The sequence below is a fragment of the Crotalus tigris genome, unplaced genomic scaffold (assembly GCF_016545835.1).
Source record: "Crotalus tigris isolate CLP2741 ecotype Arizona unplaced genomic scaffold, ASM1654583v1 scf7180000017783.2778290, whole genome shotgun sequence".
In the NCBI taxonomy this organism is placed as follows: Eukaryota; Metazoa; Chordata; class Lepidosauria; order Squamata; family Viperidae; genus Crotalus; species Crotalus tigris.
This window is the reverse complement of record NW_024096633.1, coordinates 1,909,250-2,037,786: the sequence shown is the minus strand read 5'-3', so window position 1 is coordinate 2,037,786 and position 128,537 is coordinate 1,909,250. Positions and strand designations below refer to the sequence as shown.

Genomic DNA, 128,537 nt, shown 5'->3' with positions numbered 1-128,537 from the left:
TTTTATTGACTAGTATCAGCCTGCTAATAATCAATATTTATTAGAATAGAATAGAACTGGAAGGGACCTTGGAGGTCTTCTAGTCTAGCCCCCTGCTTAAGCAGGAGAACCTATACCATCTCATAGAAGTGACTGTCTAGCCTCTTCTTAAAAATCTCCAGTGATGGAGCACCCACGATTTCTGGAGGCAAGCTGTTCCACTGGTTAATTGTCCTCACTGTCAGGCAGTTTCTCCTTAATTCCAGGTTGCTTCTCTCTTTGATCAGTTTCCAACCATTGTTTCTCATCCTTCCCTTTGGTGCTTTGGTGAATAACGTGAACCCCTCTTCTTTGTGGCAGCCCCTCAATTGTTTTTAGATAAAACTCCTATTAAATTGGTAAAATGACTTTGATTAATTTCTGAAATTTGCAAACATATTTTTACTTACAAAGATGTATGGATAAAAAATACACACAAATCCAAATCCTGCTGTGTGGTGCCTCATTGCGATGGTGGACAGGTGTTCCTGGAAAGGATGAACAAAACACAGGGCTTTTTTTTTGTCATAGAACGCCCAGAACGGAGTTCTGGCACTTTTTTTGTAGGGTAGGCAAGGCGGGTTGTATGACGTGTGTGAGTTCCGGCACCTTTTTTTTTTTAAGCATTGACAAAACATATCAGGAATGTATGCCAATGTATGCCAATAATATATATTTCCTTTGCACCAATGCCTATCTATAAGAGAGCTTTTAGCTTTGTCTGGGCTTAAAGCTAAGTGGTATGATGTCTGAGACTTCCAAGGAAAGCCAGCACTGTAGACTAGGGAAAATTAAAACAAAACCATTCTGGAAGAAAACTATTTCTCTGTCACTGCCAAGAAGATGACTTGGATGGATCTATGAAGTCAGCAGTAGTTGAGTTTGTCTCAAATGAGGCGTTAAGCCTGTAAGATAGTTAAAAAGAAACAGGAACAAGTTTTAAACAGGAGGCATGAGGGTATATAGATTAGAAAGGGTAGAGAAGAGAGAAAAGTTTCCATATGCTTCAAGACAATAAGGTCTGCAATAAATGAGAAGGCATCCTAATAGGCAAAAAAACATTTTTAGCAGAATGCTTTCAGTGAGCAAGTAACAACAGCTGGAACACACCACTATGCAGCCCTGCAGCATGTAGAATAAATATCATATTTTTGATGCAAGTTGACTCTCAAGGAGAGATTCTCACTCCTCTAAGCTGAGTCCCAAATTCCCAGACTTGATACAAGGCTCATTGTACTTACAAGCAGTGATGGGATTCAAATATGTCAACAACTGGTTCTCTGTGTAGATGCTGGGCCATTCTGGGGCCTGGGCAACAAAAAATTAGCTGCTGGTTCTGCCGAACTGGTGTGAACTGGATAAATCCCACCACTATTTATAAGTATATTAGTCTCTCTCTACAAATGTGTTCCGGAAGAGTGAATATTAATCTCCTTTGGTTCCATTGTAATATCAGCCAGAACATTTGGTATTTTTGTGACCAAGCTATAAAGCAGCATATATTTTAAGGTATTTCAGGACAGATATTTTTTTAGTTTTGTCTGAATGCCAACCTCTTTATGACCTTTGCTACAAATTAAGCCCAACTAGAGATTAAGTGATATTTATAAGTAAGCATTAGTATTAGCTGATGTTCTTTAGCAAAATGCTTCCATTAACTCACTGCCATTCTCTCTCTCTCTCTCTCTCTCTCTCTCTCTCTCTCTCTCTCTCCTCACATTAGAAGTTCCATATTAGAAGATATGATACTTCTGCAGAATGCATTAGTTAAATGGAAAAAATAAGGTATTTCCAAACTTTGATCTTGTAGAAGATTGCTAATTTGGAAAACCAGAACAAAAGTTGGCAAATAGCTTTGTCTTAGCTTTGTCTCTAGTTTCTCTTTACAGCAGACCCAAAACAGTAGAATATTGCCATCACTAAGATCTACTTAGATTCTGTGGTCTTCCACATTTTTTTAAAAAAATCTGAAGATGAGAACAACGGCAAGTGGATATTTATTTAAAAGGGATACTGCTTGTTTGCTCTTTAACTATCTTGCTTCCTGAACTATCTGAGGTATTCTTGACAATGATATTCACCTTGCAAACACTGGCTGTAGTATCAGATATAATTCAGGATTTCATCTCCTCCATGAAATGGAAACTGTAAATTTGTCCCACTTGAGATTAGATGCCACAGTTCAGCACAGTAGTGTTGTCCACAAGGTCTTAGGCTTTTGTCAGAACAATGAATGTTTCATCTTCCACTCTTTTTAGGTGTAGCTGAAACATCATGAACCCCATAGAAAAAGGAGGGCGTTTGCAACACATTGCCATGACCAAATGGAACAATGTTATTTCTACAGCAGACCAGCAAAAAGGAATATTTCCACCTCTCTTATAGCATGCTTTTGAGTACAGGTAGTCCTTGACTTAATAATGATGATGATGATGGTGATGATGATGATAGTTGGAAGGGACCTTGGAGGTCATCTAGTCCAACCCCCTGCTCAGGGAGGAAACCCTATAGCATTTTGGACAAATGGCTGTCCATTCTCTTCTTAAAAGCTTCCAGTGTTGGAGCATTCACAGCTTCTGGAGGCAGGTTGTTCCACTGGTTAATTGTTCTAACTGTCAGGAAGTTTCTCCTTAGTTCTAGGTTGCTTCTCTCCTTGATTAGTTTCCATCCATTTCTTCTTCTGCTGCCTTCAGGCGCTTTGGAGAATAGCTTGATTCCCTCTTCTTTGTGGCAGCCCCTGAGATATTGGAGCACTGCTATCATGTCCCCCCCTTGTCCTTCTCTTCATTAAATTAGACATACCGAATTCCAGCAACCATTCCTTACATGTTTTAGTCTCTAGTCCCCTAATCATCTTTGTTGCTCTTCTCTGTACTCTTTCTAGAGTCTTATGACCACAATTGAGCCCAAAATTCTGTTGCTAAGTGAATCACTTGTAAAGTAAGTTTTGCTCCATTTTACCTTTCTTGCCACAGTTGTTAAGTGAATCGCTTCAGGTATTAAGTTAATAACCCGGTTGTTGAGTGAAGCTGGATTCCCATTGACTTTGCTTGTCAGCAGCTTACAAAAGGTGAACACATGACCACAGGACATAAATATGAGTCAGTTGCAAAGCATCTGAATTTTGATCATGTGACTCTGGATATTCGGCAATGGTTGCAAATGTGAAAAAAATGGTTACAAGCAACTTTTTTTCAATGCCTTTTTAACTTCAAATGGTCACTAAATGAACTGTTGCATGTCAAGGACTACCTGTACTCTGCAAGGGGAAAGCATACAGAGACCAAAAAAGACGAGCAAAGAATTTCATACACGGGGTCATTATGTTGACCCGGAATTAGGAGACAGCATAGGAAGTATCAATTGTGAATATGTGCAGATGGCCCTGCTATCTTTGGGCATTTGCAGAATCATGGAGCAGAGTCATGAAAGGACAGCAAGGAAAACACCCAATGTCCTAACCCACCCGGGAACATACAATGTCTTTAGGGAAACACCCAAAAGGGAACATTTTTAGCTACTGCTTTCTCCCTTCTTATCTACAGTGTGCCAGACTTACTGGGTGAAATCTTTATCTTATGTGTATCAGCTTTGCTGGGTGGATTGCTTATGTAATCAAAAAGAATAAATACAAGGATTTCTTGTCATTCGGGGCATCTCTGTTTTAGAGGAACCCATCTTTGTTCAGCTGAATAAAAATGTAAAGCTTAAAGGCAACTTTTGGTTTCTTGTATTTTTTTTATCAAGCAAAACCTCAGAACCTGCATAACAATATGCAAATTATAATCTTTGAGAGACCTCATATGCTAAACATATTATTTACAATGCACCTGTGGCAGAAAGTTAAACCATGACATGAACAGATTGAAGTACACATTTTTAAGCCTCCACATTGCAGCCATCTAGTGGTAGAAAACCACATAATTACCAGAAATAATTGTACAGTCCTGTACATATTTGTTTCGAAACAGTCCTATTGCATTCGCTCACATTCCCTTCCAACAAAATATGCATACAGTTTCAGTGTAAAATTTGTTATTGTTATTACTGTAAGCAATATTAAAAATAAAATTCTTCTGTTCTGTTCCTTGACTGTTCCTTTGTTTTCTTTGGCATTCTATGTTCACAACTTCAAGGAAATGTGAGTGTGTAATTTTCTGATAGCCAGTGTTTCAAGAATAAACAAGCATACCAGAAAATGAGTAAAGAAATACATAAAATCTCAAATATTTGGGGCCAGTCTCAGACACATTCCCAAAGTTGCTGCTGAATTATAGTTTTAATTTGAAATAAAGAGAAAAGGAAAAATAGGTGGAGAACAATCACACTGACTGTATTTAATAAATTATTTTTTTAATTTCACTTACGTTCAATTACTTTTAAATGTTTATTTTGATCCTATTAGCTTTTTGTCCTATTCACATTTATATATTACTGGCATATTACTCAAAAGCTAAGCACAATCCTTGATCCAAGCAACCTTTATATAGCTGTATTCCAATGTTTGGAACACTGCATTTGCAAATACAGGACAAGGATGACAATCTCACAGAGAGGTCTTCTGATCACATCTGGTGCTAATTATATTTTGAATAAAGGGAAACATTGGATCATAAAGGCTCATATGGGGAAAAACTTCAGTGACTCACGGGGAAGCTTAAGAAGCTTGCAGTGTGGTGGACTTAATTGGATTCCATTGCTCCCTGAGATATTCTGAGCTTTGAAACTAGGTTGGCAAAAATGAGAATAAATCATTAATTTAGCCAAGTCCATTTCTGAATCGAAGCCAACATTGTTTCACCATCCAGAAATGAAGTATCCACTGTATTCATCCATTGCTTAAGCTTCCATCTTCCCAACAGATTTCTGAGATGGTTCCTAGAAAAATTTAGCTAATCTCTCAGCATTGTCTAACTGTGCTACAACAGCGACAGAGAAATCATATAACTGTGGACCATAAACAATGTTAGACCATTGACTCACTCTCTCATTTACTCCCAAGTTGTTCCATTTGCACAAAAATATCTGGCATTGCACATGCATCCATATTTTTTTGAATTTGGGAATTAGCCCAGAAGCGGCAGGATAAGGCATTTGGCAGCCCTCTTAGAAACAACAGTTTTCCAAGATCTGCAAGTAACAATTCAGATATCTTTATAGACAGCTATAAATTTCCAGATATTTTATTTAAAATCTTAGTACCATAAGAGGTTTCAATTGCCTTTATATCAGCCAGCTAATGCAGAATTATAAAATGGAAAAACATTGACTGATGTATGTCAGCCTAGTGAGTCCATGGAGCAGAGACATAATTTAGAGAATGCCTGGATGCTCATTATCGTAGAAGAGATAATCATCAGCCTTTTCTGTTCAGTTATCCTGTTGTGGGTCGCAGAATACAAAGTGTGAGTTGGAACAAAAGCAAAACGAGCTACAGATATTCAAAGAAACTGCTTTAGGTATGGAAATGAGGATCTGGGGAGACTCTGCAGGAGACTGACAAATCACAAGGATAGGTTGGCTGACAGAATTGGCTTACTGTCCTCAGGAATTCTATAATCAGATGCAATGGAACCAGCCAAATTGTTTAAATAAAGAAATCCAGTTACCTGAAAGCAACTCTGTATTCTTGCTAAATTCTCTCTGTTCCTGTACAATAAGCCAATCTCTAAAATCTGCTTCCTTTTTTCAATTTGTGTATTGTAAGTTTCAATTTGTGTCACCCACTTAATCTGCAGATTCAGTTTATTCCAATCTAAAATTATGCTCTCTGGGTAGCTTTGTATTTCTTTCAAAATGAGGCTGCCTTCCAACAGTGATCCTGTGAGCATTTTACTTTTTAAAAGTTGTCTGTTTTCATTTGGCATAAGCCCATCTCATCATATGCCACTCTGAAACTGGAAGGACAAATTTTACAATGTGTTTGCTGGTGGTCATGATAAATACCGTATATGCCGGCGTATTAGGTGACACGGTGTATAAGACGACCCCCGTCTTTATCGCCGAGCCGCATTCCTAGAACGTCGTCTTATACGCCGGAAACTACCAGTATTTCCGGCATATAAGACGACTGGGCATATAAGACGACTCCGTCTTTGGCACCGGGTTTAGCGCTTCCGGAAGTCGTCTTATACGCTGGCATATACGGTAATAATAGGTCAGCAGATCAATCTGTCAGGCTATAAAAGAATTCACATTTTGAGTTATTCTTTCAGAAAGATATCTACATTACTGCTGTCAGATAACATCTTTATGATTTCAGATAGGTTAGATTTGAAACATATAGATTGATGCAAAGTTAACAATTAAACTTTGTTGTCTAGTGGGAACTATACTTTTGTTCTTAAAAAGTACAGAATTTAAGAATCTCACCAGTTCCTTTTCTGGTAAATTAAAAGAAACCAGGAGATCATGAGTTCTATTCCTGCCTTAGGCATACAGCCGGCTGGATAACTTTCGACCAGTATCTCTTAGCTCTAGAAAAAAAGAAGTAGCAAAACACTTCAGAAAAGATTGTCAAGAAAACTGGAGAGATTTGCCTGGGTAGTCAGCAACTGGGTAGTCAAAACTGATTTGAAAGCACAAAATTACATTAATCAATGATGGGCATTTTATGCAAAGGCAAGGCCCCCAAATTGCTGCTCTTTATGACAGTACACATAGTTTTCTTCTTAAAGTCAAAATGTAGCCTCTGGTCCAAAAAGCATGGGAAGCCATCTCAACAGCAGATTGCTGCAGATTGAGCTAACTGCCTCATCATCTGAATGTATTAAAAGTGCATGAGGGAAGCAACACTCCAGTTGTTGAGTTTGCTTAACTGCTGCGTACTGGTTGTCTGGAGTTTTGCAGCTCAGATCTGACAGTTCTAATAAGAGCCAAGAATTATGCTCTAACACAGGGGTAGGCAACCTTGGCTCTTTTAGGACTCGTGGACTTCAACTCCCAGAATTCCTGAGCCAGCTATGGTGGCTCAGGAATTCTGGGAGTTGAAGTCCACGAATCCTAAAAGAGCCAAGGTTGCCTACCCCTGCTCTAATACAAGTAACTATTAAATATTTTATTGGCTGATCTTCAGGAATAATTATAGAACTTCCATAGATTTCCCAAGTGAATCAGTGATCTACCTTACCAGTTCATTTTTGTTTTGGGGGACAAAATCCTGAAAAATCCTAAAAGATGATATTAATCTTTTAGCTCGGGGATGAAATTAAAAAAATGGTAGCTTTCTTTACAACCATGTCTCAGCAGTTTGAGTGGTAGAAGAATGCTCCCCTTTCCCCATTCTTTCTGTCTGCTACTGATACAATGATTTGTGTATCATAAGGGCAACCAGATATCAATAGCTAAGGGATTATTTCTGTGATTAAAGACGGTAGGCTCAAAGCTTTTGTTGTTCAGCTAAATTCCTTGCAAACACAGCAATTTAATCGTTCTGACAATTTGCAAGCAAAATGTGTCCCTAAACTGTTAACCTCCAAAAGTAGCTGGCAACATAATAACATCTGCGCTATCTATCATCACAGAGAATAAAGGTGTTTGAAAATGGAATCCATTAACATTATAGTTTTCCTCTGCCTCTTGAATGCTTGGAAATATTTCCATGTTTCCCCTAAGACTAGGGGTTTGAGGAATAGAATAATCTGTTGTGCACTGTTTAGAATTCTTTCTCTAAATAATATTTGCTAGTACAGTAGGTGTACATGTGTGGGAGGAAGTCCTATGTATATAAAACATTTTCCCTAGTTTATTCTTCCTGCCAACACATCCCTATTATTCCTGAAAGATAATAACTTGCCCGACCTTATACACTGAATCTTTAGCTTTTATTAAGCAAATATGAGTGGGTGCATATTCACCAGGGCTTTCCACAGCTTTGAATTCTTGAATGTTTTTTAACCTAACTTATGTTTTCTGGATCAAACACTATGTGATGAGGATAAAGACATGCAGTAAAATTCAATTGCATTGAAGTTAGGACTGGATCTCAAAGTAGCAGTCCAGGTTCCTTTTGACCATCTTAAAAAGGTCAGGTATTTATATAAACTGGACCTATTAGATTTTAATACTCCTTTATGTAATTGGATACTTGATTTTCTTATTGATAGGCCCCAATTTGTGGGAGTCGGAAAGAAAGTTTCTAACTCCATCTCATTGAGTACGGGTTCCCCACAGGGCTGTGTCCTGAGTCTGCTACTGTTCACCTTGATGACCCATGACTGCTGTGCCAAATCTGCTATGAATCATATTGTGAAGTATGCAGACTACACGGCAGTGGTGGGTCTTATCTAGGATGATAATAAAGATGCTTATAGGGGAAATGTGAAGGCTCTGGTGGAATGGTGCAATAAAAATAACCTGGTTCTAAATGTTGATAAAACAAAAGAGATCACTGTAGATTTTAGAAAGAGCCAACATAGTCATACTCCACTCAGTATCAAGCATGCAGCTGTATATATGGTCAACAGTACTAAGTATCTCGGGGTGCAGATAATTAACAATCTGAATTAACAATAACAACAACAACAACAACAACAACAACAACAACAATAATAATAATAATAATAATAATAATAATAATAATAAAAAGTTGGAAGGGACCTTGGAGGTCGAGTCCAACCCCCTGCTCAGGCAAGAGCCCTACACCATTTCAGACAAATGGCTGTCCACTCTCTTCTTAAAAACTTCCAGTGTTGGAGCATTCACCACTTCTGGAGGCAGGTTGTTCAATTGGTTAATTGTTCTAACTGTCAGGAAGTTTCTCCTTAGTTCTAAGTTGCTTCTCTCCTTGATCAGCTTCCATCTATTGCTTCTCGTCCTGCCTTCAGGCGCCTTGGAGAATAGCTTGACTCCCTCTTCTTTGTGGCAGCCCCTGAGATATTGGAACACTGCTATTATGTCCCCCCTGGTCCTTCTCTTCATTAAACTAGACATACCCAATTCCAGCAACCGTTCCTTATATGTTTTAGCCTCCAGTCCCCTAATCATCTTTGATGCTCTTCTCTGTACTCTTTCTAGAGTCTCAGCATCTTTTTTACATCGTGGTGACCAATGTAGTATTCCAAGTGTGGCCTTACCAAGGCATTGTAAAGTGGTATTAATACTTCACGTGATCTTGATTCTATCCCTCTGTTAATGCAGCCCAGCACTGTGTTGGCTTTTTTGGCAGCTGCAGCACACTGCTGGCTCATATTTTAGTCATCCTTAGTGAAGTGTGCAAACCAGCATCTGCATTTCCTGTGTTGGATAAGGAACGCACATCTTTCTCCTTCTGTCCTGGCCACTTTTTACAGAGGCACAATTGAGAGTATTTTAACAAACTGCATCACTGTCTGGTTTGATGGCAGCAGTGCCTCAAATAGAAAGTCCATAAGAGATTGGTAAGGACAGCCAAGAAGATCATAGGAAGCTCGCTTCCTGGTATTCAGGATGCTGTTTATAAGCACTATGTGCTTAAAACTCAAAGCATTGTTAGAGACCCACATACCCTCTTTATGGTCTGTTTCTGTTGCTCCCCTCTGGGAGGAGGTTTCCGAGTATTTCTAGCAGGACTACTCAATTCTGTAATAGCTTTGTTCCCTGTGCCATCCGTCTGGTAAACTCGCAAGTTTCAATTTTCTCACCATGCACATGTATACATAATCTGAACTAGACTGTGTTGTTTCTCTGTGTCATATAATATATGTGGGTATGTGTATAATTCTTTATATATTTATTTATTGTCATATTTATGTAATGTATATTGGAGGGGGTGATCCTTTGAGAGTTGTATGCAATGAAATCTCATTTTAATGTATGCCAATTAGCATACATTCAAAATGACAATAAAGTTATTATTCTATTCTGTTCTGTTCTGTTCTATGTAGCAATAAAAAAGTTCATCATCTACATATACAGAGCTTTCCTTTTGTAGACACAGATGCTCAAGTTGTGCTGCATGTGATTAGCCATTCTCCTTTTTAATTTTTATCGAGACTATTCTCATTTTAGATATTATTCACTGACATAATATCGGGTAAGGCTTTCTGATCATATACTAACATATTTAGAAAAGTATAGGGTTTTCTATTTATTTTTTACATATCATCACTGTTCATAATCACCATGCTAACCCTCATTTTGGGATGAAGATCCAGTTGTAAATTCTTTAAATAAGTAAACATTGGCCAATTTCTCTAAAAGTGCTGGATTACGTAAAGTGGTTTGGCTCCATAAGTTATATAAAGGCCAGCTATGATAGCTTGAACCCAAAACTAAATCAAATAAGGCATCTTCTCATGGTAATTATCCACTCTTAAACAACACCAACCCATTTAACAGGTACTTAAAAATATAATGACAATAGAGAAGAGCCATATTTATCTCACTGGTGAGAGCTGTGAGCTCAGAAGTGAAAGTACACATGACAGTTGTCCAGAAGTCTGCACTGTGACATGTATAGTCTGCTCCCTGATCATAGAAAGACTGTAGCTTAGAGAAAAAAAACACACAAATAATCCCAGGGTCAGTCTCTGGCATGACCAGTTAACAAGGTCAAGTAAAGCACACTTCTTTCTGAGTCTCTGGAGTGCCATTGTCATGCAGAATAAATAAAGAACTAGACAGGCAAATAATCTAAAACCACTATAATGCACATTTTATGTTGCTCACATTTAAAGATCAATGTACATGGGACACTTGTTCTGGAATCTCATAATATGTAATGAACATGAAGTTTTTAAGTCGTTGTTTGGTTATCTGGGATGATAACCAAAATTCTTATAGGGAGGAGGTGAAGGTTTTGGTGAACTGCTGCAATAAAAAAAATAACCTGGTTTTGAATGTTAATGAAACAAAGGAGATCATTGTTGATTTTAGAAAGAGCCGTCATAGTTATACTCCACTTTGTATCAAGGCTGCAGCTATGGAGGTGGTCAACAGTATTAAGTACCAGGGGGTGCAGTTAACTAACAATCTGACTTGGTGTCTTCATGCATTATCTTTAGTAAAGCATGAAAGCCAGCATTTGCATTTCTTGCATCAGATGAGGAAAGCACATCTTTCTCTTTCTGTCCTGGCTAATTTTTACAGAAAGTGTTTTAACAAATTGCATTGCTGTTTGGTTTGGTGGTAGCAGTGCCTCAGATAGAAGGTCCATACAGAGAGTGGTAAGAACAGCTGAGAAGATAATAGGAAGCTCGCTTCCCATTATTCAGGATACTGCTTATAAGTGCTATATGCTTAAAACTCAAAGCATTGTTAGGGACCCCACACACAGTTTCTGTTGCTCCCCTCTGGGAGGAGGTTTCATAGTATTCATAGCAGGACTACTAAATTCTGTAACAGCCTTGCTCTTTATGCCATAGATCTTGTAAATTCGCAGGATTCTTTGTTTTTCATCTTGTATATATTTGAATTAGTCTGGGATGTTTCGCTGAGTCATATATGTGTGTGTGTATGGGTTTATGCATAATGGTATAATTTTGAGAGCTGAATGCAATGCAATTTCATTTTAATGTATGCTGATTAGTGTACATTTAAAGTGACAATAAACATTCTATTCTATTCTATTCTATTCTATTCTATTCTATTCTATTCTATTCTATTCTTAAATGTTTCAGTGTCTTCCAATGTTCTCATATGCTAGGAAGAGCAGGAGAAAGATTCAATTGTGCTTTTAACTTGGCATGTGAAAACTATACAAATGTTGGATCAAGACAGAAAATCAAAGAGTCAATTAATGCTACACTTGTATACCAACTCTCTTTTTTTATGTCACTTGAAGAAACAGTTTCAAATAACCTTCATTTTTAAACAAAACAACAACTTCAACCAAAGAATCCCAAATGGAATATGTTAAATTGTTTTGAGAACATCATTGCACATGTGTGTTAGATTTGGACAAATTTCAAATTGAGTTTGTTTGGAGAATTTCAGACAACTCCTTTCTGAAATAAGACCAAACTTATTTAGTTGGTATGTAAATCTGTACCTGCATAACAACATTATCACAGTTGATAAACACTACCCTGATTGGTCTTTCTAGAGCTTTGAAGTACTCTTAGAAAAGCAATCTTCTTGGACAACCGATATAGAGATTGGAACACTGGAGGAAGTATTAGATTATAGCATGCTACTTGACAAAGAACTATGGCAAACTCAATTGGGATAAGATTATTTTAATTATAATTTGCTGTATGTGGCTCTTGACTGAGATTGGTGAAATTGAGGTTTTTTCCTCTTCTAATTTTTGATACAAAATGCTTAGTCCTCATTTGGTGAATATAATTTATATTACTTTTCTCTCCTATTATCACTTATTATATCTTCTATTTTTAATATTTACTACAATTCTCTTAATAAATTCCTTAAAGAAATCATTTGAACATTCTGACTCACATGATTGTAATGTTGCAAAATTCTTGACAATCTGGACCACTACACTAGGCAAAAGGCATCAACATTTTTTATGAATGCCCTTTGTTCAAAAAACTTGATTACAATATTTATCCTACTCTGCTTCAAAAGAATAGGGTGATCAGGGGAACAGAGATAGCTATGAAAATAATTAAGTGCTTTGTTAACTCAGGCAGAAAGATTATATCAGACAATGCATTCATTTGTCTGGTGTAATCAGACTATTTCTGAAGCTATGGGTTATGACATTGAGCCAAATCTTGATGTCTGTGCACATACTAAAGTATGTGTAATTTATCTGTTATACTATACCTTTAATTTCAAATAGAAATAACCATATGGTGTTTTATTGGTAGAGTGATTTAGAGTAGATAAATATATCAGATAGTATGTCTACTACAGTATATGAATGGCTCGATAATTCATTGGTTAAGAAGCTGGGCTTGTCTGCTGGAAAGTCAATAGCCCAGGTTCAAGACCTGAGCACCATGCAACGGGGTGAGTTCCCGTTACCTCCCCCAGTTCCTGTCACCAAGCAGTTCGAAAACATGCAAATGCAAGTAGATAAATACTGTAGGTACTACTTTGGTGGAAAGATAACAGCGTTCTATGCACCTTGGCATATAGTCATGGCTACAGAAATGTCTGCAAACAACAATGGCTCCCTCAGCTAAGAAACAGAGATGAGACTACCCCTTAGAATCATACATGACTTAGACTGGGGAAACCTTTACCTTTATGTCTACTATATAAATATAAATATAGAATACATTAAATCACAGCCCCCTTCTGTCATATGTTAATAACTTCTGTAGGTTTGTGGGTTGACATTCAAGGCTTTTTGTGGGAAGGTGGGCCATGCAGCCCTAGGACCACTGATTGTAAACCTTTAAGTTTGAAGGATCCTGATAACTTGGAGTATCTAGAACCCTCTCCTTGTTTTACCAGTTTATACTGGCTTTGATTGGTGAACTGTAAGATTCTAAAGAAGATAAACAAATAAGTAGATCTATCAGCATGTGAAATCTCCCCTGCTATATTAACCCTACTAAGCCTACACACTGAGAGTGTGCTTGTCTACTTTTTTCAGGTAGTTGTCAGATACTTCATAATGCTACCTTCTTTAAATGCCACTGGATTTCTTGACAGATAACCTTGCTTATTTTTATTTATGTATTTATTTTTATACATTGTATAAATGCACTGAAGCAGCTCAATAAAGCTTTGGGGATCTGTCAAAAGTGTGTGACTTTCTTGCTTCTGGTTAGCATTCAATATAAGCACTGCATGGAGCAAGCATTTCTGCCTGACCCTAGTTTCAGTATGTTTGTTTGTCATCAGAGAGTGGTATTTTTCCATTCTTTATATCATTCAATTCCTTTGGTATTCAGCCGCCTGTTGAGCATGATTTGCTTCCCTGTTTTTTATATATTGCTCTTCAATGTACCTGAGTATATGATGTATAGATGCGTGAGAAGGGAAAGAATAGTACATCAAGTCACATGAAGATATAATACACATTTTTGCCTATGCTGTATTTTTTATTTCTGTGGTGAAAAAAAGATGTGGGACAATCTGTAGCTGAATCCTTCCACTGTTTGTAAAAATCACTTAATGCTACAATCGAAAGATATCTTCATGAATTCTGATATACGAAGAGAGTCTATGCAAGTCTATGCATACTATGTCTGCAGAGAGAAAAGAAACTATGGAGGAAAGTAGAGCTTTAAAGTTTGATGTCATCCCCAAAAGCATTTTTCTTCTTCATAGCTTTCCGGTCTCTAATTTGTGGGATATCTTACTAGAGAGGCATCTGAAGTACCTTGATGCCTACTTTATTGTCTTTTCAGCACCGTAAAAGGCCTTCAGGCTTTTTAATATTGACTCTCTATTCATGCTGCAGTGGAGACTTTTAATTAATGTTTTTGGATCCACTGCTTATTGACAGCTTTAAGTGATTATTCAACTAATTGTTTTACTCTGAGTGTGTGTTTGGATGTGTGCAAATATGAATTCTTTTTTAAAAAAAATTGTTTATGTTATTTTCAACTTAACCTTTTAGGTGCTTTTTTCTTAAACCACTCTGCAAAATTGGTATATATTGTTAAATATACAGGGTTTTTTTTAACGACCTTGTTAAATTCAGGGTAGAGTCAGGTGACTGAATGGAGCAGAACATTTACTGGCTGGATGCCCTTCCTGATGCCTATGTGGCGTTTGCAGCAGATATTTTATCTTTGTGCCTGTAGAAGGAGACATCTGTCTTTACCTAGGATTGAACTCTCAATCTTCTGAGTGGGAAGCAAGCCTCTTCAGCACTAGGCCACAATTCCATTCTTAAATGTATAGATATAACATGAGCTAAACTGTTAATTTTGAGTATATATCATAGCAAGATGAGATAAGATGTCTCATTGCTTCCCTGGTTAATTTTTGAGAACCTTTCTGTACCAAATAAATACATTTAAAAAGTTAGGATTATATTAAAATATGTGAATAATACGTGCATGGATTCTCTTATGGAATCCAGTATGAAAGCTTTAAAGCTTCGTAATCTCTTCCCAAGATATTCTGGCCTATTCTTAGTCTTTCCCGAAAAGCAAGTTGAAATAGAAAAATACATTCAACCAGATATGTCAAATAGGTAATAGAACTGAAGGATTTCCTATCAGCTCCCAATATACAGTATACCTTCAATACAATCAGTTTTTGTTCTATTGTTTGTTCCTGCATGATGTTGAATTCCAAAAGGACACTCTCCTCCAAAGTTCCTTTTCTGGGTCACATTTACCTGACCCACAAGAGCAGGGAGACAGGAGTTGTTATGGGTCTTTTCTCCTAAAAAGTACATCTGGTGGGATCAAGAGATCCTCCATGGTGGCTTCCTCCCTATGGAACATCTTTCCTGCAGAGATAAGATTGATTTTGACACTCTTTCACAAGACCTGGTTTTGCCAAGAGACCTGGGAAAACCAATGTGAGATGGAACACATTAAGCAATATCAGTAACTATAAAAGGTATCTTGGAGTCTTAGTGGACAATCATTAAATATTGATTGAGTGGGTGGCAGCAGCCAAAAAACTCAATGCATTCCTAAGTTTTATTAACAGATATGTCAAATAAGTAATAGAACTGAAGGATTTCCTATCAGTTCTAGATTGTTTGAGGTACTAATATCACTCTATAAAGCCTTAATAAGATCACGCCTAGAATATTGCAACCAGTTTTGGTCACCACACTATAAAAATGATGTTGAGACTCTAGAAAAAGTGCATAGAAGAGCAACAAAGATGACTAAGGCACTGGAGGCTAAAATGTATGAACAGTTACAGGAACTGGGTATGGCTAATTTAGTGAAGAGAAGGACCAGGTGAGATATGATAGCAGTGTTCCAATATTTGAGGGGCTGTCACAGAGAGGATGGGATCAACCTATTTTCCAAAGCACCTGAAGACCAGGCAAGGACTAATGGATAGAAACTGATCAAGGAGAGATTCAACCTGGAAATAAGGAGATATTTTCTGACAGTGAGAACAATCAACCAATGGAACAGATTGCCTTCCAATTGTGGGACCTTCATCACTGGAAGCTTTCAAGAAAAAACTGGACTGCATCGGTCAGAAATGATGTAGTGCCTCCTGCTTAGGTGGGGGGTTAGACTAGATGACCTACAAGATCCCTTCCAGCTCTGTTATTCTATTCAGTGGAACAGCTTGCCCTCAGAAGTTGTGGGTGCTCCATCACTGGAGGCTTTTAAGACACCAGACAGCCATTTGTATAGAACGGTAGAGGGTCTCCAGCTTGTGCAGGGAGTTGAACAGATGACCTCCAAGGTCCCTTCCAACTCTATTCTATGTTCTATGAATGGTTTATTGATTGATTATTGACACTAGGGGGTGGAGGTTATTGCTTTTTATTATTATTATATTAGGCTTTTTTTAATCTTTGCAAGCCAACTGGAGTTACTGAGAGTGAGCTGGGCAATCATATAAATTTTCTTACATAAATAAACTTCAACCCCTCTACCATTTCCTATTGGTTAGTGATGATTAAGTCAAGTACAGCTGACTCTCTAATTCCTTTCCCTATCTTTTGGATGACAGAGTTGTCAGCTAGGCTCATGATGAAACTGCTTGATTCATTTCTGTAAAAGCATTTTTTCCATAGGAAATATTGGGTTGACTTGATAACAGTCTTCAATATTTGAGGGGATGTTACAGAGAAGGAGGGGGTCAACCTATTCTCCAAAGCACCTGAGGGCAGGACAAGAAGTAACAGATGGAAGCTTATCAAAGAGAGATTCAACCTAGAATTAAGGAGAAATTTCCTGTCAGTTAGAGCAATTAATAAGTGAAATGGCTTGTCTCCAGAGGTTAAGGGTGCTCCATCACTGGAGGTTTTTAAGAAGAGATTGGACAACCATTAATAATAATAATAATAATAATAATAATAATAATAATAATAGTAGCAAGCAGAACTAAAAGCAATGGATAGGCAGACCAGAAAAATAATGACAATGAATCATGCCCTTCATCCACGCAGTGACATTGATAGACTTTATCTACCAAGGCAAATAGGTGGGCGTGGAATGCTACAAGTACATCAGATGGTTGAAGAAGAAAAAATGGCTTTGGAAGAATATCTGAAGAACAATGATGAAGATGCACTGAAATTAGTATATCAGGAAGGCTTACTGACTACTGGAGAGACCAAACTGGCCTACAAGAAAGTCCAAATGAAGAACAGAATAGAGGCATGGGAAGACAAAGCACTACATGGCCAATACATGAAAAAAATAGCTGGGAAAGCAGATAATAATAAAACCTGGCAATGGCTAAGAGCAGGAAAATTGAAGAAAGAGACCGAGGGACTAATTCTGGCTGCACAAGACCAAGCCTTAAGGACAAATGCATATAAAGTCAAAATTGAGAAGACAGCAACAGACAGTAAGTGCCGCCTATGCAAAGAAGCTGAAGAAACAGTGGACCACTTGGTAAGCTGTTGCAAGAAGATTGCACAGACTGATTACAAGCAGCGGCATGACAAAGTAGCAACAATGGTGCATTGGAAGATCTGCAAAAAATATCATTTGCCTGTAAGCAAAAACTGGTGGGATCATAAAATAGAGAAAGTCATAGAAAATGATAAAATTAAACTGCTCTGGGACTTCAGAATTCAAACAGACAAGCACCTGCAACATAACACCCCAGACTTAACAATTGTCGATAAGAAAGACAAAAAAGTCTGGATAGTGGACGTGGCAGTGCCTGGAGATAGCAGAATAGAAGAGAAAGAACTGGAGAAGATAACAAAATACAAAGACCTACAAATAGAAATAGAAAGACTGTGGCAAAAGCAAGCAAGGGTAGTACCAATAGTCATAGGCTCCTTGGGTGCAATCCCAAAACAACTGGAGCACCACTTGAACACCATTGGCATTGACAAATTCGCTATTAGTCAATTGCAAAAGGCGGCCTTACTAGGAACTGCTTCCATCCTGCGACGATACCTGTAATACCATCAAACATCCACATCTGCCTATCCCAGGTCCTGGGTAAGGACTCGATAGGTAGACAAAATGCCAAATCCAGTCTGAACATCTGGCTGACTGTGCGATGATCCATAATAATAATAGAGTCCAACCCCCTGCTCAGGCAGGAAACCTTATACCATTTAGGTTGGACTAGAAAACCTCCAAGGTCCCTTCCAATTCTATTATTCAATTATTTTGAATGTTGAAAGTTAGTCTACAATGCCAACTCTGTCCTCTCCTTATCCTATTAAAAATCTCCTATTTAATGGGTTTTAACTCTTCAATTGAAATAATTTGCTTTATTTTATAACAGAACCCACAACTTTTGATATTTAATTAGCAATTTAAATAAGCTTCAAATTTGAAGTTAAAGTTTCTTAGTGATAAATCAAGGGCAAAATTCACCTAAACCAGGCATGTCAAACTCGAATCGTATCGCGACTTTTCCCCCAGCAATGGGGTAGGCTCAGGTTCAACGTGATGCATCTGGCCTGTGGGCCGGCAGTTTGACATATCTGGTCTACACATTCTTTAGTCATAGCTGTAGTTGCATCATGAATGAATCAAAAGATGAAATAGGGCATATTGATCAAAATAGCTATCTCAGGTTAAGTTCTTCAACCAGCTGTTAAACAAAATAAAATTTACCTGTTGTTCTAAAATAATCATGTTTTGGATATTGCAAAATATGTGGTTGCAGTAAAATGGGAAAATGGAATTCAATACTATAATGTTGTCTGTACACTAAAAATCAGGACAGTTATTGTGTGAACTTGCAAATAACTGTCAACAAAAACATTACATCAACAAGGAAATACAGTAATAATTATGATGATGATGATTGCAGGACACAAAACATGAATATTGAATAATATAATAACACAAACAATGATGGCAAAGAAAAGCATCACATGATCAATTTCTACAAAAGGTTGGGGGGGAAGTAGATAAAAATATGACTTATAATTGAAATATTATAAAAAGAAATTGGAGACTTGATTTTGATTGCTCAAGGATAAGCTATTTATTTAATACAATAATCCAAAGTGCAGATTGTGCAAATTGGTAGAAGAAACAGGAGATCAACAACAAGATTGTGCAAACTGACTATAAACAGCTATATAACATAGTTATCAAAATGATTCACCGGAAGCTTGATCATATGATCTTATGACAGTAATGAAAAATTGGTGGCACATAAGAGTTGAAAAAGTGATCGAGATACAGCAGGTTAAAATATTGTGGAATTTTTTAAATAAAAAGTGATTGTTGTGTATATATTAATACAGCCTCCCAAAATTTGATTAAACACTGTATTAAATTGATCAAAGGATAAACCAATAGTTTGAAGATGATTTTACTATTATTCAAGATTAAATAAATCATCATCCTAGTATTTTTCTGCTTGTTCAGAATTAAATAAAATGAGTAAAAATATAGCTGCATCATCATCAACACCACTACTTCAAATTCAAGTCAAATCAAATACCTTTATTATGAACAAAAACAGATACATAATAAAACTCAGAACTATAACAGATGATAATGATAACAAGTATAAATCAGTTGGCTGCACATTTTGCACACAACAAAACAGAACTTTGCCATAATTAGAGGAACAGAGTCATGAATATCTGAAACAACTAAGTAAATTGATAAGAATAACTGAGAAATTTACTTAAATGTAAGGTTACCAACTCTGATAGTGTCCTAGAAAACAAAGTGTTAATAAAAGGTATTTAGCAGTTTTGAGAATGTCTTTGCCACATGAGCAAAATATTTGAATCTCCCATCTAAAACTGTAGAAAGGCATCAAACTGAGCCAAGGAGAATGTCCTCCTATATGTAGAGAATATAAGCTGGCTTAAATAGCTAAGGTCTAAGGAGAATGAACAAGCTGGTTAAGAGTATATCTTTGGAAAGGGATGTTAGGTTTAATTAGATATCATTATCTCTAATCCAATGCCTCAATATTATTATGGCAATAGCTATAGCAATAGCACTTAGACATACTGTATATACCGCTCCATAGTGCTTTACAGTGGTTTACAATGTCAGCATATTGCTGCCAACAATCTGGGTCCTCATATTGTCAGTCTCAGAAGAATGGAAAGCTGAGTCAAATTTAAGCCCATCAGCATCATTCACACCTGAATGCACAGAATTGAGACAATGAAAATCCAAGGAGTTTCATTTACTTTATTTTATTTTATTTTGCCTATTACTTTGGGTCAGGATGACATTGTGCTGTCAATAAAGGTCCAAGATTTACAGAAGTAAAATATATATCTGCCCAATATGTGAAAATATATAACTGTTGGTTTCAATGCTCCTGATGCCAGCCTCATGAGAAGAATTGTGTTTTAGCTAAAGCAGGAGGCAGGAAATTCATTCCAAAGCAGCTTGATCTCAGCTGTTTCTGGAGTACACTGTGGGTCCAATTGGGCACCAAGTAACAACTGTGCTCTAACATTAGTTCAAAATACTTCGAGTGCAGCTGGAATGAATAAAGTTTTTTACTACTGAAAAATTATTACAATGCAGTTGTAGTTCTTTGGTGTTTCCTGCTCCATATTCCCTGTGCATTCTAGATGAGGTTGCAACATGAAAAACTGTGCTTCAGTATTTAAATGATTTAACCTGCTCAATCTATTTTCTTAAAAAGGACATAACTAGCACATTGCAAGATCATATATTGCTTTCTATGTTATAAAGATGATTATAAATCCATATTGGGATATCCCATGCAAGCATAAAATATTCAAATTAAATTGTATTGTAAACAAAGAACATTTTGGAAGAAAAAAAAAGCTTAAATTTGTCTCATCCATGAATGTAATAGGAAAACTTTCATTTACTCCAGGATGTGTTTCAGCAGGTCACATCACTGTTGCATAGAAAAAGTTATAGAATTTAAAAAAAACAAAAACAGAGAGAAGTGAAATTCTCCTGAGATTCTTCTTAACGATTAAATAACACTGAACAGCAAAAAACAAAACATTAATTCCTTGTGTAGGCATTGTTTGTTTGAATGATGATAATAATAATAATAATAATAATAATAATAATAATAATAATAATAATAATAATAATAATAATAATAATAATAAAGTTGGAAGGAACCTTGGAGGTCATCTGCTCAGGCAGGAAACCCTATACCATTTCAGACAAATTGCTGTCCAGTCTCTTCTTAAAAACTTGCAATGTTGGAGCATTCACAGCTTCTGGAGGCAGGTTGTTCCACTGATTAATTGTTCTAATTGTCAGAAAATTTCTCTTTAGTTCTAGGTTGCTTCTCTCCTTGATTAGTTTCCTGCCTTCAGGTACTTTGGAGACTAGCTTGACTCCCTCTTCTTTGTGGCAACCACTGAGATATTGGAACCCTGCTATCATGTCACTCCTCATCTTTCTCTTCATTAAACTAGACATACAGTACCTAATTCCAGCAACTGTTCCTTATGTCTTTTGGCCTCTAGTCACCTGATCATCTTTGTTGCTCTTCTCTGTACTTTTTCCACTTATACTATACCTGTGCATTTAATTTTCTTGCCTAAATGTAGAACCTTAGTTTTTTCATCACTGAATTTCATTTTGTTTGATAGCACCCAATGTTCAAGTTGTTCAAGATTCTTCTGTATCTTAAGCCTATCTTCTGGAGTGTTGGCTATTCCTGCCAGCTTAGTGTCATCTGCAAATTTGATGAGTTTCCCACCTATCCCCTCATCCAAATCATTGATGAAGATGTTGAAGAGCACTGGGGCACCCCACTATACACTTCCCTCCGTGTAGATATGGTTCCATTGAGGACCACATGCTGAGTATGGTCGGTCAGCCAGCTAACAATCCATCTGGTGATGATGCTGTCTAATCCACATTTTTCTATCTTATCAAGTAGTAGGTTGTGACCTACTTTATCAAATGTCTTACTGAAGTCCAAGTAAATTACATCCACAGCATTCCTCTGGTCCACTAATTTTGTCACTTGGTCAAAGAATGCAATAAGATTTGTCTGGCATGATCTGTTTTTGACAAACCCATGTTGGCTTTTTGTAATGACTTTTTTCAGATTTGTTGTTTGATTATCTTTTCCAGAATCTTCCCAGGTATTGAGGTCAGGCTGATAGGTCTGTAGTTTCCTGGATCCATTTTTTCCCCTTTTTTGAAGATGGGAACTACATCAGCTCTTTTCCACTCCGCTGGTAGTTCCCCAGTGCTCCAGGTTCTTTGAAAAATGTAGTTCAGTGGTTCTGAGATTACATCTGCCAGTTCCTTCAGAACCTTGGGGTATAATCCATCTGGTTCTGGTGATTTGAACTCGTCTAGGCTGGACAGGTGCTCACTTATAAATAAGATAGGAGTGGGAGGAATTCAAATTTTCAATCATACTATGTGTATTATTACATATTTACAGAAAATCTTACTCACATTTAATTCATATGATTAAATATATATCAGTATAAGGATGAGATATAAGGAGAGAAGGGTCTGTATTTTGTACTTGCTCTCCCTTGTAAATACACACACACACACACACACACACACACACACACACACACACACACACACACACACACACATATAAAGATAGGGCTTTTTGTCATAGAACGCCCAGAACAGAGTTCCGGCACCTTTTTTTGGATGGAACCTTGTAGGGTAGGCAAGGCAGGTTGTATGACATGTGTGAGTTCCGGCACCTTTTTTTTTTTTTTTACAAAAAAAGCACTGCATAAAGAACACCTATTATCTCATAAGAAGAAAATGAAGAATTTCACTAAAGGAATAGGCAGTATCTTATCCCTACAGGCCCAGAAATGAAGGTTAAAATCATTCTTAAAGATTCAAGTTTAAAACTCTGAAGAGTTATGTAGAGGCAGTGAACACAATACTGAGTTACACAGATTAATGGTGCATTTAGTATAAAACAGTTTCCAATGACCTGAATAATTTATTATGATTTATTATATCCTAACCTTTCATCTGTAAAACTGTGCTTGAAATGATTGCCATAACAGGAAGGGGGGGCTGCCTATTCACAGAATGGCTATTTACCAAAAGTTAACTAATGAAGTTACTCCCTGTCATATGCTCTGCTCTTCCAGAATGCCCCCTTGTCACCTTAGTGTATTTCAAACTTTGAGTGGACAAATAAATTCTCTTCCAGGCAAATCTCTAGATTGCAGCAATCCACCATATTTGTATTCTACAATATATGTAGCCTAGAGTCATTCTTTGGAAACACAAATATAACATTTTTTTTTTTTTGAAAAACACTGATGTAGACATTATTGTTATATTGCTTAGGTCTGGGAAAAGACACCAAAATATGAGATTATATATTTCTGAAAGTTGCTATGCTATTGCAATTATAATTATTTAGCTTTATCGTCCACTTTTAGGTGCTCAAACAGCCCACACAGTGCTCTTTCTCCTATTTTATTTCACAATTGTGTGAAGTAGATTGGCCCTAGAGAGAAAACGACCCAGTCCAAAGACAGCCAGGGAACTTCTGTAGTTGAGGGTAATTAGAACCTGCTCTTAGTCCAACATCTTGAACACTGAGTACAGAAAACTGAATCTCCCTCCCCACCAAAATTTGTTGGGTTTCAAATCAGTACTGCCCTATATGCAAGGCGAGCATTATCATGTACTACTACAACACTGTAAATGCTGCCATATTAATTTCTTGAGTTTTTAAAAATCAATAGAAATGATTGGAAACTTTTAAGCACTTCAACTATATCCAAACAGTCCTGGTGATTTACCAAATATTGTAAGCACCGACTCTGATCAGTATAAAGTTTAGTAAGGTTAAACAAAGCATGGACTCAATAAAAAAGACATAAACAGAAATGAACAAATTCAAGAAGTATAAATGCACAAACAATGAATGAACTTTCCCCCAAGAAACCATGCAATGCAGCTTAAGTCTGCCATATAATGCAATTAAACATCCACAAGATTCCAATTACAAGGGATATAATTATCAAACAATGGCAGCTAATTGTACTGCTAACCTATCCCCAACCTCTTTCAGGCAGCTTAGTTCACTGCAAGCCTTCAGTGATTGAAGCTGTAGACAATTCTGAGACCAAATGACCAGGCCATCCTTCTTCAAAGCTTAACTTTTTTAAAGTCCACAATACTCCGAGTAAATATCCTTGTTGCTCCTAATCTACTGATTTCTCCTTTGCTTAACCTAACATTAACATTACATTCAGTAAAACAATAGAGTAATGCAGAGTGTTCCCTGTGCTATCCTATAATGATGGTAAGCTCATTGGATATTAGACATAGAGAGATCATCAAATTAATTCAAACTTGTAGCATGTGTTGCAGTATAATTTGAGTACTGTATATGTATGCAATACATACTACACACAGAGAGACATATAGTGTGTGTGTATATTATATAATATATATTGTATATACTATGCAGTGCTCAAAATATATTGCATCACTCCATACAATAACATATAATTAGTTTATTCATTTGCTTATTAACTTGATTCCTGTAGCCACCTATTTCAACAAAAGGCTCCAGGCAGCATAAAAATACAATATAAAATAAAAAAAAATAATGAAAATAATAATATATGGTCAACAATATTGTATATATTATATAATATATAACAAATAACTAAATATAATTAGTTTGTATATTTATTTATTTATTTGCTTGTTTGCTTGATTTGTTTTTGCCATCAATTACTAAAAGCCTTTATCCATGAAGGATGCTTGGTGGTCTCTTAGTTTTGTTGTCTTCTTGCAGACATTTAATTACCCAAATTAGATAACTTCAACAGTGCTAAAGAACGGGGATTGATCTCAATTTATATGCTAGTGAGTTGCCCATTCAGTATTGGTGGGAATGGTCCTGGAGCTTCTTTATTTGAGCTGTTTACTGTTAGCTTGTTTGGAATTTCTTTGATTGGGGTATCACTTACATCTTGATTGTTGGTCTGATGTTAATCTTGGTGTTAATCTACATTCATCTGGGTGTTTATTGCTGGTGGGGAAGTGTTTTGATCTTTTTGTTCCTTTTTGGCTTCTTGTTTATCTCTTTTGCACAATATGTAGATGTCTATGTGGCTATTGATGGCCAATTTCTTAGAATACCAAGCTTCCAGAAATTCTCTTGGTTTAGTCTAGGATGGTCACAGTTACCCAGTTAAAACTATGGTTAAGTCTGTCTATATGATGTGAAATTAAAATGTTTTTATCATATCTTCTGTCTGCTCATTGCTGTACTTGGATGCATTCTGCTTGTCTTCTGCCTGTTTATCCTACGTAGTGGCTATTGCAGTCTTTACACCAGTGGTGGGATTCAAATATGTGAACAACTGGTTCTCTGTGTGGATGCTGCTTCTGGAAGTCCATTCTGGGCCTGGGCAAAAAAAAAAAAAAAATAGCTATCGGTTCTGCTGAAGTGATGCGAACTGGCTGAATCCTACCACTGCTTTACACTGTAAGTTGTAGATGACTCCAGTTTTTCCTTCTGGGACTGCTGGATCCTTAGGTTTATTAAGGATGCTTTGGAGCATTTTAGTTGGTTTGTGTGCCATGCTGATTCCACCTGATTATAATAATCTGTTGGTGGCTTCTGCATCAAAAACATCTCAGAAACTACTAACGTATCATTACAACCACATGGAATCAGCATAGTTCAGAGAGTACCAAGGACCCCTCATTTCAACCCGGAGCTACAAATATTCTTCTTTATCAGGCCTTTATTCATTTGCCATATTCAGCAATCAATATACAGAATTTAGTTCCTGGCCATATGTAGTTTCTCATTGACACAGCGTTGCTAAGACAGATTTCTATAAATTACAGTATTTATTGTTGGGGGGGTTTTTTAGAGCTAAAACTAATTTTATGGAAGACATACTGATTTAGAAATGTGTTTAGATAGCAAGGTGGGATTCCTTCAGTTTTCTCCAGGCTGGAATCTGAAACCTTGGGGGAGGGGGGAATTGTTAAAGGTTTGCCTAGTACACAAAATAATTCTGAGACATATTTTCAGAGAGCCCTCTGGCTGTATTAAAAAGTTGATGACACCGACAGTGGGGAAAAATGCTTATATCTACAATTCTCCATTATTTTCTCATTAACTTGAATTTTAAAGGGAATCCCATTAGTGCCTCCAGAGAATGAACAGTATAAATAAAAACTACAGATTTATTCTTGCATTAAAAGAAATGATATGGTAACAGGTTTGATTGTCTCTGCTGCATTTTAAAATCTTAAAAGATGAATTGTCTGATTTTTTTTTCACCCTTATAACCTTTTCTATATTGCATTTCACATCTCTAATTCCTTAGGGCTATGCTTATCTAATAATAATCCTTCCATTGTTCTTAGTTACCATGCCACAGCTAAAATTATCTCAGTACATTTTAACTAAAAAAAATAGTTTATTTTATTTGATTGCCAAGAATGCAGAGTGCTACTGCATAAGATTTACACCAGCAAAATTGGTGGAGATTAATCTGCATTGTTTAAATGTTTTTCTCACCAACTCATTTAGTCAGAATTATTCTTTCAATCAGTGCTACAGCATAACAGGTTTTTACTATGAAAAATTATAATATATTGGTGATCAATTATCTTCATGATAGACACAGAGAGATCAATCTACTGAAACTATAATCAATGGAATAAATTCCAAAGCAATAATACTAAGGATTTTTAAGTGTTAAGAATTGGTAAAGGCAAACCACACATAAGGACTAAATTATTTAAACCCTTCCTCTATAATTATTGCAACTGTGTCAGAGAAGACAGAAGAGAGGCATTTATGATCTGAAAGTTAATGTGTGCCATTTTACAGTGATTATCGCCAAGTATTACAAAGCATTCCTGCAATTATGAATGTCCCTACCTGGGAATCAGCTCAGCTGAACACAATGGGATTTACAACTGCTCAATAGACATGAGTTTGCTGTCACAGTGTCAGTGCAGTCCTATTAAATCTTATTGAGTTCAGTTGGCTTAACTCCCAGATAGGTAGCTGCAAGAATGTATTTTTGATCACTAATCAGAATGTGCTTTTTTTTTTAATTCTTAGGCATATGAAAGTAACCTATATATGTACTGACACAGATAAGGGAGAAGATGCAAAAAACAAATCCTCTCTTCCCCGCCCCTCTTCCTTCCATTCCCTCTCCTTTCTTTTTCTCTCTTATACTTATAGACATAAAAAGGCAAGGAAAAAAAAAGAGATTTTACTGTTTTAAAATATATGAACCAGAATCAAGTTTTGGATTTGACACCAAAGCAGTTGCAGGATCACAAAATGGGATGGTATGGTAGAGTAGAAATATATTTTCTTCTTTGTCATCCATTGTGTGGAGCATATTTTGAGATGAGTTATATTTCCCATCTCAGTTATAAAGATGGGAAAATATTTATAAACAGGGAGTAGTTCTTTTTCAACATAATTTCTTTAGGAAAAATAAAACTTGACTTCTTGGCTGTCTTTCTGGCGTAAGGACTACCCAAACCTAATTCAGTGGTCCAACATTATTGGCCAATCACACAATCATTTGGTCTTAAAAAAATCTTAAAAGTTGCTCCATCTAGTAGAGGCTGAGATACTTTCTTTCCTTCATGTAGCTACTTTCATTTTCCCTCTTTGTGCTTCTTTCAGTGCAATAATGTCTAATACTGTCTGAACAGTTTTGTCCTTTTTGAAAAATATGGCGAAACTGCCCAGATTCTCATAGCTGCAGAGGTGTCCTGTTAATGAAGATCAGAAGAAGCCCATATTCATATCTTCCAATGATATTGATTGCTATTCCCCATCAACCATTTTTTTGTCTAAAAGATAAAGTTATTATTGTGTTCCTTGTTTAGCATATATTAGAATCACATCTGGCTTTGTTGGTATCACACAGTAACAGTTTTGAAGAAAGAAAAAATAATAATCACCCCCAAATCCACCCTTTCTCTCACCTAAACTCTCTGAACTGAGTATGCCTGCTGGGTGACTTTGGGCCAATCAATCCCTCTTAGCCCAACCCAAATTTGTTGTTGTGGGGAAAATAGGTGGAGGAAAGAGTATTATGAATGTCTGTCACTTTGAGTTACTTTATAAAGTCACAAAGCAGATTAAAAAAGCAATTGATCAACCTATAGCTGATGTGATCTAAGAGAAGAGCCTTTTCTGCCATGGCCCCTATGCAACAGAGCAATAGGGGTGAGACTCTTGAAACCTTTATCTGCCTATTCCCAAGACAATGCAGTTAGTTTGTGTGGATTCTTGGAAATAAAGGAATAACAATAAAGAAACTATTTTGGCCTACTCCTAGTGTTGTTCTTGTTCCTTATGCCTGACAATTTTATTGTATTGTATAGTGCTTTTCAACCCACTGGTGGTACTTTGGCACCTGGCAGGTGGTATGCTTATAACGGGTTGAAAAGCACTATAAAAAAAACTGTAAAAAGAAATGTAAAAGTTTAGCGGGGGGGGGGGGGGAATGAGCTAAAGCAGCGGCAGAACCTCACAGGCCTGTGGGAGAGTCATCTAGAACTGCAGTGTTGCCAGGGCTCTGCTGAGTGCCTAAGATTGGTATGGGCTCCAGCTGATTGGCACTTCTGAGAGCAGCTTGTAGCCTGGGGGAGAGGAATCAGCTGGAATTGCACCAAAGAGAAAAGGAGGAGGGGAAAGAGGAGAGGATATAAAAGGAGGAGGTTTTGACGGGAAAGATAAAAAGGATGACAGAGAAAGAGAAGGGGACAGAGATGAGTCTGGGGGAGAGGAGTCAGCTAAAGTTGCACCAAAGAGAAAAGAAGAAGGAGGAGGGAGAAAGGAGAGAATATAAAAGGAAGACGTTTTGGTGGGAAAGGTAGAGAAAAAAAAGACAACGGGAGAAAAAGAAGGGGATGGAGAAAGAGAAACGGATGAGAGGCTTCTTTGAGACAAGCAGAGGGAGAGAAGAGGATAGAACAATGCAAAGATTAATGTCAGAGAAACAGGCACAAGTTTCCCATTAAAAACATGGTAAGTGGGTGTACAAATAGTCCTCAACCTACGACCCCAATTGAGCCCAAAATTTATGTTGCTAAGTGAGAAATTTGTTAAATGAGTTTTGTCCCATTTTACGACTTTTCTTGCCACATTTGTTAACTGAATCACTGCAAGTTGTTAAATTAGTAACAGGGTGATTAAGTGAATCTGGTTTCCCCATTGACATTGCTTGTCAGAAAGTTGCAAAAGGGGATCACGTGAGCCTGAAACATTGCGACCATCATAAATATGAATCAGTTGCTAAGCATTCAAATGTAAATCACGTGACCCTGGGAATGCTGCAATGGTATAAGTGTGAAAAATGGTCATAAGTCACTTTTTTCAGTGCCACTGTAACAGTCACTAATCAAAATGTTGTATTCGAGGACTACCTGTACTTTATCACTTTTTTCCTTTTTTGGTCAAGGAATACCTAGATGGTATTCAAATACCATCTAGGCGACTGATGGTACTTGAATACTGCCATATCCTAAAAGTGCTACAATCTGTAAAAAGTTTGAAAAGCCCTGGTATTGTAAACCATGCAGAGTCATTTTCGATAGTGAGATGGGATGCATTTAATAAATAAGTAAATAAGTTTATTGTAGCCTTAAAATCAGATAGTGTCAAATATCTAATAGTATAGCTGTTACAAACACACACATAAGCACAAATGCACCAATGTGTATAATAAAACTTTGATTAGAAGGAAAAAGATACTCTTATTTGTGTTAAAAACATGACAAACATGTCCATAATGTTTTTTTGGCAACAGTATGGAAGTGATTTCTATTTATCTCCTTTCAAACTTCCCTGTTTAGTTTACATGCCTGGCTTTTTAGGTAGTCTCTGCTTCAAATACTAACCTGATTCAATCCTACTTAACTTTTCAAAATCAGCACAAAACATAGACTAATAGAGTTGGAATGGATCTAACACCAAGCATCTAGCTAGCCCCAAGGTAGACAGATGCTGCCAACAATGGATTCTGAATTCTATAAGTAGGCTTAGGGCTAGGAAGTTATTCTGATAGTAAGGTTCTGATGGTAAAAAGAAATCTTATTTATTTGTTCTAATATTGGACAAGCTGGCATGATTCTCTAATTCCCTTCTTATTGAATCTGTCAGAATCCAATTATACTTCATCTCCAGTTATCAATTATAGAAAACCCCATTTCTGCCCTCTCTGGATTCTGTCATACAAGAAAGGGAAGGGGGTGAACAAAGGGGCTTTATGGCCCTCACTTCTTTCGGTACAACTTCAAAGGGATTGAATGTGGATAGCACCAAAAGGCCTTATCATAACAAAGGAGGCTATTTACCTTTCATGTATTTTTCTCTGAAGTCTCCATCCAGCCGGCAGAAAGGAAAAGGGGGTGGGATTGTGATGCCTGAAACTGTCACTGGAAGAGGGGGGTGATTGGGTGGGACTACTGGGGAACCCCTTAAAACCTCAAATGGGAAAGCTTGGACCCCAAGTCCTGTTTAGAACGCCTGCAACCATTTTCTCTTAATAAAGGATTCCTATTGGAAGAATTATTCCAAGAGTTCTGTCTTCTTAAGATGCAAAGTGGGGTGGGTCCTTACAGAATCCCTTACCTACTGCCTGTAGGTAAGGAGTAGCTCCCATTGTATATTTCTCTACATTGAATTTCTAAAGAAATTCCTGCCCAGATTTATTTTATTTTTTGGCCTTGAGTTGAGTATTTCCAGGAGATGCATTGACACAAACATGTATAAGTATCCTTCTTTCTTTTGGATCTCACTTACCTTGATCTACATGATATTATCCATTCTGTGATAATTGGTTTTAAGTAAATAAAGACTGTATTAAAATTGCTTTTAATCAATTAATTCCTATATAAAGTTATGCATTTGTACTATGGAGAAAACTAACAATGCCACCATATTTGTTAAAGTCTTGAATGCACAAACTTTCTAGGTTGCTTGGCTATATAAACAATACAGTGTAGACATAAAAGTGGGTAATGAAGTAGGTAGTAAACAGAGATATAATATGTTATTACAGGAATATAGATTTTGCATCATTAAAACAAGATTCCAGGGAAAAAGAATACTCTTAAAAAGCCTGCCTTATTCTGCAGTTTATTTTTGTTGCTTCTTTAGGTCTAAATTGGCTCCATGAACAACTTACCTGTCAGGAAGAGCAGCTATTTCCAGGTGACACAAATCCTACCTTTTGAGGCCAATGCTTAAAAGAATATCTGTAATTATCTCCCCAACAGCACAGAATATAGCCATTGTTACTTATCAGCTGCAAGGAGCTCAATTGTGGGTAGAAATTGGGATTTCCAACTAGTGTGAGCACAAAAATGACCATTTTCACATGGAAATGATAGGTTTTGTACAAGTAGAAACATTCAGAACTACTGTAGGGGCATTATTAAGAAACAGATGAAACTACATTTCCCAGGATGTCAGCAAAAACATGACTATTGCACAGATTTTATTGAGACATTACTTAGGGAAGAGGTGTCAAACTGCTGGCCCGTAGGCCGGATGCGTCACCTAGAAGCTGCGTCCACCCCAGCTCCAGCAAGGGGAAAAAAGTCATGATATGTTGCGGCACATCAAGTGACGCAGCAAGTTTGACACCCCTGTCTTAGGGCTACTAAATCTGGAATGCAAAAATCTGGATTATTACTGTCAGCAAAGAGGCTTCTGTGTGTGGAGTAATGCTAGAAAGCATGAAAAAGAGAGAATGTTGAAATCATAACTGAATGAGAAAAAAAGAGATTGCTGTAAAAAGAATGAGGGGAAAATACTTATAATGCATATATAGAAAAAATATAGTTTCAAAGAACAAAGTACAGCTAATATTAAAAAATGACTAGGAAATGTTGAGTGATTTTGATAGAATTTTGTTTTAATGTTTTGGATATGGATGAGCAAGGTTAAAAAGAACCTCCCACAGAGAGTTTGGAATTAAAAGGAAAAAAATGATGAAATTGTTTGAGATGAAACTGAAGTAAAGGAATGCAGGGAATAAGACAAATTTGTCTGATGTCACCTCAGAAGTTATGGATAAATGTATGGGGAATATTTGTAACAGCAGGATGTTGTTTAGGGATGTGAATGCATGTGTACTCAGTAGGATGATGTCATTAAAATTATGAAAGTGTAAATCCAGATGATTTGCAGCAAATGATTGTATGATATAATGAGGCTACATATCTGAAAAATGATATCAAAGAAGACAGTTGTGCTTCATAGGGAAGTGCAATGGTCTGTTGTGAAGAATAAATCTTCCCTGAAAGAAAGAAATAGCTATGTACTTCTGACCATTTTGTTGTATGGAAGAATGAGATGTATTTTTAACTAGTATGCAGATACAATTTTTATTTGGAGCTCAAATGGGACCTTTAAAGATGGTGTAGTCTAAATTCTTAAATAACATACTTTCTTCCCAGTATGTTTTTTTAAACATGGACTTACACTATGATCAAAAATTTGAAACACATATTTGGATATGCATCTTTCCTTACTGGTTAAATTTACATTTCCCCCCATGGGCTTGACATAGACAGCTGATCTTTTATTTTTTTCTCAAGCCAGCTAGATATCTAATTCAAATAGCAATTCCCAAATTCAGAAGAACCTTAATCTTGGCAATATATAATGCTCCCGACAGAGTTGAGCAGAGCAAACTATCATTGAACAAAGATGTTCTTGAAAAATTAACCAATGTTTTGTTATGTTGCTCTCATTAAGATATCCAGCTGCAGCTAATAATACCTCATGTAGTCAGATTTCAGGTCACCTAGATCCATTTTATTTGTAGTTGTTATCCAGTTATTGTGATTTTATTTCTCTTAACATGGCTCGCTTTATTTTACTATTTGCAAAACTTCTCTACTTTGACAACTCCAATTATAATTATTTGTTTTTTTCTGTGGTTTTTATTTGCTGTCTCACAATTTTTTTTCCTTCTGTTTCTTGAGCTGGTCAATGACTATAATAAAGTACTACTACTTTTTCTGATTTGATTGACTGACAAACCCATTGTTTTCTTAGACTCTTTTACAATATGTTTACTGAATGATTTCCTCTCCAAATCTCTTCTACCTTTAGGTAATAGCATTTCAGAGTAATGTGCCAGCTTATATACTAGATCATCATGGAGAAAAGTCTCTACATGGTTACAGAATTGACACCAGCTTGATGGCACTTAATCAATCAGCCCGTCAATTGAGTATCAGTTTATCACTTCTGTAATGTGAATGCTTGGTTCTCCTTGCATTTTGCCTGCCTATGTGCAAAACATAATTGCTTCAATTGTTCAGGCACTAATGCTTTTCTAAGCTACTTTTTCTCCATTGACTGGAAGTGCAAGGTTATTTTCAAGTTGATAATTCTCCATCTCTAGCAACTTTGAATGATGATTACAACTCATAATAGAGAGATAACAATGCATACATTTTCTGAGTGTGCTTCATTTCTCTATGAGAAGATCCTTTGGAATAAAAAGCATATTCATGTACATAAAGATACTTAGCGTTTTGGTGATCTATGCTGATTCCTATGGATTATATACAGCTGAACCTGAAATTTGAAAGCAGAACAACATATTATAAGAAATACTTTTTGTATACTTATAAAAAGTGTGAAACAGTCCAATAATAAGAATCTCCTTTTCTAAAGCTTCTCTTTTTTAACATGTCACATTGTTTGTTCTGATGGTGTGATGCTGTGCTTTCATACTTCATAGTTGATTGTCATAATGTAAAGCAGTGAAATACTAAAATAATGAGATATGGGGAAGTTATATAACATTACACAGGAGGAGAAGTTGACATAGGATCATTATTTTCCAAGTACAAGATATCATCTTATACCAAGTCTGATCATTAGTAAATCTAGTAGTTTAATATTGCCTACACTAATTGATGGTGGCAGAATTTCAGAGTACAGCATTCTCCAACTTACTCTGGAGACTAAACTTGCATCCTTTGGTATATAAAACTGTCCTATAGACTTGCCACTGAGTTATGATAGAACCATCTTCTTCCTAACATGCAATTTCATCTTAATAGTGCTCTTAGATCATATTTCTCAATTGGTAGGTCTCTCAATGTGGCTGAAAAAAACATTAGGGCCTTTAGAGGCTTGCTATGATGAATTTGCAAGGCATTCTGTGAATAAAATTGTTCATGCCTGCCCTTGTTTTAATACCACTTATTAGGACAGTTTCTATAGAATCACCCAGAGAACTGTTTAATCACTTTGTATGGAATTTTTTCATATTATGCCATATGAAACTATAAATAAAATGGTCAGAAGAGTTTATCCAATAAGCAAAAAAAAAAAAAAAGTGCCCAGTCTTTTGCTATCTTTTCTTGTTACACAGTGAGTGTGGGTATACATGTATGTGTGCATATAAGCTGAGTTAATTTAGGTACTTAACTTCCAGAAGGACCTTGGTGTAAAAGCTAGTTATGGGGCTAAAAACTGCATTTTGAGTGCCACAGAAGATTGCATAGTTTGTCATTATGTTGCAATATCTCCCATTTGTGCCTCTAGAAACCGTCCTAATAAGTGGTATTAAAACAAGGGCAGGCATGAACAATTTTATTCACAGAATGCTTCAGACACTTTGGGATGGAACTCATGTGTTTAGACTTGATTTTAGCACTGACACCCTCTGTACCTCATCACTGGACTCATTATTGGTTGTGATGAACCAGTGCATGAATCTTATTATATTATACTGTAGATAGTAAACAATAGATTGAAGCTCAATTTTCATTATGCGGAGGCCACAGGGAAAGTTTTCCAGCATGGAAAAATGATTTTCAAACTATTATTGATGCTACTGCATCATTTTGGAAAAAGTAGACTCACAGCATTATAATCTGAAAAGAATTGTTCAATTCTGACTCCAGTTCAAGGTGACATGTTCAAATTTATCTTTTTTGTTGTAAACATTGTAGTTGGTACAATTTAACAGTCCACTTATGCAGCTTGTTGTTATTTGCTATTATAATGATGTTTATGATTTTTAGAGTTATTGAGTATATTACAGGTGCAATCCAATACACTTCAGCCAAGGTTGTTCTCCACTCTGAGGTCCAGAAAGCAAGCATGATGACACTTATGCTCATTAATTTTTATGAGCATATTCAAATGATATGAGCCAAGGCTAATACCTAGCAAATGATGTAATTGGGGCTGGAAGAATAGTTGCATATCAGATACGGTATTTCCAATCCACTATTCAAAAGACTTTTCAGTGGAATCTGCAGTTTGTGTATGGATTTCCATTATTCTTCCTTTTCCCAATGGGGGGGGGAGAGAGAGAAAGCATCAGGATTTCTATTTTCTGATTTAGCTCTTAAAATAATACCAAATATGTTGGTTATCAAAATAATGGAACACCTTTTATTATTTTAGTATTTTTATTATGTACAGCTAACTGTATGTGTTCTTCTGCTATTTACATACCTGCTTTGCATTACATAAATCTGTTTTACCTTAATTAGAGTCTTCACAAGAAATCAATGACACTTTGTTCAAAACAAGCTACTTGTATTCTTATCTTATCATTATTGTTTCTTAGAGTTGTAATATGAATCTTTAATGCTGTAAGATACTGATACATCCCCAACTATGTTAGAAATGTATATCTATGAGGATGCCTCCCTTCTCCCCCCCCCCCAAAGAAACCCCACTGATATCCATTTGTCCACTTTTCATGAATTAAACAGGAAGGAGGATTTCTCTAGTGATATTGGAGACCCAATTAAATCACCCATAAGGATTGTTTCATTGTTGTTTCTCTGGAACAAAACAAAAATATGCTTTGAATAATGATGTTCAACTACCAGAACCATAACATTAGAAAAAGCAGGAAGGGGAAATATGAGCCCTCGGTTCCTCAGATCTTCACAGAGTTCCTTGTCATTGTAATGTTATCAAAAATAGATCTGCCCTTTATAGTTCCAGGGAAAGGGAGAAGGAGAGGATTCTTGTCTTTCAAAAAGTTATGTGATTTTGCTATCAGATATAGCGTCAGCATGCCTCTGCATAGGAAGCTCATATTTGGTTGGGTGCTGACATATTGTATGTAAATAACAGCACCAGTTCTGTTCAGTCTGCTTGGATTGTATAGATATAATATAACAATGTGAGACTGTAAAAAATAGAAGTATTGTATAATAAAAAGGTCTGGCAAAATAAACATATTTCCTTAAACAGTACTATTTTTAACTACCACCTTATGGAGATCTTTTTTTACATTAATGGATTACTTGCCCCAAAAATATTCTTCATTGGTTTGAGCAGAGGTCCCCAATCTTTTGGGCACCAGGGACAGGTTCCGTGGAGAAAAGTTTTTCCATGGACTATGTTTTGTGTGCTGCCTGCATCCCGTGGATGGGGCTTTGCTTGTTTGTGCACCCCGGTTGCTAGCATGCCGCAGCCTGGTACTGGTCCATGGACCAGGAGTTGGGGACCCCTGGGTTTGAGAATGATGAGTCCAAACATCATCTCTACCTGTTAGACAGCCAACGCTGTATAAAGTGATATTATGATATCACAAGTCAAACTCCATATTTTATCAACTTGTGTCCAGTACCAACACACAAGTAGGTTGCATTCTGATAGCACAGTTGTTCTCAACCTTTTTAATGTCACGACCCCCAACCGGTCGTAAGTCGAGGACTAAACCGGTCATAAGTTGAGGACTACCCAACCGATCGTAAGTTGAGGACTTTCCCTGCCCGGGACCGCCGCGCATGCATGGTGCTGCCCCCTGCACCGGCCGATGTGTAGCTGGCAAGCGGCAGAGACGGAGCAGGCCGACCACCGGCTAGGCCATCAGCTGGCCCAGCCCAAGGGAGGTAAGGCACCCGCCGGAAAAGGGAAAAAAATGGTGGACAGCCTTGCTTGGCGACCCCCGTGAAATGGTCAATCGACCCCAAATGGGGTCACGACCCATAGGTTGAGAACCGCTGTGATAGCAGAACACAAGTTTGATTCCTAGGTTTTGTTTTTGGGGGGTTTTTGGTCACTGCAGTTAATAAGCAGAGGTTTATACTTCTTCACAGTTATGTTGGATTTCCTTCACAGGCATATGCACAACACAGAGTGTAAATTTTTTACACACAGTGCTTTCAATGCTTCTATATCATGCCTGGACCCATCTTTTCCCTACTGGGTCTAAGAGCCTGCCAGCTGAGGGAATTGGTCTGTTCTATTTTTGCTGAGAAGACAAAGAAAGCCTTGCAGGGAAAAAGATTAAAATCATTCCTGTTTCAGCTAGCAATTGACAGTTTAAGTGGGATACCTATCTTTATATTTTCAAGGAGGGCAAGAACTGAACACTTCACAAAGATGGCCCTATTGCCCTTAGAATTTGCTCCCTGAGGCAATCACCTCATTCTACATAATGGAAGCCTAGCTTGCTATGTAAAACCTCATTCATTTTCTTTCTTTCTTTCTCTCCCACTCTTTTTCCCTGTTTAATGTTTATTCATCTTCAGTTTTTTTCCTGCTGTCCTCAAAACTAGAATTTGTGCTTTCCCTCCATGTTCTCCGGCTTATTAGTTTCTCCATGTTGCTCTCAGTCTCTTATGCACATAAATGGACATAAAAATGACTTCATTTGTATTCTAACAATTGACAACCCAATTTATTCTGACTTGCCAATTCACGTCAAATCCTTCAATATGAAGGCGTATCAGACAGCCAGTTCTTTTAAAAGAATGCATTTAAATGCAGGCAGGCAAACATTCCATCGTATCAGCAGCATTTACATGTTCCTCAATGATCTTTCAACAAAATTCCCATATTCGCTTTTAGAAATAAAATCCTTGCTTCCCACCCAGCTGTCTTAATCAAAGAATACAATTACAGTGAAAAAAGACAGCAAAATACAATCTTTCATTGTCTGGCTACTATGATAAAATACGCAAGATGACCTTGACAGAAATTTGAAAGCACCATTGACTAGGCAAAAGGGGCTAAAACATTTTTTCCCAAGTCCAGAACAATGAGATAATGTTTGTGAGTGGCTCAGGAGATGCCTCCCTAATTCAATGGAGCATAAGAAAGGAGAGTTGATGCACCACAATAAGACTCATATAAGTTTTGTTGCTATAGCCAATCTTTCTAGTCTCTTTCCTATGGATTTGACTTCTTAGTGGGACTGTTGTTGTTAGCTTAAAGGTGCTTTTTCAAAAGGCAACTGGACTATTTTTTCCTTGAGGAAGACATTTCGCTTCTCATCAAAGCATCTTCATTACTTCTGGCAGGATGGTCAGGATTTTGGAAGAATTAGTTCTGGCAGAATGGTGGGGGCTGAGTTGGAAGGCTCATATTTTTTGCAGTCATCTGGTCATTAGCATTCTCCCTCAGAGCTCTTAAGGCCACTTGGGGGATTGTTGTTGTTAGCAGTGTCTATGGAGATTCTTAATCATCTAAGTCATAGTTATCCCAAAGGTGCTTTTTCATGGGGCAACTGGGCTTTCTTGTTTTTCTTTGAAGATCTTTCACTTCTCATCCAAGACTGGATGCTGGGGAATGGAATATAAATCCTTCCATTGCCTTGTGAAAAAGCATCTTTGGAATAACTTTAGAAACAGTCCACATAAGAGGCTCAACCATGAGTACTAATGTATCTTTGCTGTAAAGATACATTAACAAAATCTGGCAAGATTGAAAATATTTCTGCCTGTCTTACCTTTTGTTTTCTGGAAAATTAGGGAGGGCTTCTCATACATCCTCTCCTTCTGTAGTCTGAGAAATCATTTACATGACATTGTCCAGTCTGCAGCTTTTCCTCTTATCTCCCATGATCATTAGCACATACCACTACAATTATATAGGTAGATATAACAGTGTAATTTCAATTGTCCAAATCTTTTACCCATGAAAGATCTCTGTGTCATAATATAGCATATTCAGGTCTATTAATCATGGAAACATTGAACCACAGTACTGTGCTTTTTTCACGCACCACTTAAATTCTTTTCTCTCCAAATAAAAGTCCAAACTTATAAGTGATGCAGATACATATATTGCCAGAAGTAGAGTAGGACTGAAAGGTGGAAAATTTATGAGAAAGAACAAGAGTCAATATTATTAGAAAAGCTGCACTTCCTACCATCTCATTAATATGATGCAGTAATACTTAGAAAATTTAAGCTAGAAATAAATTGCACCCATCAAATTTACTAATGGAATGCATATTGCTTTCGACTTAAATATTTTTTTATGCTAATCCTGATAAACTAGATGAAATAAAGACCACTGGCTGGGAGCCCCTGGCCTTCCTCCATGTTCCAAAAGTTTGAAACATGACACCTAGTTCACATAACTTTATTCCATAGATATTCCTCTTCAAAACACTCAACCTACCTTCCTCAGCTTTGTAGTGAATTTCTGTAGCCCTTTTACATGCTGAATTTCCCATGGTGTCATCTTATTCAATTATAGATTAATAAATGCTCACTTCACAAAAAGTTTTCAACAGAATGTAAGAGTTTGTGCTTTAGCCTTCTGCTGAAAATGCTCATGAATAATGACACATGGCTGCTACAATCAGTTCAAAAAGGGGCAAGAACTCCTATTCCAGTTCTATGTTTAACTTGCGGAAGCCAGCAAGGGACAAAAATTTAGTTGTAGTTCTGAGTTGTTATACATGAGATATCTATTGTTTTTTAACCTTCCAAATCTGCCTGGTCTTTGAGCAAGAAGGAAAAAAAACTGAAAACAGACACAATGCAACTGTTGAGGAAGCAAAGGTTCATGGACAACATCTGAAAAGTATGCAGGGCTAACAGATTTCAATACACATGTCACTCATGCCTCTTGGAAACTGTGGAACTCTATTACTGGGAGTTTTTAGCAGATAAGGGAGGTCAGCTTAGTAACCTGCTGTCAGAAGTAATGAGGAACAGATTGCTCACATGCAGTCAATGGCCATAGCTACTGCAAATGTGAATCTCTGCAAAAGAGATAAATGGGACTCTTCTAATAGCAGTAGGCCCTCTCTGACATCACTGTACTTATCTATCTGATAGACTTTCATTCTGTCAAACAACAGTATCAACAAGAACTACAATGGCTACTTATAAGCCTACATTTTTGTGTCATTTCTACACAAAACTTCAATTTGCACATTTCAAGAGAATTCTTGAATTGTAAGTAGAGTAATTACAACCCACTGTTGTTACTCAGTGAACCTAAAAGGGGATACAAACTATAAATGCCAATGAAATCTCTTAATGATGTCAGGTTCTGGAAACAGGTTCTGGAAAGAAAATATACTTTGGTTTTCAGAAAAGGATATCCTTATGGATCTGTAGAATGCAACATTGTTGATCCCTGCCTCACCCATGAATATTCAACAATGTTGCTTCTTTTCACAATAATATTTTTACTAACTGAGCTTAGCTGTTTTCTTGCAGACTTTTCATTAACCATTCAGATATTATGCTAGCTAGAAGAACATGATAAATAGAAATTACCACCAAGATAAGGTGGCACAGCAGTTAGAGTGCAGTACTGCAGGCCACTTTAGCAGGCCACTGTGTTCAGCAGGTCAGCAGTTCAAATCTCACCGGCTCAAGGTTGACTCAGCCTTCCATCCTTCCGAGGTAGGTAAAATGAGGACCCAGATTGTTGGGGGCAATGTAAATATATATATATGCATTGCTTACTGGTGTACACCAGTAAGTGCTTGCACTTAAAGCGGTATATAAGTCTCATAAATAAATAAATAATAAATAAATACCAGGCCAAATCATAAACAATATTCCAATCAGGAAATTACCAATTCAGACAAACAATCAAACAGTAAACAACAGCCTAACCAAGGAGCTACTAAGAACACTCCCACTCCATCCCATATAAACGGAAAGCAAACCTGTTCCCTCCTATACTGATGATGTTATCTATTTGGGTAATAAAATGTCTGTGAAAACAACCAAGCTCAGAGAGCACCAAGAATCCCAAAGCTTGAGCTACAAATATATATTTATATTGATATCCTTACTAAAGATTATACAGTAAAAATATTGCAAATGTTTTGAACCTCACCTGTTTTACACCAACTGCAAATGCTGTCTTGGGATGTAAGGCTGGCACAGATGCATCTGTGGAATTTTAAAAGAAATAAGTTGTGTGAAATCTATCAAAAGCATCTCTAGGGACTACTAATCATTCTTAATTAGTCTGATTTCTTCTAGTTTTTGAACAAGTTCAGCTTTCCCCCCCCAGTAAGGAACAGAAAAACACCTTTGGAGATTCTGTAATAATTTTGATACCTATCTTAAAGAATGAGGTTAATTTAAATGAATGGCAGAAAGGTATCAATAAATTTATCTGGGCAGGGAAAAAACCAAGAGTAAAGCTTAAAATAATACAAGATATTCGTGAGAGAGGTGGACTCAAGGTACTGAATTTGAAATTGTATTATGATGCTGTGGTTTTAACATTAATTAATGATTGGGTTAATTTAACAAATGCAGAAATACTCCTCTTGGAGGGTTGGGATTTACTTTTTGGATGGCATGCCTACTTAATTTTTAATAAAAAAGTTGACAGGGTTTTTAAATCTCATATTATAAGGATTTCTTTACTTCGGGTTTGGAGGAAATATTATAGAAGTGATTTTAAAATTCCATTATGGGCTATACCCTGGCACGCGATAGAGGGGATAAGGAGAGGAGTCAAGATGGATAGTGTTTCTTACGCACAATTACTTAGATGGGATGGTAAAAATTGGCAGTTAAAATCTTTGGAAGATCTAGCACAAGAAAGTATTATATATTCATGGTTTCAGTATAGACAAATAGTGGATAGATGGAAGTTAGATCGTAATGTGGGTGTGCTTAGAGAAGATGAAATTTTTTTTAAACAAGTAAAAGATCAAAGACGAACTCATATTAAGAGAATTTAGGGGGTGCTAGTAGAATTGGACTCAGAGGCAGAATTAATTAAAGAATGTATGATCAAATGGGCACAAAATTTTGGTGAACCAGTTCTACTAGATACTTGGGAAATTATTTGGGTGAGGAATGTTAAATTTACACAAGCCCAGAACCTAAGGGAGAATTTTTATAAAATGTTTTACAGATGGCACCTTGATCCACAAAAAATGTCTCGTATGTATCCTGACTTACAGCCCAAATGTTGGAGATGTGGTTGTTTGGATGCTACTTATTATCATATTTGGTGGTCGTGTAAAAATATAAAAGCCTTTTGGATTAAGATATGGTGGAATATTCAAAGAATTTTTAGAAGGAGGGTAAAATTTACCCCACAATTGTTTTTGTTAGGTATTGTTACCGATTGTGATACTAAGGAGGTTATATTGATGTTAAATTTAATCACAGCCACAAGGTTGTTAGTAGGACAATGTTGGAAGAAGGAATCTTTGCCTACTTTGCAAAAGTGGTTTTTTAAAGTTTCTTACTTGGCGGAAATGGCAAAGATTTCGGCTTTTTTAAAGGATCAATCTCAAGAGAAGTATTTTGCGGTATGGGAAAAATGGATAGATTTTATACAACATAAGTTGGATATAAAAAATATTATTTAGTTTTTCAATAACTTATATATAAATTTTAATATCTTATAGATTGTATTTTTTTCTTCTTCTTTTTCTTTTTTATTTTTATTTTACTTTCTTATATTTTTTTCCTTTCTTCTTCTTCTTTTTTTATTCTTTTTCTTTCTAAGCATTTTTTATTTCTAATATTTATGCTTTTTTTACACATATATTATTGTTAATTATTTTATAAATTGTTTAAGTAATGTATTTAGACTTATTTATGGTTTATATATTTTTTAAGACTTTAAGAAATTTTACTTAAGCCTATATTCAGCTCTGGGAAGGTTGGGGGAGGGAGTGGGAGGGTTGGGGTGGGTCGGGCAGGGTTGTTTTTGTAAAAACTTTAAAAATTTTCAATAAAAAAAAAAAGATTTCCACTTTTTAAATGGAATGTTTCTGCTAGCTATCTCATTGTAGCAAACCAGACTAAAGGCCTGAATAATTTAAGCAAGTTTCTTGCACAAAATCAATAATTGTTCATCAAGTTCTGCTCACTGATTTTTTATCAATACTATATAAAAACTAAAATCCAGAAAAATAATTCACTATTATACTTTTATCTATTGTCTCTATATCATTTTATGTTTTATTACCTATTTTATTACAACATATTTCTGTTCCACTAATTCTGTCATAAATGGATATATTTCTTAATGAGCATTAATATTTGCTTTTATCTTTACAATTCAACTCAGCTCCATTCCTTTGTTTTCCCCACACAAACTGTTAGCACAAATAAAAAATAATGCAGCTTTTAAAATGTAATTCCTATATCACACTGATGAGTCATTATTAATTATTTATTAATATTTAGCAAACTTCCCGCAGTAGGAAATTTCAATTTTGAATTGATTTCTTTCTATTCATCCCCCTGGTGGACCTTAGTGGTAAGCTAGGGGACCGAGCTTGGCTATTCTTCAAATAGGTATTCTTCAGATAATTTAGTACCAGATTTAAGGTTTCTAAAGATGATGGTCTTGGTATAGAACCAATGAAACCAAAGCAACTAGCGATGAATCAGTATAATATCCTATGATCACTTGGTTCTTCTTCTTGTTCCACGTCTAGGTCAAACTTCAAACTGCCAGAATGAAGCTTTGGCTTTGGCCAAAAATAATTCATTATTGGTACAAGTTGCTGGAAGTAACATACAGTATCAGTGGATGGACTGGGCTCTGTGTCTTTCCACATTCACATAGCATGTTGTTATCTGCTAAGAGCCTCCACTTGAGCAAATTGGTTTTACATTAGGCACTTCAACCACAATCTATTCAGGGATCACTTTGATCACTTGGTTTACTAAGGCATCTGCAGAGTAATTTGTAATAACATGCCAGTCTGGATGTAATTAGTGGATGGGTTAATTATAATAATAAAATCTGTTTTCTTCAGATAGTTAGTAAAGTTAACTATTTAGTTGTAGTATTACCCTATGTGTTTCTATCCTGATTTCCTGTCCTATACAAATTACTTATCATTTCATTCTTTGTCCCAAGTATTTGTTCAAGACATCTGTAACCCTTTCAGATTTGAAAGTCAAATTGTGAGATGAGTGTTAATAGCATTTTAATGTAAATTTCCAGACTTTTTTCACAGTTCCTTATGTAGATGTTAAAAAATTACAGGGGCATTTTTGAAGTATTTTATAAGCTATAGATCATTAGCTATACAGGTAGTCTTCTACTTACAACAGTTCATTTATTGACTATTCAAAGTTACAACAGCATTGAAAAATGTGACTTATGATCGTCTTTCACAGTTATGATCTTTGTAGCATCCCCATGTGGTCAAAATTCAGATGCTTGGCAACTGGTTCATAAGTAAGACATTGCTGTATCCCAAGGTTATGTGATCACTTTTTGCAACCTTCTGACAAGCAAAGTAATGGGGAAGCCAGATTCGCTTTACAACTGCAGTGATTCACTTAACAACTGTGGCAAGAAAGGTCATAAAATAGGCAAAACTCATTTAACAAATATCTCATTTACTGTAACAGAAATTTTGGGCTCAATTGTGGTCGTAAGTCGAAGATTATCTGTAGTAAGAGTTTTCCAGCACCACCTTCTGTTTCTCTGGAAGGGTAGGATTTACCATACCATTGTGCTTCCTGGTTCTGTCTTCTTTAATGCAAAAGTTTGCACTTTTTCCTGTAATTGCCTGGAAAAATCCCTGTATCAGGTTGGCCAAAGGAGGTCAGAAATTAGACTGAAAGAACTCTAAATAACAATCCATTCTGCAATGTATTGAACATCATCTTCTTAAGCACCTTGTTCAAAAACAGCACACAAACACAAACTTTTTTTAAGCATCTTATTCAATAATGGCACATGAGACTAAATAGATGGAATGCCCAGATGACTCAGTCTGATTTTTAACAGAAACAGACCCTACTTTCTTTCTGAAAAACATAGGTACCAAAGTGTTATTTGACCTAGAAGATTTGAACAATCAAGGAAGGATATGGATATAAAGGACAGGTGATGGTTAATCAGTGTATCAAGCATTTCTGTTTGCCATAAAAACAAATATATTTATTAAAAATCAATTTCATACACTTATCTGTACAAAAGAAAATTTGCAATGCATGCCAAAACAACTAGATAACAAAGACAGTTTTTCCCTTGTGCCATCACTCTGCTAAACACCTAATTTCAACAGCACTGTCTTATGCCTAAGAATATTTTATCCATGTAGTAGGGCTGTATTGCTGTTATTCTTCACATCTTTCCTATTACCTTTTCCTATTGGTATCTTATGAATTATCACTTTGTTCTTTGTATCTTATGAATTATGATTGTATTTTATGATTTATGATTTATCATTTTGTTGTTTGTATGTGTCCTGACAGCTTATGTATCTACAACTGAGAGCTTATGTTTATATGTACACTGTATGTTTATATGTACACTGAGAGCTTATGCACTGGACACATATTCCTTGTGTGTCCAATCACACTTGGCCAATAAAGAATTCTATTCTATTCTATTCTATTCTATTCTATTCTATTCTATTCTATTCTATTCTATTCTATTCTATTCTATTCTATTCTATTCTATTCTATTCTATCCTATTCCTGGTAAGCTAACAGTAATTACTTATTAATTGTCATCAGTAAGATGGTAGTTTGCTACCTTCAAACCAAGAGACAAAATATTAACTTTATTATATGTCTATTTTGGAGATAGGAAGAGAAACAACAGTACAGGTGGCCTCATTTAATGATAGCCCAATGTGGTAACCACTCACAGTTACAGTGGTGATGAAAAAGTAACTGATTTGTAAAGCAAAGAAAAACTGAAGTAAGATGGTAAACACAGTCACAGTTTCATTTAGTGACTGATTTCCTTAATGACTGAATTGTGGTAGCTAAATGAGGATTGCCTGCATACATATTCAATTTAATAAATATTTCAAACATCAACATTTATTCTTTATAAATATCCCATGCATTGCAAAATTGCTACTCCTTCATAATTTTGCAACTTTCTTCTTCCTACAACTTACTTCATTCAAGTGTTAATAATTTATAAAGCAGGGGTAGGAACATGTATCCCATATGTAGTCTACTCCATGTTTTCAGATTACACTGTGGAAATTAGGCAGCAAAATGACTATTTTGGGGTGATATAATTTCAAAGGAATCTAACATTATCTTTGTGTGCACACTGCATATTTTTCTTTAGAAAGGAGGGAAAAATATAAAAAAAATGAATTCTTTATGCTTCTGGCTAATCACCTAATTAATTTCCTGCTTTAGGTAATCCCTTTCTTAACAGCTTTACTCTTTAAACACAACTGTAAGGATCATTTTCTTATCAGTTTGCAAATATTATAATTGTTTAATAGGTGCATTGTGAGTTCTGTTTCTCTCTGTGTAATAAACTCTTAGATGCCACTACATAAATTAACATAGATCACATTAAATTAACTCTAAAGTTGTTGTTACCTCATAGCAACTCATAGCAATTTTGCACATCATAAAAAAAAAAAGTAATTCATCTAATCTACAGTCTTTGCATACATAAGGTTAGTTCTTTATTCCCTGGGATATCTCCTAAATTTCCCCAGCTAGATATCAACCATATGGAATCTTGCATCCAGAAAAATCTGTAACTCTAAAAGGAATAAGTTATGGGAAGATATTACTGTAATATTTTGTACAGAAAACTTTGTCTTTCTTTCCTTTCTTTTTCAGCATTTACCTGCTAAATTTCCTACCCCATTTTTCACTATGGGAGACAGCAAGGATATTTGGATGTTGACACTGACACTATGACAGAGATTAACAGAATTTATTCATATAGAGAGATTAGTGGCTTAAAAAATAAAGGAGCTACACGTCTAAGCAGATTGATGCATATCCACAGAAGGAATAAGGTTATTATATTTTGTAGTGTATCTGTAACAGCAAAATGAGGATTGGATTTGAATATTTATCTGAGTGTGCTGTCATAGATAGAGGTCAAATATGGAAGTGATGAAATATGCAACATACTTTTATAACACAAAATTATCTTCTGTGCTTGCATCAGGCTGCAAATACATTAAGACAAAAGTCTGCTTTATGACACCATCTGGATGATGTCACTCTGAAACTAACTTGATTGGCTGCAGATGGCTACATTTTCCACAATGCTTTCTTTCCTATGAAGAAAAAACACTGTACCATTCCTCAGAAGCAACCATAATTAATTGTGTATTATTAAATGACTTGGAAAAGAAAATGAATATTCGAGTTTCATATTTTGATTTACGTAGCTTTTTTTGGTCTGCATTTCTATGAGTGCTGCAGTGAATATTTCTTCTGCATTGTTTCCAATTATTCTGATTCTCACTGACAGAAAACAAATTGCTTTCAAATGGCTAGCTAGGTAGGCTGTAGTTAAATGCCTCCTATGAAATATGTATATACATGTTCCAGGTATTAGAAGAGTGTCTAAAAAAACCCCAAATTTAATTCAGTGGATTAAGAACCAGAAAATGGATTAATTCAAAAATGAAATAGGCTCAATAGCAGCAGTATGTATATGTGTGTATATGTTTGTGTGTGTATATAGTCACATACACACAAAGCTTTAGCAAGCCCAATAGAGCAAAATATGACATGCTAGAGTAGCTTTGAGGAGAACACATGGTATATACAGCCCATTACACCAGACAATCATGTTTTACTTTTCCTCATCCCTGCTCAGTTGCTAAGCAATGTGGAAAAAGCAGACAGGTTTAATTAGGTCTATATCCTGAATGATCCAGCTAGCATGAATGTATAATGCACCAAAAAATTAACAATTTGTACTTTCTTCCAGGGTTCCTGCTATATTTTTAAGCATAGTTACATAATCTGTATTCCAAGGGATGCCTTAAGTTCACCAGTATGCCTCAATTGTTCTCCACGTTCTTAGAACTGTCCCCTCTCCTCCCCATACACACAAACTGTTTCATATGTGCTGGATATACAGGTTCTCATCAATCTAAGACTGCAACGGAGCCTGCCATTACAGTCACATGTTGTGAGAATCATTAAGTGAAACAGCCTTGCTTAATGGCCTCGATCTCTTGCTCCCCCTGAAGTGGTGGTTAAATGCTGCAGAGTCTGCTTTAGGGAAGTAGAATAGACCGCTTTATTGCTGGGCCATCTGGTGCAGTACAAGAATCAGCTGCCATTTTCCAAGCAACCACAATTTAATCCACTTGCCTGACTAGCAAAAAGTAGTCCATACCTAACCCAAGTTCTGGAGATCTTTAAAAGGTAATGGAGGATGGTGTGGGACCTGGTGGAGTGGGAAAAGGCCTGCATGGATCTGGTGTGTAGGGAAAAGGGGACATAGGCTGCAGTCAATTGTAAGGGTGAACTACCAGGGAGATGCTGCAGTAGCTATAACTCCAAGACCAGGTCCTAAGTAGCTTAGGGGGGGGAGGGATTCCACCACAATTTTGAATGGCTGTTAAGTGATGAGTCATAAATTGAGGACTACTTGTATGCCATTGATGGATCTTCAGAGAAGGTGGACTGCACCAGCTTTTGCAGAAACTAGCTGCTTTCATTAGAAGTGTACACAAAAGGGATAGATTTTGCATTACAGTACCACAAAGCTACTTTCATTCTGTCTTCCTTTGCACCTCCACCCCAAACCAGGAGACATTATTGAGGACAGAGAGCAATACTGGAGAAAGGAACAGATGAACAAGCTCACCTACAGTTTATGGTTCAATCAAGCTGAGACTGGGCTAAGCAGTGCTTTTGGAGATAAAGGACTTTACAGAGATTCCAAATGCTATCTGCCATTCTCCTGGGGGCACACCAACATTATGACCCTGATGTTGGGTGGATAATGATAGATGATTAGATAGGTAGACAGACACACAGACAGCAGGATACTAGATATAGCAAATGCATGAGAAAAAAATATTTTGCAGGATTACGTTCCTGCAAAGTCTCAGGCATGTACAGTAGCAACTCTTAGGAACAGAAGCACCTCTTACTACTTTATTGAATAAGCTTCTGTAGCACTTTGGATTTGAAGATTAAAAGCTGTGCTAGGGAAAGGAGGTGTATGTGAGATTTAAAGCAACTGCATCTCTTTTCTGGGTACAAGCAGCTTTTCTGTCATGTTTGGTTGAAGAAGCTGCAGATGGGTCCTACATTATGCAGATAGAACCTACATTTATGCTCTGAGGCACTCTAAAGAGGATTTTGCCTTAAAACCTAAAACACTGCAGAATCCTAGCACTTGTGCTTGAGCCTTGCAGTCTTTACCAGCAGCTGTCAGCTAATCCTATGCAGCTCATAAGCATTCCAGACCATGACTTTGTGAGTCTCTGCCTGGCTCCTGTAGTTCTGGATTACTCTGTGGGCTTCTCATGCCAATTCAGCAAAATGGATGTTGATACTTTGCCTGCCTACTGATCCTTCTGTAGTTGTATTTTTGTTATTTCTTTTCTCCATCCTGGGATTGCCCAACTAAGACAATAATATGAAAGGTTTGAATGTCTATATATGTCCTGCGTGTGTCTGTGTGTTTGTGTATATTCATAAACAAATATGTATGGAAGATATATTCTTTTGATTCATTCTTTTGATTCATATCATTACACCGAATACAAAGGTTAATATTGATATAGAGTAGGCTATATAACGTTTCAGATTTGAGAGGGAAAGAATGCTTAGGACAAGTGAGGCTGCTCACCTAACCCCTGTCTAGAATTCTTTAAAGCAGCTACATCATTTCTCAGGATCACATAGATGGCCCATAAGTTTGGTTTAAGAAAGTGCAGTAAAGTATGGTTTTGCCTATGGCTACAAAGTGTAGTATAACATTTAATTAATTCAACAAAAATTGTGCATTTTTATTCCCATCATACATTTTAAAGCACTTTGAATTTTGTTTCTCTTTTTCAACATGTGGGTGAAAAACTGACTTGACTTGACTTGACTTGACTCGGTAAATTTTGTACACCCTTCACCTAAGGCAGTTTTGTTTAATCAAGGCAACCAGTGTAAAATATCCAAGATAAAAGGTGAAAGAGGCTAATAGATCCTTTTGATATCCAAAGGAAATTCTTAATGTTTTTTTTTCTTCCAATTGTACCTGGGCATTATCTTAATCTAGAGTTTAATGTGAATTTTAGAGATTCTATTCATTCGTATGAACCTTTAGTAAAAATATAAGGCTGCAACTGTTGGTGGTGATGCAATAGTTTTATTGTTGTTATGTTGGAACTCCTTAGCTTTTAAATGGAATTGGGGAGCAAAACATTTTATCAAGACCTTAACTTTTCCATGACTGCAGTTTTATCATTCCCAATCAATTTAAGACATTCAAGATGCTTGAAATCTGAAACAAAAATCTATTTCAGTTAAGTTTGCTATGATATGATTGGTGCTTTCTGTATTTCAATGAAAAATCCCATGGATTAATGTGCCCTCAAATTTCTGTAAGCTGGTTTTCCTAAAATATGCTTTATAGGGATAATTCATAAAATTGCATGAGATACAACAATAATAATTGATGAAGAGATGAACTGTATTGTTCTGATATGTCCTTCCAGATCTTTATGCAAGCAATCTGGGTAAAACTGAAAAGAAATTTAAAATACCCTAGGCCTGTTTTAAATTACCAATGAAAGTCAGGAAAAAAAATTCCTTTATGTTTTTATCAAGGATATTTCAATGGATTTCATCCTGCAATGCTTTCTATCTTGCTTAAACATGTACAAAATGGAGATTTCATTTTGAATCAACATTTTCAACATTATTTGCAAAACAAAAAATGAAAACAAAAACCCAAACTCATACTATACATTTGGAAAATGGTTTGTGAGTCCATTACAGGGAACTATTTCTGCATATTGGGATATAATAGCAGTTAAACATGAAAGTCTGGGTCTTGCCCCATTTTTATACAATAATGTATACCATTTTAATACAAAATGCACATATAAATTAGTCAAATGTTAAAGCATATTTGAGGAGTACCTTTCCTATTTGCTTTTCAGGACAAATCTCAATATTATTATTATTATCATTAATTCATACATATCTAAAACTTTCTGATTAGTTGCTCAAAGATAAGGCCACACCTCTCACCTTGGGCAAGTCTGAGTTTAAATTAGTTAGTAGTCAAAGTGTAAACTATTTAGTACTCGAAGTGAAGCTACAATGAAATTGTCTTTTTAAATTCTCTCCCAAAGCCATTAGCAGAGAAACTGGGTAAAAAATAAATAAATCTGAACTTCTAGAAGAAATTCTCTATTACTTTAGGGGGGGGGGGGAGAAACTAATATTACTTCTGAAAAAAAAACTCACAAAAGGAGTTTCCTCATTAAAGCTTCTCTTGGGATTAATTTGGGAAACTAGAGCTGATTATAAAATGAAAGAGCAGATTCACACACATCCTTGATTACCTCAACCAAGTTCAAAAATACTACTCTTCATCTCTGAAAGTTTCTCCAAAAGTAACATTATTTTATCTTTTTGAAATAATTTCTACAGCAAATTCTCTTCCATCAAACAAATATGAACTGACCAACAAAGGAACAAGCAATGATGCAGAATTGCTCTGCCCAGCATTAATATAGCTAAAACTTTAGGTCGCATGTGATCCTTGAAGTTTCAGATGTCTCTTGAGAACTTCCTAAAATTGCTATGAGATTTTAATGTTTAATGTGGCAGGACAATGCTATTAAACACATGGAGAATAATCAGGTCATCTATAATTAAGTACATTGAATTAAATTAAATTAAATTTAGCTTTTGTCTTACTGCTATCCATTTTTTTTTACTTTTTGGAATGCATCCTGACATACCATTAAAGCCAAAAATTACTCTGAACCTAAGAAACTTCATAAGTTGTCTTTCTCTACCTTCCACTGATAGCAAGCATTTGTATTTTTCTACTAAAAGAACTAATGGTTTTGTGTTTTGCTCTGGGTGCTATTTTCTGAAGCAGTAATCTTTTAAGTAGTATAGTAAGACATTACTAATTATTAGTTGCTACTGGTTGATTTTCCTCAACTTATTACAATTTTTTTGGCAACAGTTCAAGGTTACAGTGGTATAGAAAAAAGTGACTTACAACCAGACTTATAACTTACAACCATAGCAGTGTTCCCACACTCATGTGATCAGGTTTAGAATGCTTAGCAACCGGCAATGTATTTACAATGTTTGCAGTACCCCGTGATCATGTGACCTTTCCAGCTGGCTTCCAACAAGTAAAGTCAATGGGGGAAGTGAGACTCGCTTAACAACTGTGGCAATAAAGGTTGTAAAATCTGATACAACTAACTTAACAGTCACCTTGCTTAGTGATACAAATTCCAGTCCCAATTGTGATTGTAAGTCAAAGACTACATGTACATCCATTCATGGATGATCCACCATATACAAAAGTAAAACTTGTTGAGCTTTTGATTGATTATGTGGGATCAAGTCATTTTCATTGCTTAGCGACCATATAGAAAGAAGGTCTAGTCACAGGTCTGATCCACAAGTTGCCCTGGTTGACATGAAATACAAATTGCTGGTTCTTGCTTATAAAGCCCTGTGTAGCATATGGACTGGAATACCTGAGAGATCACTTATCTCCAAGTGTTTCTCCCACTTGGTACATTGCATCATTAAATATTGCCTTCTTGTGGGACCTAGAAAGCATGCCTACTCTCTTGCGGCCCCACCATGTGGAATAGCACCTTCCTAAAATTAAGGACCACCACTCTCTATAAAGCTTTGTAAACCTGGTTTTGGTCTCAAGCCTGGGGTTGACATTTATTTTTTGGGCCTTGCTTTGGTTTGTGGACTTTGTGAGCATGTTAGTCTTGCCTGTTGATTTAATATTTTTAGTAGTTTTTATGTCTCTTTCAGTTTTGTATGCCACAGAATCCTCTAGAGATGGATGTCCAATAAATTTAAATAAATTTAAAAGAAATCTCCATGATGCTCTCTCTGTAATCTGTTCTTTCAAATCTCCTAATGGTGCAGTCATGTTCACAGTAACTGAATCCACCCGCATTACAGTAGAGCTCTGTCCAGAGAGCTGAGTCTTCTCATGATGTGTCTGAAGTAGCATAATTTGAGCCTGATCATTTGTACCTTGAGGGAGAATTCTGGGTTGACATTTATTAAGAACCTAATCTTAATATTGTTGACATTTAGTATCACCCACTCTACAGAGTTCCAGGTGGGAATTTTTCCAATGCTCTCTGGAAAAGCTTTGGATTGAGCCTGGACCTTTCTGTTTCAAAATAACTGTTTTCCTACTGATCTTACATTCATACTGATCAAACTAACATCCAAAATTAAGACAATTGAGCCAATAAGTAAGGAGGAACTCCTTAATCTATGCTTAATATATGCTTAATATAGTAACATTGGTGGCTGATACTGGCTTTTCAGTATCTAATGAATTTACCAGAAGAGTTCATAAAATGGGGGTTCTTTTGTTATAATACAATATGCCATTGTATCTATATATAGATAGGAATTGATTTGTGAAATTTGTAAGTTGTTTAATAATCTAATGTAACATAGTTAACAGATATATTTAGATTGGCTTCAACTTCTTTTATAGGTCATTATTATTGAATAACAGGATGTGTTTGCTGAAAGACTGGTAAAATAAAATAGCTTTGACTGACTTCCATGAAAATACTCTTTTTGTAAGGAGATATTTAAAAAGTTTATTTAGATCCTACTATAGACATAATAGATAATGATGAATGAACTCAATACCCTAAGTGATTATTTGTATAAAGGAAGAAAAAAAAAACAATTAAAAGAAAGCAAGTCAGGAGAGAATTTTGGCATTGCTTGATTAATTTGATCAAAGATAAATCTTTTCTAAAAACAAATTCTTGCTTTATAGGAATCAACGTCTTTATCAGATCAGAATGAATACATATACTGACAGGTGCTTCTACTATGTGAAAAAGCTACATCAGAAAACAGTTCATTTGGACAATGATAAACTGCTTTTTAAAATTTGCTTTTAAAATTAGTTACTAGAAGAAACATTAGTTCCAAAACTAAAACATTCCACAGATCTGTTCGAAGTCATTTTCTTTAACCTGGTGCCCCTCCAAATGTGCTAGATTTCTTATTTTACAAAGGACCTTTCGACCAGCTAAGGGCTCCTGGTGTTCTTCCTAATTAGGACTGGATATAGCAAAGTAACCTGACTTTCCATGATCATAACTTCACATATTCTATGATTCCATGTTAAGCACTGAGAACAAAGTTTATTGCAGAAATACCTGCTACATCTAGAAGAAAAAGATGTCTTTTCAAGGGTAGCTAGGAATTATGAGGCCAATCACACCTTCTTGCCTTTCCCCCCCTTATTTGGTTAGATCACGGGTCCCCAACCCCTGAGCCATGGCCTGTTCAAAACCAGGCCATGGGAGAAATAAGCAACCACGGGTGAAGCTTCACTCTCACAAGTGGAAGGCACTTGCTGGTGTGCGTGAAACTTCATGCAAATGGAGCTTCATGCACAAGTGCAAGTACCCTCTGCTCAGGTGCCTTCCGCTTGCGCGAGTGAAGCATCACATGTGAGTGCAAGTGCCTGCCGCTTATGCGAGTGGAACTTCATGCGTGAGCACGAACACTCTCTGCATGAATCTCTATTCATATGAATGGAGGACATGTGCGATTCGCACAAATGGAGCAGTGTGTGTGTGCATCTGCCACGCATAGACACCCCCACACCAGGCCGGGCCACCAGGCTGGAAACGTTGGAGACACTGGGTTAGATCATGGAAGAGTCTATTAAACCACTGAACTGAAGAAGCTTCTTGGATGAGAAGTGAAATGTTTTCAAAGAAAAAAAATAAAAGACAGTTGCCTTTTAGAAAAAACATCTTTGGGACAACCATGACCTGGTTGATTGAGAATCACCGTAGACATTCACTCTATTAAACAGGAACAGATGTTCACAGTGTTTATATATGTTAAATAAATCTATTTCTTTACATTTGATATTCATCAACCTACTCCAGAATTTGGCTATGCACGTTTATGAAATATGGTAAAAAGAGGAATCAAATATATTGTTCATATTGTAAACTGGAAATAAAGCAAAAGGCAAGTTATATCATTTTTAGAGATGCAGTCATCTATAACTTATATATCCCTTACTTATTTTTTAACATTTTTCTTCCTTTTTTGGATTTTCGTGCCACTGAGCAAGTTCTGTCTTTATAGGGCTGTTTTTCTAACTGATTTGTTGACTCTTTTCCTGCTTTTGCAAATCTGTTTTTCTAAGTCTGCTAATATTCCCTGTTGTGTATGGGTTTGACTACATCAGAAGTAGCACAGAGCAACTTCAATGTTCATATATAGAATTAAATATCAAATAGAAATCTCACTGAACTGAACTGGAATTATACTAAGCAAGCACAGAATTAAGTTGCTACTGAAATGAATTTGGAACTTCATGCCTGACATAAATTCCTATTATCTGCATTGTACCTTTTTAGTAAACTTTTGGTTTGAGCTCTGCTAGGCAATTATCTTTCACTGTTGATGTGGGAAGATGGATTATTTTCCAATCAGCAATTCAAGTAAAGAAGCAGCCAGCCAGTCAACCTGTACCATGGAAAAAGAAATGTGTTATGTGTCTGTGTCCTATAACATCTTTAGCAATACAAAAAAGTTTGTCTCCCCCCCCCCCGTCTGATGTTTTAAATGACTTTCTTCAGATCATCTTCTTAGCCAGCAAAGTGTGAAATCCTCTGTTAATTCCTGCAGAATAGAATTTCTACTTCACACAGACCTGAATGATGAGATGGGAATAGATGCAGGCAGGAAACTCCCCACCCTTCACCTACTTTGGCAGTTGTGAATATAACAGGATCATTTCGCTCAAGCCAAGTGAATGCTCTTAATCAATCATAAAGTCATTAAAGGGTAATGAAAGGAAATAACTGATCTGATTTTGGACAACTCCTACATGTGCCCTTGGATGTGAGCAAAAGGCACATTCATGAATTAATTAAGGACAAATCAGCAACCATTTTAACACCCTTTAATGACTACCATTACTACAAGTGAGTTGTAACTCATCTGAGTTACAAGTGAAAATGACAGATAAAAGGTTAGACAAACATTTTCTTTCAGTGCTGGGATCAGGAGTTCCAAACCTATGAAAATTGAAGGAGAGAGTATTTGTTTTAACTCTTGTAGCAAAACAATCTCAATGGAAAAGATATTTTTTTATTTTACTTATTTTTATCCTGTCCTTATTTTTTTTACTATAAATAATTCAAGGCAGTGAACATACCCTAATACTCCTTCCTTTTCCTAGTACTTCCACAACAACAATCCTGTGGGAGATGGGTTGGGTGTAGAGAGAGTAACAGGCCAAAAGGTTTTCCAGTTGACTTTCATGGCTAAGGTGGAAGTAGAACTCACAGTCTTCTGGTTTCTGGCTTGGTGTCTGAACCACCAGAGCAAACCTATATAAATCTTTCCTCTTTATACTTAGATACATTTTATTTATATAGAATAGAATAGAATAGAATAGAATAGAATAGAATAGAATAGAATAGAATAGAACAGAACCTTGGAGGTCTTCTAGTCCAGCTCCCTGCTTAAGCAGGAGAACTCATACCATTTCAGACAAGTGACTATCTAGTCTCTTCTTAAAAACCTCCAGGGAGGTTTTTGAAAACAAGCTGTTCCGCTGGTTAATTGTCCTCACTGCTAGGAAGTTTCTCCTTAATTCCAGGTTGTTTCTCTCTTTGATCAATTTCCAAACAATGTTTCTTTCCTGCCCTCTGGTGCTTTGGTGAATAACCTGACCCCCTCTTCTTTGTGGCAGCCCCTCAAATACTGGAATTTTATTATCTTGTCATCCCTATTTCTTCTTTTCTTTAGACTAACCAAACCCAAGTCCTGTAGCCATTCTTCATATGTTTTAATCTCCAGGCCTTTGATCATTTTAGTTGCTCTTCTCTGAACTTTTTCCAATTTAATCAATTTGTACAGCCGTGCATCCCAAGATGTAATTCTGGGTAGAAGTAAAATTTGAAACACACCATACATCCATAAATTAAAATGCATAACAGCCAAGGAAAACATTACAATCATCAGTGCTTAAAACAGCCAAGAGATAGATTATTTCATACACTTAGGCCCCAGGCTCAGAACCAGATCTTTAGGGACTTGAAAAAGACTAGCAGGATCAGGGACATCCTGACTTCCATAGGTCAGGCACTAATGCAGAAAAAGCACACCTTCTTGGCCTGCTAACTAACATTCCTTAGCTGAAGCATTCTTATCTGGGATCAGATTGGATGGATACGAACAACCAGAGAGAGAGAATCCTTCAAGTTAACATATTTGGGGTGGACAGAAAAAAGACAAAGAAAAAGAATGAACCAAACCTTTAATTAAATCATTTGACCAAATATTTGGGCAAAATAAATATAGTATATCTAGTAAGGATGATGTTGAACTGTTGATGCCCATATTCTTGATTAGATGCTAATTTGGGCAAGAGTTCAATTCACAACTAAACAATTAATTAAAAACATTTTTCTTTTGTTTTCTTCATCTCTACCATGACAACATTCTTAGTTTACTGGGTTGAAAAATAAAGTCCCCTTCAGGTCATGCTGAAGTCCTGGAGCATCACAAACAAACCCATGCAGTTTTCTTGGAAGCTATAAGAAATGGTTATGATTGCTTCTTGTGAAGATTTCTAATTTCCCAGGCCAGTTCACAACCCTGGCATTCATTGGAGGTCTCCAGTTAAAGTTCTCATCTGGCCAAATTCTTGCATAACTTCTCAGCCAAATGAGTCAAGTACAGTCAAACTCAGTCAAGCATACATAAATCAAATGTGCCAGATCATATCTTGTTTCCTTTAATGTTGGTTCTATAACGTTGGCCTCAAAATTTGTTATGTACCCAAATAATATGCCTAGGAAGTTTTATCATCCCAGCCAAGAGGAGGCGAATGTCCAAAAGCACTGTCTTTTTCCTCAATTGCTTTAGCTGCAGCAAGGCAAGTTTCCTGCAGATTGAAATGCAGTTTTTTCATGGTTTCCCATATAGAGCCATTGATTTCTCTTCCTCAGAGAGCAAAATCTTGTGGCTTTAGGAATAAACAATTCAGGATTCACAGCTTAAGTGCCATATAAGCACCTTTTCACCTGATTGATGGGAAGTTTCTCAGGGGGAAAGGTGAAACAAAGACAGACTATAGCTATCAGTTTCCAGCCAGGGCATGAAAAAGTTCCCAGATATTTACTAGGCTGGCAAAGGCAACCAGTAGCCACAATGCTGTCTGGGGTGTCCTTGTATAAGTGACACAAATTAGTTTGCATGGTTCCTTGATACATGTCATTTGTTCACCTTGCTCCCATTTTGTGAATATCTATGAGTGCTAATAATAACAACTTCTGAGGCCTTTTCTTATGGTCTGGGTTCTGGTCAATTACTTCAATTTTAGATTGGTCCAATAGGACTTTTAGGAAGCAAACTTTTTGTACATTCTGATCTTTCTATAGAGAGGAGTTATGCCTTTCTAAATCGGGGGCTCCCACTTTTACCAGAATGAGCTTAATATGTTTTCATTAGATAACAGAAAAAATATCTTCAACCTTTGAAAATCTTCATTATAAACTATCCATATCTCCAATAGGCTGTTTTACTCATTAATAGTTTCATACTCATGAAATCCCTTCTCAATTTGAATTTTGGACTATCTCTGTCCTGTAAAACCTTGTGGTTCTTCTACCCTTCAACATTACAGAGAATAAATCAACACCCTATTCCCTTGACAATTCTTCAAGTATTAGTAGATTAGTATAATGCTCTCTCTATCTTCTCTTCTTTAGACTAAACATATGCAATTCTTTTAACAATTATTCATAGGAAGCCTCTAAACATCTCACCATCTTTTTATCTTCCCTTACTCCTTCCAGTTTCTCAGAATAAGGCATTGTTGTACTGTGGCAATCCAAAATTACATGTAGAACCCACTTTTTACCTCCCTCCATGCAGACAGAGATTCATTAAGAACTAAACACTTGCTAAGGTTGTTTAATCAGCTACAAACTCATCTTGTAGTGCAATTATTCATACCACATTGTTCCACTTTATCAATCATTGCTCTTCATTCTTGATGATCCAAGTATACAACAGCAACCAAAAAACTGAAGCCAAATGGCTATTTAGGAGCCTCATTTAATTTGTATGGATCTTAAAAACACATTTTGAACTAATTCCTAATTCCTAACATAAAATCAATAGACATTTCTTGAATTTTTGCTATTCTACAAAGACGTTGCTTAAGTAGTTAGATTTTAGATTCTTTATGATTATAAATAAAAAATATTTTTAATAAGAATATCTGTTGTGCAAGTGGTGACAAGGTTTAACTTGCCAATTTACATTTTTGCCATCATTGTTTAACTACTAAATGTGTTATATATCTCTCAAGTCTGAACTATGTACCTGTGCATAACAAAGAAAGGAAAATAAGCTTTTGCTTGTGGTAAGCACGAATGCCAAAAGTACAGATTGTATCAATCAATATTATATAAATTACTGATTGGTTAGTCATCACTAATAGAATTTGTATTTATTGAGACTCCTTCTGCTGCTTCTATCATCTCCTAAGAATTTCCAAAAGTATGTTGATTTATAGAATCATAGAATTGTGGAATTAGAAGGAACCAGAAGGAATATTTAATTTGACCCTCTGCAGTGTGCAGGAAAACTAATTAAACCATTCTTGAGAAATTAATTAAACCATTTTTCTTAAAAGTCTCCAGAGATGGAAAACTCACAGCTTCTGTTAGGTAGAGTCTTCCATTATTATACAGATATTATTACCAAGTTTTTCCTTATCTTTAAATGGAATTTAGGTAACTGAAATTTATAATCCCTGGTCCTGGTTTTTATAGAAATGGAAAATAGCTCCTGACATTCTTTCCCAAACACTGATATGAGGTCTCTACTCAGTATGAATGAAGAGCGGATTCTTCTTCACCATGACTAATGATTACATCTAGCAAATATATCACTTGCTTCTCCTAAACAAATACTTCGTTCACTGGAATACTTTTTTTTAATTTGTTTTGCATACTAATATACTACTTTGGATGGTAAATTGTAGTTTAATGTTTGCATCTTCCTTTCCTGTGTGTGAATTTCCAGCAGCTACATGTCAGAAGCTGTTTCTGTGCCATAACCAACTCTTGACTGATTGTGGCCTTTTTTGACTTGTGAGCTTCAACTCCCAGAATTTGTGAGCCATCCTGGGAACTTTGGGAGTTGAAGTCCACAAGTCATAAAAGGGCCAAATTTCCCCACCTCCAGGTTATAGGCCAGTGATGGCGAACCTTTTAGAGATGGAGTGCCTAAAAACCGCTGCTGTCCCCATCCCATCCCACCCGCAGGGCCACCCACTGCCTCCACCGCCTGCTGCAGATCGCCCAGGTGGCCCAGCAACACCATGGTGGCCATACCTCCGCCCGTGCCCTGCATCATCTGTGCATGATGGGGCATGAGGGCAGAGTCTTGTCCCTGATATCTGGCTGCCATGTCCTTGGCTGTGCTCCTCTATGCGGGCCATGCCTAGGGGTGACTCTCCAGAGAGCTGCTGGTGAGGGGGCCGTGGGAGGAGGTGGGGATGGCGCAACAGCGTATGTGCCCACAGAGAGGGCTCTGAGTGCTGCCTCTGGCACCCATGCCACAGGTTCGCCATCACTGTTATAGGCTAACTGGTCTGGAGCGGACAGAATGGCTAACTGGCTGAAGAGGAGCCCCTGGAATTGAGGGTCATTCTGGCTTCTTGGCTTCTAATAGATTGGCATGTGGAGTTCATGACTGGAGAGGTTACTCAGTTTCAGATTGAACACCAACTGCAACTCAAGCTGGACTGATAGGCACTAGCAATAGTAATTTAGATCCTAATCGAAGAGATTAGACTACAATAACCCATACAAGTGTCTGCCTTTAAAGACAGCTTATTTGTTGGTAAGTGACAAGTACTGTAGGCATTTGACAACTATGCTGCAAGCTCTCCTCTGACTTTCACTAGGGTCTGGGTTTAATCTAAAAAGTTTTATATGGTATGGCTTCCATGGACTTCCATGAGTATCTCTTCTAAGTAGAATTGATATGTCTAATTCAGGTAGTCCTCAACTTAGGATCACAACTGAGCTCAGAATTTATGTTGCTAAGCGGGTTTTGCCCCATTTTATGACTTTTCTTGCCATATTTGGTAAGTGAATCACTGCAGTTGTTAAACTAGTAACACGGATGATAAGGGAAACTGGCTTTCCCATTGACTTTCTTTGTCAGAAGGTCGCAAAAGATGATCACATGACCCTGGGACCCTACAACCATCATAAAAATGAACTACTTGTCAAGTATCCGAATGTAAATCACATGACTATGGGAATGCTAAAACAATCATAAGTGTGAAAAATGGTCATAAGTCACTTTTTTCAATGTGGTTGTAACTTTGAATGGTCACTGAATTAACTGTTGTAAGTCAAGGTTTACCTGTATGTTGTTTTTGGTAGAAGTGTTAAAACTCTTTCATTTTTGGGAGATAAAGAAGGCAAGTATCTGGAAACAATATTTATTGTTTTGTGGATTTTATTGTTGCTTCTGCTTCTTTTGGTAATGGATTTTGCTTTATGGAATAACTTCCTCCTCAGAGGCCAAGCTCACCTCTGGTAGTATTCTGAAAATTGGTGAAGATGGAATTGTCTCGTTTGGGCAAGTGAAAAAATGATTATTTGAAATTAGTTATTTCTGTGCTTTATGCTATTGCGATGTGATATGTTTTTGTTTGCTTATATGCCTCTTTGATTGTTTTATTTATTTATTAAATCTATATGCTGCCCATCTCATGATTGAACAATTCTAATTCTGAGCAGTTTATGTACTCTTAAGCTTAGGGGACTGGAGGTTAAAATTTTATAAAGAACAGTTGCTGGAATTGAGTATGTGTAGTTTAATGAAGAGAAGGACTAGAGGTGACATGATAGCAGTCTTCCAATATCTCAGGGGTTGCCACAGAGAAGAGTGAGTCAAGCTATTCTCCAAAGCAACTGAAGGCAGGACAAGAAGCATTGGATGGAAACTAATCAAAGAGAGAAGCAACCTAGAACTAAGGAGAAATTTTGGGACAGCTAGAACAATTAATCAGTGGAAAACCTTGCCCTCAGAAGTTGTGAATGCTCCAACACTGGAAGTTTTAAAGAAGAGACTGGAAAACTATTTGTCTGAAATGGTATAGGTTCTCCTGCTTGAGCAGGGGGCTGGACTAGAAGATCTACAAAGTTCTATTCTATTCTATTCTATTCTATTCTATTCTATTCTATTCTATTCTATTCTATTCTATTCTATTCTATTCTATTCTATTCTATAGATGATCCAATCAGTAACAACTAAATTGTAATTCCATGCCAGAAATTATGAGTTACTGTATATCTTACGTTATTATCTAGCATGAGTCTAGTACATTATTATGATGGTATAAAAATAATCAGTCAATCCATCAGTATAACCCTCACCACAGGCAGTGAAAAACACATGGACCAGCAAACTAATACATTTCATAATATCAGATTTGGTATTAAATGGATTATTTTATATATTTTGTTTCCACAAAACTTTTCTAAGTTTAGTTGCCTTTTGAAAAAGCATATTTGGAACAACCATGACCTGAATGACTGGGAATGTCCATGGACCTACAGCAGAAGTGTACAGCTCTTCTCCACTGAGTCATACACAGTGTCTCAAAGTGGCTTTATTTTATATAGTTGTGACCTTACATCCTATCTGCCTTCGGTGCAATGACATTAAGATGGTATAAGTGAGATTTCCCATATCTGATCTAGCCAGGCTTATATAATTTCAACAAGATTTCAACAAGGGTAGAAATTAAAAATATCATAATCTTTGGGCCATGAGTTGCTCATTTCTCTTATAGCTTACTTATTTAATCAATTTCGTGCCTCAAAAAATGGCTCACTTATTTGCATGTTGCCTGGAGCCTATATGCTATTTCTGCTGGATTCTAAATTATATTTTTTTTCTCCAACTGGAACACAATGACTCAGATTTTACTTGTGGGAAATTTTAGTAGTGGGAGTATTTTGGATAAATTTAAACCCTGTTACATGTGATAAATGAGCTCATGGAAAAAGGAAGAAAAAAACAACAGATTTATGTTTGTAACAGATTTTACCTCAGGGCTGAGACAGTATGTAGAACAGTGTTCAATGGATCTCTTCTAAGCCAATGGTACAGCTGCCTCCAAGTGATAGATGGGACTGGCAGTGCTGTGAGAATTTCAGCCAGAAAATAAGAAATGAGGGGAGAGTGGTGGCAGCCCAAATTAACAATTGCAAAATGATATACGTTTTAAGTTAGGGCTCCAGGCACGCTGGTCACTTCATTTGCAAGGGTGGGTGAGTCAGATATCCATTAAAAAAATCTAATAATATATGCAGCCATCAAACATTGATTGTTGACATAATCTAAATTCCCAACTGATGCAGAAAAGCCTGGAAAATCCACCACCATCCCATTACCTAGTCAGCAGTTTTCCTAAGCTTCTAAATAGAAACCTAGGCAAAGAAGCCTATGTAAACAACTCCCACTGTAAAGGGTCACCTTGCCCAGAGACAATAAAGATGGAGACAGAGAGAGCAGCACTCTTGTCTCTTGTGATTGTTTGGAATACTTTGGGGAAATTCATAGCTAAAATGAGCTTATGCAACTATACTAAAGTAAAGCACAGTTACCTAGAATTCAGCGCATAGCCCTAAAACAACCAATACATCAAAATAGTTGTTATGACATATAGTGTCAGGAAATTCCACAATCCCTTAGCTAGCATATTTTTTAGTCATCGGGACCAAAGGCTATGAAAGCTGAATTACAAAGCAATGCATATGAAAGATATCAAAAGACACATTATGGCTTTGAGTGAATGGTTACCAATTTCTAATATTGCTATATGTGGAGTTGTGAACTGCAAAACTCTAAGCAACCAGTGGATGAAAGCCCCAAATTGCAATTTTCTGCACGTTTTGCTATCACTAGTAGTTCCCTCAATTTCTTCCTTCCATCTCTTCCTTTCCAATCTCACCATCTTTATATAATAACATACTTTCAGAATAAAAGTTAAGGTAACTTTATAATTGATGTTGCTTAGCTTACATTTTGAAAAGCATAGACTAAAATGGCTTAAGGGAAGAAAGATGGGCAATTGGAACCGGCATGGGAGATTATCTCATCAAAATTATAATTGTCATCAGTGAAAAATCATTAAAATTGAAATATAAATTATACTTTTTTATTTGAACAACAAACCCACAAATGTTATTGGTTTCCAATGACAATGTGTTCAACTTACCCCTCATGTCTATTGTGTGAAAGTATGGTAATAATTCTAGACAATGGGAAACACATGGTAATAAAGTAGTATCATTCTCCATGTACTGTATAGTCAGTCAACTCTATTCACAAAGTTGTTATTCCAAAGTTTTTTTTTCAATAGCCAGAGAGAATTGAAGAAGCTTCTTGGATGAGAAGTGAAATGTCTTAAGAAAAAAGAAGTCCAATTGCTTCTTGAAGAAGCACCTTTGGGACAACGTGACCCGGATGAATGAGAATCTTCATAGACATAATGTTGTTATGACATTTGTTATGAAATGACATTTGGGCATAAGCATGAAAACATGCTAAAAGAGGTGAAATCTCAAAACTTTTCATTATGTTTCTGATTTTTTTTAAAAAAAATTGAGTGATGACTTTAATGGAAGTGGGAGAGTCTACCTATCTAAAATAAAGATTTCTATTTTTTTTCAAAGTTAAATGGCAGTTTATTACCAATTTTTGGTGGCATAGTCACAGTCATGAGGGTTCTCCATGAAGCACAACATGGCATCTCAGGAATAGCCATCCTCACAAAATAAAGAACAGATTCAGATTAAAATCTGACATTGAGTTTCCTATGACTCTGCCTTATTCTAAACAGCAATTAAAAATGTTGACATTTTATAGAAGTATGGATTTCAAATGAAAGAGCATTCAGCTATTGCCATGATGACTTGGAATTCTGGGAAGCATAGAAAGATAACGAAGGCAATAAAGTTAGATAACAAAACATGGACTGGTTGGTAACATATCAGGTCATCCATGAGTCTGGTTGGTCAGTTTGAATTTCCATCCTAGGAAGTTATTCTCTCTACTGGAATACCCCCTTCCCCTTAAACTATAGTAAGATATATACAATTTAATTTAGCATAATATATAGATGATTTGTGACTTGAAACTGTCTGGGTTTGCACCATTATAATGCCATTTCTTTGTTAACACTGTAAACAGGAAGTCTCTCTGATAATCCTGAGATATTACAGATGCCCAAGGAAATTCATGAAATTGATTCAGCTACTCCACAAAAGAATGTCAGGGCCAGTTCTTTACAACAGTGATATATTAGCTTCATTTTCCATTTCCAATGAGGTAAAACAGGATTGTGTGCTAGCCCAATCCTATTCAATGTGTTCTTCACTTTGCATGTTGTTAGGTGCTGTCCAGGGTCTGAAGGAGGGTGTGTACATCGGGGTACCAATTGAATAGCTCTATCTTAGATCTTCTTTGCTTCCTTGCCTCCATATATACCATATATGCTGGTGTATAAGACGACTTCCGGAAGCGCTAAACTTGGCACCAAAGACGGGGGTCGTCTTATACGCCGAGTCATCTTATATGCCGGAAATACTGGTAGTTTCCGGCGTATAAGATGACGTTCTAGTAATGCGGCTCGGCGATAAAGACGGGGGTCGTCTTATACACCGGGTCACCTAATACGCCGGCATATACGGTAGTTATTCAAAAAAACTCTTTGTTGATGGCTGTACACTTTTGGTGCACAATGACAGTGACCTATAGTTGGTGTTTATCAAATTCTTAGATGCTGCTATCCTCTTAGGTCTATTTACCTGAACAAGACTGAAATACTTTACCAGCCAATGTGAAATATCTAGAACTAAAAACACTGTTGATGACACCCAGCTGACAAATGTAAACAGTTTCAACTACTTGGGAAGGATCATCTTGAGCATTTCTATTCCATGATGAACTGCACAACAGTGTGTCTTCAAACCTGAAAGACTACCATATATACTTTAGTATGAAGTGCAAACAGATAGTATGATTTGTAACTTATGGCTTAGAGCTTAAAGGCCACAATTTAGCATGCTTTACCAACCCAGCCACAAAGTAATAGAATCTAGACATGCTGCCTCTTTCTAGTAAAATGTTTCTAGTAATAAATGAGGTTGGATTAAAAAGTAAATCCTCCAATATTAAGGGATATTACCTTCAATTGAACTTCACTACTAGATGCAGGTTGTACTATGATGATAACTGTGTGGATGTGAATACTGTGCTTCACTGGAGCAAAAAATGCAGTGATGATGAACAGAAAAGAGTTGATTCATATGATAAAGAATCAAGTGGTTAACTTGTGACCAAAAATTTCCAGATGAAAAGTGAATTTTGATGAATTAAGGAAATTAGCAGATGTTTTGGAAGGAAGTGGCTATCAATGCTGGCATTTCCTAACAGATTTCGAAGTTGTTGACAAGGTAAAATATTTGGGGGTTACATTATCTGCTTCTAATGTAAAATTGTATAAAAACAATTATGAAAAGTTGTGGATCAGGGTACAGAAGGATTTAAAGAATTGGGATAAATTACAGTTATCTCTTATGGGTAGAATTGCAGTTATTAAAATGAACGTTCTACCAAAATTTCTTTTTTTGTTTCAAATGTTACCTATCTTAAAGAATGAGCTTAATCTAAATGAATGGCAGAAAGGTATTAACAAATTTATTTGGGCAGGGAAAAAACCAAGGGTAAAACTTAAAATTATGCAAGATTTTCGTGAGAGAGGTGGACTCAAGGTACCAAATTTGAAATTATATTATGATGCTGTGGTTTTAATATTGACTAGCGACTGGGTGAATTTAACAAATGTAGAAATACTCCATTTGGAGGGTTGGGATTTACTTTTTGGATGGCATGCCTATTTAATTTTTAACAAAAAAGTAGATTGGGTTTTTAAATCTCATATCATAAGGATTTCTTTACTCCGGGTATGGAGGAAATATTATAAAAGTGATTTCAAAATACCATTATGGGCTATACCTTGGCATGCGATAGAGGGGATAAGGAGAGGAGTTAAGATGGATAGGATTTCTTATAAACAATTACTTAGATGGGATGGTCAAAATTGGCAGTTAAAATCTTCGGAAGATTTAGTACACGAAAACATTACTTATTCATGGTTTCAATATAGACAAATAGTGGATAGGTGGAAGACGGATCGTAATATAGGTTGGCTTAGAGAAGATGAAAATCTTTTTAAACAAGTAAGGGATCAAAGACAAACTCATATTAAGAGGGTTTATGGGGTTTTAGTGGAAATGGATTCAGAATCTGAATTAATCAAAGATTGTATGATTTAATGGGCACAAAATATTGGTGAACCAATCCCACTGGATACTTGGGAACTTATATGGGTGAGGAATGTTAAATTTACACAAGCGCAAAATTTAAGGGAGAATTTTTATAAAATGTTTTACAGATGGCACCTTGATCCACAAAAAATGTCTATTATGTACCCTGATCTACAGCCTAAATGTTGGAGATGTGGTTGTTTAGATGCCACTTATTATTATATTTGGTGGTCGTGCAAAAATATAAAAGCCTTCTGGATTAAGATATGGTGGAATATTCAAAGAATCTTTAAAAGGAGGGTAAAATTTACCCCGCAATTATTCTTATTAGGTATTGTTACTGACTGTGATGCTAAGGAAGTTATATTGATGTTAAATTTGATCACAGCCGCAAGGCTGTTAGTAGGACAATATTGGAAGAAGGAATCTTTGCCTACTTTACAAGAGTGGTTTTACAAAGTTTCTTACTTGGCGGAAATGGCAAAGATTTCGGCTTTCTTAAGGAGCAATCACAAGAGAAATTTTTTGTTGTATGGGAAAAATGGATAAATTTTATACAACATAATTTGGATATGAAAAAATATTATTTAGCTTTTTTATAACTTGTATAAATTTTTTTTTGATATTGTATAGATTGTTTTTTTCTTTTTTCTTTATTTTTGTCTTTTGTTTTCTTTTTTTTCTATTTTTTCTTTCTCTCTCTCTTTCCTCTCTTTTTTCTCTTTTTTTAAGTATTTTTTTTTATTAACGCTTATGTTATATTATTCTATTATGAACTATTTTATAAGTTGTAAGATTTTGTTTAGGTTTTTTTATAAATTATAATTAAGCCTATATTCAGTTCTGGGAAGTTCGGGGAGGGGGGAGGGTTGGGTGGGTTTGGGAGGGACTGGGTGAGGGTTGTTTTGTTTTTGTTGTCTATTTGTAAAATTTTCAAAAATTTTTAATAAAAAAAAATGCTGGCATTTCCCAGGAATGTGTATGTCACATTATTGATGTTATTCAATATTTTTTTTAATTTTTTAAAATTTTTTATTATTAACCAACAAGACAAAAGAGAACAAAACAAAACATAATACACATACACACAATATATATATACTCCTCCATAGAAGTATTATATATATTCTTTATGCAAAAGTGGAGAAATATTATTCAAGTTATAAAAATGACAAGTACTGTAACTACAACTAAAGTTAGCAAAAAAACAGTTACAAATCCCACAAATACAATGGTCTCTCCTTCAGGCCAAAGAATCATGTTTGTTTTCATCAAAGAAAAAGAAAAAGTAGAATTGGCAATGAACCCACAGAGTTTGCAGATAACATTACAAACAATTCAAGAAACAATGATGATGACCCAAGAGGCAATAGCAAATAATCATGAAGAAATGAAAATACATCATAAAAAAAATTAAGTACTGGAAAAATGAGAGATGAAATTAAAAATATGAATGATAAGATAGGTAATGTACAACAAACAATGATGGAAAATGAACAAAGAATTCAAAAAGTTGAAACAAAAATGGAGCTTGTTGATAGTAAAATAGAAGGGATGATACAGAAATCTGATCAAGCAAATAGGGAGTTGATTGAATCTATTGCTTTTCTGGAAATGAACAAAGCTTCGTATTGTTTAAGATTTCAAAATATTGTTGAGGAAAAGGAGGAAGATTTGGGAGAAAAGATGGCAGAGATTTTGGCGGTGATTTTAGGTAAAGAAAAATTGGAAGTAAAAAGAGACATGGATAAAACATATAGAGTATACACAAATTATGCACGAAGGCATAGATTGGCAAGAGAGGTTCATATAAGGTTTACTAGAAGATCAATAAGGGATGAAATATATAAAAAAACAAGAGACGAATCAATAATGTATAAGGGTAAAGAAATAATTGTATTAAAACAAATACCACGTAGTATATGAAATCAGAGACGAGAATGCCAATTTTTAACGACTCAATTAATTAAATATAAAGTCAAGTTTCGTTGGTTAATACCTGAAGGCATACTTTTAACATGGCAGGAGAAAAAATGCAAGAGAGATACACTTGAGAAAGCACAGGACTTTTATGAGAGTTACTTTTCACAAGGAGAAGAACAAGAAAGTAGGGAAGAGCTGGAGAGTAAAAGTTATGATGAAAATCTATTAGAGGAAGTTGATCAAGAGCGAGAAATACAAAAGTTACAAGAAAGAGAAAGGTTAGAAGGAGAAGCAAAAGGAAGACTTATAGAGACAAGAAGTATAAAACAAAATAAAAACAAAAAAATAGATCAAGTTAAAAATGGGAGACGTAATTAAGCTCTTTTCTATAAATATTAATGGATTAAATATATCAAGAAAAAGAGTTTAGACGTTTAACAATTTAAGGAAATTGGATGTAGATGTGATGTATCTTTAGGAAGTTTACATAAAATAGGATTATAGAAAATTACTAGAGAAAGTAAAATTTAGAAACATTATACACAATATTAGCATAAAACAAGAAAGGAGGAATTATTATATATGTCAAAGAAAAATAAAATTAAATAAATATACTTGGATGAAAAGGGGTGAATTTTAATGTTGGAAATAGTATTAGAGTAAAAACAGTATATGCACTAAATAATATGAGAATATTTGTATGATCACCATGCTTAGATGGAATTCCGGTCGAGTCTTATAAAAAATATGAGTGTTACTACAATGAATAATGTTGGATTCCTAGTAAGTAGTAGAATATGAAAGAAGGAAAATGTAAATAAGAAACAATGGGGCAATAAGGACAAATATTTCAAAGAAGAAAGAGGGGGGAAATGTAAAGAATAGAAGAGTACTGTTACAAACTGCTGTTAACAAAAAAGGATATATTACGTGTGTATGTGTGTAATGTTTGTTGTGTTTTGTTTTGTTTTGTTGGTCTAAAATAAATACATAAATAAATATATACTCCTCCTTTTTTCATAGCAATTACATAATGGTAATCTAATATTTACATTTTCCCCTTATTCTTCTTTAGAATATTTGTCCTTTTAGCCCCGTTATTTCTTATTTACATTTTTCTTCCTTCATGTTCTACTTCTTACTAAGAATAATTCATATTATTATTATTATACATTATTATACACATATTTTCACTTTTGACCCTTCCATATTTATTCTCCTCTATTAATTCTAGTCTCCAACCAGACATACCATTTGTTCCATGTTATATAATACTCTGTGTCTTCCTTTTCTTTTATCTCTTTTGTTAATTTGTCCATCTCAGCACAGTCCAGGATTTTCCTTATCACTTCTTCCTCTGATGGTATATTCTCATTTTTCCAGCACTGTGCATATGCTATTCTTGCCGCCATTATTATATGTAAAATTAAGTACCATATTTCTTTACTATATTTTCTATTTAAAATATCCAACAAAAAGATCTCTGGTTTCCAGTCTACGGGTTGGTCTATTATTTCTTGGATCCATTTTCTTATTGTAGACCAGTATTTTTTTGCAACTCGGCATAGATGATAATATGTTCCATATACTGTTTTACATTTCCAGCATGTTGGCGAATTATTCTGGAACATCTTGGCAAGCTTTGCTGGTGGAAGATGCCATCTGTAAAACATCTTCAACTGGTTTTCCTTGAATGCCGCTGACATAGTCAATTTTATATTTATTTCCCATATTTTTCCCATTTCTCCAATTCTATATTATATCCGAAATTTTTTGCCCATCTAATCATTGTGTCTTTGACAACCTCGTCTTCCATTTTATATCTCAATAGGTATTTGTATAAATTGCTAATTAATTTTATTTCTGTTCCATGTATAATTTTATCCAATTCTTGTGGTTCTTTTTGGATTTCATATAATTTTTTGTCCTCTTTATATTTAGATTGGATGTTATTCAATATTGATGGTTTGTATAAGATGGGTTCCTTGTATTTTGAAAGCAGAGATTAAAGCTGCTTTACCAGCAATTGTTTTATGCTATGACAAAGGAGGTAAGGAATTTTTTCACAATATCATGACAATTGAAGAAACAGGCTTATCATTATGACTCAGAACCATAATATCCATGAAATATCATCACAAAGCTTCATTTGAAGAAAATAATTCAAAACATAGGTTTTGACAGAAAAACTCATGACTTTAGTGTTTTGGGGATAGAGTGTTTTGGTGTTATTCACAGGGATTTCCTTGAACTCAGCACTACTATCAACTCAAAGCACTATACTTCAACACTCAAAATTTTGAAAAAAATGAAAAAGCAGACTTCAGCAGCAGTTTTCAGAAAGTTTGCTGCAGTGTGACAACATTAGCCCTCATCTATCACAAGATGGATCTCACCACCATATCCCATCTACCATACAACCTCTACATTTTCCCAAAATTGAAGGAATCCCTTTGTTGAAGTCTGTTTGATTCATATGAAGAGGATTGTCAGGACTTGGTTGAAAGACAAAAGTGTGGAGCTCTTTCATGATAGCTTTAAGAACCTTGTCTATCACTGGAAAAAAATGTGCAGTGAGTGATGATGATTGTGGAGAAGTGAATAGAGATTACCAAATAACTCATTTCAAGGATTATTTTCCTGTTCTATTAATTAAAATATTTTTTAAAATTAAAGTTATGGAGATGAAGACATTTCATTCAGCCTTCATCATTTACTCTTTAGTAGCTGAAATTCCCTGAAGATACACTCTGAGTGTGTCATTCTAAATCTTATTCTTATAAGATAGCGATCCAATCTCTATTCATTTCAGAGCTATACTGCATGCCTTATATGATGTTGTTGGTCAACTCCAACCTGCTCCAACACTGGAAGTTTTTAAGAAGAGATTTGACAATCATTTGTCTGAAATGGTGTAGGGTTTCCTTCCTGAGCAGGGGGTTGGACCAGAAGATCTTCAAGATCCATTCCAACTCTGTTATTATGTTAACTCGGTGCCAAAAGAGATATTTCTGTCTGTGGCATCATATTGTGATCCCCTAAATATCTAAAATTTACTTATAAAAGTCTCTTTGGGGGACTAAATCTACTTTCATAGAACCGCTGAGCTCACAACTCATACAATGGATGCTACTGCCCTTGTATCCATGTTAGAAATTATTATAATATTGATTCTCCTAGATTTGAGACCTGAGGTACCCAGGTTTGCATTGCAACTGATCTGTGCACCATGTTTGATAAAGATTCATTCTCACAAACAGGAAGCAGGAGGCAAAACAGTGCAGAAGCATGCTGATTTGCCAACACTGCAGCTTGAAGACCACAAGAGAATTACCTGGATAAGAAGAAATGCCTTCAGGATAATGTCTAGGAGACCATTTAGGGAGCATTAAGGGAAGATCACCTGTCAGGCAAAGTGACTGACCCAGATTGGGTGAAGACTCTGGAAAAGAATTTTAATGAATTCCTGCAGTGTTAAAGCTATGCTGAACAGGAAAGAGCTCTGAGTTATGCATAGTGACACAATAAAGCACACCAGAGGGAAGTCCAAGGCAAGATTTCAGTGAGATGATGCTTTATGAAAGATTGGAAGGGGCATAATGAGAATAAAATTGGCAGAAACCATCCCTCATTGTTATGGAGACATTCAAAGCAAACTGGCTGAAGATGGGATACCTCAGCTATGGTTTCTGAGCCATTTTTAACATCTCCACTCTCATTCTTGGGGTGATTAGAAATTGTGACAATGAAGCTAGTGTACATCTTATTATTGAATTATAGTTGCTTTTGAAATACTGCTTCTGTGTAGTTAAGGTCAGATGCAGAAGGACGTTACCAACCCAATAGCTCTGTTGGTAAACAGAACTGCAATATATTTTCTATATTTTAAACATTGTTTACCAAAATCTCTCAAAGCAGCTTACATCTTTTTTTAAAAAAATAAATAAATTAAAACTATTAATCCAAGGAAACAAAAATGGGAATCTTAAGCCTTGTGAGTTAGTCCAGACAAAAAGCACACCTAGAAATGATCGCTTTGTGGCCTTTGGGCTACTGATCTTAGCCCAAAGGCTAATTAAGGTTACATTAACAGAACCTTGGCAGTCTGACAGCACATTTGTCCTTCTTATAGCCCAAGACACTATGGGGAGGGGGGGGTCTCTTCTGAGACATTTGCCATACCCAAATTACTTCTGTGGGCTAAGCTGATGCCTATCTGACCATTTATTTTGCTATATGTCTTTTGCCCATTTCCCAAGGTCATTCCTACATACCATTACAAAGAAAACACACTGGTAATTTCTTGACAAGAGGAAGACAGCTGACAATCAGCAGAGAGCTGATAGAATGCTGCAGGAGGTATGTTACTGCCTGGTATTCATATCTAGCATGGGACAGACAGGCTGCCAAGATTCTTTAAACTCACAAGTAACTATCCCTTCCTATTGATTCACATGAGGATGATGCCAAAAAAAGAAAAGAAAAAAGACTTGGACTAAGAGGATTTACTGAGGAAGATCTGAGAAAGCAAGTATATTTCACCAATCTTTCCACCTGAGGAACACAGCCTAAGAGGAGAGAATACACTTCTGGAAGTGAAAAACTGCTGCTAACCAGAACTGTTTAAGTTCCTTAACTGTGAAATGTATTATCAATATTAGAACTTTTAGGGGGGGGGGAAATGGGCTACATATCAAGAAGACTAGAAAGAATGTCATCAAATCCTATCTGGACGATATTAAACTAGGTCAAAAATAAGAAGACATCAAAAATCTACAGCCAATTATAATGTCAAGGACAACAGCCCAGGAAACAAAAGAGGAAGCATAAGGCCAGAGGAGATACTTGGAGATTGTCAAGTGGTGAAGGAAATCCAAAGTATGGGTAGGAAAAACAGGAAATCCTAACCAAAGTGGACAAATATGCTGCCTCAGGCATTCTTGAAACTTAGTGGGGTGACAAACTCAATTGCAACATAGTCCTATATGGCTACAAATTCTTGAGAAAAAAATTGCTGTAGGTAAAAAAGGAACATGCCTGTGCAAAAACCTCTCAAATTAGACTACAAAAATCCTGAAAGCACATGGGCAAAGGAGAGTAAATAAAAATAATATCATTGTTGGAATTCTATACAGGGTACTTGAACAAGCAGAAGATACATTTTCAGTGCCATATCACAAAACTTTAAGAAAACTGGAAGGCATATCATTTCAATAATGGGAGATGCCAACTATTCCGATATCTACAAACTCCATCTGAAATCTGAGATCTCACAAACTCTTTCCCTCTCTTGCTAATAAATTTCATTTGTCAGAAGCTGGAAGAGGGAACTATCCTAGATCTAATCTATTATCCCAGACTTGATTCTTTCCAAGAGGAAGGACAGGTTAAAAGAAAAATGGAAGATATCCAAAGAAGCCAATATGGGTACCTACAACTTTCTGAAATGCTTAAACACATTTAGAAAAAATGGAAGAAAGTGTGTACAATCCAAGGCAACTGCCAGGGATTGAAACAAGAAAGCTTTAGCACAGAAGGTGCTGAGCCTTATGACAAACATCCAAAAGAACACAAAGAGGAAGGGGGTATTCAGAAGCAAAAGGAAAGACAAATAAGCTGTAGGTCTATTATAAAGAAAAAAACAAACTGGTAGTGAGATGTGCAAAGAACATCATCTCATAGTGTTCATCTGTATTCTTCCAGAATGAAAACAAATTGACTACTGATGTGCTGAATGAGTGATGGAGCTAGAACTCAGAGAGTGTAGAAGAATACATAGTGGTCAGTAACTGTCCCATTCTATTCTGCCTTGGTCAGTCTGACTTGGAATACTATGTCCAGTTCTGAGCCCCATAGTCTATAAAAAATTAAGTCTTCAGAAGATGGTTACAAAAATAGTAAGGGGATTGGAAACCAAATTCTACAAGTGAAAAATTTAAGAAAATAAGCTTAGTCAGTAGAAGAGAAGAATGAAGGAGCAGTCTGAGACAGAGAATAACAGAGTAACTGAATTGGAAGGGACCTTGGAGGTCTTCTAGTCCAAACCCTGCTCAAACAGATTATATACTATATGCCCATTTTAGACAAATGATAGTCTAATTTCTTAAAAACCAGTGTTGGAGCACCCACAACCTTTGAGGATGAGCTATTCCACTGATTAATTGTTCTAACTGTCAAGGAATTTCTCATTTCTAGTTTGGTTCTCTCCTTGATTAGTTCACTTCCATTGCTTCTTGTTCTCCCTTCAGATGTTTTGGAGAATAGGTTGACTCTCTCTTCTTTGAGGCAGTCCCTTAGATATTGGAACATCGCTCTCAGGTCACCCCTAGTCCTTCTTTTCATTAAATTCTTGCAACTGTTCATATGTTTTAGCCTCCAGTCCCCTAATCATCTTTGCTGCTTTTCTCTGCACTCTTTCTAACAAGAAAGCAAGTATCAGAACCAAATGGTTGAAATTATAGAGAAGTAGATTTAACTTACATTTTGGGAGGAGTTTCCTGACATTAAGAACCAATGGAATAGGTTGCCTCATCAAGTATTAGGAGGCCTTTACTGGAGGTTCTTAAATAGAGGCTGGAAAATCACCTACAATAAGTAAATAAGTGGGGGTTGGATTAGAGGGAGGTTACTTCCAACTTTTTGATTCTCTGAGTAGATCTGTTAGGGTTGGAACTAATATTAGAGTGGACTCACGTTGTTGCACTGATTAATTGTTCTAATGGTCAGGAAATGTCTCCTTAGTTGTAGGTTGGTTCTTTTGCTTTTTGTCCTGTCTTCAGGTACTTTGGAGAATAGGTTGACCCCCATCTTCTTTGTGGTCACCCTTAGATATTGGAACACTGCTATTGTATCACCTCAATCCTTCTTTTACTTAAACTAGATATACCCAATTCCTGCAATCATTTTTCTTATGTTTTAGTCTCCAGTCCCCTAATGAAAAGAAAATAGGGAAAGGGACACAATCTCAACAAGTTATGCTAGAACTCTAGCATAATCTGCATGGTGAGTAGAAATAGATGCGGGGAGTTGTAGTTCAGCAGTCTGAATGGCCTTAGTTTCTCCATTAGCGTTCCTACTTTCTATACCCTTTGTGTAGAATTGCTTTTTCTTATTACAGCTCACCATGCTTCTGTATTGTCTTGTTAGATATTTTTAGAACTTTCTCTCCAAGAGTGTAGCAGACTGAATTTCTGCAACTCTCGATTCACTGCCTACAATAGGTCACGTCCTGACCTCTTGAAAGTGTTACTTCTCTGAAGTGAAAGAGCTTTGCTTTCTTCTCATTCATCTTGCATGAATAATGTACAAATTAAGCTGAGATGTAACATCGTGTGAACTTTCATCTCTGATATTTCCTTTCTGAATATTCTGGAGAGCAGCTTTTCCCAAAACAAAGCTTACCCTATTTGTTGGCACTATCATTCCCAGGAACTTTAGATCAAGCTGTCTGGCAATTCTGAATCCATCTGCAGGGTACCAGAAGGTGGGAAAACTGCTGTAGGAGGTGGGGTTTTTTTTACAGTCACATGAAGTTGGCAACTACATCAGTGTAGATATTATGGGTGAGTTAACTTGCTGGGCATGTAAAATGAATTACCCACCAGAGCTCTTTTTGGCACATTCTATACAACATCAGCACTGATGCTATACCAGATGACTGGGGAGCCAGGAACCTGGAAAAAGATTATCATCTTCCTATATATAGTTTCCTCTACTAGTTCACTCTGACAGAATAGCCCTACTGAGTATATTTAATTCAAGACTGACTTCCCAGGATGACAATAGCTTTCCATCTTGTGAATATAAAAATCTATCTTATATCAGGAACAACTTTCCTCTGTTTTGGGGTGGTGCTTTTCCAGCCCTACCGGGACATCTCAGAATTGAAGCTTTGGACCTTCTCCATGCGAAGTATGCATCCTATGGGCCTCTTTTCAGACAGGGCTATTCCTCCAGCTTATTGCCTAACATTCTTTAGAGATGTTGGGGAATTGAGCACAGCAAAGATTGTATTCTCTCACCGAATAATGGACCACTTCTCTAGGGAGTGACTTGACTGCCATTGCTAAGAAAAGGATGGCATTTGCTTCTGATTGCTGTTTATCCAGATGCTATTTATATTGCATTACCTTTTTCAAGCATGCTGTCATTTGTGAGTTGATCTGGGAGGGCTGGGACACAGATGGTCCTTTGGGCTCTTTGCCAATAGGTGACCTTATGATCCTTAGAAGTCACCACTAGCAGAATTAAAAAAAAAAACTCATGCCTTGCCTGAAGGTAGAGGAAGGACGACAAATTGATAAAAATACAATGTTCAAAGTAAATTAGCCAAAAGGGAGAAAAACAACAAAAAGTATATTCCATAAGAAATATGAAGTTACATCTTATACTTTTTACTTTATAGGTTGAAATACAATCATTAAGAACTTCCAACATGATTAATACTGTTGAAACCTATGAATACTATAGAATGTTTTTGTCTAGAGACTGCCTTACTCCTATTTAATGACTATGAATTAAGCATTATGTTGTACTACATTTGAATTATGCCCTTCATTTAGCATCTGCTTCATACTACACAGAGAACTATATTTAAAGCCAGTTCTTCAAACTTATATTTGGCTGTCTGTAAAACTCAACTATTAGTTTCATTCTTCCCTCTGGCAAAATCTTATTCTAATTATACAATGTTTAGCTATTTGGATGCAAAGCCTGAACATTTTGTCACTCTTTCACATTTGAGAAACCATATCTGAATTTTCTTCCATGGTTTATTATAAAACTTAAATAAGAATTATTCAAAAACTGATTATAATAGATTATAAATAAGTGATATTTAATATATTCCACCCTCGTTTAATGGGCTGGGCATAATGTTGCTCTGATTTTATGGCAGGATTTGTTCTAGATCACTTTGGAACATAACACTCCCATAATTTGCTGGAATGTAATTATATGTACAACCTTGATCATCATAGTCATGATAAGCTGAGGTCTGAAAACTAGAGGGGAAAAAAAAAAGATTAGAAATGTATTTGGGGGAAAAATGTGATTTATCTTAAGAAGTTGGGAAACTACTAGCCAGACTGGAAGGATGGGTCAAGTGAGAGCCTAGCTTAGAAACCTTGCACAGCCACAAGCAGCATAAGCTTGATCACCCACCCCCCAAGACCCATGAAGCCTTATCTGGTCCATCTGGCCCAGAGAAAGAGAAGCACTCTGGTGAGATTCTTGTAACAAAGATGTTACTAACTTTCATTATTGAGTTGCTGTGGTTGCTTGCCTCTGACATAAAACACTTTAAGCATTTTTCCCATGCATAGATCTGAAAATCATGCAATAGATATTTTCCTGTTGCATGGAGAACAGGAAATTTCATTACATACTCTACAGATGGAGGTTTACAAGCCTTGCTGTTAACAATGAAAGCAGATAGTCAGTGTTTTCTGTTACCTTTATATGAATACAAGTAAATCAATTGCCTTGAACTATAAGACATATTGCAGATTTGCCATTGAAGTGATTAGCCATAAAGATCCAGTCTCTGTTCATGCAATGAAATTGTCTTTGTGTACTTTAAGTTAAAAAAAGTACAGGAAAAATGCATATTAGGTTGTCTTCCTCACCACTAAAATTACAGGTTAGCCTTTTCCTGAAATGTCATTACAGCAAAAACTTGTACTGCCAATTATTTAGAAGTGCCATAATGATAAGATTTGAGTTTTGGCACCAAAATTAAATATATCAATTTAGAGAAAGAACATTTATAGAGATGTTATTGTAAGATTGGAGTAGGTCAGGAAACTGTTTATGTTTTTTTTATGCTGGTCTTCTAAATAAACAAACATGAGTTGGTAGCCTATCATAGTTTAACAGCCTGCTGGGAATGGGGGAAAAATAGAAACAACATTTCTCTGCTAGGCCTTGTGTTATACTTTATTTGGTTTGGTTTGCTAAACATGGAAAAAGGATTGAATACTTCATATTTCTTCCATAATTCCTTTTCTTTGGCTACATTCAATTAATTCACCATGCAGTAGACCTTTATGATGATCAGCCTAAAGCAGGCATGTCAAACTCACAATGTCATGTGACATCACACAACGCATCGGGACTTTTTCCTCATTGGTGGCAATGGGATGGGCACAGTTTCAGCATGATGCATCCAGCCTGCGGGCCAGCAGTTTGACATGCCTGGCCTAAAGGCTGTTTTCTGTTATAGCCCAACCACTGTATCAAGACTGGATCAAGCTATAAAGTGTCAATAAAACATGAAGCTCTAATCATGCTAATATGGTGTATTATTTTATTATGGAAAGCATTGACTTTTAAAGCTATGTTTCTCCTCAGCTATCCTAAAATTCAGTATAACATGAGTACAATTCCCATGTGTTTTCTTTTCCAGATGCTTGTCCTATCCAGATAAAATTAGTTTTAATATGATTGCTGTATCATTTTCCATTACCTGTTGCCCAATCTTTTTGTTAAACTGGTCATATTAGGGATTGCAAACCACCTTGATACAAATAGTCCTTGATATATGACCACAATTGGGACCAGAATTTATGTTACTAAGCAAGGCAGTTGTTAAGTGAGTTGTGACTTTTGTGTCACAATTATTAAATACATTGTTGCAGTTTTTACATGAATTGTGCAATCATTAAGCAAATCCAGGTTCCTCCATCATCTTTGCTTGTCAGAAGCCAACTTGGAAGGTCACAAATGGAGATCACATGACCCCATGATTCTGCAACCATCGTAAATAAATGCTGGTTGCCAAATGCCCAAATTCTGATCAACTGATATGAAGATCAGTTGAAAATCACTTTTTTCAGTGCAGCTGTAACTTTGAACAGTCATTGAACAGATGGACTACCTATACTACAGAGTTTCAATCCCTTCCTTTTGGATTATTTACTGCATTTTAATAATTACCAAAATCCTTAATAATATATAATAATGATAAGTCAATTGTCATTTCTACACATCACTTAGAAAAATATGCAACCTATACAGGTGAATTGAGCGCTAATTCATCTTATATTGCCCAGAGCTATATTTGGATATGCAGTGGAACAATTATGTAAACAGATGCAAAATTCGCAGAGAATAAGTTCATTTTTGGAAGAAGAAGAGGAGGAGAAAAGATGATTAAAGCTATTTTCAAAAGTCCCTACCTGGTGGCCTTACTTATGTATCCAGTTTCTATTTCTCTTTAACTGGTTCTCAAGGTACTTGAGATTTATTTTTTATTTTTTTTTAAGAAAAAACCCGGTGCTTTTTGATTGAAAGTGATAGAGGATACAATTGTTATTTTCTGTTCCACACAACATTCCATCACTCTGAAAACCCCGATTGATGTGTAATGAAAGATAGGACATTTTCACACATATTTCTCGGTTGCCTTACAACTAAATCTATACAAGACCATCATATTCACACCACAAGACTTTCAACAATGTTGTCCCTGGAAGGAAACGTGAAACAAAATGCTCCTTCATCAATGCAGTGGTAACACATAGGAAGAAAAAAAAATACAACAGATTTTGATTATTTTTCTGGATCACACTTGTGTAAACTGGTTCTGAAATTGATGTGCTAGATATTTTATCAGGATAATTGCATATGTACATTAAATAAAAGATTTTATATTATATCCACATCAAATCAGCATAACTGCTGGTCAACAGATAACTCAAATTTTCAGAGAGAGATTGCCTTTGTCATTTCCCCTAAATGCTTTTTACTTCACCAAATGAATCAGCTTCACGATTTCCTTGCCTATATTTCACCCTCCTACTTAGAATTGCCAATGTTCTCTTCTTCTGATGAATCCCTTCTCATCACTGCACTGAACCCACTCTGTTCTTTCTGAAGAAAATGTGTTTGTGAAGCTACATATTCATAGTTGTTCTGTGGATATTATTAGACATGCAAAGAGAGACTAAAATAATGAACTAAGAATATAAATCCTGATTCTTTCCAAGCTCTTGCTCCTTTTTCAGCAAAGGTTTTGGTTCGATAAAGGGATGTCGCAATATATATCATTCCTCAATATGCCCTCTTTCAGGCTTTGATTGGAGCTGGAATTTACACACACACACACACACACACACACACACACACACACACACACACAATTTAACACACACACACACACACACACACACACACACATATACATATATATACACATATCCTCTGATCATATGCAGAATATCTGAATTCACCAAGGAATAATAACTAACTACTTCCCAATAGTGATGTAATAGCGCAATGGTGGCGAACCTATGGCACGGGTGCCAGAGGTGGCACTCAGAGCCCTCTCTGTGGGCACACGTACCATTGCCTCAGCCTCGCCTCCCCCCATGACCCCCTCCTTTCCAGCAGCCCCCCTGAAGGAGAGTCGCCCCTGAGCATGGCCCACACGGAATAGCGCAGCCAAGGACATGGCAGCCAGGCAGCGTAGACAAGACTCTGCCCTCACAACCCCTTATGCACAGTTGATGCTGCAGGGCGTGGGCAGAGGGCGTGACTTCCAAAACACTGCTGGGCTGCCTGGGCGATCTATGGTGGGCCCTGGAGGAGGTGAGTGGCCCTGTGGGCAGGCAGCACAGGGGATGGAGGGTGCAGCGGGGGTGGGGCAGGGGTTGGAGTGGGGGCAGGGCCAGTTTTAGGGTACTCGGTCTTTAAAAGGTTTGCCATCACTGTAATAGAGGAATTATATAGGGAGGAGACTGAATGCTAGTGAAGATGCCCTCTTTACTAAAAATGATAACACATTTAACACGTTTTGCTAGATGTGCCTTCCTGTTGTTTGACTACAGTGTACATGATCCATTGCCATGGATCATATTACCTAAGCCCCTTGGGAATTAAAATCCAAAAAAAAGTTGGCCTATACAACTGATTTCAGTAATGCCATGATATTTCACAGAATGCCGTAACGATTTAATCAATGTTCTACCTATTTTTCTCCTATCTAGCTTAATCTGGAGAGAGCTCATATCAAGATCCTTCATTTCAGTCAGTTATTGCTGTTGACTTGGGAGATTTGCTTTCTCTCTCTTTTAGGTTTCAATCTTTGAGATGGAATGTGCACCTGCAGGAGTGGTTGGGGAAGATTTTGTCAACTCAGAGCCTTCCCAGAAAGAGGCCCAAATTAAGGGATTTCACAGTCCCAAGCTGGATGGGGGAAGAGAAAAGATGTTCAGGGTAGCTACACAGTAGAATTAGTAGGTAAGAACATTATAGCTTTGGTTTGGTAAGATTCTGCCCATTAGGTGTAAGCTAATAAAGGACTGAACTTGATTGGATCTTGCTGTCTTGTCTCTGGGCTTGTGTTTGACAATCTTCTATTCTCTTAAATGGTCACTGTTCCCACCTCTTTAGCCTCAAGTTGCTATGAATCTAAATATTAAAAAAATACAAGGAGAATAGAAAATTCCAAATACATTGCATACACTGTCTCAATTAATCATACTGGCCTATCCTTTCTTAACTGCAATGATAGAAATTACTCACTTTTAGGACCAAGAAGTTGTAAGCCCTTCAGCAAATAATCTTTCATAATCTCCCTTAGCCTGGAAGATATATCTAAATGCTTTGGTTGCTCTAAATGCTCTGGTTGTATCTCAAAAAGCTGGAGGCACTGCAGAACAGATACATATTTTTTTTTTTTTAAAAAAAAGAAAAGCTGAAGTATTTCTGGCTTTTCATTTTTACTTAAGAAATGAAAAAGTAGGTAGAACTGAATTTTTTAAAATCATACATACTATGAAGAAAGGTTTTTATTTTGCTAGTAGCACAAGGTCTCCTTCTAGTTACCTACAGTAGCTCTCATAGTCAGATAGCAAGCTTGAAGCTATGTGAAAAATATGACTTTAAAGAAATGTAAATTGGGTTGTAAGTAACTTTTTGAAAGTCCATCATAACTTCAAAGGATCATTTGTTAAGCCAGGATGAAATTAGCTCAATCATGACTAGTTAATAAAAATTCCTGTATTATTGAATGCTGAATCTGTCCTAGGAAATGTGGCATCCTGTCATGTCTACTACCTTCAGAGCTTGTAAAAAGGAGTTAACATATATGAATGCAGATGGTACTCATTTATTATGGGTCAGGGTTAGAACACCAATATTCTGCATACTCAAACCACTTGTAGGGCATTTCCAACAGGATGATGGATTTGTTTAATGCCATTCATGGGCTTGCAGATGGAAAGCTGCTAGACCACAGGTTTACAGGGAAGAAATTGTGAATTGAAGACAGTTAACTAAAAGTAGAGTAAATCACGTGTTGGAATGAAGAGCCAGTAAACAGACCAACTCTTTGTAATTCCTCTCTGGACAAGGAAAGGACTTCAGACCTGCCCCTGACAGTTACTCCTCATGAGGAGACTGCAAGACAAGGGTCCCCAGTTGGTTTAGAGTTTTGGCAGATGAGGGGATAGAAGTCTTTTGGCTCAAACCATGCTCAGTGCCCTCAAAAGGACATAGAGCAGGGGTGTCAAACTGCCGGCCCATGGGCCGGATGCGTCACCTGAAAGCTGTGCCCATCCCATTGCTGGCAATGGCAAAACCGTCCTGATATGTCTCGTGACGTCGCGAGTTTGACATGTCTAACATAGAGTTTGCATACTTCTTTTTCTAATCACTTTTGGAAATAGCTTCTTAACTGCTTTCCAGCTATTAGGAATCTTTGGGTCGACAAGTTTTGTGGCACCAAGTGGGTTTTCTTTAAATACAAGTTTAAGGACTTAATTATTATCTTTTGTAGTAAACAGCAAAAGGGTGATTAGATTGATTTGATTTTGGAAAATTATAAATGGACTTAGGATCTAAATGGGTTTGAAATAAGATTTTGGAATTAATTATAGGAATCCTTCTTGTGGGAAAATGCTTTTGTTTTGAATTCTCTTTTTTAAAAAGATGATAGGATCAGAGTTTGCAGGTTAGACAGTAGAGTGAACCAGAGAAACTAAAGATCACAATTAAAGAACAGTTAAATTTGACTTACTAATACAGAATGAAAAAAAATATTTTAATATTGGACAGATTGATAGTTTTGAACAACGGACCTAGGACTTAATTTTTAAATATCTGTCTCTATATAAAGTAGTTTCAAAGAAATTATGAAAACGAAACAAGTTTTACCTGACCAGATTGAATTTATTGAATGTGGATTTAAAAATGACAAGACTACAAGATTCCTATAGGAAATGTTACACTGGAAAATATGATCCCTGGGTATATCCATATTTTAAACCAAACAAATAAATGTGAGCACCAGGGAGTGCTAAAAATTTTAATAAAATTTAGTAAAATGTCAATAAAATTACAATAAAACCAATAAAACACCTAGCTTTCGTCAGCAACTGCTGACATCATCAGGGCTCAAAATGCCGGTCAGTAGGAGAGTCCTCTTTATAGATTGGCCAGGGTCTGCACCCGGCTCCTAGATCTTGTCATTGGGCCTCATGGAATAGGCTGTTTCCCGGTTGCCGGTTTCTTATTAGCAATAATTGCTTTCTTGCATTTCTTGCTTATGTAAATGTCATCAGATGTTTTGTCTTTGGCAAATTCGGGATTTGGTGGAATGTCCTCCCTCTTTTTTTGCTTTGTTGCCACACCCACTTTGTTTAGTTGCACACCTCCATCACCCCCTCTCCCACTCCATTCTGATTGCCCTGTTGCAATGCACTGTCTCTTATTTTCTTTGTGTTTCCTCCTCCCACAATCATGGTCTCCGCAGGTGTTATTCAACTTAATTGCTATCACACCCCGTTTCCTCCTTACTCCTTGCTTGCACGTTGCCATCTTGAGAGTTCTTCCGTGTTGCCTGTTGATACGGGCAGATCAGCATTGCGAGGTGGGGTGGGCGGGTCATATTCACCAAACATGCTAATGAGGCTGTTTCTCCCCTTCTTGAGTATGATCTGGTAGTTGTTGCACCCAGGCATCTCCTCTCTTTATCTCTGATCTTTATACATTCCATCCTAGCTTTGACTAAATCGCCCTGGATGTTCTCTATACAACAATCAGGAGCATCAGCCTTCACTGCCCTCTCCCCTCCACTCTTGGTGCTCCTCTCCTGTGTATCTTCATCGGGGCCATTCCACACTTCCCGTTGGCGCATTCGGGTCGGTATTGCTGAATGGGGTGATCGAGTTGTTACAGGCAGTGGGGTTGGAGAGACTACTCTTTCCCCTCCCAAATACAGCAGGGAGTTCAATGCCCTGCCAAGGGTGTTTTAAATATGGATCTCTTATTAGGCAATGCTCTCCCCTCCGGATGTCCCGGTGTGTGTGTGCAAACCCCTAGTACACACATTGATGCTCCTGCATCTCTCGACGCTCCTTCAGATGCTCGGAGATGTCTGACCATTTTGGGAGGGGAGGAGATCTCAATTGTTGTTTGCATTCCGTCTGGATACTCCCGGGCTGTGGATGGTAAGAGGGGGAAGTCTTCTCTATAATCCTCTCCGTTGATATATTCGGTGTTTCCTCAGGCTGTCTCCAGTGGGGTGGGGGATTACCCATGCTCCAAGCTCTCAACGTTAAGTGGGCTGGGCAAAGATCGATATGCCGATTAATTGAGTCCTTATTAGATAGCCATGCCTCTTTAAGCAAGTGGCCCCCTTTCGTATTGTCACTGGCCAAGACACGTACTTTTTCAAAGTCAAATTGGTGGCCTGATTCAGTCATGTGTGCCACAATCTGAGAGTATTGTTCGCCCCTTTTTACTGCTAATTTGTTTTTGTGGACCCTAGTTCTTACTCTCTTGGCGGTCTCCCCAACATAGTTACTGGAGCAGTCCTCACAGTCAATTCTGTAGATGACTGCTGACTTATCCATGGTGGGGAGTGGATCCTTGGGGCACATGATTATGGCACGTAGTGTCTGATTGGGTCTATGGGCTACCTTAACATTGTATGGTGCTAGTAATCTAGCAGTTGCCTCAGAGACATTGCAGATATAGGGGAGGGTAACCTATATTAATTAACCTTAATTGTGATAGCAATTAAGTTGAATAACACCTGCGGAGACCATAATTGCGGGAGGGGGAAACACAAAGAAAATAAGAGACAGTGCATTGCAACGGGGCAATCAGAATGGAGTGGGGGAGGGGTGATGGAGGTGTGCAACTAAACAAAGTGGGTGTGGCAACAAAGAAAAAAAAGAGAGGGGACATTCCACCAAACCCCGAATTTGGCAAAGAGAAAACATCCGATGACATGCAAGAAAGAAATGCAAGAAAGCAATTATTGCTAATAAGAAACCGGCAACTGGGAAACAGCCTATTCCATGAGGCCCAATGACCAAGATCTAGGAGCTGGGTGCAGATCCTGGCCAATCTATAAAGAGGACTCTCCTACTGACCGGCATTTTGAGCCCTGATGATGTCAGCAGTTGCTGACGAAAGCTAGGCGTTTTATTGGTTTTATTGTAATTTTATTGACATTTTACTAAATTTTATTAAAAATTTTAGCACTCCCTGGTGCTCACATTTATTTGTTTGGTTTTAAATATGTATGTATGTATGTGTGTATATAGATAGATATATAGATAGATATAGATATAGATATAGATATAGATCAAGTTCTGTGACATTATACCAAGGGCCTAAAGATCAAGATTATTTAAAAGAAAGGAATATGAAGTTGATTTATTTGATCAAGGTAAAACAGGCACATTGTTATCTCTGGTAACCCTTAATAGACTTTGTTGATCAGGACTAAACAACAAGCTTTAAGAAGTTGTATATAGGTAAAAGTTGAGATATGGAAAGAAGAGATCATTTGTAGTATTTTAAGAAATTGTTGGATAAAGGGGAAGCCATTTCTTTATATATTTCTTTTCTTTTTTCTTTATTCTTATTTTCTTTTTCTTTATTTCTTCACTTTTTTCTTTTTCTTTCATTTTTTTTTTTTTAGTTTTACCTGTTTAACTGTTACTTTTAATAAAATTGCTATAAAAAAAGATGCTATGCCAGATGGGTTATTTTATATTATTTAAACAAGGCAGGCAAAAATGACAATTATCCCATATTGCAGCTGGACTTCTAGAAGTCTCTGTTCTAATGGTGGCTGCACTGTTGCAATCATGGGCTCTCTGCCAATCTCCAAGCTTCAGCAAAAGCTCTGCAACTCACTAGTTGCCAGCCCTACAGTGACTCCTTCTCTTCATTAAGTTGCATTATTTTCTCAGTACTGTGGCTGTAGCTTCTTCACTCCAGTCTTTCTCTCCCTGGTTCCATATTGCAAAGGAATGTAGGGGGGGGGGAGACCTATTAGAAGATATAATGAATTGATTTTCATGCAGCAGTTTAAGATGGAGGGTTAAAAATGACTGCATTTCAGAGGGGTGTGGTGAGCCTAATGGAAAGCCTCTGTAGAAATGTAATGCTCAAATAAGATTCCCAGAAGAGGGCACTTCCTGGTCAGCTTCCCTGCCCTCATTTGTGTTCAAGCTTGGAAAGTGGCTGGGATCATCACAATAGAGAGAGGAGAGAAGAGATTTTTTTTTTAAAAAAAGAGACTTTCCATGTTCAAATAAAATGCTCTATAGGACATAGAATGGTTAATCTGGTTCCCTAAACACTGAAATGGTCTTAGCAACAGTATTGTTTTATTTCCTGAGAAAACCAATGCACACATCTAGATTTAAAATGCTGCAGGGTCCAGTGATTTTCAAAGCAACAAATACCAATACATATAAAAGGACTTGCTATAAAACAATTAGTAGTTTTAAAGCCTCAGCAACAGAAAGTCAGATGAATAAACTGGGCAGTGGAGCAAATTACCTCTTTTTAAAGAAAGATTAACTTGAAAAATCCTAGCAGTTATGATTACTATATTTCTAACAGTAACTTCAGTAAAGAAACTAGTTCAAGAACAGTGTTTTAAACATTTTAGGATCCTAAAGAACATGGATGCTATAGTTTGTAACTCCCCCCAAGTCCAGATAGACCACATTCAGACATTTTATTTATTTATTTTTAAAAATGAATAGTCCTGTACAGGACTATTAAGGTAGAAGTAGAGAAGAATATGTGGAGAAAGATCTCCTTCATCCCTCATCCATCATCTGAGATTTCCTTGCCCTCCTGTGTTGCATATGCATACAACAGAGAATGACATTATTTTACTTGGGATAAGCAACTGGTTTCCTGGGACCCAGTTCAATCCCCAAAGCTTTTTCAAGCACCAGTTTTCAAGCTAAGGATCTTCTCTCAACATATCACATGAATTAAAACAGAGATAAGAATTCACTCCTCAGAATTTTTAATGCATTTTAAATGCAAATGAAATAAGTAGCTGAAATGTTCTACTAAGAATTCAGGTGCACAACCACCATCCTAAAAAGACGCAAGCCTTGACTAAAAGAGAAAACCCAGTCTTAACCATAATTCCTGTAATACACAAAAGTTGCCATACAATTATAGTATCTAATATCTAGTATCTAATAACAGAAAAAAAAAGAAAATAATTACAATTATCTGTATCTTATTATAAATTACATCTATATGAAATCAAATTTATATTTCCACTCTGTTGGCTCTACCTATTTCTTATCTCATTTCCATTTCTTGTCTCATTACTTTTTGGGGTTTAGGTCTTGATAATCACTGAAATGGTAATGATATGCTTGGGATCAAAAAAGCTTTCCATTCCATATTGACAATCATTGCTGAAAATAACCTATTGCTGATTCTATTTTCAAATTCAGCTCAAAAAGCAGCTCCAATAAACCATATGGGAGGCAGGAGATAAACTAAAACCTTGCATTTTTTATATTTAGTCTAATCCAGAAGATCTGTCACAGTAACTGTGATTCCCACTTTCTCTTAAAGTATACAGTTGAAATTGATCGTTTTGACACTTGCCTGATGCTTCTAGCAATGGACCATCACTAATAGTCTACCTGCAAAAGACTGAATATAAATACTTTCACTTTAGTGCGTAAGTACTAGCATATATTCACAGGCGTGACACAAAAGTATGGCTAAAGGGTAAATACTGAGCTTACAATAGAATAATTCCTACTCAGACCTGTAGATACTGTTTTGTACTCTGGTTGGAAGTAAGAGCTTCTGGAGAAAATCCTTATGGGATGGGCCATGCCAAAGAAGAGTGCCAAACACTCTGCTTGCTGGACAGCCTGGAAGAAAGCATCCCTGTCTAAGTTTGTTTTAGGTAATGAACAAGATCATCTTCATGGAGTCTCAATGGCTGGCAACCACTATCTTTCAACCCAACCTACCTCCCAGGGCTGTGGTGGAGACAATCTGGATAAGAAAGTGTGTCTTGAGCTCCAGGAGAAAAAGCAGGAGATCAGTCTAAGGAACAAGAACATAATAAACAACCCTTGCATGCTGCATCCAAAGGGTGCTGAAAGTCAGCAATAAATGTGTGGCACACAATCATTTCAATCCTTAAGGTCTCTAGGGAGAGATTGGGGACATCCCTGTCTGAGCCTTCAGAGCCTACTGATATTTTGCATAGATAATACTGACCTAGGTCTATGTAGAAGACCACTTCCTCTGATGTTCACTCCTTGGAAGAAAGTCAAGGCTCCAAGTGCAATGCAGATAAGGTCCCACTTTGTGTGTGTGTGTTTATATGGGAGGGTCCTTACTCTCTGCCACCCTGGGAATGAGCCTTCTCAAGTGGTTTTGGTTGCCAGGTGAAAAGTCATGTCCCCCTCCTCTTCAGAAGCCCTCTCCTCTTCCCCATCACGGTGGAACTGAAACTGTTTCACATGACCAGAGTGCCTCATGTCAACCCTTTTTCCCCCAGGACGCCCGATTTCCACGGCCATCTCAAATTAATCTCATTAAGTTAGGTAAGACTTACTCCAAACGAAGCGCAGGTGGGATGATACCCGCCAACTGGATTCCAGCAGATGGTCCAGCTGCAAATCTCGCTTGGCTTCCTCTGCTTCCCGTCGCCAGCCCAGTTTTTACAACCGTCGGGAAAAGCTCTCTCCTTCCCCCATCCCCCCACCCCCGAAAGCCATTTCGCTGCTGCTCTGCTACAGACTGGGATAAGAAGCTGACCGGATCCAGCATTTGTCTCCCTCTCTTGCTCAGCGCCCAGCGCCGTGGACCGGCAGACCCTCCCACCAATACCATTTTTTTTTTTTTTTTTTTGGCCTCAGACAGGCAAGAAAAAGGATACAGCGAGCTGAGGGGCGAGCTGAGATGCCCCCTCCCGCAGTTTCCGGAAACCTTCAGGCCGATTTCCCCCTCCCCGAAAGAGAGAAGTAAAGGAAAGGAGCTTCCTCGATGCATCCGGATCGGTGGGGGATCGAGCTATTGGCTCGCCTCTTTCGTCGCGGCCGCCTCGGCGGGAGCCACGCGCTCATCCTTGGAAGCGGGCGGCAACGCCGCGGTGGGAAGGCAGAAGGCAGAAGGCGCGGCGCGGCGCGTCCGGCGGAGCTGCGTTTTTTTGCAAAGGCGCCATGACCCGCTTGACTGATTTGCATCCAGCGCTCTCATCCTCCTCCAGGCGATCGCTCTTGCCCGGCAGTTCCTCGCCGCTGCTCCCCGTCTCTCCTCGGGCCAAGTTGCGAGGGCGAGAGGGGGGCGGGAAGAGGTGCTCGCGGGGACGGATTACAAGCAGGAACCGGGCGCGCTTGGCTGGGGGCGCGGGGGGGCACATGAAGGCGGCGGCAGGCCAGCAGGGTTGAAGTTGGCCAGGTTGCGCTTCGGCCCAGGATGGAAGTTGCCAAGCGGATTCTTTGTCTAGACGAAGAAGAGAAGGAAAAAGCGACCATCCTTCCGTCTGCAAAGCCGCGCCAGCCGGGGCGACCCACCGATAGCCAGGCAGCCCACCCTGCGCGGATCACCTTAGGTAAATTCAGTGCCCTTCCTCTTTGCTTTTTGTCCGTAGATCTGGCGACCGACTGAGGCTGGATTGCAGGGGGGTTTTTTTGTTTTTGTTTTTTGCCACAGGCGATTGTTTGTATCTGTGCATGCCTGGAAAGAGCGCGCGTGTGAAATGGGATACAGGTACACCTTTTTTTTTTTGCTCTGGTTGTATTGCGAAGAAGGATTCCCCAGACCTGTTCGTGCAGGAAAAGAGCTGTGGTATGTACTGCCTACGGCCAATTTCCCTCCATTTCATTTCTAAGGTTCTTCCTGCCCCCACCCATCTCCTTTCCCCAGCTCTCCAAGAAATTGCATAAATATCCCTGCCTTTCAAACCAGTAATTTCTGTCTTTGGCATTTAAGCAATAAAGGACCACGCTGCTTATTTCCTCCGCAACTAAGGAGGCACTTCCATGGTGCCAGAGGACATGGGAACAAGGTGGCTGTTGCTTGACTGCCTATGGAGCTATTTAAAGTGTGAGGACACACTTGCCCCGGGGTAACCCTTGTGGGGCCTCCTAAGAGAATAGTTCAGGCACAATGTCTCTCATTCCTTGCAAGCCTGCTGATTTTGAACCCATCACTCAACCTACCTTTCAATGGTTGTAAGAATCCCAGTTCTTTGACTGTGATAGGGAGAACAGAAATAGAGTGGGGGGGGAGAGTCCCAAAGGATCCAATGACACTGCCACCTGCCAGCCTCATCCCCTCTCTACCCCCCTTCAAGGGGGGAAAGCACAAAGCAACCATCCAAATCCATTTTCTAGGCTGCAACTGGATTTTGCTGACAAGGCTCGTTCCTCCCTGATTGAAACCAATTGATAAACAGTGATATCTCTATTGTTGATCTCTAAATGAAGTCCATTTACGAGAGTAATTGGCAAATATAAAGTTTGCAGTTTCCACCCCTGGGAGAATTTTAGGCAAGGCAGGAAGGTTTAGGCAATTTTGGAAGCCACGGGATGGACTAATACAACCTCAGCTTTCACAGAACTTGAGTTAATGATGACCAAACTGATCCTGAGTTTTTTTAATAATAATAATAATAATAATAATAATAATAATAATAATAATAATAATAATAATAATACTGAGCAACAACTCCATTTGCTGGATTGTCCAGAGGAGATTCTTACATCAGCAAACCTTTTTTGGATGCTCTTGTGTAACCATGACTTGCCCCCTCCGTTGTTTTGCTTGCCCCTATTTTCTACACAGACTGAATTTTCTTTTACCTTCCAGTCTCCTTTTCTTTTCGTCTTCTTGGATTTAGACAGAAATTGATCTTAGAGATTTCCTTTTTCTTTTCTTCTACCACCAGGCAACCTATCCTCCGGGTAAATTTATTTCAAGGAGGAATTTGCAAGAAGAGGAGAAAGGGGGAGGCAGATATCTTGATAAGAGGAAGTGCAGCAGCCCTTAAATTTGTCCATTATTTCCTTTTGGGTAGAAAGAGGTTCCTTGTCACCCAACCCTGGGTTCTGGAGGATTTTTTTTTTCAATAGCCTAGTGGAAGGGAGAGCAAAGACTTTCTAGAGCAATGGGGAGGGGGGAGAGAGAAAGAGGATGTGAAGAATAGGAAAAAGTAAGGCAAGAGAAAAGGTCCTTGTTTAGACACACATATCTAGACACACACAAAAGACATAGAGCTGCTCTTGTATTTTATTCTCCTGGGACAGATTTAGGTTTGATAGAGAACTGCAGAGAATCTAAGAATAGCCTTAAGGTCTACTACTCTCAAGAATTTGGTGGAATCTGAATGTTGGATAGTCCAAGGGGCTTTCCTGTTCACCCCCCCCCCCATAGATGATTTTTCAGGGGAAGGGAGGGCAAGCACAACCTCCAGTTCAAATCCGTTCTGGCATTTCAATTCCAACCTCCCCCATCCTCTCAGAGTTCCCCCACTTTCTGACCTCTTCCTATATAGATATCCATATATCTAGATATATAATACATTCTTTATCCCCGTCCACAGAAGAAGGGGGCAAACCCTGTACAGTCAGGCAGGACTTCCCAGGTGCGTGCTTCCAATTGGGTGACAAGTGTGTCTTCCTGAAGCTCTAGTACATGGTGGGGAAAACTGATCCGGAGGCAATAAGGTCTTTAGAGGCATCCAGAGTGCAGGGGAGAAGGTTTGCTCCCCCTCCTTGGTTGGTCTTCCACCCCAGACCCTTCCTTCTCTTTCTTTCCCAAAAATGAGCTAGTGGTACCCAGCCTAGGCAGCTTAGCAAGAGCAGAACTGAGAGCCTGCAGCAGCCCCCTTCTCCTCCCTCCTCCATCGACTGTGCCAAGCAGTATCTCTGCATCCTAAAGAAGCTCATTGCATTCCTACCACGTCTCATCTGTGCTTGCTCGCCCCCCCCCTTCCTTTTTGCTTCAGCTCCCAAGCTAGAGTATAGAATCAGAGCAGAGAGAAAGAGAAACCAGCAATCCTTTATTTATTTATTTTTGCAACTTAAAAAAAAAAAGAAGAAGAAGCCGGGAACGCTCATTGCATAAACGTCTTTTTGTTTTTTTTCTTTATTTTGCTAAAGTAAGGTTTGCCAGGGTATTTTTTTTTTTCCTCCCTCTTTTTTTCTGCTCTCCAAATGTGCTAAAAATCTCTCCTTCAAGCCTGGTAAGTAGAAGCTTTTTTTTGGGGGGGGGGAATCTCTCTGTGTCTGTCTCTCTCTCTCTCTTCCTCCCTCTCCCCCATTTGTGCCTGGGTCAAACATCTTTTTTTAAACAAAAAACATAGAAGAGAAAAAATAATATACACACATTTGTCGTTGTGCTTGCTTGTCTAAGCAAAGAGTGGAATGAAAATGCTGAACTGAGAGATCCTTTCCCTCCCCCTCCCTATTCATATATTCTCTTCCTACAAGGCTCCCCAATTTCCTTCATTTCCGAATTGGTCCTCTGCTTTCTTCCTTACTGTGAATCCCACTAACTCCTCCCTCCCAGTTTTTCTTCCTAAATATGACCTTTTACCATGAAGGGTTCTCCCCCCCCCTATTTAACAGGAGGGAGGAATTGAAGTGTCTTCTGCAAGGAGGGAGTGCAAGAGAATCGATCTATCTTTTGCTGCGAGAGCAGCACAACTAAATACGAGGACTCTTGGCAAACCTCTGAATGGGCAGTAACTGGAGGGCTGTGAAGGCCCCCTCCCCAATCTTTGTCAGGATGCCTAGTCTTTAACAGTGATCTTTTCTTCTGTATTGGAATGGGGGGGGGTGCGGTGGAAGAAAGAATCCAGGAAACAAAGACAATCTGAGAAACCTGTGTAGGTCATTGTGTTCTGGTAAGCCTCTGTTAAGTAGATTCTTTTGTGTGTGTGTGTATGTGTGTGTGTGTGTGTGTGTGTATGTGGGGGGGGGGGCAGATTTTACTAGAAAGGAATGATTATTTTGCTTGTAGTTGATGCAAAAGTCTTTTATCTCCTCCCAAGTTTCAATCTTCCTCCATTCCTCTTTTCCCTTGCTGGATCAGCCCTGGGTAGACTTGTGGGCACAAGTCATCCTCATTCAAAGTATCCCCCCTCCCCTTTCAATGTACAGCCAGACAATCTCCCTATCAGCCTTTTCATTGCTTAGCCTTCAACTTGGATCTGTAGATGGCACAGCAGGTTCTTTCCAAAGATTAATCATCTCTAAATGCTTTAATCAGCTGAAATGATTAATATGGAGTATGCTTTTTTATCTGGTACTATATTCCAGTTATGTTAATTTGGTTTTGGGTGCTGGGAAGAGCAGAGGCTTAATTTTCTTCTTGTTTTGAGTCTGGCATTGCTGCTGTGTACAGTATTTAGTTTCTAATTCCAATCGCAAGCATTTCTTTAGGAATCAGAAATATTGGAAACTTGTTTGTCCTCTTTTCTTCAATAATGTCTGTGGGAGTGTTAGGTAAAATTGGATATTCCCCTAGTGGGATCCCATCACTTGAAAGTTAAGTGTATGTTTGCTTACAGTGATAACCTGTACCCTTAATTGAGTATCTGTATCCAGATTAAAAGGGGGGGGGGACATCTCTTTTCAGCTGCATCTTTTCATTTCTAATTAATGCAAATACGAATCTGAGGCTGATCTTGTGCACATCATCTGCTTCCTGAACTTTGTCTCGGTTTTGGGAAAAAATGTTTCTAGATCATTTACAACACAGGCCCTACAGCCTTCATTTTCTTCCTCGTTATGGTGTTATGTACTAAGCAACATTAGAGGAAGACAAGTGGGTAGGCTGGGGGAGGGAAGAAGGCCACTGTCTGATTAAATGTTTGGATATCACTTGAGTAAGAAAGTAGGTAAATACCACTTGTGCTGCTAGGTTGTTGTTTTTTCCCCCTTTTGTGATGAAGAGAGGAATTCCCGAAAACTCATTCCTTCTCTCCCCCATTGGATTGCTCAAAATTACCAATCAATTGTAATCCCTTTGTGTTGTTGATTCTCATTACAGTCTCGTAATCCCTCTGAACCATGAAGCCTTCGATGGCAGATCCGCCCCGTCAGAGAAGGATGCTGTGGATTACCCTTCTAAGCACAATTGCAGTAGCATGGACTACCCCCATTCCTTTGATCGAGGACTCAGAGGAAATTGAGGAACCCTGCTTTGATCCTTGTTACTGTGAAGTCAAAGAAAGCCTTTTTCATATACACTGCGACAACAAGGGATTTATAAATATTAGTCAGATAACAGAATCATGGTCAAGACCTTTCAAACTTTACCTGCAGAGAAACTCCATGAGAAGATTATACACAAACAGTTTTCTCCACTTGAACAATGCTGTTTCTATTAACCTTGGCAACAACGCACTGCAAGACATTCAGACGGGGGCCTTTAATGGGCTCAAAATTCTGAAGCGATTGTACCTGCATGAGAATAAACTAGACATTTTCCGAAATGATACTTTCCTGGGATTAGAGAGTCTGGAATATCTGCAGGCAGATTACAATGTTATTAAGCGAATTGAAAGTGGGGCATTTCGAAACCTGAGTAAACTCCGGGTCCTGATCTTAAATGACAATCTAATTCCCATGCTTCCCACTAATTTGTTTAAGTCGGTGTCTCTGACTCACTTGGACTTGCGTGGGAATAGGTTGAAAGTACTTTCCTATCGAGGGATGCTGGACCACATCGGTAGGAGCTTGATGGAGATTCAGTTGGAAGAGAACCCTTGGAACTGTACTTGTGAAATAGTTCAGCTGAAAAGCTGGCTGGAGCGTATTCCGTATACTGCCCTTGTGGGAGACATTACATGTGAGACCCCCTTTCATTTTCACGGCAAGGACTTGAGGGAAATCAAAAGAAATAAACTCTGCCCCATGTTGTCTGACTCAGAACTTGTCAGCGTTGGTGTCCCTCAGTTATCCTCAAGCAAGGAAAATGCTTGGCCTACTAAACCTTCTTCCATGTTGTCCTCCTTCCATTTCACCGCTTCCTCTGTTGAATATAAAACCTCCGTTAAGCAGCCCAAGCCAACAAAACAGCCCAGGGCTCCCAAACCACCACCTACACCCCGAGGCCTGTACCCTGCACCCAACCAGCCTCCGATCGCTGCATACCAGACAAGGCCACCTATACCCATCATATGTCCTACCGGTTGCTCTTGCAGTTTGCACATCAATGATTTGGGTTTAACTGTCAACTGCAAGGAAAGAGGGTTCCACAACATTTCTGAGCTCTTGCCCAGGCCCATCAATGCCAAGAAACTCTACCTGAGTGGGAATTTGATACAAAAAATTTACCGTTCAGATTTCTGGAATTTTTCTTCCTTGGATCTTCTGCATCTTGGGAACAATCGGATCTCGTATGTGCAGGATGGGGCTTTTATTAACTTGCCTAATCTGAAAAGCCTGTACTTGAATGGAAATGACATTGAGAAGTTGACCCCAGGCATGTTCAGAGGCTTGCAGTGCTTGCATTATCTGTACTTTGAGTACAATCAGATAAGGGTGATCCAGCCCGCCGCCTTCAGTCTCATGCCTAACCTGAAGCTGCTCTTCCTCAATGACAATCTCCTGAGGACCCTGCCTACTGATGCCTTTGCTGGCACATCCCTGGCCAGACTCAACCTGCGGAACAACAAATTCCTATACCTGCCTGTGGCTGGTGTGTTGGAGCACCTTAATGCCATTGTCCAGATAGACCTGAAGCTCAATCCTTGGGATTGCACGTGTGATCTGGTGCCTCTTAAGCAGTGGATCGAGACAATCAGTTCTGTCATTGTGGTGGGGGATGTCCTTTGTGCCAGCCCAGAGAACCTTACTAATAGAGATGTCCGCTCTGTGGAGTTGGAGGTGTTGTGTCCAGAAATGTTACATGTTGCCACTGCCTCGCCAGCCCCCCCACCATCAGGTCACCCAAGTCCTACCAGTCCCTCACCCTATGAGCTACCCCCTGCTGGAGGAGGGCCAGTACCACTCTCTGTGCTCATCCTTAGTCTACTTGTGCTGTTCTTCTCTGCAGTCTTCATTGCTGCAGGCTTGTTTGCCTTTGTCTTACGCCGACGGCGCAAGAAGCTCCCTTTCCGGAACCAACAGCGGCAGGAAGCCCTTGACTTAACGGGCATCCAGATGCAATGTCATCACCTCTTCGAGGAGGGAGGTGGTGGAGGAAGTGGTGGAATGAGTGCATCCCCAGAGAAGGCACCCTCTTTGGGTCATGTTTATGATTACATCCCCCATCCGGTAACCCAGATGTGCAACAATCCCATCTACAAGCCGCGTGAAGAAGATGAAGTTATAGCAGGAGAATCTGGGCAACCTGGGGACATACTTCTAGGAGGTGGCAATGGAGGTAGTAGCTGTGTTGGGGAACACTTTGCTGACCCCACTAAGGAGAGTGGGAACAGTAGCTGCTATAGGACCTTGCTGGAGAAGGAAAAAGAATGGAATCTGGCAGTGTCCAGCTCACAGCTCAACACCATAGTGACAACCAACCATCACCCACACCCTCAGACATCTGGAGGAGGAGTTGTTGGGGGGATTCCTCTCTTGGGGGAGCTAGCCCTGGTGCCGCCTGTCTTCCACCATGAGAAGAATGGTGGGGTAGTGCTCTTCCCTCCTAGTGGTGCCATTCTAGACAACAGGGAGAGGCCCCCATTGGTCCCTCCATGCTCAGTGGGCTTTGTGGACTGTCTATATGGCACAGTGCCCAAATTAAAGGAACTGCACGTGCACCCCCCTGGCATGCAATATCCAGACCTACAACAGGACGCCAGGCTGAAAGAAACTCTTCTCTTCTCGGCTGGTAAGGGCTTCCCAGAACATCATCAAACCCCCCAAAGTGAATACCTCGAGTTAAGGGCCAAACTCCAAACCAAGCCGGATTACCTCGAAGTCCTGGAGAAGACCACTTATAGGTTTTGAGAAAAACGTCTAGCTTTTTACAGCCAAATTCCAGCATCTCCCACTCCCTTCCCTGCCCCAGAGCACCCTCACATCCCATCTGCTCCTCTCCCTTTCCTCCCCCAACCACCGCATGCTGATACTAGAAGATACAGCTCTGTGCTTCCCCCCTGCCAGTTGTTGGTTTGGAGGAAGGGCCTAACTCAGATGATCATTAATCGATAAAAGTGCCTTTGCAGACTTTTGCCAGCAGATGTTAATCAATCATTATTTTTTTATATTGAAAAACAAAAACCTGAGACTTTGACTGTGCCATGTTGTCTAAGATATAAGAATATTATTATTAATTAGCATCATGGGGGAACTTTGTCTTGATCCTGACAAAGTAAAATTCTGTGTGTACTATCCTCCCCTTCTTTTTCCTCCTCCTCCTCCTCTTCCTCCTCCTCCTCCTCCTCCTCCTCCTCCTCCTCCTCCTCCTCCTCCTTTTTCCTCTCTCTCTCTCTCTCTCTCTCTCTCTCTTGCGCCTTCACTCTTTCTTTTAAGAAACAAAACACTATAGAAACACAAATCTTTCCATTCTATTTTTTATGTTGAACAGTGGGAGGTGGACTCAAAACATCTTCAGCTGCCCCCCCTTTGGTCATGGCACAGATTCTGTACATTTATTTAAAAGAATACAAAAGTGGGGTGAATAACAACAAAAATGCAGTTAGCTGCATGTCTGGAAACTGCTTTTGGAGGGATGGAGTTATCCTCTGTTAATGTTTTCACTCTCTTCTCTCACTTCTTTCTCACCTACACACACACACAAGTCCCCAATCTCAGTCTTAACTTTCTATTCCCAGCCTTCTTCGATCAGCTTCCTTTCTCATTGCAAGGTGCCCACTCTCCCTCCATTTTCCACAATAAATGTTGTGAAAGAGAGATCAGAGACATTGCTAGCCTAAAATTATCATTTTAAGCCAAGATTTCCAGCTCTTGGTCTCTTTTGTGGCATTCCTGTGGGAAGAAAAGGCCAGTTTCATTATTATTATTATTAAAAAGTTCATTACGGTTCTATTCAATCACAGCCACACTTCTAATTAAGACTCCAACATAATAAGTGTACAGGTGGGAGAAAAATAAAACTCACTGGGTACCAATCACAGGTATTTCTTAGAAGAAGCACTTTTAATGTTCTTTCTTTTTTCTCTTTCTTGCTCTCACACAGACACGCTCTCACACAGAGACACAAATACAAATGTGCATATATTTATTCTGTACTTTCAAGTAAATATCAATTGTAAAGGTAATGTTTAATCATTGTACAGTGATGCGTCTGGTATAGCTTTCCTAATAAAACATTTTGAAAAAAAAATAATAGATATATATTAGAAGATACAAAAGCTTGAATTTTAAAAACTTGAGCTATACCCTGTTCATACCCTTGCTGCCCGTTAAGTCCATGTTGTTTTATTAATACCAGTACAATCTATTGTGATGTTAATAGAATATAACAAAAATAACAATCTCTGCAATTTTTCTATCAAAATGCTATTTTGAATTTTTAAAATCTGATTTTCAATCTCTTTCTTTCTCTTCCCTTTTCCCTTCTGCTCCTTCTGTTTTCCTCCATTTCAATTTGTTATGCTTTTATCAGAGTGAGTTCCTACATAAAAATATGCAATAGATTTATTTAATTCTTTAAAATTATTGGTACCATTATTTATGATTTGCTCCAAGGAATGCAAGGAAAAGTCATTTTATTTAAATTTAAACCCCTCCCTTTGGAAGCTTAGATTTTTAAAATATATTGAATATATTATATATTTTTAGGATGGGAGGCATAAATTTCAACATTTTTTTTTAACAGGGTGTGGGCATGTTGCTTTTTTTCCTCTTTTTCTATAACAAAAAATTAGGCCTAGTAACTTTTTTTAAACCTACAAACTCCCATTTGCTTTACTGAGATAATGAAGTGGTTTTGTTGTATTTGCTATGGATTTTTTTTTTAATAGATCTTCTCTTTTACTTTATAATTGCTATATTGCCAAACTGACTTCACAGAGCATTTTTTCCCCAAACCATTTTTACTAGTGTGAAAAGAAGCAACAGCAAAAAAAAAAAAAAGTTTGCTTATTTCATGTATTTCCTTTCCAAGGTATCTAGCTGGTATCTTGTTTCTTGTAGAGAACTGAGTTGACACATGAAAAAAATCCGAAGGAAAAGATTTCCTTGGTGGAGAAAAAAAATTATCCATCCGTATGGCCAGTAGATGGCACCCAAGCTCCAGAAATGCCACCCGGAGATCAGAGGCTACTTTTGAATGGTGCACTCAGCCTATCCATTTGGAGTCCCGAATCTGCCCTTAATAGAAAATCATCACGTTGAATGTAATTCACCAGACGTCACTAATGCCTTACATGAAGATAAAAATCAAACTAAAGGGAAACTGTGGAGAGTACCTCCTTTAGTATGTACCAATATGGTGGGGGTACCCTGTTTCTGATGATTTCAAGCAATGGTTTTTATATTTATATAACACAGACACACAGACACACACTCATGAAGAGAGGGGAAATGTATTTACAAAATAAAATAAGTCATAAAAGCAATTTATTTGTCTTACTAAAATGTTATCCAGGGAATTTAAAGTGTCTCTACTTGTAAAATGAGGTGTGGTGGGGTGGGGAACCTACAGTATTTGCCTCTCACACTCTTGATCCATGATTTGTTTGTTCTAATTTAGTTAAGGATTCAGTGCATAACTTGCGATCTTGGGTGTAAAATATATGTTCATATCGTTGCTAATCACTCAGGATGTGTTCCTTTAAAAATAAAACTAAAATAAACTGGAATAGGAAACTCACCTTATCCCGTTCTATAGCCTGGTAAAAATTGGAGCTCTGAAAATTAAGCTAGTTGAAGATCTTGAAGATCTTACTCTTGAGTTTTCCCTTTATAGTCACCTACTTGGCGATAATATGAGATGTATCCCACTTAATAATAATAGAAATTAAATGTAGGCTCTTCCAGTCAGACAATTGGGTTGAAAACAGTACAACATTGCATTTACTTACTGAATCTTATTTGCAATAATTGATCCACGAATTACACTTAGCAAGGCAGTAACAAAAGCTAAGTTTTTGCTTTGTGATATCTTTGTGCTATTAATCATAGGCATATTGAATCAAAGTAAACTTGTGTACAAAGCTCAAGTCATAAAATGTGTAATATAGTTGACTGGTTTTAGTTAAGTATGCTTTATGTCCAGAAACGTTTATGTCACTGGTCCATCTACTCTGAGTTGCACTAGCTTTCTAGAACTTACTCAGGCCTGTGGTCTTAACTGGATTGAGTCATTGGCTTCTCCCCTAAAGTCTTATTTTACTATTGTCATTTTTCGTGTGTAAAGTGGATATAGTCCCCCCCTGCACTACATAAAGATGATTATTCCTTTATTCCATAATAGAGAAAATAGCTCTATTCCACATAGGAAGAAAGAATCTAGAATTTGGCTACATAATACTGTTCAAAATCCAGCAACAGGAAATTAGATTGAAAGGGGTGGCATTTTCAGGTAAGATAGATTCATGCTGGATAGAACTAACTTTGTATATGATTGTAGTGCAAAAGTATATCAAGATTCAGCACAATAATTGTTACAATAGCTGTGTTAAGTTTAAGATGTACAAAGAACTTTTATCTTAATGATTTCTGGCTACATCTGAGTTCCTAAAGCATCTGCTGCTAATAATTTCTAATATAGAGTTTCTGAAATTAGAAAATTTCAAGTGTATTTTTTTGGCATAGAGGTATCATTGCAGTTTTGGATTTACAGCATTACCACTTCATCAAGCTTATTTGTTTCTCCCAATTGGTTGGATGGTCATGAAGCCTTTTTTTAATTGTCAGAAAGCATAAATATACATTTATAATTAAAATAATTATAATTTAATTCAATCTAAAGCCTCCCAACTCAGTCAACCTATTTTCTAAAGGCAGTTATGACCCTTTGCTTTTTTTTTTTTTGCTCCATGTATGGATAAAGTTTGATTTTATAATATCTTCAAAACATGATGAACTGCTCAATATGTCTTGAAATATAACATCACATGAGCATCTAGTAGAGATAAATGATTGTAAGTAATATTTTTCTTTTGTTTATATTGTCAACAAAGGCATCTAAGCTTAAGTATAGAAAAGAGTTTTGAACTAAAATGCTGAAATAATATTAAGTGGAAACAAATGTACAAAACTAATTTTTCTATTCAAAAGAATGCTTTTGAAAGACAGAAAAATACAGAGTCTGAATTTTATTTTGTTTCCTTGCATAAATAATTATCTTGCATATTAAATATCCACTAAAGTCTGTCATGTTCAAAGGGTCTGAAGACACAGCTATAATGCTGCTATATATAATATAAGTGTTAATTGAGGTAATATTACTGGATTGAGTGGCTAATGGGCAGAACTGTAGCTGTTCATTTCTCTAAAGTGGGTCATCCTACCAGTGGCTGTTTTCATTCATTAATCTTGAATGATGGGTAATTAGTGGAGATGGTTTATCACCATTAGCAGTATTGTTAGATAGCAGTAGCAATGATATTAATTGAAATTATTGTGAAAAAGAGATTACATTATATTCGTAGGAGGGAAGTGTTATGAAAATATGCTTCAGTGAAGGCTTTTGCATAGAATTCTTGTATCTTTTCGGGGATTCGTCAAGCAAATGATTACCACTGTCAATACTTATACTAAATACCATATTATAGTTTCCTGAAAGACGTTTTCCTTTCCGACCTCTTAGGGATATGTAGTAATCTTCACCAGTGAGCAGAAAGTGGTGTCTGTTGAATACATGGGGTAGTAGAGAAATGTCAGCTGCCTAGCAACCCTGGCATATGTGCATCCTTGTCAGTTGCACAGCTATTAAACTCACAAAAGGCAAGAGACAAGCTAGACCCCATCTCACTTAAAGAATGGAATATTTGAAGGGCAAGGATGGGGGAAAGTGCCAAGAAGTGTGTGATGGTTATAATGGTGATACCTGCAAGGATAGAGGCCCACCTTCTTCATGGGATATTTTTATGGCTTTTTGAGTATTCTTGTATTCAATGGTATTGCTACGTTTCAGTTCCTGTGGTGGGGAGCAGGGAAACTGATGGACAGATTTAATTTCTGAGACCAAAAAGAAAGTCTCATGCATTCATTTTCATACATAAAATTAAATTGTCTTTTAGGAAATATATACATGCTTATATACATAAGGGGATGAATAGTTGTTATTAACTGATTAAGTATGTATATACAGTATACCAACAATAAAACATTTTCAATAGGAATTAAAAGTACTGATTAAATCTTGAGATTTTCAGTAAGTTGACAGCTGAAAAAGGTGGCACAGTTTTTTTTCCTCACAAGCAAAGAGTTTCTCATTGATCTGTCAGGGTTGAAAACTCAGAGCTTGGTTTAGTAGTTTTAATCTGCTAAATAAATGGTATTTTCCAGTAGGTGTGGATTCTCTGCATGCCAGCAATTGAAGTTGAACAAAATCTTTTCTCCCTAAGTATTAATATGTCTGCTCTGCAGATGTAAAACAGGTATTATTAATTAATATCACTGTTCAGGATCATTTTTGTAATGGAATATTATGGCTTGTGACAGCTGGTTGGATATCAAATGAAAACGGCCAAATGATTTGCCTACTAACTTCAGTGCAATTTGAAGTCAAACTAAATACTAAACAACACCCCTATGGGTTTCCTAGAAAACTATTTTACCTTCAGAAATATAGCCAAGCGTAATAAGTGCTAGCTTTAGTTGGAAGTTTTGACGCCAGAGAACAACATCAAAGCTAAGCAAGGATGGTAGAGAGGGATGGAAGACCCTTTTCTGGGGTTTTCAGGTTGTTCAGAAAAACAGCCCTTCACAGAGGATTTGACTGAAAGGTTATCAATGCTATCGGTTATTAGGTGGTTTATAGGGTTGGTCCTACTTTTAAGCAAAGTGATGCAGCAAAAAGAGATGCTGCTAAGAGAACTTGGCGCTATGTAGTCTGGTCTTTTCTTCTAAAACCAGCATGCTGTTTTTACATATGATGGGAATACAGCCCACCGGACTTCCCCAGTGTGGAAGGAAGATTCAGTTACCCGTCTAGGGAGACATGGTACATGGAATGAAGAGACAGGTAAAATATCTTGTTTTACCTTCATCTTCATCAACATCATTCTTATTCTGAGTACCAACGCTGCAAATTTCTCCCAAGTGTGCGTTGATTCCAGCTTCTACAGTCTGCTAGCTGAACGGCTATTTATTGTCCAGGATGGATAGGGATTAAACTTGATAAATTTTGCAGCAGATAATGATGATTGCAGATTTTTTTACTTAAAAAGATGAATCATTTTTATGCACATACAAAAAATAAATAAATCATATATTGAACATGTTATGAAAATCATGTCTTGGTCAATACACTACAGATAGACAAGATAATTCTGGGAAGAAAAGATTTGATAGTTGAACATGTTGATGGAGAAAAGTGTGTGTGTGTCTGTGTCTCTGTATTTTCTCCCTGAATTTGCTCATAATGAGTAGGAGAAGAACATGTGGCTTTCTGATACTTGATATTTTTTTTCAGTGCCATTCAGGGGATATGATTCAAATGACTGTAGTGTATTTCTTTCCAGTCAGTTTAAGATATCCCAAGGGACAGTGTGAATATTAGAAATAAGATTTATCATAGCAAACGAGCTGGAGTTGTGAGTTTTATAGAAAGTCACAATGTACTGTATGTAATAAGATTCATATTCATTCTGCTTCTCCTTTCTGTTCCAGAATATAATGTTCCCTATGAAAATTATTAGCTGCACATTGTTATAATTCAGTGATTTTGCTATAATGCTATACAAACTGCAGATGAACAAGAGCCATTTGCTCTAGTAGGGAAACAATCTAGTTCATATTGTAGTCAGTTCCACAATGGATGTGTAACAATTGAATAGGTGTTATGACCTTGGATGATCTTTAAAGCACCAAAATTCTGCTGATGTTCAACTTTCTTATGTGATGAGCAAAAATTTTGTTGTTGTTCTTGGTAACTGACAAATTATTGATTGAGTGATTTTCTCTGATTTTATATCATATGTATTATTGAGAAATAGATTTTTTTTCATTCCTATAAATAGGAGATTTAACTTGATTTCCTCTCACATCAGTGGCCTAAACTACTTTGTTGTTTTTTTTTTAAAATATATTAGCTTCTTACATTAAAACAGTAGGCTAACTATCTTTTCAAGCAGAATGTGTAATATTTTTACTTTTGTAAAATATTGCCTTGTTATCCTTAGGACTTGCTTCCAATACTTGTTCAGATTTCAGTGTTAAGACGTCAGTCAACTATGACTCAAGGAAACCTATCATAAAGAGCAGAATTTCTTTGTATAGTGATGTGAGGTGCCCAATTTTGGGAATAATTTCTATTCAATGGGAATTATACCTTGAAAAAATAAGTAGGATTGCACTGCTAATGGCACCTATGCAAATCTTTTTCATGATTAACAGTGAAACCTAATTGTTAATCTTCCAAAAGATGTTCTTTCCATTTCTATTTGAAAAAGTGCAAATGAGATTAACTGATCACTTCATTTATATTCACCTGAATGAAACACAATTTGAAAAGAAATTCTTAGCACAGGTAGGTGAAACAAAATTTAATCCAATTCTCCTCAGAATGAGCAGAAGAAGTCATATCTTTGTAGGATGTTACCTTGAAAGCAAACATTTACGGGTCCTCTTCTGCAGGCAGAACAAATGAAGACTAAATTTATTTTTCACCATATTGGTTTATCCTTCAGAGTTACTTTTTTTCCTAGCCTAGACTTCCAAATGTGTTAACAGATGCTACTGAAACACATTGGGAGATGCCAGGTTGGTAAAAAGCTGGGTAAGACATACATCTAAATGTATTCTGAGCATGTATTTTATTTACTTGCATATTTTTAAGAATTGACTTGGAATTCAGAAGGTTATTTTATAAAAAATGCTTCATTAGATGAAGTTCTTTACTAACTCTATTCATGCATTCAGAAGTGTTTTGGACCTGGTAAAATACAGCATTGATCTACTGTTCATTAAAATGTTTTTTTTTTTCCAGGCTTTTGTGTGAAGCTCAAAATCAAAGGCTATTGGTATATGTCTTTAAAAGTAGAAGCATCTTTTTTTTTTTTTTTTTTTTTTACTTTTTCCAGGTTCATATAGAAGCCTGGAAAAAAATGTGGCTGCTTTAATGAACAAAAAATAAGTATTGTATATATAGTCACAAACAAGTTGAAAGCACTTATTTGCATATTTATAGTATATACTAAGTAAAGTTACCTATTAAACATTTATCTCCTCATTTTCACTCCATTTAATTTTTTTGTGAGAAAAAAAAACTTTTGGTTTTTCTTAAAAAAAAACAAAAACCACCAAAACCCTGAGGTAAATTGTTGCAGCTGCACATTCAGCTGCTTGTCTAAAATGTTACCAAGTCATTGATTGCTCTCCCATGATATACACTTATATTGAAGTAACTCATTTTCAAGGTTGGCACAATATATTGAACTTTAAATGAGCCTTTAGAAAACCAGAATAAGATTAATAATATTGAAGTTTAGTATGTTGTGTGAATATGTCTGTTAGATTTTACTTGATTTAGCTAACCATGTATATCGCCAGAAGAAGTAGAAGGAAAGGGGGAAGGAAAGAGAGGGTTTAAAATAAACACATTCCTTTTTCTTTAGGCAAGCATTCATTATTTCCATCATACAATGAGATAAGCTAACACCTATAAGAATTGCAACTGGGATGTTTATACAGAACCATTGGCCAATTCCAAGCATCTATCTATTGTGGCATAAATGTTTGTCCTTGGCATGTGGAAACTGCACTCTAACAAATCAAGAGAGGCAGATAAAAAAAAATCAAAAAGTTTTTGAATTGAAATTATCTATTGTTGAGATGATTTAAAATATGATTTCTATGGGCAGAAAAATTACAGTTTGGTGATAACTTTTGTTTCAGCTTTTGAAATTCTCCAATAAAGTATCTATATATAATTATGAGGTTCCAGACTGTGCACCCTTGTTCTAGATAAACCTACTATGATTAACAATAGTTAGGAATGTTCTTATAGAACAGGAGTCTTCAAACTTGGCCCTTTTATGACTTGTGGACTTCAGCTCCCAGAATTCCTCAGCCAGGCACGCTGCTGAGGAATTCTGGGAGTTGAAGTTCACAAGTCATAAAAGGGCCAAGTTTGAAGATTACTCTTGTAGAAGATACTGGAGGCAAGAGTGAGTTTGTTGCGACTTGTAGATTGTGTGTGTTACTTAAAGTTTGAAGTTAATATCTCTTCAGTTTGGCAAGTATGATGCTTCAAATTCTTGCTTACCTGTAAAGCTGATGCAAGACATAGTCATAACCTGGGCTACATCATAGGATTACTACAAGGACACAATATGGAAGAACAGCTTTTTTAAACAATGAAGCTTCAAACAAAAAGATGGTGAGAGTAGGCTATTTTTTAGTTTATTAATAAGCTATTTTCTTTTCAGTTCCTATCATGACAAAAACAATTCAGTATGATTATTTTAAAGTTCCAAACTATTGTGTTCTAAGTGTACAAAAAGAGAAAATTGGGAAGTGAGAATTCATGCAGCCAGTCTTTATTTAAAGTAATTTTATATACAGTACATATACATATTTCATTTAATGTTTTCTAACTCTTGCATTTATTTGTAGTTTCAAATTTAAAGAGAAGTATAAATATCTGTCTACTGTAGTCTCAATTGTGAATTTTCTATATTCCACATTCCTAATCTCTGAATTTAGATGGCACTTATATTTTTCCTTACCCAGATATTTTTCTTACATTTTCTTAAACTACATTTTGTAAACTCCTTTGCTATAACTATGAGTAGGAATGTAACCATGTGCATATGTGGAAAAAGAAACCTTTATGAATTGATGCTTGGGTTATATAATATTATTGTTATTATTATTGCAGTGAGAAGGAGTAACAGTAGTAACTTCAGTGGTTCTTTTTATAAACAATTATGCCTGCTTTTATACTGTATATGTCCCTATTGCAGATGGAGGTTAATTATAATCTGTGCCTATTATGAGGCATTATTCACAAGGATCAGTACAACACAGACAAACATTAGGTGTGCAATTTTTTTTCATTTTCACATAATGTGAATTCCTGTTTAAAAATGGAATTTTTACTGTCAACATAGGACTGGGGACATGAATCTCCACTATACAACTTTAGACACAACATTCCAGAATGTATTAAAATTTGACCACCCTAAATCATTAAATTACCTTTTTCCAGCAGTTTCATCTAGATTTTAAATAATATGGAGGTTTCTGGAGGCTCTGGAGCACCCTATGTTTGAATTTTCATCAGCTCAAACACTGATTACCTATTACTTACTGCCTGGAATAGTCCAAATGCCATAAAAGCATGTCTCAATTCCCAAATGTGATAAACAGTTTAGAAAGACGCTTTGATCAATAATAGCACATGTTGATGACAAGTCTACCAATAGTGATACCTGCTCATCTAGGTTCTGACACAAATCATCAACAAGATTGACTAGTGCCATTTCTGCCCATAACCCAGGTTGAATTGAAATTGAAAGATCTCCAGATAATTCATTTTATCTAGGATCCTCTATAGCTGATTCACTACTACCTTCTCAGTTATTTGCGAAGAAGCAAAGATTGGAAATTGGATTAAAGTTATAAGAAATGGTTGGTTCCAGGGAGAGCTTCTTCAGGAGAGACTGTAACACTGTCCTTTTTAAAGTAGGGGACATTCATATTTCCCAAGATGTTTTAGTCTTAAGAAGAGAAGATTGACATCTAGGAGAATGCAATACCAATTTTCAAGTACCAGAAAGGATGTCGTATATAAAATATAACAATAAACATTTTTCTAATCTTCCAGGGTTAAGATGAAGAACAATTATTTTAAATTACAGAAAAACAGATGGAGGTTAAATAATCTTTCCAAGGATGGTGGAATATTTAAGCAGGATGTGTTCATGTACAGACTGGACAGCCACTGTTATGATTCCTGGCACTGATTAGGAGGCTAACTTTCTAAGAATTCTCCCCTCAGTAACTGTTTATGGAGATTCTCAGTCATCCAGGTCATGTCCCAAAGGTGCTTTTTCAAAAGGCAACTGGACTTTGTTTTTCCTTGAAGACGTTTTGCTTCTCATCCAAGAAGCTACTTCAGTTCTGATTGTAGCTTTTTGATGAGAAGCAAAACGTCTTCAAGGAAAAACAAAGTCCAGTTGCCCTTTGAAAAAAGCATCTTTGGGATCCCCTCAGTCACATTGAAATAATAATTATAAAGAAATCCATCTGAGCTCAGAAATCCAAGCAGAAAGCAATAAGCATTGTTGCAATAAATCAACCTCCTCAGTCTGGGAGACTCCAGATTAATTTGACTTCAGTGCCTTGGGAATGTTTAGAGACATAATTAAATAGCTGCCAGAGTGTAGGTGGCTGATATCTTGTGGCTGGCCCCTGTCTGTCCCACAGCACCAATCCTTCAGACATGTCTTAGTTTGCCATATTCCTCATTTGGAAGCCTCTCATATTTCAGTTCTGTACATGAGTTTCAGTAATTCCACTGGTATTTCTAGCTCTGCTACAGTACTTGACTTGTGAGACTGAGGAAATAGTATCACAAATAACATGGAAAATGTTTCTGATTTGCTGAAAAGTGACAGACAGTAATGACTTACTCCTATGTCTCCTACTGTGGAAACCCAAAAGTGAGGTGTGATAGACAGCTTTGTAAGCAGTGAATATGGTACCATTGATATAGAGTTAAGGTATCTACAATCAATTAATGCTAGGACAAATTCCAATAATTTTGAAGTGTCGAGAAAGAGCATTTTATTAAAATCACATGCATAATAGATGATATAATATTGGATATAACAAAATTGGCATAATTTGGACATAACTATACTGTGGTACCTTGGTACTCAACTGCTTTGAAACATATCAAATTTGGTACTCAATGCATTTTGACATGAAAATTTTGTCATGGGACTCATTGTTTGGTATTCAGTGCACAAACTAGACGTTTTCAGCATCAGTTGCCTTGTGACTCACTACATTATATCTTACAGAAACAATTTGTTTAGTACCTATCATTTTTGGTTCTCATCGCACCTCCCAGCACCAACAATAATGAATACCAAGGTACCACTGAATATTATTAGGTAATAATGCAAATTATTTTGCTTCATTCCAAGTAGGTTGATAAACCAAAGGTAATAGTTTCATACTTCTTAACAGTAAGCAAAGAAAAGAAACACTGGTTGTAACAGTGTAAATGCATGGATACCATCCATCCATCTATCTGCCTAATGAATATATCTTTATGAGCATGTGAACACACATTTATTTCTGTAAATATATATGTATATGACTCTTGCTCTGTTCATTGAAGTTTGGCTTTGTGGCAAGGATCCAGAATTTCTATTTCTGGCAGTAGTTAGTCAATTACCCTAAGAATATATGGAGGTTATAGTCTTTTCCTGTGGGTTATTTGAGGCTTCAGATACACACACAAATGAAAGCTCCTTCATGGCACCACCATAACTACAAATTGAGATTGTACTTAAAGTGGATGTGATTTGTTTAAAACCCTCTCGTATTAAAATCTCTCTAAAAGTATAAACAAAAGTATAAACAGCTTACATTAACCTAAGCTATTCAAGGATGCCTTCAGATGATAATGGCTGTTCTTAAGGACAATGGATAAATTATATTGGACTAAAGATGGGCAATTGTTATTGTCCTTGGGAAAATAGTTACTCCTATCGGCATATTTTCAACACAATATGTAACAAGGCAATGTTAGTTACCATGGTATATATTTAAATAGATTTGCTCCTACTTGATAGCAAATAGAGGAAGCAGCTATCAGCTTCCTATTACATTTTTCCTGACATTTCACATTTTCTTATTTTTTTGAAATTAATTAAAAATGTTGAAACAACAAATCCCATTTTATTGGAGAGGAAAAAAAAACACTTTGCAAGAAAACAACTTTGATGTGATCATATACCCAGCACAAAAAAATGTTTTGTACAGTGCTTTCCTCTTCATAAAATGTCATCAAAAAGGACCAATATATGTGTATGTGTACATTCACATGCAACTCTTAAATGAAGCATTTGAAGGGTTTGATCTTTGTACACCGTGGTGTAAATGGATCCTATCCGCACTTTTATTGGTCAATATGTGGCACAGAAATTAATTGTCCTTTATTTATCATCCTTCTCCTATGATTTTCCTATGCAATTTGAAGATCTCCAAATATAGGAAGATTTTCATAGTAGGGAAAAAAATGAAATATCTCTAGTTTGAACTTAGAGGTGTTATTTTTCATTTGATATAAGTAGGAGTTAATATTAGTGCAATAAATAATAAGAGTTTTGGAAGTATTTAAAGTCAAGATACCTCAGTGAAATTCTAAAAATGAATTAATAAAGGTTATGCATGTAATGAGCTTTGTGGAAGGAAGGATTCTGTATTTGTAATACCCAAGAAGTGGGAGAAAAAAACTCCTCAGGGTCATATATTTTGTAAGAGCTTCCTAAAAATGCACTCTTGAACTGATTATTAATGTATAGATTCTTAATGTCAATTAAAAGAGGCCTTTGCCCCATGCAGATTACGGATTCAGATTGGGCTCCTGAATTAAATATCTATTTCACAATCTCATCATGTCAGGATAGGCAAATGTTGGTATCTCTGCTTTTTAATAAGATTTTTTTTTGTTTTATGCCTAAATCTTATGGAAATGTCATGTTTTGATATCTATCTTCATATGCATTTCTCTCCCCTTAAAAAAAAATCCCAAACCCACCAAAACATAGATTTAGAAAATATCCTCTATTTAGTATAGAAAAACACTCTGTTGAAAAGAGAAATAGTGATCATAAATCCTTCCCCAAGTCAAGTTAGATACCTAATGACTTCGTTGGTATTTGCATGTTGTTTCTGTGCAGCAATCAACAATGTATAAATCTCCCAAGTCTTTTTTTCCCCCCTTCAAATTCCTAATCTATCCTATAGTCCTATTATTTCCTCTTGGAATCCCATCCAAGCATTAACCATATCTGAACAAGCTTGTTTTTGTTTTCTTTTAAGATCAGACAGTGTCCTTGGTGCTGCCACTTGTTATGACAAAGGAAGTGAAGGAAAAGATTGTTTTTCTTACACTTTGCAAGTAGGAAAGAAATTATTTTGACTATATCATTGGGATGGAATTTATACAGGACTAAAAGACATGCTGTTAAATTAAGCACTGATTTTCCTGATTTTCTTTTGCTATGCAAGCAACAATTTCAACCTGGACCTCTCAAGCATCTACTGTAGACAAATGCTTATCATTTCAAGATCCATAAATACATTTAACTGGCAATCTTCTGGAGGAGGACTCTAAAATCATCAACTAAAAGCATCCACTTTTATTCTTCATCCCAATCTGTGATGAATTCCATTTCATTTTTTTTTAATTATTCTTTTGTAGTTAGGCTGTAGAGCTGCCTTGTAGAAACTGAACTGAAGAGCAGGTGCTAAAGTTTCTTTGTCTGGTGCCCAAACAAATGTATAGCCTTCTTAGACTATGGCTAAGAATAATAGAGAACAGTGAAGCCAGTGTTTAGTCATACCCAGCTTAATTGTGGATACCAGAAGGATGTCTTTTAACCTGAGCCTATCTGGAGGCTGAAAATCTCATCAGAGACCGACTTTGCCCTTTGAAGTGAAGGAGGTGGTGAATAAGAAAAGAAATCTCTTAGTCAAAGCAACTTATGAGCAGATTCTTCTACCGTGATACTTTGATGTCCTTTCAACATTAATCCTTTATATTCTCCCAGAATTTTGATAATGCTGATTTCATTGAAGCTATTTTTCTGACTTGAATTATGAATCTGGTATTATACTTGATGCTCTTATTTTTTCCGTTTATTAATGGGTGTTACACTGAATTTCCTGGCAACAGTTCTACAAAAGTTGTTTGGGAAATGCTCATGTTCTCCAATGCAAGTTATAGTGAAATTGTTTATGGTTTATTTTGACTTGACTGAATCACCCTATCCAAATTGCATCTCCAGTTTTTGCAGGAGGGGTACACTGGATCATTGTTAACAATGTAGTAAAACAATATGGTGTTATTTGGCTCTTTCCACAACATATGAATGCCATTTTCATTGTTATTTGCTGGATAAATGTGAAGCCAAACCCAGTCTCTGATAATCCACAAGGTCAAAATTTGGAGGTATATTGTATTCCATCCATGGTTTGTGCAGATTAATGGCAATTTTTAGAGCCAGAATCAAAACTTGAAGAAGGTTAAAGATTCACTAAGCAAAAAGAATCTGAAGAGGATGGTAAGATCTCTTCTGCCAAAAAATGATTTTTCTACTTGCATACACAGCTGTCTTCTCTTTCTTGCATTAATGTGAAATTTAGCAGACATGTTCAAGAAAAATAAAGGTCATTTCCTTGCAGATGTTATTCTTTTTATAGGCTGAAAATGTGCTGAAAATAGGTAATATATGGATACAAAGCCAAATAATTTTTTTTCAATGCTGTGAGGCTGAAACTTTTAAGAGCCACACTGAAAAATTTACATTTATTAACAACACATGCAGTAGATTATTAACAGTCAATAAACAAAGGATATTTTAAAACAATTTAATAAGATGGTTAGTGTCAAATTCTTTTTCACAATAGTTAAAATAAATTGCTAGCTTAAGTTAATAAATCTATACAGTATTAAAATAATACCTTCAATCTAAGATTAAATTGGCCTTGGGTAAGTATTTCCTTTCCATTAATTCATGGAAATACTTTCCTTAATGACAAACTTAAGTTGGAAAAAGTTAAAGAATGGACAAAAATGAACTTAATGGGATTTGTGTATTTATTAAACAAATTTATATACCCAACTCACACTATAACTTCAAGTAGTTTACAAGATTAAAAATCCATGGTATAAAACCCTCTTTCCCTATGGAAACAAACAAAATCAAATCAGATATTTGATCCAGCTCCAGAATAACATGGGGTCCCCAGACCTGCTATCTGACCATTTTCTTCAGTTAAAGTTGGCAATAATACAGAAAGGATTTGCCACTGTCTTCTACCAGAATCTCTCTTTTTTTAATGATTTCCTAATCTAAAGTAAAGCTATAAGAGTTCTTGGTGATTTCACCTTCAAGTACTACCCACATCCAACTTTTAGGTTTTTTGACCTGCACCAATATCAGATAAAGTCTGCCACCTATCTAAGCAATAATGTAAAAATGAGGAAAATGGGAAAAAAAAGCAGTGGGAATAGTCCATTTTACCTTGTGATTCTTGGATGTTGCAGATTGCATGCTGATGCATAGGTAACTGTCTAGAAATTTTACCATGCTATCTTCAAAATGACTTGCACTGAAAATAGTAAACAACAACATTGCATAATCTATAGTTTTACTAAATCAAGAAACAAAACTCATATTTCTCCTAATTGGTAAATGTGTTGCTTAAAGGCACTCTCAAAATTCCACAAATTGGCATTTTACTTTTCTGTAATGTGGTCTTCAAATCAATCAGTGCAACTGAGGTCTGTCAGTTTGATTGATTGATATTGATGTAACTATTGATGTAACTTATTTTTTAAAAATTGCTTAAAATACAATATTGATCATCCTACTGCCTATTTAGTGAGGCTTATTTTTTTCCAGCCAACATTAGAGAATACGAACTTCATTCTATCTCTTAAAAATGGAGAATATTCAAAGTCACTACAAAAATAGTGAAATTAATAGCTACTTCCTAATCAATGCAAAGACGCTTGACCGAGACTCCAAATATAATTTTTAAAAATTGTTTAAGGAATTACCAAGCTTCACAATTTTAATATTTAAGATACATATGCACATGGATCCATGGGCATACAGAATGAAATTGTTGATGGAATAGTTTCAATAAATAATAATAAAAATGTACAGGAAGCATTGAAAAGTGATGCTATGCCAATAGCTATAAGATGCAGCCTAGGAAACACAACTGGTTGTCCATAAATACAAATTGTTCTTATGAACAACAACTGCATCAGCAATACACTAAAGTAAATACAAAATCTGGATCCATTGAAGTTATCCAAATTGGGTAAAAATTGTTTATCCCTTGGCTTCTACTCTCCAAATAGGTGTCTATCAGAAAGATTCTTCTGAGTCTCTGTGGACCCAGTTGGGAGTGTGTTTTCAGGGATCTAGTGGGGAGGAGAGAAAAGACTCTAAAGGCCAAGAAATGGAGCATGGGGTGTTTTTTGTGGAGGAGACCTTGGGAGGCTCCGAGGAGGTGGGCCACAATAACTGAAACAACTATCACAATAGACTCTACTATGGTCATAATTCAAGGACTACCTGCACAGAAATGTATTAGTCTTAGTGTGTAACTGGTAGCAATTGCCTAAAAGCATCAGAAGAACTCTGATGGGTCAGAATGAAGGAAGTATCCAAGTATTCCTGAGCCACAGTTACAAATAATCACATCAATCATGGTAAGTATAAAAGGATAATGGAAATTGTAGTTCAGCAGTAGCTGGAGGACCACATGCTTCCCAACCATGTGCTTTCAGAAGCCCTTCCAAATATGTTTTCTAATATCTGATAAGAAACAAACTGCTTCTGTTTCTACTAGTCTGTTGTGAGAAATGTCTCTTTATTGCCCATTTATTCCTTCATTCATTATGTCTTTAACCTGTCATCAGAAATGGATTTTATCCTGTAGTTGATCTGCAATTTCAGTAAGAGAGTTTTAGCCATGACAGAGCTCAAAGTAAGAATTGGCTGGGCATGCAAGTCCCATTCTCTCTAATTTTGAGAAATTTGGATAAATGGCCATAGTAAACGACTGCTGGATAGTGCAGGCAAACACAACATTTAAAGAGAAATAAAACATTTTATAAAAGCAAACTAACTAAGTTAAAACGTGCATAGAACCCAAAGAGGTAGGTAAGCCAATTCTAATCAAATTGCATCTTACTTGCTTTTCTGCTTTCCTTCTCAAAATATATTTCTCAAGATTGGAAGATCACCCCCAAATCATCCCTCCAGTCTAACCCAAAACTTTCACAACACTCCCATGTTACTAGCTGACTATCACAAATCTTACTCACTCCCCTTAAAAACACTTCTATTCTAGACCATCCCCAAACTTATTTTTAATAGATTTGAATTATTGAACTTCACCAATTTATATAATTTATTTAAACTGAGTCATTAATATTGGTAGCCAAATGTCCATACACTAGCTAAGCATTATGTGCAACACATTTCTTTGATTTGATCCTGATCTAAGACCAAACCATTCCACTATCAATATTCTCTGTCCATATTTCAGCAGGCCAATACCTAAGATTTGCTGATTCTGAAAAACTAATCCGTAGTAGACTTGACTGGTACTTGGAAAGCACCACAAAGACATCTTATATTGGGAAATTGGGAGAAATAAAGCAAACTGGTAGACAAAGAAGATCATCTGAGGAAAAACAGTTTCTATGTTGTGGCTAACAAAGCTACAAACATATGTCTATAAGGTTAAGTGTCCGAGAATCAAGATTAACTCAAGGTAGTTTTTATCTTACCATGCTTCCTACATCACTTATTCTTTTAAAGTAATTATTTTGTATAAAGTTATATGAAACACACACATACATATACATACATACACACACACACACACATATATGTTTTCTGAGGTTTTCACGGGTGTTTGTATGTAGGTCTTTGGTTATTCAGGTTTTCTCCCACGTAAAATTGGAAAATCAAGGAGTATACGAAATCCCATGCACCACTTGTCCCACCACATACATCAGACAAACCAACAGAAGAATAAGTGCACGCATTGAAGAACATAAGAACTCAGTCAAAAAAGAGGAACCAACATCTTCCCTGGTCCAACACCTTAAAGCCACAGGACATGAAATTGACTTTAAAAATACCAGAACCATTGCCAAAAGTGAACATTTTAATACCAGAATAATCAGAGAAGCCATCGAGATAGAAAAACGCCCACACAGCATGAACAAGCGAGATGATACCTCCCGCCTACCAGCCATTTGGAAACCCGCCCTTATTGACAAACGACTCCCTGACACAAAAAATGATACCAGACCCACACTCACAAAACCACACAGGAGGTCACCACCACACATCCACGCAAAAAACAAACCCAAAGCCACACCGATGACGAGGCACGACCACAAACCAGAAGCCAGACAACAGCTGCATCATTAGCCACTTTAAACCCCTCCAATCCATACATGAAGCAAACTGACACCCTCCATGAAGAGGAGGCACGACCACGAACGCGAAGCCAAAAATAGCAAGGCAGCCCAAAATCTTAAACCCCTCTGCAACTCAGACTAACCTGAGCACAACCAAACAGAACACTCCCCCAGCCAATCAGAGCACAGCCAAGCCCCTAACCATTCAGAACACACCTCCACCCAATCAGAACACAGCCAAGCTCCCACCCAATCAGTTCATACCCCCATTGGCAGTTAAAAGGAATAAACAGCTAAGACCACACATTGCTGCTCAAAGCACAAAGCTGAAAACACCAGCCTGAAGGTGACGAATGGGACTTCGTCGAAATGTCGCCAAGACATTTCCAATTTTACGCGGGAGAAAACCCGAACAACCAAAGACCTATATATATATATATATATATATATATATATATATATATATATATATATTAATAAGAATAGTGAAAATAAAAGTGTGATTCCTGAGTGAATCCACAGTCAATTACCAATAAAATGTGAACACCAGGAATATAATAAACTCTAAAAGTTTAATACCATCACCGATCACCAAGCTTTCGTCAGATACTTCTGACATCGTCAGGGTTATTGCTGGTCTGTGGGAGAGTGCCTTTATAGGTGAGCCGTCATTTGCACATGGCTTCTAGATCTTGTCGTAGTTCCTAATTGATTTAACTGCTTTTTAATTATGGCTTCCATACTGATCACTCCTCTTTTCTTGCTTTTACTGCTTATAAAGCAGTAAAAGCTATAAATGCACTCTCCCACAGACCAGCATTAACCCTGACGATGTCAGAAGTATCTGACGAAAGCTTGGTGATCGGTGATGGTATTAAACTTTTATAGTTTATTATATTCCTGGTGTTCACGCTTTATTGGTAATTGACTATATATATATATATATATATATATATATATATATATATATATATATATATATATGTTTTCTGAGGTTTTCGCGGGTGTTGTATGTAGGTCTTTGGTTGTTCGGGTTTTCTCCCACATAAAATTGGAAGTGTCTTGGCGACGTTTCGACAAAGTCCCATTCGTCATCTTCAGGCTGGTGTTTTCACCTTCGTGCTTGGAGGAGCACGAAGCTGAAGACACCAGCCTGAAGATGATGAATGGGACTTCATCGAAACATCGCCAAGACACTTCCAATTTTACGTGGGAGAAAACCCGAACAACCAAAGACCTATATATATATATATAGATAGATAGAGAGAGAGAGAGAGAGAGAGAGAGGCTCAGGGATCCAACCTGCATCAATGCCATAATAGCCATCTTATGCTGAAGAAAAAAACAACAAGGTCAGTTCTACCATTAACAAGTGTGCAAGGTCTGTTTTAAATGATAAAAGTATACTTTGATGGGAAACTTTGATGAGCTGAGGTGGCGCAGCAGTTAGAGTGCAGTACTGCAGGCCACTTTAGCTGACTGTGTTCAGCAGATTAGCGGTTCAAATCTCACCGGCTCAAGGTTGACTCAGCCTTCCATCCTTCCGGGGTAGGTAAAATGAGGACCCAGATTGTTGGGGGCAATGTAAATATATATATACATTGCTTACTGGTGTACACCGCTTAGAGAGTGCTCGCACTTAAAGCGGTATATAAGTCTCATAAATAAATAAATAAATAAACTGTGCGTTCTAGTCCCAACTTAGATTTAAAACCAATGGATGATTTTGGGCCAGTCACTCTCTTTCACTTCACCGGGTTGTTATTGTGAGGAGAATAGAAGTAGGAAGGAGCATTGGATATGTTTTCCACCTTGACTTATTTATAAAAATAATAAAGGTGAGATATAAATAAATAAAATATTCTCACTTGTATGGATGCAGTGAAGTAGATATGTGTCCAACCAGTTTTCCCTAACACACTTTGGTGTTTGGACTGCAAATCCATCATTCCCTACTAAGCAACTTGCTAACTTATCTAGAAATCATCTGAAGCTGCAGCTCAGCATTTTAAAGAGTACAAACATGTCCACATACTGTAGCATCTTACGATTTATTTAGGCAAAGGGAAAGACTAAACAGTATACAAATAGTCTGCATTAAGCACTATTTGGTTTTTTTCTTGTGAATCATTCAACATAAATAAGACAAAAATAGTTCTAAATAATTAGTTGAAAAAGGGACTAGACTGATATAGCCAACAAATAGCTAAAACATATCCTGAAGTAAAACATTTCCTCCTTTCTATTTTTTTCTGTAAGATTTGTGGCCCAAATGGCAACATAATTACATCAAAATTGTACACATCACTTAAATTAACAAAGTAATTAAAGTAGACTAATGCACTATTATTATTTTTGTGCAAAATAAACATTTTCTCCCTCCATGATTCTTTGTTTTCTGCCTTATTTAAAAATGTTGTGGTTTTGCATATAGGTTCCAGATATGCAATGTATTTCAGCTCCCACACAAATATAGCTCTTTACATACAGACGTATTTTTATGGAGACCTGCTCTTTCTTGAAACATATATGGTATTACAAAGCTTTTTATTCAGAATGAGCCAGAAATCTCCATCCATCCATTCATCCTTCCCAAAGGTGCTTCTTCAAAAGGCAACAAGACTTTGTTTTTTCTTGAAGATATTCAGCTTCTCAGCTTCTTCAGTTCTGATCAACCAACCAACCACCAACCATATTTAGCACACCATCACCTTTTGAATTAACTGTTTCCTTGTCATTCCTTCTTTTCCTAATATTCTGCCTGCTTATTGTCAATGAGACTACTAACCTGAGGTCACTTCCTTCTGCCTTTGTCCCCACATATGCAGGCACAGATCATATGCTCTGTCTAGCTGTCTTTTTGGACAGACGGACATATAGAACCAGTGGCTGATTAGGTGCTAGGGATATAAGCTCAGTGATCAAATAAATATGTAGAATTTCTATAAAGGAGAGAAAAATTGTGAGTCATCTGAGCTAGTGAAAGAAGAATTTGAAGAAGAAGTGTATCACTTTCAGAAACGTAATCAGCCAATAGAGATACTACAAGAAGCAAAGTTTAGTCAGAGACCGAACTCATTGGTAGCCTCACATTGCAACAACAAGGACATGCATTCGATTTCGCAGCTGCTGGGATTGTTCAACAAGCAGGTACAAAGATAGTCAGGGAAATGATCAAAGGCTGTGAAACAGGCCCCTTGTTGGTCAACAGGAATGCTGATTTGCCACCAGTTTATCAGATATTAGGAGCTGAGGACTTGGCAGCACAAGAAAACAACAGCCAATAACTGTTGTCAGATTGCAGCTGTTAGGAATGCTCACATGTACTTAACAAAAGCTTCAACCATATGTGTGTGAGGGCACATGCATGCATATATATTACTGTATAAAAACAGAGTTTGGCATGGTGGTTAAGCAGACTAGAAACCAAAAGACTGTGTATTCTAGATCTGTTTTATTTACAAAGCCAGATGGGATACTAAGAAGATATATATGCCATGGAATGGGGCTTTCACTAGATGCTATGGAGATCTTCCACTCTTCGTGTTTTTTGCTCATCTGAGGTAGGACATCCATAATATTGCTATCTACTTGATGAGAGCACATCCATATCACACAAAATTCAATGATTTATTGTGTTTCACAAGTAATTTCCAGACTCAGATGAAGATGGCTTCAATGCTACTTGAAAGATTCTTGTTCTCTTTTGGACTTATTTGGAGGCTGAGATTTGCAGAATTTTCTGATGATGTTCCAGTTGTTCTAGCCCATGTATTATTTTAAGTATACTTTTGCTCATTTAATCTTCTATTGTGCTTGTGCAGATTGTTTTGCTGAGCACACATCAAGGATAATGTTTGCGTGTAAGACAGAAATCAAATAAATAACTAAATAAATATTGATCTGGTGCTGAGAAGCTCAGCTTGGATGTGTTATGAAATGAAAGTAGGTATTTTTGAAAAAATGAACTTATTACTTATATAATCCATATTAAAAATAATGAAAACTTTTGAAAAAAACTCCATGCAAACAGCTAATATAAAACTGATACTAGTGTGGTTCTTTGTATAATGTAGAAATGTACTAGAGGATAATAGAGAAAAATATTAAACTACTTTACCTTTCTCTTTTTCCCTTACATTCCAGGATGGCAACATCCCATTAAAAATATATCTGCAGATCTCAATTTTAAGGCTAATATAATAGTTATTGTGTCTGAAAAGAGTTCCTTAAAAATGTGTTCAGTATTTTAGCCATTATCAGACTTTTTCTAAATTATGGTTAGAAACAGAACTTTCTCTTTCAACTATTAAAAGTCTGTTCAGAAATTGTAATGTAAATCTTTAGTCACATTTTTGGGGCAGTTGAGACTTAGTCTCCAATTAGAAGCAACAGAAATACTTCACCTATTCTCAACATCATAGAAAATATTAGCCACAGTGCTAAATAAGAGAATTATGAACACTTCAACAATGAGCTGGAAGAAGTGCTTCATACCTTATCAGCCTAGGACTTTTATTTATTACAGCATCATTATTAGGTAGTTGTGGCTACTTTAAGGAGTCAGCTCATTAACTATAATGCAACTTTGAAGCAAACAAAACTTTAAAACTGGCTAGTGGCAATATTCAAATCATACTTCTTTGGAAGTTGACAACTGCTGACGTGATCAGCAGTTCTGTCAGTGTTTTGATCGACAGTAAAACACTGGAATGATGTCAGTATAAAAGTTCCCTGCTTTTGGCCCTTTTTAATATTTATTTCAATTTGATAATGCTAAACTTGCCAAGGGCTTTGAGGTTATTGCAATTTTAGTGTGTGTGAAAATGTCGCTGTGTTTTCTCACTGTATTAGAAAAGAAACAGCCTAAACATATTATGATGGCATTAGACTTTATCTAAAATAAGATATAACTCAATAACTATTTTGTAATAAATTTGGTTTGAAGCTGAAAAAATAAATGGCTAAGTGAAGTCTTTGCTTAATTTCTTTATACAAAATGCATCCTTTTTTTAGTTCAATCTAAAAGATTTTGAGCTCAAAATAGCTAATTTGACCTTCCCAAAAATATTCTGACATTATTCCAGCTATGGAGAACCCTCTCTGTCTGAATTTCACAAAGGATCATTGTGGTTCTGGAATATTTTCAAAAAGCAATGCAACACTTCTGTCAAGGTCAAAAACAGTTTTCAAATTCAAAATATTTTCCATATTTCTAGTGTTTTAGTGATAATTCATCAAACTAAGTCTGTTCCCTCTTTTCTACTCCCAAGTCTACACACACACACACAAACACACACACACACACAAATAAACATACTAAACCCACCAGGACACTGTTTATTCCTCCTCCCCTTTAATTATAAGATCAAAAGTCTTTATAAATTAGCAGAAGCTTTCCTTCCTTCCTTCCTTCCTTCCTTCCTTCCTTCCTTCCTTCCTTCCTTCTTTTATTGACTTGGGGGTAAGATGTTCCAGAGGGCAGGAGCAACAGCAGATAAAGCCCTTCTTCTGAACCCCACCAGCTGGAATAATTGGGCTGACGGGACCCATAGCAGGCATGTATGGTACGGACCAGTCCTAGTGGGGAGAAATGATCTGTCAAGTAACCTGGATCCATGTCATGAAGGGCTTTAAAGGTGATCACCAATACCTAGAATTGCACCTGGAAGCAAATTGGTAACCAATGCAGTCTGCGGAGCAGTGGCATTACAGCAGCCATTCTTGGGGGGGGGGGACAAAACTACCTATGCTGCCATACTCTGTACCAGTTGTAGCTTACAAATGCTCTTCAAGGGTAGCCCCAGGTAGAGTGCATTACAATAGTCCAGCCATGAGATGACTAGGGACTGAACGACTGAGTGCAGGGAATCCTGATCCTGGAAAGGCTGCAACTTGTCCACAGCACAAAGTTGTGCAAAGGCTCTCCTAACAACAACTGACACCTGTTCCTCAAACAGGAGTTGGCAGTCCAAGAAACCCCAAGTTAATAGTCCTATATCAGAAAAGTTTTGGTTTTTTTTGGAATTTAGGAAAATGTTTAAGATTCATGGTGTGGGCTCATTTTAAATTATCTTACATGCAGTCTGCAAATAATTTTTTAATTTAGAAAAATGAAAATGTGGGTTATTTTATTTGATGCCATTAGCTAATAATAGTAATAAAAGCTTGTGGTTGTCTTATTACTTGAACTTTATAGTATCTATAAATATAGGTAGAAATGAAAAATCAGTTATCCTTTCTCCTGTCAGAGATAAAAGTATTTAAAAAATATAAAATGTTTATAACTTAATCTACAGAAAATTCCCTGTTGAGATAGTTAATAAACAATGCAGCCAAAGCCATAATATACCCAGTTTCTTGCATTTTGCTATTTATGCAACTGGAATCATGATAATGATAGCAGAATAATGATAATGATTTCACTGGAACTTTCACTTGAAATTACTTTTAGGCTTGGTTAAAAAAAAACAAAAAACAAAGCTCTTATAGTGCCATTATAATAGTATTTTATAAAATTCAGTAATGTAACGAACCTACAAATGATCTCTTCAAAGATGAAAAGTAAACTGATTATCACAAATTAATGAAGTCTTGGAAGGAAATGTCTATTTTTATAGGAATCATTCTGCTGAAAAAACTTGGATGGCACTTAAATCTTACCTTGTAAAGTTAACTTTTAAAGATAATAAATTCCTTACTCTCATAAAGTAGATATGACAAAAAGATGATTCAAATGCATTTAGTCCAACAGATAAGGAAATGAGGTCATTATTCTCACATCAGTAGAAAGACAATAAGAATGTGCATTACTCACTGAAGATCATCATCAGGACCATAATCTAACTTGTAAGCTCAAATGAGCATTTAATTATTCCTAGTTACAAGATAAGGCTTCCTTTCTCAAGTGGAAGACAATGAATACATTCTAGCCATATTTATAAAGGGATCTAAATGTCTAGATGGCAATTTCCAATTACTATTTAGCTCTGCTTTGTCAGCTCTTCAGTTCACTGAAAACTCCACTTACAACAGTCAGAAGTAGATAAGAACTCTTCCCAAAATGCAGCAGACACTTTAGAGCTCCTACATTTAACCATTAAGCAAAATAAGCATGTACTTAAATATTTTTTTCTCTCCTGGCTATTATGCCTTTAACATTTTCATTGCCATACGATACAATTTTTGCCCTGATTGCTGTGTTTGACCTTACTCTGCATTGTTAAAACACACAGACACACACAAACTTTTATTTGGCATGGTGAATGATTAAGTTTAAAAGTGTGGTCTGGAGATGCCAATAGACATTTCATTTGTTTCCATCTCTTTGCATGAGATTTTTGCTTCTGTTGAGGGACACTAGTTCTGTGCTGTGATTGGGGGATCAGCTGGCCTTAATCCAGTGTGGAGCTAATCTAAATTTCCTTCTATCCTTTTACCTTTTGCTCCAGTATTTATTTATTTATTTATTTATTTATTTATTTATTTATTTATTTATTTATTTATTTATTAGACTTATATACCGCTTTAAGTGCAAGCACTCTCTAAGTGGTGTACACCAGTAAGCAATGTATATATATTTTACATTGCCCCCAACAATCTGGGTCCTCATTTTACCTACCTCGGAAGGATGGAAGGCTGAGTCAACCCTGAGCCGGTGAGATTTGAACCGCTGACCTGCTGAACACAGTCAGCTAAAGTGGCCTGCAGTACTGCACTCTAACTGCAGTACTAACAGTACTAACAGTAGTAGCATATATGGAGGTTTACCTCATCCATGAAAACTATTTTTATTTTACTAAGGCTTCTATACAAATAGTCCTCAACTTACAACAGTTCAAAGTTACAACGGTACTGAAAAAATTGACTTAATACCATATTTCACACTTGTGACCATTACAGCATCCCCATGGTCACATGATTTACATTCAGATGTTTGACAACTGGTTCATATTTATGATGGTTGCAGTGTCCCGGGGTCATAGGATCACCTTTTGTGACCTTCTGACAAGCAAAGTCAATGGGGAAGCCAGAGTCACTTAACCACCAATTGTTCCTAATTTAATAATCACGGTGATTCACTTAACAAATGTGGCAAGAAAAGTCATAAAATGGGGCAAAACTCACTTAACAAATTTCTCACTTAGCAACATAAATTCTGGGCCCCATTATTGTCATAAGTCGAGGATTAACTGGTATAGTCTTTTTGTTGCAAAAGCATCACTCATAATTTTGTAGTTTATTCAGAATTGTATATCAGCATAAAACCTCAAATTACTAGAATTGCTATATTAAAATGCCGCTTCTAAAACAGATAATTAAAAAAAACAACCAAAAACCTTCATTTCTTATGTTAGCTTGCTATTTATATTTCAAAAATTATATGCGTAGAAATCGTGCATATTATACATATACTGCTTAATATATGCATATTTAAACAATGAATAGATTTTCTAATACAGTGTATGTCTATTTTTTTTCAATCACTTCAATATAATGCACACTCTCTATTTTCATATGCCCATGTCCTTCTTAACTTTCCTCATTATCTCTCTTGGTTTCCCTCTTGCAAAGCTGTACCATAAAATGTGGAATAGTGCAAATTCAAAGGATAACTGAAGGTCTGTTCATACATTTGTTCAAGGGTACAGAATGAAATAAGTTCACTACATATGCATTTTTCCCCAGAATGAAAGAAAATAAACCTCACTTTGATTAAGGTACTGCCTAGAATCCCATTACTACCACTGCTATCCCTGCCTCCACTCTGGGTAAAAGAAATCATTATCAAAAGAATGTATCAAATTAATTTTTTGTCTGAATTGTTTAACTGTTTCATCCAAGTCATTTATAAAATGGTTCAACAGCATAGGACCCTGCACAGAGCCCCATGGCACTTCACACAATACTCTGTTCCAAGATGAAGTAGAACCATCAGAGTCATTCAGCTGTCTTTGAATCTGTCTAACAGTGGTACTTTCAAGCCCCCATTATATCATGGAATTAAAAAAAAATATCATGAAGCAGTCTGTTCTGCTGAGGCCCAGGTAGGCTGTATCTATGGCATACTTTGATCTATAAAGCAAATAACTCTATCAGAGAGAAATATGATTAATCTGACATGATTGGTTTGTGACAAGCTCATGCCAGTCCCCATTAATATACTGCTTGCGTATTATAAATATGCTGCCTGATTATCTATTATAGATCTTGCCTTTGCAAATATCAAACTGGCAGGACAATTCTTTCCCTGGTCTTCTTTCTCCATTCTTTTGTAGATGGGGATGACATGTGATTTCCTTCAGTTTTATGGCACTTTTACAGTCCTCCAGGAGTTAGTAAAGTTCACCAAGGTCTCTGATTAATCTTGCAGTTCACTGGGATGTAACCCTACTAGCTGTGGAAAATTGATTTTTTTTTTTTTTTGTCCCAATGTTGCTTTTCCAAAAGATAATTGGACTTCCTTGGTTTTTTTTTCTCTTAGAGATGCCTCATTGCAGAAGAATTAAAGAAGCTTTTTGGATGAGAAGTGAAACATTTTCAAGGAAAAAAATCAAGAAAGTGCAATTGCTTTTTTGGAAAAGCACCTGATGACTGAGAATCTTCACTGACATTCAGGAGAAAGTAATAGATTATAGGTATTTCAAAAAGATAAAAACCTTTAGCATGAATAATATCTTAAACTATAAACTAAGGAAACGGGCTGGATTTACACAACATTATAAGCTAATCCCATCCCTTCACACCTAAGGCTGATGTTAGTATAAAATATAATGTTGTACAAATATATCTATTAGATCTTTAACAGAGCCAGTTAAGAATATTGTGTGAATGCTTCAATTTACCAGCCATAGGGACATAAGGGATAATATATTTCCTGTAAAGTAGTCTGTTTTTACACAGTTTTACTACCTCCATTTCCCTGTTTATATTGGTAAATGGAAAAACTGAAATCCTCCCCAGCTGTGCAGTTTTACACATGTAGAGTCTGAATAAGAACTATTTGCTACATGTTGTATAATTCATTTTCCCACTTCTATTTCCATGGCAACCTCCAGTGTGGCTATATTTTAGGTAATTTTCATTCTAATATCTATAAAAATAAAATAGATTGATGGAAAGGAGATGTCCAGAAGTCATAAGTAAATAAATAAACATCACAATCCTTCCCAGATATTAGTATTACACAGAAAATTGGTTTTCCATTAAATTCACCCTCCTTTAATTGTATCAGGAAAATACTTTCTCACTTTCTGATGAGACTGACTTTTTAGTTTAGGCAGCTGTTCTTTGGAATAAATAAATTCTCCCAAGTGTGAGAAAATTTCACACCTGCTCCCATTTTCATCCTTCAAGGAGGACACCTATTCCATTAGGCTCCCACTGAGGATAACTCATTTTGAAATAACATCACTGATTTTGATGGGTTGCTATTTGATGTAGAACACTGTATCCAAAAGCTTAATTCACCATGACTAGAGGAACAATATACTCATAATAATATTCATGTCAAAGACCAGATACATCCTTGAAAAGGAACTGAGCATCC

The 128,537-nt window shown here is 36.8% G+C and overlaps 1 protein-coding gene and 2 long non-coding RNA genes across 9 annotated transcripts; 1 reads left to right on the top strand and 2 right to left on the bottom strand.

The window, feature by feature from the left end:
• Nucleotides 1-23,727: 23,727 nt before the first annotated feature.
• LOC120307465 lies at nucleotides 23,728-30,324 on the bottom strand. The gene is made up of 2 exons (XR_005556553.1): nucleotides 30,276-30,324; nucleotides 23,728-25,329 (listed from the first exon to the last, which is right to left on the bottom strand). It is a non-coding gene; the product is annotated as an uncharacterized LOC120307465 (long non-coding RNA).
• Nucleotides 30,325-30,432: 108 nt separating this feature from the next.
• LOC120307464 lies at nucleotides 30,433-90,620 on the bottom strand. 3 transcript variants are annotated; one of them, XR_005556550.1, is made up of 7 exons: nucleotides 90,306-90,620; nucleotides 89,713-89,788; nucleotides 63,241-63,334; nucleotides 55,494-55,610; nucleotides 41,014-41,069; nucleotides 38,654-38,784; nucleotides 30,433-33,516 (listed from the first exon to the last, which is right to left on the bottom strand). It is a non-coding gene; the product is annotated as an uncharacterized LOC120307464 (long non-coding RNA). The 3 variants fall into 3 exon arrangements; XR_005556552.1 differs by lacking the exon at nucleotides 63,241-63,334; XR_005556551.1 differs by lacking the exons at nucleotides 55,494-55,610; nucleotides 63,241-63,334.
• A 24-nt stretch (nucleotides 90,621-90,644) lies between these two features.
• Nucleotides 90,645-114,038, top strand: SLITRK3 (SLIT and NTRK like family member 3). 5 transcript variants are annotated; one of them, XM_039342284.1, is made up of 3 exons: nucleotides 90,645-91,304; nucleotides 95,750-98,542; nucleotides 112,852-114,038. In XM_039342284.1, the coding sequence occupies exons 2-3, from the start codon at nucleotides 95,770-95,772 to the stop codon at nucleotides 112,932-112,934; spliced, it is 2,856 nt and encodes a 951-aa protein (XP_039198218.1). In that variant the 5' UTR covers nucleotides 90,645-91,304; nucleotides 95,750-95,769; the 3' UTR covers nucleotides 112,935-114,038. The 5 variants fall into 5 exon arrangements, with proteins under 5 accessions (XP_039198218.1, XP_039198219.1, XP_039198215.1 ...); XM_039342285.1 differs by lacking the exon at nucleotides 112,852-114,038 and adding an exon at nucleotides 100,813-102,244; XM_039342281.1 differs by lacking the exon at nucleotides 112,852-114,038 and having other exon boundaries at nucleotides 90,646-91,304; nucleotides 95,750-99,052.
• Nucleotides 114,039-128,537: the final 14,499 nt, after the last annotated feature.

What these genes read in the sequence shown, in the direction of transcription:
- SLITRK3 (XM_039342281.1), top strand. Translation starts at nt 95,770, where the DNA reads ATGAAGCCTTCGATGGCAGATCCGCCCCGTCAGAGAAGGATGCTGTGG.